This window comes from Pipistrellus hanaki (genome assembly GCF_964339955.1).
Source record: "Pipistrellus hanaki genome assembly, chromosome: 19".
NCBI lineage: Eukaryota > Metazoa > Chordata > Mammalia > Chiroptera > Vespertilionidae > Pipistrellus > Pipistrellus hanaki.
Window position 1 is genome coordinate 2,612,785 of NC_140521.1, and position 118,876 is coordinate 2,731,660.

General features: G+C 53.7%; 6 protein-coding genes across 16 annotated transcripts; 2 read left to right on the plus strand and 4 right to left on the minus strand.

Annotated features, from left to right (window-relative positions):
- Positions 1 to 4,134: 4,134 nt before the first annotated feature.
- On the minus strand, positions 4,135 to 9,100 carry TUG1 (taurine up-regulated 1; the record flags this gene model as incomplete). The annotated part of the gene is made up of 3 exons (XM_084868463.1): positions 4,135 to 5,759; positions 6,433 to 6,550; positions 6,750 to 9,100. A coding segment is annotated over one exon (465 nt), but the record flags the coding sequence as incomplete, so codon positions are not given.
- A 1,203-nt stretch (positions 9,101 to 10,303) lies between these two features.
- MORC2 (MORC family CW-type zinc finger 2) lies at positions 10,304 to 38,184 on the plus strand. Of its 4 annotated transcripts, none has more exons than XM_084867598.1 (27): positions 10,304 to 10,583; positions 17,852 to 17,905; positions 18,750 to 18,784; positions 20,961 to 21,029; positions 21,578 to 21,668; positions 24,600 to 24,708; positions 27,279 to 27,438; positions 27,544 to 27,655; positions 28,134 to 28,259; positions 28,737 to 28,816; positions 29,392 to 29,474; positions 29,976 to 30,061; positions 30,485 to 30,625; positions 30,720 to 30,874; positions 30,987 to 31,115; positions 31,514 to 31,619; positions 31,926 to 32,058; positions 33,381 to 33,455; positions 33,535 to 33,906; positions 34,372 to 34,503; positions 34,917 to 34,971; positions 35,331 to 35,472; positions 35,576 to 35,815; positions 35,903 to 35,996; positions 36,639 to 36,827; positions 37,505 to 37,567; positions 37,923 to 38,184. In XM_084867598.1, exons 1-27 carry the CDS (start codon positions 10,516 to 10,518, stop codon positions 37,989 to 37,991), a joined length of 3,168 nt encoding a protein of 1,055 aa, XP_084723724.1. In that variant the 5' UTR covers positions 10,304 to 10,515; the 3' UTR covers positions 37,992 to 38,184. The 4 variants fall into 4 exon arrangements, with proteins under 4 accessions (XP_084723724.1, XP_084723726.1, XP_084723725.1 ...); XM_084867599.1 differs by having other exon boundaries at positions 10,381 to 10,583; positions 36,639 to 36,818; XM_084867600.1 differs by lacking the exon at positions 37,505 to 37,567.
- Positions 38,185 to 49,117: 10,933 nt separating this feature from the next.
- Positions 49,118 to 95,592, minus strand: OSBP2 (oxysterol binding protein 2). Of its 6 annotated transcripts, none has more exons than XM_084867648.1 (14): positions 94,743 to 95,592; positions 85,909 to 86,117; positions 60,528 to 60,784; positions 54,272 to 54,467; positions 53,640 to 53,757; positions 53,140 to 53,191; positions 52,827 to 52,973; positions 51,888 to 52,133; positions 51,423 to 51,543; positions 51,148 to 51,251; positions 50,979 to 51,074; positions 50,721 to 50,905; positions 49,553 to 49,779; positions 49,118 to 49,371 (listed from the first exon to the last, which is right to left on the minus strand). In XM_084867648.1, the coding sequence occupies exons 1-14, from the start codon at positions 95,546 to 95,548 to the stop codon at positions 49,229 to 49,231; spliced, it is 2,907 nt and encodes a 968-aa protein (XP_084723774.1). In that variant the 5' UTR covers positions 95,549 to 95,592; the 3' UTR covers positions 49,118 to 49,228. The 6 variants fall into 6 exon arrangements, with proteins under 6 accessions (XP_084723774.1, XP_084723775.1, XP_084723777.1 ...); XM_084867649.1 differs by lacking the exon at positions 94,743 to 95,592 and adding an exon at positions 93,111 to 93,161; XM_084867651.1 differs by lacking the exons at positions 85,909 to 86,117; positions 94,743 to 95,592 and adding exons at positions 72,866 to 72,962; positions 77,976 to 78,316.
- Positions 95,593 to 95,637: 45 nt separating this feature from the next.
- On the minus strand, positions 95,638 to 102,503 carry LOC311613599 (uncharacterized protein C5orf52 homolog). 3 transcript variants are annotated; one of them, XM_084867656.1, is made up of 4 exons: positions 102,226 to 102,503; positions 101,432 to 101,540; positions 96,112 to 96,240; positions 95,638 to 95,811 (listed from the first exon to the last, which is right to left on the minus strand). In XM_084867656.1, the coding sequence occupies exons 1-4, from the start codon at positions 102,486 to 102,488 to the stop codon at positions 95,776 to 95,778; spliced, it is 537 nt and encodes a 178-aa protein (XP_084723782.1). In that variant the 5' UTR covers positions 102,489 to 102,503; the 3' UTR covers positions 95,638 to 95,775. The 3 variants fall into 3 exon arrangements, with proteins under 3 accessions (XP_084723782.1, XP_084723781.1, XP_084723780.1); XM_084867655.1 differs by lacking the exons at positions 95,638 to 95,811; positions 96,112 to 96,240 and adding exons at positions 97,775 to 99,533; positions 99,602 to 99,884; XM_084867654.1 differs by lacking the exons at positions 95,638 to 95,811; positions 96,112 to 96,240 and adding an exon at positions 97,775 to 99,884.
- A 93-nt stretch (positions 102,504 to 102,596) lies between these two features.
- DUSP18 (dual specificity phosphatase 18) lies at positions 102,597 to 106,502 on the plus strand. Its single transcript, XM_084867657.1, has 2 exons — positions 102,597 to 102,771; positions 105,626 to 106,502. The coding sequence occupies exon 2, from the start codon at positions 105,696 to 105,698 to the stop codon at positions 106,260 to 106,262; it is 567 nt and encodes a 188-aa protein (XP_084723783.1). The 5' UTR covers positions 102,597 to 102,771; positions 105,626 to 105,695; the 3' UTR covers positions 106,263 to 106,502.
- A 2,311-nt stretch (positions 106,503 to 108,813) lies between these two features.
- On the minus strand, positions 108,814 to 116,962 carry SLC35E4 (solute carrier family 35 member E4). The gene is made up of 2 exons (XM_084867320.1): positions 115,709 to 116,962; positions 108,814 to 109,693 (listed from the first exon to the last, which is right to left on the minus strand). Exons 1-2 carry the CDS (start codon positions 116,325 to 116,327, stop codon positions 109,260 to 109,262), a joined length of 1,053 nt encoding a protein of 350 aa, XP_084723446.1. The 5' UTR covers positions 116,328 to 116,962; the 3' UTR covers positions 108,814 to 109,259.
- Between the last annotated feature and the right edge of the window lie 1,914 nt (positions 116,963 to 118,876).

The following is a 118,876-nucleotide window of genomic DNA, read 5'->3' on the forward strand; positions in this document are numbered from 1 at the left end:
ACCTCAGTAAATACAGTTTCTGAGCTTTTCCTCTTCCACGGTTCAGTCAACTCCTAGGGTTGAGTATCACTTGATCAACTTGAACCACATGACCATTCCTGAATCGAATCAATCACTATGATCAAGGAGATGAACTATGCTGATTGATCAGGTCTGAACTACAGTACGTTCACACATGAACTCTAAGGTTAGGTTGGACTGTCTAGACTCTGTGGAGATACGGTTCCAAGGGGAGATACGGTTCCAAGAAACATCAGGGAGTTGTCACGAAGAGATGGAGTAAATGCTGGTCAATTAAGAGTAACTGATATCAATGATAACATCGGATATTGAAAAAGCTTAATCTCTGCTCATAAAGTTGAATTGTAACAGATGGCATTATTCTTTCTTGGTAATAAAAGTATTCTGAAAAACACACACATCATGAGTATGTCGGTCATCAGGAAGCTTATAACCATTTGTATGGAATAATCATGTCCAGTAACATACTCTAGATGATACAATAGAGATTCAATATAAGAGTCTGAGAGCTCACTTATCTAGTTGACATAATGCAAGACAACTAGTCTCCCAATGGAAAGTAGTTCTGTGAGGCTATTCAAGTCAGTGGTAGATGTGAACTTCCTGGAAATCTTTTGTTCAAGTCTTTTGCCAAGTTGGACACTTCTCATTTCTGTGCTGTTGAATCAGACTCAACTTCTGTATTACTGCAGAAGAGAGAAATTGACAGTGCTTTTTATCTGCTATCCTCCTTCAGATCTGCTAGGAGCTCCAGGTGCTGAACATGATAAAACATATATAGGCTGAGGCTTACTCTGCACTTAAAAGTATACAGCATGGAAATCCTGGTGGAGTGAGGTGCAGGTTGCTTCAGTTAAAAACTCCTTGGTGGAATCCGGTATAAGATAGGCTGAGATCAGTGGTGGTCTGTTCCAGGACAGCAAGTTTGATTGCAGTAATGTGTCAAAAAAAAAAAAAAAAAGGCAGGCAAAGGCCGAGTCAGGTAAATAGATAAGTAGGGTACCTTCAGCAGGGCCAGCTTTACCAATAACAAGGGTATAAGGAAGAACATGTGGTTTAATATTAAAGTCCTGTAAATTAGTTTTTACCTGGAATACTCCAGGGTTAATCCATAGTGTTTATTCTGGATACACTTTTCAGATCTTAAAATAGCCAGCCGGGTACAGCAGCTTTCACTTTCCTGCTCATTTGCCAAACAAGAATTTTCAGCTCCGAAGGCTATATTCTGAATCTCCCATCTCTTGAGGTTCTGTTTAGGTGTCTATTCCTACACCTGGGAATAAGAGGGTTCATCAAGATTGGCACTACTTTCTTTGGTTATCAAAATCTCCATCTTCTATAATTCAGCACATCTCAGGAAATCAAAGACAAGGCAAGGCCTCAGACTGGTCAAATGGTGCTGCTGGACTTAGATGAGGCATGGAGATAGTAGGTTAACAACTTAGGTTTCAATTTTAGTTTTATTTTGCTTTTTCAAACATCAATTCTTATACACAGTGTTCATTAGACTCTTGAAAGATGATCATTCTCACCTTAAGTCCCTCATTTTGACAGGAATTAAGGGAGTGACTGGCAGTGTAGATCAATGTCTTTTCCTGTACAGAAGAAAAATCTAGCTGATGTTTTGAAGGCAGTAAAAGAGGTGAGTTTGTAGATTTCTTCTTTACAAATAATAGTTGTATATACAGGCAGGATAGTCATCATTTTATTTTTATTTGTTGACAGTAAGCAGTCTAGAGTAACCAGGCATAGGCCTAGATTGATGATTTGAAGACTACATCATGTTCTCATAATTAGTCTAGTGGATAAGAGAGAGATACAGAAACCATTTCCAACATTTAACCAGTGCATTCATTATTAAAGTAGTTGAGGACAGCTGGCCCTTAAGTCAACTGTGCAGTAAATAAGATTTCAGTCTACTTGTTTAACATGATTTGGTCTGAAGTTCACAAATCGAATCCTTCCTGCAGAAACAGGTAAGTTGTCTCAATGCCTGAGGAATGAAGTTGGCCACTCTGAATCTGTGTTCAAACAGTATTGAGACAGGTACAATTCCATGAACATTTCCACAAGGACAAGGGACTGTGGTCTTGTGACATTAGGAAGCACAACAGGAAGCTTGACTCTACTGACAAAATCCTTAGCTCCAGGATTTGTAGATTTTTTTTCAAGTCAGTCTACATTTTCAGTAAAAGATTATACACAATTTGAGATTCTCAGCAAGTGCCTACCTCAAAATATCCCTAATATCTACAGTTGATGGTACCAGACTTCAAGACCCATCTTAAAAGAAAACTTTCCAAATAGCCACACTTTAAATCACATCAGAAAAGATATTCACAGATGGTCTCCTGTAGATCATCAGGTCTTATATGTAGTTAGAGCAGAGTATTTGTAATTTTAAAAGAATATGCAAAGCAGATATGCCAATGATGGAGGAATTATTTTAGCTTATTAAATGTTATTAGCTCATTTATCCTGGAAACAGCAGTGAAAAGTAAAAACCAAGCAGTAGTATTACTGCCACTGATAGAGTCATAGTGACTTGTAGTTTGAGAATAAGATGGTAAAACCAGGTACCCTTTTAGCTAACATTGCCAGAATTTGAACTCTGCTTTCAGAGTTAATGGTTATCCCTTGCACACGGAAGTAGAGTACCATGGTTGATGATGGGAGGTCCGATGAACAAGTTGGTCTACTATGGCCTCAACGAGGCATCAGCTTCAATACCTGGCAACTCAGGTATCTAAGGAGGATCAAGACTTCAGATTCACGTATTTCAAGTACCATCGGAGCATCTGGTGTTTGTGAAAGAAGTTGGGTTAAGGGGGTTTGTCAGTGTAGAGTGCGAATGATTTACTGTCTATACCCAAACCCAGGAATTATAGTAAGTCCATATGGGGGTACAGCATGATTAATTTAGGTCCATTTGATACACTTTTGGCCCACATAACTACTTGGAGGCAAAGTTCTGGCGCTTTTCTGAGTGTGTCCATAGTAAGTATTCCTAAGAATGTTCAGCACCAACTGAACATGGACTGCGTTGGGTAGAGGTACAGGTTGGAATATCATTCAGGTTGAGCAGGTTGTCTAGAGTACTGTTTTTCCAAATGTGTTCTGAAGAATTCTAGGTGCTGTAAAGGAATCTCTCCTTAGGTGTCACCATGGCGACAGAGGAGGATGTTTGTGGCAGCTTTCAGGACCGCCACTCTGCTTCGTCCAGAGCAACTTCACTTTTACTTAGGGCTTCCACAGTTTTCGTTCAAAGGGCTTCACGGCCACAGAGCCTTTGGAAAGCCAATGATCTAAGCATAAGTTGTTCACAAAACGCTGAAATACAAAAAAATGGGTCACAGAAACCAGAAACTGGGTAAGCAAAGTCTTCGGTAAGCCAAGGTGTTTTCCTATTCATTCTTCCCCTCAGGTGGGCCACATTACAGAATTATGAAATTCAACATTCAAACATTCATTTCCTGAAATTGGGCTGTGACTATCAGAGAAAAGTCTTACATGACAATAGCACTGGGGCTTTTGCAGTCAGAATACAGCTGTGAAATGCATTCATTTCTTTGTAAATATTACCCCAAGAAGTCCATGCTAGATGACTTCTTTTTAAGCACTGAGACCTCAGTGGGCCACAACTCAGAAATTCTAATACAATATCTCCTCATCCTCCATTTTTCCCACCCACTTCCTCTTTTTTCCCTTCCCAATCTTTCACCCATCTGAGATGCAATAACCTTGGACTAGGTTTGGAGCACAATGATAGGATAGAGAAATCTATCGCTGTATGTCATAGAATCCATCCACATTTGGATGAATTAACTTTCCCCTCTTCCCCTTCCTAGTATTCCCACTAATCTTTTAGAGGTTCCTTTGACAGAAAATCAAGGTAATGGTCAAGAAAAAGAATTCTGCCTAAACCAGTTTGGCTCAGTAGATAGAGCGTCAGCCTGCAGACTGAAGGGTCCCAGGTTTGGTTCTGGTCAAGGGCATGTGCCTTGGTTGTGGGCACATCCCCACTGGGGGGTGTGCAGGAGGCAGCTGATCGATGTTTCTCGCTGTCTCTCTCCCTTCCTCTCTGTAGAAAATCAAAATAAAAATATATTAAAAAAAAAAGAATTCTAAAAAAAATTCTCAGATTATGGAAACATGCCAATTCAAAGTTGTTATTGATAAGAATAAAGGGATGTGTATGTCAAAGATGCAGTTTGTTCCTGGGCCTCCAGGGCAATCGGCTGGCATTCAAAAAGCACTGGCTGTGCCACTCTTCAGCAGCTGCCTCATTCCATTGAAAGGAATGCTGCAAGATAACATTCTGTTTGATTCAACTTAGAACATACCAGACTAAACAGCTAAATGATAGTTGTTTTTTGCTGTAAGCCTTATGGTATCCTTTAATATACTACACTGCATTATCAATGAGAGGGGACACATTTGATAGTATTTTTACCACCTTACTGGACTACAGCAGCTCTATATGTATGACATATATGTTGTGTATACCAATACACATACATAAACAGCACTGCTCGAAATGGATGGTACAATTATTAGTTAGGGGATAGATAAAGAACCATTGATAAGATCTTAAGACTTAACAACATAAAACAGGCATGATTGCACAAGGATTCCCCAATCAATAGGTCATCTTTGTGAAGACCAAAGACAGACAAAATATCTTAACAGCAGCTTTGTGTTTCATGTTGGTAGTGTTGTGAATGAACATGTGTCTTGTTGACTGGACAATCTACCACCATAGAGTGTGCTCCTAAACCTTAGGGGTGTTTCCATGGAATTCTGGTCTAGGGCCGCTATCACGGTATTACATGTATGATATCCTGGTTGAGGGCACCAGATCAGGAAGCTAGAACACTTTTCTGGGGTTCCCAACCTGCCGTCGTCTTAACACTGTGCGTAGAGGCTAAATTAATTCCAAGGAAAGAACTGGACCGGGAGTCAGAAGGTTTGGCCTCTACCACCTGATAACCTTTCAAATCCCATTTCCTTATTTGCAAAACAGGATTATAGTCTAGTGTGGGGTTTTGATATTAACACATGTAAAAGTGCTCTGAGACTGTAAAGTGCGATAAAAACATAAGGGATTACCATTATAGGTTCTACCTGGATGTCTCAAGTGGCCTTTTCTGGAATCTCATTGAAGCTTTGTGAGATGCTGGGTAAAGGATTCCTTTGTAAAATTCCTTACATTTGTGTGAAAAGTTCTAGTTCCCGAATAATCCCAAAGATGCTACGAGGACTTCACTAGGCCTTTGTTTTAATCCCAATGGGTCAGTAGGATTCTACAGATTTGACGTGGAAAAAGATTAGTGTCCAGTGACCTGTATGGGATCCTCAACACTTCATAAACATTTGAGATTGTGGTCCAATGTTGTTAAGACGTTACCGTTCTTCAGACAATGTTGAAAACTAAGAATCCCCTGGTCCAAATTTATTGTGTCTCTCTGAAGGCTTTAACTGATGAAACAAAATACACACTCATGGAACCAACTGAGCCTCTGTTGTGATGAAACCAGTCTCAGCTATTTGGCTTGAGGAGTGTGACTTCACCTAAGGGATGTGTTCAGTCGGTGGTGAAGGCCAGGAGTGGAGGTAAAGACCACATCATGATGGCCGACTGTCCCTTGGGTCACCGTGGTCCACTGGAATGGTATCTTCTTCAGTAGCAAGGAGACAGAAATCACCACGGACAGAACTCCAGGTACCAAACCTGTAGGCTGAGCGAACAACACAAGGAGGACGATCAGAAGGCCCAGGGACAAAACAGGTAAGATGACAAATACATGGGATTACAAACGTGGGACGCGAATCCTGCAGTGGCTCTGCAGTAAGCACATCAGCTGCCGGATGTGTACCAACTCTTGATAAGGCTGACCGAGAAGCTTACAGATGAAACATGAAAGAATGAGCCTTTTATAATCAATTATCAGTGATGATAAGAACAAAGAGTTCTCTGGCAAACACTGTTTCCAGACTCTTGGGAACTGTCCTTATACTTTAGGGGAGTGATTTGATTGTCTTCAGCCTGCTGGGCAGTGATTGGTAGGCAATAAAGAAGGCCCCACAGGAACCACAAGAATTGAATTTAGGTTTGCATACTAACACAAAGGCAAAGGAGACATTGCCCTTGTCCCTTTCCCAATTGTCTCATTCATTCTGACAACATTTCGAATGGGAGAGAATAATGTACCTAAGTAATAATGCCCCAATGCATGCACCCTTCTGTAATGCCCTATACAATATATCAATTTCTGTTTGAAGGCTCCTGAAATCTTTTTAAATTCAGAATTTAATAACATGAAACAAAAGAAGAAATATGGCCACAACTAGTGATCTTTTTCCTAATCAAGAGTAACCAGGTTGTCACACAATGATTAAGCAAATACTTACTGAATGCTTACTCTGGGATAGCCTCATCTCTAAATTCCTCTTTCCTATTAAAAGCTTCATCATATGTTGTAGTATGTGTGGGCAAAGATTCGAAGACTTTTTCCAAGGGGCTTGCTATCTGCAAGAAAGCAAATAAAACAAGCATGCAAATAAATAACTACGTTTACAGGGTATCAGATACAAGGATACAAGATATTGAGAAAATGGCAGAGTTTTGGCAGGCAAAGAACCAGAGGAAGACATTTCAGGGTAGAGAAGAGAGGATGAACAAAAGTGCAGAGATGGTCAAGAACGAGTCACTGGGAAAATGGCAATACCGTGGTTCGGTTTGGATGCAGTGTCGTCAGAGTGTGCACTGAGCTCTGGCAGAAACTCAGGCCTTCAAACTCCCAGGAACAGCGCTAGTGGCACTGCTTGCGTAGTCGTTGTCGTCGCCTCTCTTCTGAAAGCAAGGTCAATAGTCCCCAAATTGAAACTATCCAGCTCCAGAGTTCCTGTCACATCCTCACACACACACCCAGGTCCCAGGTCTTGCAAATCTGGAGTCCACGCCGTGGCGACGGAAAGACCTCTGCTCCAGCGAGTGCGAAACACTGTAGTGAAACCCTCTCAAGCCTCCATCCTGGACGTCGCGCGTTTTGTCACAGAATTTCAAGCTTTGAGTTCCAGATGTCTGTGTCCCTTTTTTTCTGCTGAGAAAAGCATCTTCTCATGGCAATCTCAAGATTCTTTAGCAGTACATCCAGGTTTTATTACAAAACACCAACACATTTCCCCCCAAATAAGTTATTTCTCTGCAAGTGAGATCGTTTGTCTCTGTCCTTTAGGTAAAGGAGCAGTCAGTTGATTTTTTTTCTTTCAGACATTTGGATGCAATAGCAGAACCGGGTAACACCTTAACCAGACAAAATACACTTAAACGTGTGTGTTCGTTTGCTTAGAGTTGTACCACTCCACAACACAAAAATGTTTGAAATCCAGCTGTTCAAACATTTCTATAGTGTTTGCTGGGTAATAGCCTGGAATCAGATAAAAGCAGCTGACAATGAACAAAGAAGCAAAAAAAAAACGGGCATTTGGCCACCTTAGCTACAGACTTGCAAGCAAAGAGAGTACAAAGCAGTCCAGGGAAAAAAAAGTTAAGCTTGGAAAAACTTCCAAATCTACTGATTCTGAGGTTCAGCACAGGTTCGAACTCAATTGTTCAGAAAACGTTAACCTTCAATTAATAAAAATACCCCCCCAGCATCTGCAGGAATTCCTGCCTGGATCAGTCTGTTCCAGTGAGCCAGCTTTCGAAAAATCCACCTGCACCATTAATTAGCTTGACTTGGCAGCACCATAAGCCTGCTCACTACCAGCCACAGAGACCAGGGGTATAAAATAGGAGCAAGTAACAGATGGCAAACATGGTTGTGAAAAATGGGGAAGGAAAGTCAGAAAGGTAGGCACCAGTATAAGCAGCAGCCAAGTGAATGGGCCACAGATGAGACAGGCTTCTGGATACTAGAGAACTCATCCACCCCTCGTTTCAGCTGCTTTATACTGGATGCCGCTGTACCATATGCATTAGCCACCCTTCAGGCACCCCACGGGGAAAGGAAAGGACTCAGGAAAAAAGCCAAGCAGTGGAGTGTTGTTACCCCAATATCCATAATGCACAGAAAAGCTCACATATCCCAGGGATTCGAACAGGGGCTTCAAATTGGTTGTGGAGGATCTCAAATGACATCTGGGCCTCAATTTCCTCCCCGTGGCATTGAGAAATTGTGGTTAACTCTTTGGGGGAGGGAGGGGTGGCATCTCCCTTTGAACACTTGTTGGCGATGGATCCTCACTCCCCTAAAATGCACATCCCTGCTACTTCCTGCCTACGATTTCGGGGAGTTTGGGGATTTCCAACTCCAATCCAAGGTTCCTTAGGTTCCAAATCGATGGATTGGGAAATTGCTTTTCTTCTTACAAATCAGAAAATTTTACAAATAATAATGATCCCTTATGTACACGGACGCTTTCTAAGTTTACAAAGCGCTTTTAACCCCACAAACACGGACAGAGGAGGAAACTGAGGCGCAGAATTACAGAGGGACCTGCCTGAGGTCACCCGGCCCGCTGGTGGCTAGGCCCGGAAGCAAACCCAGCTCTTCCGACTCCGGGGCCCGCTTCCCAGCCCGGAGCTGCCGCCGGAGCCCCCGCCTCTCACTTAAGGCGGCATAAGGAGGAAAAGGCAAAGTAGGAAGCCCACCACCAACCATCCCCCGGCCCCTTCCTGTCCCTCCAACTGGGTCCTTGCAGGCCCCGAAGGGTGGCGCCAGGCCTCCAGGCCGGCCCCGGCCGCCCCCGCTTCCCCGGCCGCGCCAAGTCCCGCCGCCGCCGCCTCCCCGGGAGCGGGGCGGAGCAGCTGCCCGCCACCACCAACCACCCGGACGACTCCTCGTCGAATCGCAAACGCATAGGCCGCCGCCCGAGTTCTGCGGACGAGAAGAAAGACTCGGCGCGAGCGCCAGCGGCCACCGGGCGCGCGCCGCGGCGGCCGGGCCTGCGCCCCAAGAGCTGGATGCCAGAGCAGGAGAAAGAGCCGCCAACCGATCGCTCGATCGACCGCGCGCCCGCTCCTTCGCCCTACCAGACCGGGGAGGGGGGGAGGGCGCGCCAGGGCTTCTTCGAGTTAGGGGCCTGACTCCCCGGCGACGAGACAAGATGGCTCCTCCGGTCCGCACCGCAGCTACCGTCCCGGCTGCGTCGCTCGGCCCGCCCCCGGTACTGTTTCTTTAAATGGCGGAGAGGGTCACGAAAGCAGGAAGAGAGGCGCGCTCTGCCTCACGTGACAGGGGCGGGCCCAGCTAACAAGATCCGGTCACGTGGACGCACATCGGGCTACCAATCAGGACGCGCCGTTTTAGGGCGGGGGCGGGAGGAGCCGCGGCTCTGTGATTGGCTGAACGCGCCGCGGGGACCTCGGGGGTTCGGGGCGTCGGGGAGTGCGCGAGGGAGCCCGGTCCGTGTGCATCCAAGGCGCAGACAAAGCGGTGCCTGTGGTGGCCGCCGAGGCAGCCGTGAGGCAACCCTGAGAGCCGAGTGTCGTGGTGCTGAGTCCGGTCCTCATCTCATTCTGCGCGGCGCACGGAAGGCTCGTGTCTGGGCGGCGGCGGCGGCGGCGGCGGACGCGGCAGACGCGGCGGCAGCACATGGTTCCAAGAGCGAGCTGCGGTTGTCGGGTTCCAATTCCGCGGGGAGGGACAAAGGCAGCCGCGAGCGCCGGGCAACGCCCCGTCGGGTGGAGCGCTTGATCCGGGCTCTGGAAGCGGGGCCCAGCCCGTCTCTGAGGAGAGGCCGAGGCCACGGTCTGAGGAGAGTGGGGGAGGGGCGCGCCCGTCTGAGGTGACTGGGCGGGCCCATTGTGAGGTGGTTGTAGCGGGTCTTTGTGAGGTAACTTGACGCGCTGCCCCTCCTGGAGACCGCGGTGCGGCTCTGAACCGCGGGAAGCCGCCCTCAGCGGTTGAGAGAGATTTCAGTTGGGAGTTCGTGAAGCTGAACTACCTTTATCGCCCTATAAACCCGAACCATGCTCACCAGTCCGGGGCCTGTTTAAGGATCCTGGGGTCATTTGGTGGCGAAGACATGGGCGATTGTCCTGTTTCCTAACAGAAGCTGGCACATTTTTGGAGTGGTAAGTTCCCTAGAAGAACGAGAAAGGGCTCGAAGAAGACGAAGATGGAGCAATAATAAAAAAAAAAACACACCAGCTCCAGCACCATCTACTTCAAGGTCACCCACATTTCGACTCATTGAACTCTCTCGCCACTTCACGTGAACCGCCCCCAAGACTACGGATGTAGGACAGTTCTGTTCAGAATTTCCCGTCCGAGTCTGAGAAGATTAAAAAAAAAAAAAATACCGAAAAGGAGAAATCAATTGTAGGGTCAGACATCTCTGACTAGGTTTTGGTTAGGTTCGCAGCACACTGGTTGAAGGAGCACAGACTTATCCAAACTTCTCTGGAAGGAATCCTGGAAAACCTATTCCCTTGTAGAAGGTTGTATCTCCCAGTTAGCTGGTGCAGGCCCGAACCTCCCCGCAATCATGGCTTTCACAAATTACAGCAGTCTGAATCGAGCCCAGCTAACCTTTGAATATCTGCACACAAATTCGTAAGTATCCTTGTAGATGCCACTGTAGTCGCCAATAACTCATTGATATTCGTACGGAAATCCTTCTCCCAGGAAATTATGCTTTTTGCACTTTTGGGGATGTTATCACTGGAGGAGCCTTGAGCTCTGTATGGAAGAACAGAGATCAGTGAAATATTTCTTGCTAATCCAGAAGAATATGACCACTTATTGGATCAAAACGTATTTGTTCAAATGCAAGCTAGTTATTTGAGGTCACTAGATCGAGGTGTTTCTCAAGTGTTTGATAGGAATCCAAGAGCTGTTCTTTGGATCACCAAAAGTTGGACTATTCTAGCATATTCTATTGGGCTATAACGAGTTTTTTCTTTCTAACGAGGGGGGGAAAAAGAAGACACTTAAATGACAGCTTGTGAGAAGAAATTAATTTTTTCCCCTCCATCAAACAGTTGGCTTTATATTTCTTGGGAAATTCGTCCCCAATCCGACATTGTTTTCTTATGCTAAGCAGGAAATAGCAACTTGTTTACACCCATGATTTAAATAGCCACTCTCCAAAGTGTGTGCAGATCTCAGAACACATGGTGTTTGAGGTTCTGGGGTTCACGAAGAAATTGCCATCACTCCAAATTGGACTGGAATGTTTCAGGGTTAATCCTTAATGTTCACTCTCTTGGAAGTATTCCTTTGGGCTCATAACTATTCTTTGTTTTAATAAGCTAATTTTCACTCGAAATAAAGGTAAGTATTCTAACATTTTAGTATGTGGAGAGGTGATGAGCAGCTAAAGGGTGGCCCAGAGATCTGAAGAATCACCTTCAGGGCTGAGACTATAGTCTGCAGTTATCCAATAATAGTATAACTTTATCTTTTTATAGGAGGATTTAGAAATAAAAACAAAACCCTAAATTCCAGAGTCCTCTTTGTGATCATGTCTGTAAGTTTTTTTGCTTGCTATTTTTCCCATCAAGGACATTTTTCTAAGTGAAGTAAATTGTCAAACTATTGAGAACTTGGTTTTATTTAGGAAGCTTATTGAACTAGAGTGTTTTAAGAGTAGAATTCTTATGGTGAATTGAAATCTTGTTAGGTGAGATTGCAGACTAGTTTACAACATGGCCTTGTTTACAACATGGCCTTGGGCAAAACCCTTGCTTTCTTTGTGTTGGAACTGTCACTTTCTGGGAACCAGCAGTTGAAGACCTCTAGACGGTTTTGCAGTGAGGGGCCAGATTTGGAATAGCAGACTATTTGATTATCTTGGAAGAACATGAAGGGGACTTCTAAACTGGGTTCTTGTTCAACTAATTAATTGCTTCATGCCACTTACTTGTTTAAACATGGCTGAAAGTAATCTTTATAGCAACACTGCTGGGGAGTATCCCTATTTTGCATTTGAGGAAACTGAGGCTCAAAGAGGTTAAGTTACACGCCGAAGGTTACACAGCTGCTAAGTGGCAGAATTAAGGCACTAAGATTTACCTGGCAACAGTGGTTAGTGCTTTCAACCATTGGGTAGCACTGGCTCTAGTCATTTTTACCATTTCAAAAAATATAGATTTTTATTGATTTCAGAGAGGAAAGGAGAAAGGAGAGAGAGAAACATCAATGTGAGAGAATCATTGATTGGCTGTCTCCTGCACGCCTCCCACTAGGGACTGAGTCCACAACCCAGGCATGTGCCCTTGACTGGAATCAAACCTGGCCCTTCCGTCCACACCCAAAAGGGCTAGGGCCAGTTTTACCTTTCCTTGTCTACATAGGAAAGGGTTTACTTCTCACTTTGAAAGTCTTCATTTTTATCTCTGAGCCTCTAATTTGGAGATTCTGGGATATTTGTCTCTGCCAGTTTTGCTATATTATAACTTAATAACAATAGGTGGACAGAGCCAAAGCAAAGAATTGAACCTCAGTTAAATCACCAAATCGAAATATGGAGAATTTTCTGTGAATTTGATTTACCAGTGTCGAACTGGAACCACCTGCTTGCGTGGACATTTGAGGGTTGGATGTATCATTTGGAAGCTCTGGGATATCTGGATTACATTGAATTTGTCTACTTTTGAATATGTCCACTGTTCCAGAAGAAAATATGAACCTAGAACAAGATAAGTTTCTGGTTTGTAACTCATTTCAAGAGATTTCTTTAATGTGCTGACCTGACTGGAAGTTCACTTCTAGAGGAAACAAAATTTTAAAGTAATTATTTTATAGTTTGACAGAGAGAAACAGACACAGATATCGATTTGTTCCACTTATTTTATGCATTCATTGGTTGCTTTCTTGTATATGGTCTGACTGGGGATGGAACCCACAACCTTGGCATATTGGGACAACATTCTAACCAACTGAGCTACCTGCCCAGAGCCTTAAATTTTCTTAATCTGTTACTTGATATGTGTGTGTGTGTGTGTTTAAATAAATATATATTTATTGCTTTCCGAGAGGAAGGGGAAGGAGATAGAAACATCAATGATGAGAGAGAATCATTGATTGGCTGCCTCCTGCAACCCCAACTGGGGATTGAGCCCTCAACCCGGGCATGTGTCTTGACTGGGCATTTGTCCTAACCGTGACCTTCAGGTTCACAAACCAATGCTCAACGACTGAGTCAAACTGACCGGCCTTGATACTCGTTTTTTGTTTTAATTTTTTTTTAGAGGCGACAAGGGCCTTGATACTCTTAATGGTAGATGTATCTCCTGTGTTAAGTGATGCAGTGTCACCTTCAGATAAGGCAAAATTTGTCCTGTATCGTCTTTTTTGTTTTGTTATAATGTTTAAAAGATCTTTTGAAGTTGCCTGACATCTACAATATAGCCATATTGTGAAATATGAAATGGCCCTTTCCTTACCTCCTATTTAATGTAGATTTGCAAGCCGAACCCAAACTAGAAAGATGGAAAGTCATTGTGATGCAGTGGAAAGATCACGGGCTTGAGAGCCTGCCAAGTCTGGATTTGATTGCTTTTTGGCTGTGTCCTTGGGCAGAGGTCAAATTCACTGAGTCTTCATCTGTAAAATGGAGCTAGTTTGACAATATTTCTGAGTATTATGTAATGTTTATAATTCATACATGAAACATGGTAAACATTGAATAGATCAGTGGTTCTCAACCTTTCTAATGACCCTTTAATACAGTTCCTCATGTTGTGACCCTCAACCATCAAATTATTTTCGTTGCTACTTCATAACTGTATTTAATGTAGATATGCGTATTTTCCGATGATCTTAGGCGACCCTGCTAGCAGTTCTCAACCTGTGGGTCGCTGTAGAGCCTGAGACCATCGGCTTTAGAAAGGTTGAGAACCACTGGATTAGATGGTGATTATTATTCTATTTATAGTAGTTTATATAATCCCAAAGTTAGTAAGTATGGTAGCAATTTGCTGTTTGGTGCTAGTCATTAAGCAAATAAGTTTTTAGTGAATTCTGTTAAAGAATTCTGTTAAAAATAGTAAGCATCTGTCTTGATTATTTATTTATTTATTTATTTATTTATTTATTTTGTCTACGCTAACTAATGGCTATTCTTCGGTTACATTAGCATGAAGGTTTAAGCAGGCATGGGAAATTCTTAGGATACATGAAAGTCTTAGGATAATTTCTTTGAATACTGGATATTGCTATTATGAGATGATAACAGGATTTTTAGATAAAAGGAGTTTTATGCTGTTACTGCTCTCTTTGGTGATGGGTTTTGTGACTGATAGTAAAAAGTTCATGAGCAATTTAGATGTACTGGTGGTAGTGATGGTTCCTTGGCATAAGATGCAAAGCTTAAGTCACTCTTTGCAGTACTGCTAAGTGGTCTGATAGAGCAGAATGCTTAAGATGCCTGCTTTCTGTGTTCCCGTTGACACATTTAATGACTTTTTATCTTGGCGATATGATATTTTTGGGTTGTTCTATCTATATTGGAAGTGAATATAGAGTAAACTGTCAATTCTGTAGACAACATTTCTTATGATGTATAATGCTGTGAAATGTAGAGTTCTTACTGTAAATATATTAAAGCAAAATGCATGTAAAATGGTTGCTCTAGAATTTCTCTAGATTATTTTCTTTTGATTAGGGCAATTAACTATTGTAAACACATCCAAGTATTTATATAGTTTAAATGCAGGATGAATATGAATAGGGAGACCATTTTCTTACATAATGGGTATATTTACCTGTGAATTTGTCACTGGAAATGCTGAGCCAGAACAATTTCCTTCGCAGCACAAATGGAATAAAAGCCTTGATCAGTTGAAAGTGAGAGCCTGTTGCCAAAACCGGTTTGGCTCAGTGGGTGGAGCGTCAGCCTGTGGACTGAGGTGTCCCAGGTTCGATTCCTGTCAAGGACATGTACCTTGGTTGCGGGCACATCCCCAGTGGGGGTGTGTGCTGGAGGCAGCTGATCGATGTTTCTCTAGCATCGATGTTTCTGACTCTCTATCCCTCTCTCTTCCTCTCTGTAAAAAAATCAATAAAATATATTTTTTTAAAAAGAAAGAAAGTGAGAGCCTGTTAAAAATCTTTCTTTTTCTATATGGTTGATTTTTCTTGAATCATATGTAAGGAATTGTTAGGTCTGTGAAGAAAATAATTTCCTTTAATAGTTACTCCAATATCTCTATCTCAGATACTAACTAGAAACTAGTGTATCTCTTTGAATATTATTTAAAAAAAGAACTTGTGCAGTTAGTAGGTTTTTGGTTCTTATTTTAAGAAATACTTGGAACTCTCGCTTTAGTATTTGATAATAGGATCCATCAATCAGTTGGAAGGCTGGAGAAAATGCGAGAGTTGTCTTTGAATTTATCAATGAGAGGCCCCGTGCATGAAATTCATGTAAGGGGCTCTGCCCTTGCAGCCCTGGTGGTGGCCTTGGCCTTCACAGCCCCGGTTTCGTCTAGAAGGTTGTTCCACAGTCCGGTCTAATTAATATGTTAAGCTTTTATTATTATAGATTGTCACAAAAGGCACCTTTTTGATGTATCAGTATATGTCACAAAAGTATTCCTTACTTATATTTTAAAGATGTTTGTTAACTTACCTGAAATACGTAAGTGTGGAACAGCATTGAGAAGTGTGGAACAGCATTCATATAGTGTGGAACAAGGAAGACCAGTTGGAAAGATTTTTAAAAATTCTAAATATACAAGGCACATTTTTAAACAATATATAGAAAGCAGTGAAAACAGCCAGAGACTGTTCGTGCTTGCTCTTTTTAGATCTTACTATTGAATTCTAAATGTGTCTCATTTTCATGTGAAGTGATCAGAAATATGTATTGCTGCCCTAGCCTGTCTGGCTCAGCAGATAAAGTGTCGGATTTCAGATTGAAGGGTCCAGATTAGTTTTTGCACATTTCCCAAGTTGCAGGCTCCATCCCCAGTGTGGGGTGTGCAGGAGGCAGCCGATCAATGATTCTCATCATTGATGTTTCTATTGTATCTCTCCCTACTTCCCCCCCCTGAAATAAAAAATATATTCAAAAAAGAAAGAAATATGTATTGTTGATAAGGCAAAGGGTATTAGAGTAAGTTTTCCAGACTATTCATATTCAGCATTTTCCCTACCAAAAGCCAGATACTTCATTCTTTAACTTAGAGTATAGAACACTGGTTGGAAGCTTGAGAGCAAATGTTAGTTTTATTTTTAACTTAGTTACTTTCAACAAGTCACTTTAATTTTCTAGCTTATTACTTTTTATCTCTTTTTTTTATGGAGTAATATACAGAATAAAAAAAAAATTCAATTGGTAATTTGAAGAATTTAGCCCAACTGTTTGTATCGATGTTTCTATCTCTCCTCCCTCTCTCTGAAATCAATAAAAACATTAAAAAAAGATAATTTGAAGAATTTAATATGATTCTAAAGATTTAAGAATTTTTCGTAATTAAGGATAAGGATGTTTTATACATGTTTTTCTCTTAGAAAATGGTTTTTATGTAAAATAAGAATTGGGTTTTAAAACAATTTGAGCCCTACTTTCTGGTTGAGTTGGAGATAAATTTTCTACTTTTTGTTAAGTAGAAATTTTTGTTAAATTTTCTACTTCTTGTTAAAACTTATTACTGCTGTCACTTTTGGATTAGCAGCATATATTCACTGATCTCATGGGGGAAAGTTCTTCATAAAATTCTTAGAACTGGTAGTTTTAATTCAAAATTTGCATTTGTAAAAATTGGAATATTTACCTGAGGAGGAAAAAAAAAAAATCAGTGTTTTTAGCAGTTCAATTTTGGGTATTTTATAAACATTTTAAAATTTATTTTAAATAATATAGTTAGTGATCAGACATCCAGATTCTGGTTATTTAATAATGGTTTATTTCATTCTGAAATATTTGAAAATTTTAGTTATCTATTGGCTGAAACTTTGTATACAAAAAAAATTAGCTGGGATAATTTGGTTATTTTTGAAAAAAGAAGTCAAAGTTTCCAAGTGGTTCTGAGTGGACATGTCCTACTTTTATATCTAATATCTAATGAAAACTATTATGGGAAATTTAAGAGAGTATATATGGAGGGATAAGTTTAAGGATAAATCTTATAATCATTTTTTTTTCTTCATAAATATAATTGTATACTTACCCAGCCCTAACTTAGAGCAGCTTCCAAGGAGTAGACCATAAACTTCTCTCCTTGAAGGGGTTAACTTTAACAAGGACCTTAAGAGACCATACCATGCTTTTGTCCTTCTAAAAGGAATTGTCCTAGAGGATCTTGCATTCCTTTAACGGGTAGAAAGTTCCTTTTTTTAAGCAAGAGTAAGAGAAAGGAAGTGGATTTTTCTCTCCTTTCTCCTCCACTTTTAAATGGAATATTTGTGCTCATAAATCGCACAACATTGAATGGATTTTCTTCTTTCACTAGTAGATCATACACAGGTATAATTAGTAAAGCAAAATGCTAACAAGTTGACCACTGAGCATGCTTAGAGATAGTCAGAAACAGCTGGTTAAAGCAATGAAAAATAAATAACAGTTATTTTTCTAGGTGGAATATGAGTAGTAAAAACTGCTTTTAGCAATACTACATAGGAATATTTTAATTCTTCTTAGTGGTTTCTCAACATAGTAAGAATAAACATTTCTGTGTAGGTATCAGGACTTGGTAGATTAATACTTGGAGATGAGGGAGATAATGAAGTTAAATTTAACGAGTATAAATTGACAGTGCTCATCGTGATTTTAGATTGTTTCCTACAAAAACAGTATTTTATAACCTTGATTTTTTTAAAATTAAGAGTCATAGTTCATTCCATAATTCTCTTGCTGATTCTTTTTATCATTTTAGAACTACTCATGAATTCTTGTTCGGTGCTCTTGCTGAACTGATTGATAATGCAAGGTACGTAGTCTCTTGCAGGCAAGTAGTATGTGTTTGAAAACATTTGGGCCATTGTGACCTTTGCTTTCTGAAGACATGGGAGGAAGGCAATTCTGTAACAGCCACAACTCAGTCCTTAGAGGCTTGCTATCCAGAAGAGTATTTTTAATAGCACATCAGTTGATAACTCCCACTTTACTTGATTAACTTTAATCCATTCATTCCTCAGTGTTCTAGCATAAAAATAATGAACTTCTAACCTTCAAAGCTACTTTCCCATGTGTGTTAGGGCGAGATAATTGTAGTGAAACACAGGGAATTAAGATTGAAATTTAGGAATCAAATTAATGAGAGACAAGCTTTGATTTAATTTGTGCTATCAGGAGAGTACACTATCAAATGTCTTTAAAATTATTCCAGAGTTTTGTATCTTCCCAAAGTGTATTTTATTGTCAGATGACTCCCGTTGATCAAAGCATCTTTCAATTGTGCGCAGCTGTGCTTGGAAGAAATTATTCAGCACTGTTATATGGAGTTCTTGGTGATGGAAGCCTATCAATGTTACTGTAATAAGACTGAAAATTTTAAGTTGGTTCAAAGATAAGCAAATAAAAATCCAAATCAACATTCTGTTACTATTATGAAAGTGTTGTTTTAGTCTTGTTTCTGAATGCAGACATAAAATTCAGCCATTGTTTATTGACTAGGTGTTGATGACTAACAAAGGAAGAAGGATATAAGAGTTGATAATAGAAGTACTAGTTGATGCAAAATAGTATCCATTTCATAATACTATGCATAGATGGCATTTCAGATTCTCACTTGGATCTTTATTTATTTATTTTTTTTCCTTTTAATTTTGCAGAGATGCTGATGCCACCAGAATGGATATTTATGCAGGTAAGACAGACATCACTCTTCTATGCCCAGTTCCCTTCAAATCATTTATTGCTGTGCCTAAGAAGAAATGAGTGTGAAACACCTGGTTTCTGGGCCTGAGGATATGGCACAATTACTCTAGGTCTTTGGGTAGAAACCGGGCATCCTGGTTAGGCATGTACAATAATAGAGACCAAGAATTAGTTTACACCAAGAAACTAACACAGGGTGATCAGATCTAGATCCACACAAAAAGTCACCGGGAGATTTAGAGAGCCGATGGAACTGCCCAGTAAATATTCATCGAATAAACAGCGATTAGAATAAGCATTGTAGCTAGGTAAGATGCCACATGCCTGCTTACAGGGTTGAAGAAGTTACTGCCGTGTTGGCTAGTCTCTCTTGGCCCTGGGGTAGTGTGTACATGACCATGGACACTGCTTACACAGCGTCGATCCTCCACTTGTGGGTTTCTTACCCTCATAATCAAATGAAAAATCTTTGAAATGAAGTCCTTGAGCAAGAAAGGGACCTCAGACCCACTGTTAAGTGTTGATTGTATATTAAAACAGCCTGCAAGTCCTGTTACAAGAAGCACAAGGGCCTAAAAGTAATTTTTTAGGTAGCGTTCAAGAAATGCCACCGATGACCCTTGGGAACTTTGAATGCACTTGGCTTGAGCCAGTTTCTAGGTTCCAAAGCAGTCTTCACGTACTGCTCATGGCTGACGTGCATAGCAAATGGCCCGTGGCCAGATTTAGCACATTGTTACCATGATCTGTACCTGGCCCGCTTTGCTCCTCCTAGAATAAACTTGGAAGCCTTTTTGCACGTTACTTGCTCTTGCTCCTGCTTGCTGAATCTCATTTGGATTCTCTAGAGACCCTGGTAAGAGGCTCTGCCATGAGGAGAATTTTCTTATCTACCAGTAGCACTTCCAGGAAGGTCCCTGCTCTTGAACTTTCAAGAAGCACTTGTTATTAATGTTTCAGCAAAGTTTAGCTTCCTGAACACTGAGTGATACTTAAAAATCCGTGGTTTATAGAACTTCTGAAATAGCATTTTAAATTGCAATAACTAGTCCATTTAATGGAAGGCGGTCATGACTCACTTGAATCTTTAGCCTGAGGAGAGGACATGCATTTTAAACAGATCTCAGCTTGGATAGTTTTACAGAGCTGGTGAATGGCAGCTTCGGGGAGAAAAGGATGTATTCACTTAGGAACTAAGCTCAGAGCAGCCCTGGCTTGTTCCTGAGGTACTTTACATAGACCTGCCTTTGCCCACATCGTCCTCACTGAGTCAAGGCAAACCCTTGGTACCTAGGATGGTCCCTTCCCCTGTTTGGGAATCTCTTCTCCAGTGTTTATCACATGACCCAGCCTACTCTGAGTAACCACTTGCCGCTCCCGAAAGAACAGCAGTTTCTGCTCACTGCGATGGCAGCCAGAGCCTGTTGCATTCCCTTCCAGTTAGCCAAGAGGCTCTCCATGGCTGCTCTGTAACTTACCCTCAAAGGACTGTTCCTCCTGGCAGTCAAGCTATCCAGCTGGGAACCGGGCACGTTCATGGCATCCTATACCGTTTCATTCTTGGGTTGGGGAGTCATGTCAAGGACCCACAGCAAACGGAAGGTGCGATGGTGAATACAGATAGCCCAGAGACTTGTTAGCCTGGGGAGAGTCGCATAGAGACTTAGCAATTCATCTTCTAGACAGCAGCCGCCACCACTATCCGATAGCATGGCTGGCTTGATCACTTTGTCTGAACGGAACCCACAGAGGGTGTGCCGTGTTGGGTTTGAGCCGTGTTGGTAAGGTACAGCATGCCGTAGCGGGAGTACTTCAGTGTCTCGAGGTTCACAGCAGAAGGTAGCGTGGGAATAATCCAGATGGAGACAAGCAGGGGATGATTGGGGTATGTATGGAACACATCTGTATTCAGTGGTTCTGGGCTTGGTTGGATACTGGGCCAGGTAGTCTCGTCCTCCATATCAAGTCTCCCAAGCTTTGTCATGAGCTGGGAGGAATTGGAGAAGCTTTGGGATTTCCACCCCCAAGGGCCTTACGCTAGCTAGGTCTGTTATAAGGAGACGCTAGGTTTGACCTGACCTTCCCATCGATCCCCCTTCTTACCCTGCCGATGCCGCCGCTCTCTGGAGGGTAACCACCCAGTAACGGCAGCTCCTCTTTTACAGAAAGGCGAGAGGATCTTCGAGGAGGATTTATGCTTTGCTTTTTGGATGATGGAGCAGGAATGGATCCAAGTAAGTACGGTAACCGTTTTTATGAATACCAGCTGTATTAACTTTTTTTTTTTTTTTTTTTTTTTTTTGTGGTCTCACTTTTGTGACTCAAAGATCATCCAACCAGGAGAGATAGGAGAGTGTTGCAACATCTCAGGCATAATTCCACACACGGATTTGCCGGGTCTTGTCCGAGCATGGGAGATAGCATCTGAATGGCAGCCTGAAGTCAGTCAGATTACCTGTCTCATAACATTCTTATTTATCAGCTTGCACAACATCCCAGAGTTAAAACTACAGGACACACACACACACACACACACACACACACACACACTCATACCTTATTACCATGTTTGGGTAACAAAATAAGTCATAGTGATGCTTAAACTGAAACTGATGGGCCAGTCAGGTGTTGTGTCCAATTGCCTCATGGTTGTGAATTTCCTTGGACAGGTTTTCGGTAGACACACAGCCCTACTAGGGGTTAGCAAGGTTCAGACCTTGACTTTGGAGGAGCCTGGAAAAGAAATGCAGGCTTTTCACTTCTCCTTTGCCTGCCTTTTCAGATGATGCTGCCAGTGTGATCCAGTTTGGGAAGTCAGCCAAACGCACGCCTGAGTCCACCCAGATCGGGCAGTATGGGAATGGGTTAAAGTCGTAAGTATCCTAAAAGCCTGTCCCAGGACTCAAAACAAAACCAAGCGATGTGCTCCTGCTTCGGTCTCATGAAAACGTTCTTGTCTCCATCCCTGTCATTCTGTAACAGAAGGGAAGTCAGAAAGGAGTGGGCTGGGACTTACTGTTGTCTAGCCTGTGTACTTTACAGAACAAAAGCATGTATGGATGCCCAGACCAGCTGTGGTGGGAGAAGCTGCAGGTGTCTCCGGGCACTGTGCTCTGGCACTGCGCCTCTCTTCCTGTTGAAATGTTGTACCCTGTAGTTGAGGTATGGAGTGGTTGTTTTGTGGGATTGGGATATATCTGAGATCGGGAAGACATTGCTTCATGGCACAGCAGGTTCCGAGCACCTGCCATATGTCATGCTTTGTGCTAGGCATTGGGGATCCAGGGTGAGTCAGACCAAACCTCCATCCTGGAGGTCATGGGCTCCACTGGCAGGGACCTACCTGATGGCTTCAGGTCCCTGGGGCCTTCTCCTGCAGACCTTGGTTCCCACTTGTGTGGTGTTTGGAATGTGCTGTTCTGGCTTTGAGTGAAGCCCCAGGAGAAAGGTTTCTATTTCTGAAATGCTCTCTTCCAGCTGTACATTCTCTTGGATAGAATACGTTGCAGTGGAATTGGAGTTTGTACAAATGGAATTCTGAGTCATGTCTCCAGTCTTGCTGTGGAGACGTGTTCTTTTCTTTGAGAGAGAGGTGGTTTGGCCAGTCAGCGGTATTAGTTGTCCCTCACTGCAGTGTGCTGGGGGGTGGAGAACGAAAGTGCTTCCAAAGACATGCACCTGGACTTTCCAATTTATCTCTTAGGACAGGAACCAAATGGTACGGATAGGCACTTACCATGCGCCAGGCACTGTGCTAGGTAGGGGCTTAACTGATCTTGTTTACTCCTCTCCATGGTCCTGGGAGGTGTTGGTACTGTTATGCTCATTTTCAGATAAAGAAAGTGAGGTTTATAGGGGTGAAAGGATTTGCCCAAAAATATAAAGGTGCCCAAGTGTAGAGCACAAATATAAACCAGAATTTCTGACTGCAAATTGTGTCCATTTCACTTAAGTCAGACTAACTAAAATTCAAATCTTTCCTCACTTAATTACTTCTTTGAGCCTCAGCTTCCTTCTTTATAAATTGGGATTATATCACACATACCGAGTAGGATGTAGAACCCCTGGCAGGGCCAGGCAGCCGGGATCAAGGGGACCCCCGTGATTCTGTGTGGGTGATCTAAGTCCTCAATAACTGAGGTCTCCTACAGTCCGTGTGATGGTAAATGAAACCCTGACTTCCCCTCTGGATTGTACGTCAGGTTTCTCCTACCAGTTCTCTTTTTAACATTTTACCCTCTGGATATCTATTTCCTAATCTAGAAAATAGGATTCTGAACTCTGACATTCTCCCTTACGGAGCAAGTTTTAGGAGCAAATGACATAGGCCTCTAAAAGCGCCCAGAAGCCCGGAAAGGAAAGTGTACAGAAGTTGAGGCTGTTGACATTAGCATATTTTTGGTAGAACAGTTGTAAAGGACCCATTGAGATGGAGCCATCTAGTGTTCAGAGTGAATTCATTTTGATACCAATTCAGAAGTTGAAAAGATTTTTAGAAGGAAGTGATTTGTGGTGAGAATAGGGCTGAGAAGCAGGGAAGCCAAGAGAAGTGGCATTTTGGGATTGTTGCTGTCGGGTTCAAAGAGGCACAAATTGGGAGTTTTTGCCAATTTAGGGCAAGAATAAGTTCTGACAGAAGGCAGGGCAGTGTGCCTCATTTTGCCACCCAAAAGCTTTAGGGAAGAAGGAGGACTGTGAAATTGTTGAGGAAGGAGCATTGCCAGAACTTCGGGAACTGGCAGAGGAGAAACAGAACTTGGCAGCCCCCAGGCTGTCTCTGGGAGTTTTCCGGAGCATTGAGGAAAATGGCACATGGCATTCATTTGTGTGTTTGGCATACTAATCTGGTTTGTATTTGTACAGAGACGAGGGTAATAAGGCTCCCTATTGCCATCACCTCCCTCGGGCATGACGAGGTCTAATGAGATAATAGTCATAAAGTCCCAGAAGCTGCTCAGAAGAAAGGAACTAAATAGCCTCATTGTTCAGTGGGCAGTCCTCCCGCTGGTGCTCATGCTTCTGCCGGACACCTGGGAAGGCCTGGCCTGGCCTGTTCCTCAGGTGGTTGAACATGGCCAGACTGGAAGGAAGCCTTCGATTCCTTGAGGCACATTTCCTGGGAACTAGTTGCATCCAGAAGCAGGGACCTGCCTGTGTCATAATGAGCTTGAGGTGGCCAAACGGTTCTGAGACAGAAGAAGGTTGTACTTACAGGACCTGAGTCAATGATAAGCCCCCTCGAAAACTGATCAAGAATTATATTTGACACGGTTAACCTTGGGATCGGACTGTTGCAGTGTGTGTGTTTTTTTAAGGACTCGTGGGCTGTTCCCTTGATGCTGCTGCATTTGATGCGTGGATGCTAGGGGAGTTGGTGTCAGAGAAGGAAGGACAGGGTGGGAATTGGCTGTGGTTAGCATGGACGGAGATGTGTTAAAGGTACCAGTTGCTGGAGTGCAATCTGAAGGGTAGAACAGCCCTTGTGTGGCTGGGATAGACCTGGCACGTGGGCAGCAGGGTCACATGGCAGTGCCTGGGGGTGAGACTAACCAGAGCTGATGATGAGCAGTGAATGTGCCCAGAGGGGGTAAGTGTGGGCGAGAAGGTTATAACGGAAGAGCAGAGGGAGGAGTGTCAGATGGGAGGAGGGGGACGAGGCTGTGGGACTCACTCAGGTCCTGAGCCGGAGGAGGCCTTCCGGAGAGCGCTCCAAAGGCAGTTGAGTCAGGACGGGTAGATCAGCTCCTTTCTCAGAGGAGCTTTTGAGTCCCTGGGAGAATAACCGGGTTCTGCTTCCCTTCCAGAGGCTCCATGCGCATCGGGAAGGATTTTATCCTCTTCACCAAGAAGGACGACACCATGACCTGCCTCTTCCTGTCTCGCACCTTTCACGAGGAGGAAGGCATTGATGAAGTAGGTTCCCTCCGCTCCACGTTTCCTGGGTCCGCCGTGGGTTAGGGAAGGCCTTGGTCTGCCAGCCTTAGACTAGACTCTGGTCTCCTTTCATACGTGAGAAATGGAGCCGGAGCTTGAGAGAGAGAAGGGGCTGAGAGGACCGTAGAGAGAGATCCATGGCTATCACATCCACAGATAGGTGAATTCAGAGTTCCCATCTAATTCCTTCCTGTTGGCTAACGAGGATTAGATTAAATTTATACTGGCCCTGGTTAGATGTGAGCCGGAATCATCACAGATGAACTCATGTTGGGAATAAGAGGCTGTCTTTTTTTACCATCGAGTGAAGCTTGCCCTTTTGGTGCATGTGAACTCATTCAGCTTACCTGGAGGGAGGGGAGTCTGCAGCCGGAAAGAGCAGGCTCCTGGGAGAAGGCAGGCGGGAGAGCCTCTCCCAGGCTGGGGCTTCAGGAACGGTCTGCTCCAGGCGCTGAGGGCTGGGTGCGGGATGGTAGAGGGGCCACCTGAAGGAAGGTGTGGCCTCTAAAGAGCAGGAAGGCCAGGCCAGGCTTGACCTCAGGGCCTTGGTGGCACTTTATTAAACACAGCCGTTAAAGGCAGTTCAAAGGAGGAGGTGCAGTGTTGGGTTTTGGGTTGTTGTTTTTTTAAGATTGTTCGGTTACCGTGCAGTGATTGGACTGGAAAGATGGGGTGTTGGCGTGGACCAGGTGAAAGGCCCGGCTCTGTGTCACCTGAAGGGACTCCAGCAGGGAGGGGAGGAGCAGGAGCAGTCGTCCTCTCTAGCATGTGGGCCGCAGATGTGGGGTTTGACCGGCGCAGGGAGGAAAGGGGAAGGAGGAGTCTGGGTGGCTCGGTTCTGGGTGGCGGTTGGCGTGGTAGGCTGGCTGGAGCCGGGGAAGAACGGCAGAGAGTGCAGCTGGGAGGGAGAGAGTGTTTTGTCCTGGACACTCAAAGTTAAGTCTGGGTCTGGAGCGTGGGGGAGGCCTGGCCCCCGGATTCTTGGCAGCAGATAAGCTCAACTAAAGGAGCTCGCAGAGTGAGAGGACCTGGGATCTCAGGCACACGGACATTTAAAGGCTGGGAGGGGGGAAGTGCCAGAGGAGGCAGGAGCGGCCAGAATGGTAGGGGGAAGCCAGAACAGAGGAGAAGTGTTCTTATGGCAGGGGGGGTGCCAGTGGAAATGAATGAATGCCCACAGTGTAACTAATGCCATTGTCACCTGGGGCTGCTGTGAAGATGGGAGGTGCAGAGTGAGGTACACACCCACAGAACACAAATGGAACTCAATTCCCTGGTGAAAAAACTAGGTTGAAATTTTTTCCTTACTTGGTGCTAGAAGGTCACTGTTTTGGATTGTTACTGCAGTGCGAACTCAGCCAAGATTTCAAAATAAACATTTTTGGCTGCATAGGAATGTGTGCAAACCAGTCCTAGGGTTGGATACTATAGGCAGGAAGCTTCTCAGAAACCAACAGAACATCTCAGAACTCTTTATCAGTTTTATCACCCTGGCGCTTGTTAAAACACAGGGCTCTTTTTTCCTACCAGTGGGCCAGATGGTTTGAACTTGGGAGGGAATCCCAGCAGTCACCCATGCTGAGAAGCTTCGGGGGAGGGGGGTAAGGGGGGGGAGCACGGGTGGAGCACACAGGCCTCTGGGGAAGTGGCATTTGAAAGAATTTTTAAAGAAAGAGAAAGAGTAGGATATTTTCCTCCCAGCTTTATTGAAGCGTAATTGACAAGGGTAGAATTTTCTAAAACATTATTTAGACATAAGATGAAATTCCATACGTGAAGAAGAGTGCGTTAAAACGTCTAAAGCAAACGCCCATGCAGTCACCATCATCGCTGATGCACTCCCACCAATCAGGTTGCTTGTTGCACCTCTAAGGAATGCCCTAAGGTGACTTTGTGATAATTATGTCCTTGTTTTTCTTCCTATGTTGTCACTTCTGTATGCATTCTTGAATAGTTTAGTCTGTGCATTTATGAGTTTTATATAAATGCACTCATCATAGGTTTTTTTTATTTTGCTTCTATCTTGTAACATTGTAAGATTCGTCTGTGTTGATGATAGTAGCTATTCCTTTGTTCATCTCCATCACTGCACAGTATTCCATTGTTTAAAAATGCTACAGTTTAATTTATCCACTTTGTAGTGGCTATTTTGCTGTTCTTAGATGTTTGCTGGTACACATGCACAAGTTTCTCCGAGAATATGTACCTGGGAGTGGAATTGCTGAGTTGTGGGTTATGTTTATGTGTGTTTTCAGTTTCACTAATAATTGCAGATAGACTTTCCTTAGTGGAAAGAGTAGAATTATTACCAAACTAGGAAAATGGCCAGAGACATCTCAAGCAGGGAGCTGCCTTTCAGAGGCCCCAGGGCACAGCCAGCGTACCCCAGGGGACCTAGCGATTGAGGCCGAGTCCTGGGAAGGGGCAGAAGCCACAGAGGCTCCGGTGCCAGGCTGTGGCGCTTGGGCCTCACGTCTGGGCAGTGTGGGGCTGATCAGAGGAATGAACGCACATTTTAGGGACAATGTCTGCCTGTGCTCACTCCATAGGTGATAGTCCCATTGCCCACCTGGAATGCTCAGACCCGGGACCCTCTCACAGACAACTTGGAAAAGTTCTCCATAGAGACAGAGCTCATCTACAAGTATTCCCCCTTCCACAACGAGGAGGAACTGATGGCTCAGTTCATGAAGATTCCTGGGAACAGTGGTAAGGAGGCCTAGAGCCTGCACCACTGGAACCCTTAGTTCCAGAGCCAGGGTGCTATGGATGTGCAGGGGGCACCTGGCACAGAGAAGGGTCTCTGTTCCCCAGGAACACTGGTGATCATCTTCAATCTCAAACTCATGGATAACGGAGAGCCAGAGCTGGACATAGTCTCAAACCCAAGAGATATCCAGATGGCAGAGACTTCCCCAGAGGGCACGTGAGTGTGGCTGGGAAGGGCCGGAAGTCCTGGAACTGGTATCCATTTTCTCAGTTGGGAAAGCGCAGGAAGTGACCTTAGGGAGGGAGGGGGGAGCTCATTTCCCGGATTTCCCAGGTTAGAGTTCATGGAGCTGAGAACTCGCATCACCTTGCCGTAGGCAGAGGGATGAATGGGCCAGCAGGTCTCAGCAAAGCCAAAAAGAGAGATTAATGATCCCACGCTCCAGCCCCGTGATTTGACAGAAGAAACTGAGGCCCTAGAGAGGGAGAGGAGGCGCCGGTGGGGCAGTGGGAGGGCCGGGCGGTGTCTGGGTGGGGCAGGGGGCAGGATGTGCCAACGCTGAGGGCTACACGTTCAGGGTGGCAAGAGCAGTAGAGATGCGAGGTGGGAGCTGCTGAGAGTCTGTCCTGCTGGCCCCTGGGTGGGGCTGGTTGCGGTGCGGGTGACCGCGCTCCGTTGTCCCCGCCGCCTCCAGGAAGCCGGAGCGGCGCTCCTTCCGAGCCTACGCTGCCGTGCTCTACATCGACCCCCGAATGAGGATCTTCATCCACGGGCACAAGGTGCAGACCAAGAGGCTCTCCTGCTGCCTGTACAAGCCCAGGTAGGGACTGCCGCCCTGCCACGCTCTCCTGGGGCGTTTCTGAGAGATGCTGGACGACGGGGTCTGACCGTGTTGGGCCTGTAAGCTGCCTGTGATTTGCTGTGGGTCCTGGGGGAGGGATAGAGGTGGCCAAAGCTGTGGAGGGGCTGGCAGAGCTCTTTGAGTATAAGCGCCCTCTGTGGTGGAGCTGCTCTGCCTGGCACAGTGAGCTGTTGGAGCCTCTTGGACACAGGAGAAAAGCAAAGACCCTGGCTGATGGCTGATGCTGTGGGTTAGTGACAGCTAGGGAGCAGTGAGCTTGCTTATCGAACTGCATCCGGAGTCTTTTGCTGAAATAGGCTTGGCTCTGATTCACCCTGAAGGGCCAGGACAGTGCAGCTTGGGAGGAAGCAGGAAGTCAGGGTGCTTCCTGAGCTGCTCAGGTGGCCACCCTGCCCCCTACTCCTCGGACCCTGAGGCTGCTTTTCCCCCCTTCAGGATGTACAAGTACACTTCCAGCCGCTTCAAGACCCGGGCAGAGCAGGAAGTGAAGAAAGCTGAGCACGTAGCACGGATTGGTAATGTCCCCCTGTGCGGGCGGGGTTGGGTGGGAGTCCCCTGGGGACACGGCTTATGGCCAAAGCTAGATCTAGGAAAAAGCTCCATCCAACACTCTGGGCAGCTCCTCCTGCAGCCCTCCCCGTGCTGGCCAGTCCTCTTAGCAGTTCTCTCCCCTCCCAGCAGTCTTTGTAGGGACTTACCTAAAACATGTCCTGAAGAATCCCACACTGCCCTCGGCCCCAGTATTTGTGAAATTGGTGTTTATGACTCCAGGGCAAAATCCTCAAGGTCTGTCGGGATAGCAGGGCTTCCTGGCTGCTTAAAGGAGCACGATTGGCTAAGGACTCGATAGGTTCTAGCTTCTGCCAGGGTTTAACTTGGGTTGCCTGAACAGTTTTTGACCTGTTGGATTCATTTGGAAAGTTTGAAAAGCATGTTTCAGATGCTTTGAGTCTTTGATTTTCCTTTTGAACTGACTATGCAACCCACCACCACCACCCTTGTCCAGTGGGAATTGCACTGTGGGATCCAAGAGGGTTAGTAAGAATTTTGAGCCTTTGAATTCCTTAACGTGGTTTCTTCTGGGTTTCAGCTGAAGATAAGGCCCGGGAGGCGGAGAGCAAAGCACGGGCTTTAGAGCTGCGCTTGGGTGGAGACGTCACGCGGGACTCCCGGGTAAGGCTCCTGTGCAGCTGTCCGCTAGCCTGTCTGGCCATAGCCTCCCACAGCTGGCCTTGCTCAGCCCACGACACTCAAGAATCTCTTACCCTAAAGCTGAGAAATGGGATGATGCTTCCATAACCACTACTGACCACACCGTATGGTAAAATCTTGGCTAATCATTTCAACATCCCAAAACCATATGAGGTGTGAACGGACACAGTTTGTGGGAAAAGAAATGGAAACGGAAAACAGCACTTGTCCCAGGTCACACAGCAATCCGGGTCAGAGCAGTTCTCTGATCTCCCAGCCTGACACACCTCTGGAGACTTTCAGTTGTCAAAAGCCCAGTTAAGGGAAAACAGCTTTTGAGTTTGTCCCCATTTCTGTAGAAAATAAATAACTCTCCAGGTGTGTTGCTTCCATGTGGTGGGAAGTGGGAAGTTTTAGGTGTGTCACCATGCCTCCTGTGAGGCCGGAGCCCCGCCCCTCACCTGTGCTGCCGTTTGCCCCCAGGTGATGCTGCGGCAGGTGCAGAACGCAGCCATCACCCTGCGCAGAGAAGCTGACGTCAAGAAGCGGATCAAGGATGCCAAGCAGCGGTGAGTGCCAGGACTGGCCTTTGACCTTTTAGAATCATGGAACTTTTGTACTGATGGTTGGCAAAGAGCTTGAGGAATCCCTCCCCACCCTGCAGGGTTGCTGTTCTGTCACAAAGATTGCTTTGAGAAAAAACCATGAATGCTGTGATCTTAAGTGCTGGTCAGATGGCCACTGCAGGAGAGCAGTGTTTTCCTCGCTCTGTTCTTTTTGAGCTAGGAAAAGGCAGGGCGGTGCCAACACCTTGAATTGAACACCAAACCGTTCTCACCGTCACCTGTCTGTCTCTCCATCCCTCTCCACTCTCCCCCTCCCTCTCTCTCTTTTTTTATCTCCCTTCCCTATTCCCTCTCTTCCTTTCCTCCCCCCTCTCTTCATTTAAAGAGCATATAAAATGCTAACTGTGTAAAACTTTTTTTTCTCAGAGCACTTAAGGAGCCTAAGGAACTGAATTTTGTTTTTGGGGTCAACATTGAACACCGGGATCTGGACGGCATGTTCATATACAACTGCAGCCGCCTGATCAAGATGTATGAGAAAGTGGGACCGCAGCTGGAAGGGGGCATGTGAGTGCTGCCCCGGAGAGCTTCCACGCCCGAGGCCGGTGCTGAGGCTTCCCGCCCGCGGGCTCACGGGGCTTTGTCTCCCCTCTCCCTGCAGGGCGTGCGGCGGGGTGGTTGGGGTCGTTGACGTGCCCTACCTGGTTCTGGAGCCTACACACAACAAGCAGGACTTCGCCGACGCCAAGGAGTACCGGCACCTGCTGCGGGCGATGGGCGACCACCTGGCCCAGTACTGGAAGGACATCGCCATCGGTAACGCCGCTTCTCTCCGCCTCCACCTCAGGGTGCTCACCGCCTGAGGGGGTGAAGTGAGGAGGAGGGAGAGGCTGCCTGCTAACAAGACGTGTGGGTGTTTGCCTTCCAGCCCAGCGGGGAATCATCAAGTTCTGGGATGAATTTGGCTACCTCTCTGCCAACTGGAACCACCCCCCATCCAGTGACGTGCGTTACAAACGCCGGAGGTCCATGGAAATCCCCATCACCATCCAGTGTGGTGAGTCCGGGGGTCACAGCTTCTCCTGACTCCTTCCCGTCATCGTCCAGGTCCCTCTGTCCCCATGCTGGCCTCTGGCTGGACTGACATTCATGGTCTTCTACTCCCACTGGGGATGGGAGTCTGTTCAGTGCTGGCCTTGGGAGCTAAGTCTGAGTTTTGCCTGGAGGAGGGAGAGGGGCTGGGGGTGGAGAGTCCACGATATGAAGTTTCCATCCTTGATGGTGTCACTGTCCCTGAAAAGGTCACTGTTCTGTAAGAAAGGCACAGTGGAGCCAGAATGAAACTGAATGGCAAGTCAGGGCCGTCTGTGCTTGGGCCTGGCTAGGCGGAGCCTGACCACAGAGACTGTTGGTAGGCGTGGCTGACTTCGGGTTTGTCTGTGATTTCTGTCATAGATTTGTGTCTGAAGTGGCGGACCCTCCCCTTCCAGCTGCATTCTGTGGAAAAGGAGTATCCTGACACCTGGGTTTGCTCCATGAACCCTGACCCTGAGCAGGACCGGTGAGCACTTTTCTCTAACGAATTGTGGTGCCTCCATCCTCTCGCCATGTTCTCCGCTCTCTGGGTCAGTAACTCGCTACGCTTCTTGAGATCAGGGCTCACATCTTTCCATCTGTCTTGCTGCTCGTAGTAAGTGTCCAGAAATAAGAATGTAGGTGTGTCCTGCAGTGAGTACTAACTCCTTGAACTTGGGGATTCTGAGGTGGTTGCTCTGATGAAGGCGGTGTGAGTTGGCTGAGGAGGAAGGGCCCTGCCCTGCTTGGAGCCTGTTTTTCCCACGGCCTCCTTAGCACTTTCTCTGCACAGGTGTGAGGCTTCTGAGCAGAAGCAGAAGGTTCCCCTGGGGACATTAAAAAAGGACCTGAAGACACAGGAAGAGAAGCAGAAGCAGCTGACGGAGAGAATTCGCCAACAGCAGGAGAAGCTGGAGGCCCTGCAGGTGCGTGGTCCTGGACAGGGGGCTGAGCAAGGCCGTGCCATGTCTGTCGGGTGGGACAGGGCCTCTCAGTGGCGCCCCTGCCCCCTCGAGCTCAGTTTCACTCCCAGTCACCCAGGAGAACTGCCAAAGCTCCCAGCCCCAATCTCCAGGCACATTGGTTCCCAAGTATGCCCTGATTATTCTTCTAGACACTCAGACTGCTTTATTTACACATACAAAGTGGTTCAATTCATTTATGAATGTTTTAAAGCTCCAGAAAGTGAATAGTTTACCTTAGAGCTAACAATCATTAACTGCATATCCTTCCAGTTTTTTTTAACTGCCTGCATTTTTTAATATGTTTTACTGATTTTTTACAGAGAGGAAGGGAGAGGGATAGAGAGTTAGAAACATTGATCAGCTGCCTCTTGCACACCTCCCACTGGGGGTGTGCCCGCAACCAGGGTATATGCCCCTGACCAGAATCAAACCTGGGACCTTTCAGTTCTCAGGCCAATGCTCTATCCACCAAACCGGTTAGGGCTGTACATATATATTTTTAATAGAAATATGAAGATTATGATGTTATATGATGTATATACACACATATTTTCAGTGGATAATTAAATTCTGTGGCTTTTAGAAACTTTCTAAGTTATTTTCCCGAAGATCTATTAACTTCGGGGGGCGTTTTTTATTTTTTTTCTTTTTGTGTTTTTTTTTTTTTTTTTTACCAGCAGTACACTTATTTTTAAATATCTCTGCAAATTTGATTGGCAGAGGTATAGATTTTATAATTTGAGTTTATTTCATATTTTTAAAATTGGACAGTCTTTCCACGTGTCTATTTCTTTTAGAATTGCTTATGCTTCTCTCATATTTTTGTGTTTTTCCCTGTTGAGTTGTCAGGGTGTCTTAGGTATATCTGTGGCATCAGCCCTTTACTGTATGTATTTACATCAGCCCTTTCAGTATGGATGATGAAAGCTGCTTGCTTTCTGGCTTCTGTGCCTGTGCAGATGCTCTCACTAACTCCCTCCCGCATGCTGGACCCGCCTGTCCTTCTTGGCCTCATTCATCAGGCCTTTCCCACCTTTTTTTTTTTTTTTTTTTTTTTCTGCTTTAATGGGAGCTTAGTCCAGTCTCTCAGTTGCTGGATTAATCATAGAATCCTGCAATTTGCGGATGGTTAGTGTCTGTGTATTTTTTGCGTCTTCCCAGTGAGAAGGGGAGGCTTGCAATAGTAGGGCTGTGGCCCCGGTTTTCTTCCCTGCTGTCCCAAGAGCGTTTGCCTGAGTGTGCCAACATAGGTAAACAACTCGGTCCTCACGTTTGTCCTGCAGAAGACCACCCCCATCCGCTCCCAAGCTGACCTGAAGAAGCTGCCGCTGGAAGTAACCGCTAGACCTCCCTCCGAGGTGAGGCCCGGGCAGGAGCGGCTTTTCCTCGGGGGGCGTGTGCCAGGAGCAGGGTTTTCACTCTCTCGGCTTCCTTTAGGAGCCTGCACGCAGACCTCAGCGACCACGCTCACCTCCTTTACCTGCTGTGATCAAGAATGCCCCGAGCAGACCCCCTGCCCTCCAGCCTCCCCGGCCAGCCAGGAAGGCTCCTGTCGTCAACAGCATCCCAAAGCCGCCTGCCCTGGCAGCCCGGGAGGAGGCCTGTACGTCCAGGCTTCTCCAGCCCCCCGAGGCACCCCGAAAGCCTGCTAACACTGCAGTCAAGCCTGTGCCTCGGTCCACCCCGCCGGTGCAGCCGCCGACACCATCTCCACTGCCCAACTCCAGGAGCCCTCGGGAGGTCCCCTCCCCCAGAGCCGCCAAGACGCCCGTGGTCAAGAGGCCAGAGCCGCCTAGTAAACCTGCCCCGGTGAGATGATGCTTCTCCGCCCCAGCCCCTCGGGGGTAGGCGTGGAGCTGGGCGGTCAGTGTCTTCATAGCTGAAGGGACTTGCTCAGGGGCACAGAGCACGTGGCTCTGTTTATTCAGGGAGCTTTTCACTGCTCCCTCCGAGGTGTGGGCTCCTCATGCTGCAGCACAGGTTTGTGGCCTGGTGACAGTCTCGCTGAGCTCAGTGGTGGGTGCTGTGTCTCAGGGAGGTCACAGCTGGCCCAGGAGGGAGTGAACTGAGAGCCTTCCCCGGTGACAGCTCCGAGCCCAGGCCCTCAGGGGCACAGGGCCTGGAGTTGCTCTGTACCGAGCAATGCCAGTGTGCTTCGCCCTGGTGGAGACGGAGAAGCATACAGGCTTCGGGCTGAAGCTCCTTCCGGCCGGATAGAAGCTTCCCGCACACCAAGGACTGACGTGGCTGCTCCTCTTCCCCCTCTTGCTCTAGGCCGCCCATGGTCGGAAGCGGGCTATCAATGCCTCTGATGAGGAGGAAGCTGAGGAAGAGGCTGTGGAGAGGAGGGAGAGACCCAAGCGGGGCAAGATCACTGTGAAGGAGGAAAAGAAGGACCTGAGTGAGGTAGGTGGTCGAGGGGAAGCTCTCAGCAGTCTGCACCGGCTCCGTTTGCGCTGAGGCGTGAGCGTTTCCGGAGCGCAGTCTACAAAGATGCCGGAAACGTGCCCGGTAGGGTCCTGAGGGGGACTGAGTCCCAGGTCTGAGGTCACATTGACACGGAATCGGGGAGGTTTAAAACCCTTGCGTTCTGTGTCCATGACAGTCTGTCCCTTGCCTGCCAACTTGTTTATAAAGGTGACAGAAGCGTATATAAAGGTGACAGAAGCGTAGACACCTAAGCTAGAGGTTTAATAAGCATGTCCTGGTGATGTAAGCTGCCGTGTAAATCAGCATGGTGGTGACAGCTGCTGACCCTGGGCAGGCAGCCACGCAGAAGCCTGCTCTCCAGGGGCGCTCACACTCTGCTCTCCTCGTAGCTGTCGGACAGTGCTGAGGAGGACGACTCCGCTGAGCTCAAGAAGGCGCAGAAAGGTGAGTGGAGGGAGAGGCCTGGCTGCCTGTGGGGAGGCGGGAAGTGGGGTCAGCCAGCAGCCGCTCCTCCTCCGTGCTCATGGAGGCTCCCCTGGCTCCGGGCTCTGGTGCTCCAGTGGTTTCAAGTCCAATTCCTAGAAGAACTCTGAAGAAAGCACACCCTGTGTGCATTTCAGCACGAAATCCTTGGCATTCACCTCTGGCACTCCTCCGGCTGTGGAGCTCTTAGACAGATGGGGGAGGAGACCAGGGTCACTGGGCCCCATGTCCCTGGCGTAGAGGGGACAAGCACCCGGGAGATCTTGTCCCTGCAAATCCTGGGGTGACCTTTTTTGACTTCTGCTCCTCCCCGTTCTCAGATAAAGGTCTGCACGTGGAGGTGCGTGTGAACAGGGAGTGGTACACCGGCCGTGTCACCGCAGTGGAGGCAGGCAAGCATGCGGTGCGGTGGAAGGTGAAGTTCGACTACGTGCCCACAGACACGACGCCGAGAGACCGCTGGTAATGCCCCCGAAGAGGCCGGTGGGCAGTGTTGGTCGGGCAGGGTGGGCAGTCTCCCATCCGGGGAGCTGGGATCCATGTGACAGAACGGTGTCCTCTCCAGGGTGGAGAAAGACAGCGAGGATGTGCGGCTGATGAAGCCCCCTTCGCCGGAGTATCAGACGCCCGACACCCAGCAGAACGGCAGGGAGGAGGTGGAGTCCACGGTGGCCCCGCTGGTGGAGGCCCAGCCGTCTGTGGCCGTGCCAGACGCCTCCACTTCCGAATGCGTCCGCATTGAGCCTGACACCACCGCCCCCAGCTCCAGCCACGAGACCGTCGACCTGCTCGTCCAGATCCTCCGGTGCGTGCCGTCCCGCACCGGGGCCCAGCGGCTCTCTGCCTGTCCGCGCCATTCTGACTCCTTGTCCCCACCTGCTCTCTCGCTCAGGAATTGTTTACGGTACTTCCTGCCTCCAAGCTTCCCCATCTCCAAAAAGGAGCTGAGTGCTATGAATTCAGATGAGCTGATATCCTTTCCTCTGGTGAGTCTGGCCTGACCTTCGGTCTTGCACGCTGCGTGCCCCCTCGGTGCTTGCGGTGGTGCCAGCTCTCAGCTGTGTGCCTCCGGCCAGCCTCCCTCTCTCAGGTAAGAGATGGGAGAGGAGACTTCACCCTGTGGGAAAGAAGGGGCTTGGCTGGACATGACTGTGGTCCTGAGTCCTCACTGACGGCAGAGGCCTGGTTGGACATTTTATGAGGAATACATCTCTTTACCTGGGCAGAGAGGCTAAACCTGTCACAGGCAGCAGCGAAGAACTTGCACTCAGAGGGATGCAGAGAGGCTCGTGGTGTGGAAACGAGCACTGGGTCTTATTTGACCCAGCGAATGCGGATGTGGCGGCTCCCCTGAGGGGCCCTTGCTGGGAGGGAGGGAGCAGCAAGAGTCCTGCTTCCACGGGCTTAAGAGTCATGGAGACCCCATTCTTTGCTGAGTGCTTCCCCCGTGCGATCCGGTCCTTGTCCTCATGGCGGCCTCACGCCATGGCATCGCGGTCTCTGCCCTCATGTCTGACCCCTTCCGGCTCGGAGCCTGTGCTGAGCCCTCTGGGGAAGCCAGTGCTCCTTTAGAAGGGCCTGGGGACCCTGTGAGCTCATGCGCCCCTCTGCCCCCCCTCTCCCGACAGAAAGAGTACTTCAGGCAGTACGAGGTGGGGCTCCAGAACCTGTGCCACTCCTACCAGAGCCGTGCCGACTCGCGGGCCAAGGCCTCGGAGGAGAGCCTGCGCGCCTCCGAGAGGAAGCTCCGAGAGACGGAGGAGAAGCTGCAGAAGCTGAGGACCAACATCGTGGCTCTCCTGCAAAAGGTGCAGGAGGTGAGCCAGGCAGTTCTCATTGCAGCGGGACCACCTGGTCTCGGGGGCGGGGGGCTTGGGCACCTCTTGCTGCCTTCTCCCCACTCGCAGGAATCTGTGGTTTCAACCCTGGCGGCACAGCTCCTGACCAGGAGGGCTGAGGTGCGGCTGCCCGGGCCGCCTCCCAGCCAGGCCCGGTATCACGCTTTCCCTTGTTAGACATGTTGATGGACAGCTGCGTTTGAGACTCCTCCCAGCCATGAACTAGAAGGTCTCACTTTCCCAGATGCCGCCCCGATGGGATTGGGTGGCCCCCGAGTGGAGCCTGCCCTGTGGGCTCTCAGTCCTTCACCAGGCAGTGAGCACAGGAGGGCCTGCTCCCCTCGCTGAGGGGCCGGGGCAGCCCTCCAGGCGGTCCCTCCCTCACAGCCCGACCCTCCAGGGCAGGAGCTAGAAGTACTGATGCAGGAAACAGACTGAGAGAGGACAGACGGAGGCCACCTTCCCAGGTGAGGGTGGTCTCTGAGGAGGTATTTGAGCTGAGATGGAACAGTCATGAAGAGTGAGTGTGAGTGCTGCGGCAGAGAGGACCAGGCCCGCCCTCAGGCAGGAGTGGGCTGGACGCGGTGGGGCCTCAGGTGGGACGTCACTGGCATCACCCAGTTTGCGCCCTAAGACACTTACTCTGGTTGTTGTAGGAGGGCCTGGCATGGCTAGAGGTTAGAACCCAGGACGCCAGTGAGGTTCCCACAGTTTTCTGGGTGAGAGATGCTGGCGGCCTTAACCTTGGACGATGACAGTGCGGAGGGAGGGAGTGGGCAGATCTCATACCTGAGGGAGAGGGAGGACACGGGGTGATTCCTGAGGTTTATCCTGAGCCTGTGGGCGGAGGGCAGGTGGTGGGAACCCTGGGGTGGGGGGTCTAGCTGTGTTGTTTTGGATTTATTGAGCCCGAGAAGCCTGCAACACATCTGCGCAACCTAGAACTCTGTGCAGAGGATTGGGGCCGGGGGATGGACAAGAGGGGACAGGGCCAACAGCTGGGGGACAGGGCCAAAGGCTCCTGAGGCCCCCACCACCGTACGGCCCCAGCTGACCCCGCCCGCTCTGTTTCAGGACATTGACATCAACACAGACGACGAGCTGGACGCCTACATCGAAGACTTGATCACCAAGGGGGACTAAGGGGCCAGCACCCCCGCTCCGGCCTCGGGCAGAGCCCCGGGTGCGCGGGGCCCGTTTGATTAGTGGGTCCGTGAACTCACATTGGTTTGGCTCACTTGGGACATCTGTGCTTTTGGAGGGAAAACACTCTGATTCTTTGAATCTCCCTCCCTAAGTTTATAAATATTTATTTTTTAAAAGAAACGAAATGCTGCGCCTGCTGTGAGACTGTCCTTTCTCTGCGTGGCTCTGGGGCAAAGAGAAGCAGAATGTGCGGCCTGAGCCGCTGCTCGGCTCCTGGCTCTGGTGATGTGAGGCCCAGCACCCGGAGGCTGGAGAGGCTCCGGGCAGGCTGGCTTCTGGAAGATGAGCCCTGAGGGACAGAGGAGGGAGAGAGACCTCCCCCCCACCCCCCGCAGTAATGCCCCCCTAGGGATTCTGGTCCAGGGGACCCCTAAGGGGCCATCATCAGGAGGAGGCTTGGCTCTGGGCGGCTCCTGTCAGGTCAGGGATGTGCCTTTGTCTAACCAGCGTGGGAAGAAAGACCCTCTCATTCAGCCTCTCCCCCCCCTCCCGCTGCTGGAGGGACCTCCTCAGGTGGCAGGGAGGTTTCCCGCCTCAGTATCTTGAGTTGAAGACAGACGGGACACCGCAGACTGCTGGCCTGGGTGGCACCCCAAGTGTTTGAGCTCCTCGGTTTCTTTTAGGAAAGGACCTTGTGTGTGGAGGAGCCCCTGGCACTGACGGTGGGGCCTCCGTCTGTGGTGGGGCAGGTCTAGAGAGCCTGTCGCTGCTTTTTCCCTTATGGGTCCTCCCCACCTGTCCTCCCCGTGCCCGGCAAGGCCCCTGCGATGGGGCGGACAGAAGGGGGTCTCTGAGCCCCACTTCTCCCACAGGCACAGAGGTGGGCCCAGGTTCCCAGAGGTGTACCATGCCTTCCCTTCTGTTGAGGCACAGCCTGGTACAGCCATGTCCCTCCGCACCTCTCAGGTCCAGTACAAAGGCAGGAGTTGCCGAGTTTTCTCTTTAAGAGCTAATGGGAAAGTTCCGGTTTCACCTCCTCCTCCCACCCACACTCCCTCCCCCCCCCCCCCCGCTCTCTCCCCTTTATTTGGAGACTTGGTTTTCTGAAGGCCGTGCACACTGGCCTGTGATTCAAACCGGCACCTACCCACCTGCGGTCTCGGACTGGGAAGCACTGGGGAGGGAAGCAGGCCCCATGAACTGGGGGTCTATCCGCTTGTGCACGTGGCCAGAGGCGTCCCCGAACCACATCCCTGGTGGGGAGGGTAGTTTGGGGAAATGCCACCGAGAGTGGCCCTGGCGGTTTTGGAAGCTTCTCTCAGCGCTCTGGGGTTCCTGAGCTGGTGACTCCTCCCTGGTCCGGTGCTCTCTCCACCCCAGGCAGCACTCGGTCCATTTTGTCCCCAACCCACTGTTGTAATCTGGAAGGAAGTTGTTTTTTCCTAGCCGGTAATACTCAAGCTTTTTATATACTCACTGTAATCAAAGTGCAATACTATAAACTACTGGTGAGCCTCCTGAACTCAGTCTGTTTCTTCTCTCAGTAAAATCTAGTGCCTTCCTCCTTTTCTTCCCACCACCATGGCTTTCAACTGTCTTCAGATTCTTGCTCATCCCTACCATTTTCATTGTTCTGTGTCTTCGTCGTCAGCACCCACAGAACCGGAATTTCTTTAACGTCCTACCGCTGCCAGCAGCCCGTCCCCAGGAGAGCTGCCGTCCGTGGTGAGAAGATACAGCGCAGAGGACCTGGTGGGAGGGGGCGGGGGTCTGGCTGGCAGGAAGGCCCTTCCTTAGTTCAAGGCAGGAGACGGATGAGTGCAGCAGCGCGTGGTTTTAAGGAGTAGGGGATGGAGGGGGAGCTTCCTTCAGTGCTTTTTTAAGTGACACGTGCACATGGTAAACATTTCAACAGTATATAAGGTTGGGCCATGAAAAGCAAGGTTCCCTTCCACCCTGATCCCCACTTCTCCCTGGAGACCGTACCCGTCCTGAGCATACATGCCCACCCTGCCCCGTCCCCCTTCCCCACTTGGTGTGTCTCGGAAGAGGCTTCAGAATAGCCCATCTGGGTCTGTGTTATTCTGAACAGCCACACAGCACTTCGCCGGCGTGGATGTGCTGTCACTGAACAGTCCCCTAGATAGAAACATTTCGGTCTTCAACGCTTATGAAAAGTGCTGTGATGAGTGTGTGTGTGCATTAACTCCTCAGTCTGTATATGGGGTAAATTCCAAAGAGAGAAATGGCTGTCAGATGGTGGATATGTTAAAAACTCTAAGATACATTCCAGAAAAGACTTCCAATTTCAACTTCCCCCCCACACACACGTCTGCATCTACCGCCTTCATGCTGCAGTCTCCTTTACTGACCCGAAAGGTGGAGAGGGATGGGTTTTGAGTTGGTTTGAACTAATTTGAGATTGAGCATCTTCCTTGTCCAGTTGTATTTCTGGTACAAGCTGTAATTCTGAATTTTGGGTTAGGGACTCTACAGAAGAGTTTACAAAAATCAGATGAAGCCCTGGCTGGTGTGGCTCAGTGGGTTGGAATATCTGTACCATTACACCAAAGGGTTGTGGGTTTGATTACCGGTCAGGGCACATAATCTAGGTTGTGAGTTTGATCCTCACTCAGGCATGTATGGGAGGCCACAGATCAACGTTTCTCTCTAAAACCAGTTTTTAAAAATCAGGTGAACATCAGGGACAAAGGCCTCAGTGAAACTATCACTTTACGTGATCCCCCTCCACCCCTGAGTGTCCCATGGATTCAGGATTAAAACCCCATTTTAGGATCAGTACTGTGTTTATTGCCAGATCGGGACCAGGGTTCAACATTTCTGTTTACTAAAAGGTACGGGTTAGCAACAGGCTGAGGAAAACTGGTTTCTCCTTGGCGTCCATCGGAATGACACTGCGCACTGGCTCTTATTGGTCGGTCCCCAGGTCCACAGGCTCAGACCTGTGCGCTGGCCAGGAGGGTTGCAGCTCCAGGACCTGGAAGTGTTTACGAATGATCAAAGCTCAGACTTGCTCGCCACGTGCAGAGAGCCCAGGCTTGGCTCTGGCTGGTGCCTCGCTGGCTCTGGCCCCTGGGGGGAGGTGGTTCTGCAGCCGGGCCAGGCAGGAAGGGAGCTGCTGGCAGTCACCAAAGCTCCGGAAACACACCCCGGGTCCCCTGGAGGCGCTGCCTTTGTCGGAGATGGAACCCTGGAGGTTTCCTTGGGAACCAAGAGGCCACATTGCACTTGGTTCCGCAGATGAAGGGCTGCTGGCCAGGGCGGGCGTGCTCAGGCTGCCCTCTGCCCATTCTCAGCTCTGCTGGCGCGCCATTTCCACAGTAAGCACCATAGACCGGACAGACAAAGGGCCTGGCAAGGCGCGTCCCTCTCCCCGACGAGCCGACCCGTGGCCAGGCCTGCTTTGCAGTCTGGTAGCTCGGAATGTGCCAGGCCCAACTAGGCTCCTTTTGAACTCCCAAGGCTTCAGGCAAATCTCTGCCCAGCCTGCTCCCCATTCCTTCTCGAAACAAAGGAGTCGGTGGTGGTTTCCCAGCTTATTCAGCACGGGGCCAGTTCCACCTGAACTTGATCCAGAGGCCCCTGCAGACTGTCATCTGGAGATGGTGGCACTGAAGTTCGGTTAGTGAGTGACCCAAGGCCCCTTGCTCTCCCAGCCCCCGGTCTTTGTCTCCAAGACTCACTGTCTCCATTGCTCAGCTGCTCCCTCTGCCCCATAGCCATCCTGCTGGCCGGTGACCGTTTGGCGGGTTTCCGTGTCCCCCAGGGGAGGGGCGCATCCAGCCTCCGGGGCCTGCGCCGCAGGTCGCCTGTGGCACCGCGGGGTGGCCTGGGGAACGCCCTGCTCGGGCTCTGGAGGGTAGGGAGTCCGAACCCGGGGAGAGTCTGAGGACACAGCCCTCCTCTTGTCCCCTCTGCGGGGCGGCTTCCCTGGGGTCAGCCCACTTCCTGCCCCGGCAGCTGCAGGGGTCGGGAAGCTGAGGCCGCTCTAAGCCACAGGCTGAATTTGCCCTCCTTCCCTGCGGCCATTTCCCTCTGGTGAAGCCCTGGGCTCTCACTCCTCTCCGCGGTGCCCCGACACAGACCCAGCGGCTGCCAGCCGGCCTGGGCCTGCACTGGCTGGACAGCCATGTTGTCAGGAGGAGAGTTCCGCGTTCCTCCTGCTAAATCCGGGTCAGAACCCTGAGCCTGAGGGCTGGCTTCACCGGCCAGGCCTGGCCACCTTCAGAGACTGTGAGGGGAGCCAATGTTCAGCCCTACGGGGCGCCGGCCTTCTGCGGACCCAGGAGGTGACTGCACAATCAGTGGCGCCTGTGCAGTGTGCCTGCCACGCACGCACGCACGCACGCAAGCACGCGCAGCTGCGTCCCGCGCATGCGCCCTAGGAGTATCGGAGCCACCCACGTGGCGCTGGTTGAGGGGCGGCGTCCTCGCCCCGCGCTGCTGCGGGGAGAGCGAGGTGAGCTGAGCGGGTGTGCGGGGCGGACACAGGGCCCCATGGAGGGGTCCCAGCGCCCCGGGGAGGATGGCCTGGCCCAGGGGTAAGGGCCGGCTCACACCCCAAGCAGGAAAGGGGGGAATCTCCCCTCTGGAGTTAAGCCCGAGCGCAGATGAAGCCTTTTCCCCGGGTTGTTTTCCAACTTTTGGGGGTCGGGGCAGAAATCCTTCCGGCGGATGTCCTCGGCGCCCCGACACCTGCGGGCGGAAGACCCGGGAGGAGGCTGCCAGCGCGTCCCCAGGTCAGTTTCCTGAAGGCACGGCTGCGGCCTCTCTGCACCGAGGCCTCCGGTTTCACAACTTTGGCTCCTTTTTGGCTGATTCTTGGCTTGATGACTGGTGTTTCTGGAAAGGTCACCGGTTTGGGGGTTTTGGGGGTTTTGAAGGTTTCCTTTCATGCTTTTAAAAGCCCTGCCCGCCGCCAGCCTGAAACATTCTTACGTTTTGTTGCAATGTTTTCAGAATGTTGCGCCAGTGCTCCCTGTGGGATGTATTTAGGACAAGCAGGTAAGGCAGGGGCCAGGCTTTGTGTTTTTCCCCCCAAAATGGAAATCCACTTGCGCCAGCTTCATGTGTGAAATGAACTGCCCTGGTCACTCCGTGTGGTTTTGGACCTGTTGGGTTTAAGATGCCCTTTAGGCCAATGGAGGCATCCGGTTATTAGGCGATTCCAACAGAAGGGGTGGGATTCTAGCCGAAACTGGAATTTTGGGCACCCTGAGCATCTAGATGGGTCAGTCTCCTATGTTTCTTTGAAAAATGCTTTTCCAGGCTATTCTTAGAATGTATTCTCTCACATGAAATTTAAAATCACTTTATTCAGTTCTCTCCCATTCTTGCCAAAACCAAAAATTCTATTGGGATTTAAACAATTGCATTAAGTTTAGATGTAAATTTTGGGAGCGTTGACATTTTTATGATCCTGAAGCTCCCCAGACGATAAAAAATGGTCTCCATTTGTTAAGTTTCTATTAGATCCTCCATAAAGATTTTTTTACTTTTTTTTTATATGGGTTCTATAATTTTCTAATTAAACTTAACTCCTATTTTATGGTTTTTGTTATTGTGAATGGGATATTTTCCCCATCTCTATTCCTGATGGTTAATATAGAAAAAAAGCTAATGGTTTAATATAACCTACTTCCTATCTGATCAACTTGGATAGTTTTTAAAAAATAAGCCTGTGGTTTGCAGATACAGCCTGCCTGTTTGCCAGGATACCACTTTAGTTGCTAGTTTGCTGGCAATTAAACAGTTATCCCCGTCTTGTTTCCGAGGTGGGTTGAAAGCCACGTGTGTTGTGGATGGAATTCACCTGTTAACAGCTGAGCAGGGTGTCGGCTGTTGGTTTTGGCAAATGGCCTTTAAAGTGTGGAAGTAGTTTCCTTCTGGTTTTTACATTTCATTTTTCCAATTACAGTTGACATTCAATATTAGTTTACGTTAGCTTCCCGTGTACAGCATACTGGCTAGTCATTTCTGTAATTTATGAATCGATCCCTCCATAAATTTAGTACCCACCTGGCACCATGCATAGTTACTACAATATTATTGACTATATTCCCTGTGCTGTACTTTACATCCCTGAGACTTTTAAATATATATATGTATATATTATTGATTTTTTTACAGAGAAGAAGGGAGAGAAAGAGAAACATTGATGAGAGAGAAACATCAATCAGCTGCCTCCTGCACATCCCCCACTGGGGATGTGCCCGCAATCAAGGTACATGCCCTTGACTGGAATCGAACCCGGGACCCTTCAGTCCGCAGGCCAATGCTCTATCCACTGAGCCAAACCGGTTAGGACCCTGTGACTGTTTTGTAACTACCAAGTTATACTTCTTAATCTCTTTCACTCAGTCCTCTAGCCCCACTCCCCTATGGCAACCATTAGCTTGTTCACTATATCAGTCTGTTTCTGTTTATTTTGTCCTTTAGATTCCACATACGGGTGAAATCGCATGGTATTTATTTTCCTCTGACTTATTTCACTTAGCCTAAGACCTAAGTCCATCCATGCCTCAAATGGTAAGATTTCATTCTTTTCTTTACGGCTGAGTGATGTGCCATTGTACACGTGTGCCACCTCTTCTGTGGCCATGGTAAACCTCGTGAGGCCGGAGGGTTTGACAGCTTCTGTAAGATTGGTTATTTCTTGGTAATCAGTGTCTGGAGTTTTGTGTGCATATGTGTGAGGGAAGATTTTTCACCGATTTAAATTTTAAAAATGGTTATAATTCTGTTTAGGTTTTTGTGTGTGTGTATGTGTGTGTGTGCATGTGTGTGTGTGTGTGTGTGTGTTGTCAGTTTTAAGTTACATTAGTTGTAGGATTTTTGGCTCAGTTTTCAAATAAGGTTGTCACAAAGTTAATAATATCTTTGTTTTAAAATGTTGGCAGCATCTGTATTAATTTCCTCTTTTCATTTCAGATACTGTTTTTTGGTTCATTCATTCCCTCCCTCTTTCCTTCTCTTCCTCCCCCTTCTCTGTCTTGCTGATCAATAAAGTTGGTCAATTTTAGTTTTTATAAGAATCAACCTCAGCTTTCTTGGTTTTCTCTATTATGTTTGTTTTCTCATTTATTAACTTCTGATCTTTATTTCCTTTCTTGACTTCCTTTGAATTTATCCTGATGTTTATTTTCTTACCCAAATGAGATGGTTAGCTCATTTTTTTTTAGCCTTTCTTCTTTTACAATGTGAGCTTTTAATGCTATAAATGTCCCTCTAAGTACTCATATCCTACAAGTTTTGCTATAAGTATTTTAATTTTTTAAGAATATGTTTTTATTGCTTTTAAAAAGAGAGGAAGGGAGAGGGAAAGAGATACGGTAGAAACATCAATGAGAGAGAAACATCTATCGGCTGCCTCCTGCTCTCCCCCTAGTGGGGGTGTGCCCTGACCGGGAATTGAACTGCTGGCCTCCTGATGATGCTCAACCCACAGAGCCACACCAGCTGGCCTTAATTTTTAACTGTATTTTCTGATTTGTTTTCTTCTTTGATACATGAGTTATTTAAAATTGTATTTCTTAGTACAAGAAAACTGTTTTCTTCCTACTTATCTGCATGTTACTGATTTTAAAATGTCTGCATTGTGTTCTGAGAATGCGGTCTGTTTACCAGTGTTTTAAAATTTGCTGGGGCTCTGTGACCAGCCCAAATATGCGACTAATATTCACCAACGCTCCACGTGTGTTTAAGAAACATGCTCTGCAGGTAGGTGTCACGCTGTTCTCATAATGTCAAATTTGTAAATTGTGTTGTTTGAAAGCTTGCTGACATTTTTGTCTCTGAGCTCTCATTGCTGGGAGAGATAGTTAGAATCTCCCGCTGGGGTTGTGGATTCACCTGTTTCTCCTGTGACCATCCACTTCACACCAGTGGAGGTGCTGTTGGGTGCCTCAGAGTTTGAGAGCTTTATGAATTTTACTTTTGATTGTTATAAAGGGACTGCTTTTCTTTCTGGGAATTGGCATCTAGTACTGTGTTTTGCCTTGAAGTCTTGTCTGTACACAGGCAGGCACCTGTACCCCGTTTTCTTACACTTGGCTTTATCGCACTTCACAGGACCGCGGTTTCATCAAGACCCTCCTCCAGAAAAAGAATACACTAGCTGAAGGCTCAGATGACACTTAGCAGTTTTTAGCAAGAGAGTATTTTTTAGAGATGTGTACATTTTCTAGATGGAATGCTCTTAATAGTCGGCAGGATAGTGTGGACAACCTGTATCTGTATAGGCGCTGAGAACCCAAAACCTGTGTGATTCCCTCTGTGGTGATCCTTGTTCTGTCGATCTGGTCTGGACCTGAACCTGCGGTATCTCCCAGTGTGCTTGCATTTATGGTTTAGGTGTGTCCTTGCAAACAGCATATAGCTGGATTATGTTTTTACTCCATATGTTGTTTTTACTTGGAGCACATATATTTTGTGTGATGACTGATTATTGACTTATTGCTATCCTTGTATTTTGTAATGTTTAATCCACTTTATGTGCATTCCTTTTCCGCTCCTTTCCTGCCTTCTTTTAGATACACGTGTTCTCCCTCACAGTGTTTTTCCCGTTTTTTTTGAAATTTAGTATCATCCTTTGGTGATGACTGTCTGATGGCTTACATAACATTTAACACGTCAAAGTCTAATTGCACAGACTCTTATTTTCCTGCGTTTTTGTTAATGTCTTTGCTTCCCTTTGGCTCCTGAGAGGGATCTCACTGGAGATGTCACTTCATTCCCTCCTCTCCTCGGGGGTCAGCGCTCAGCCTCTGCTCTGTGAAGGTCATCTTTCCCCTCCCTCTCTAGCTGCTTGTGAGATTTTGGCATTTTGGTGTTTAAGGGCCTTGCGATTTCACTGCATTGTATCTAGCTGTGGGTGTCTGTTTATTTGCTGTGATTAGGATCTGCTGGGAGTGACTGTTTTTCATGAGTTCTCAGACATGTGTTAGCCGGTAACTCTGGGGGGCCCACTCCTGATTACATGTTCTTAGGGGATTTTCTTCTCCTCTGCTTAGGACTAACATTTATTAAAACAAACCATTTTCCTTGTATTTAATTTTGGATTCACCATTATATTGAAGGCATAGTTTTTTGGGGGACCAGCTTCCTGTGGGGGGGACCCCTCCTTTTGGATGCCGCACTTTGGGCTGGGCATTCGAGGCCATGAAGCTTACTGCTGTGGGGAAGCAGGGGTTTCCCGGCCCCTGGGTTCGGCCTCCCGGTTCTGTCCCAGCTGCCCGGTGTCGCCTCGGCCCGGCTCCCGCTGGGCTCCCGGCTGGAGGAGCAGCTGCCCTGTGCCAGGCCCTGGGCGCTGCGGGGTCACTTCCTGTCTCCAGCTCACGGTCAGCACCAGCACCCATGCTGTGCCAGCTGTGCCAGGGTGCCAGCTGTGCCAGGGTGCTGTGGAGGAAGAGGAAGCTGGGGGAGGGGGTCCCTGCATGTCTGGGTGTCTGCCAGTCCAGTCCCACCCGCCCCCGCCTGGCCCCTCTTGTTAAGAATCGCCTTAGCGGTGTGTGTGCAGTTGCTCTCCCACGTACATCTCACGACCAGCTTGTCACGTTTAAAAAAATACTAATGTAATTCTGACCCGGACTGTGCTGACCGTAGATTGGGTCCGTCCTGGGTCGCCTCCCCCCGACCCCTGCCCCATTGCCCTCTGTCCGGGGACAGCGGCCCCCACCCCACCCCAGGCTGCGGGTCTCACCAGACCGGCCTCCCCGGGAAGCCCGGTCCGGGGAGGAAGGCCGCGCGGGGCAGCCTGGGTGTGGGACGTGGTGAGAGTTCGGTGCTGGCCCCACCCTGTCCCCTCACCGGCAGCGGTGGCTTTGGGAAGAGGACCACAGAGCCAGACCAGCTGCCCAGGCCTCGGACTAGTGACCTGGGTTGCTTGGCAACCTGGGCCACGGAAGCTGCCAGGGCACGTTGTCAGACAGCCGTGTGGCTCACCGGGGAGGGCCTTCCCTGCGGGGCCTGGTCCCACTCATCCCACTCATCCCAGGTAAAGCAACCCCGGATGCTGCCTCTGCCCTTACAGGGCTTCCTAAAACGCCTCTGCTCCGGACCCCATCCCATAGGTCTCCTCCCCTCCCCTCCCCTCCCCTCCCCTCCCCTCCCCTCCCCTCCCCTCCCCTCCCCTCCCGCAGCCTCCTGCTGCCTGCTCAGGGGGACCAAAGCCCGCGCCCGCCCCAGGCCTGTGGGGCTGTTAGGTCTCTGCTCCACCCAGGGACAGACTCGGAGACTCCAATCCGAGGTGTTTATTGCCAGTCAGAGGGGCTCCCACAGCACCGCCCGCCTGGGGGGACCCTAAGGCATTTCACAAGTCGGTGTTTTCACCTTTTTCCCTTTTAAAAACCAAGCCAGTCCCGGAGGAAAAAGGCCTGTGGTGAGTGTGCAGGCCCACACCGAGTGGGGAGGGTGGGGGGGAGAAGGGTTGGGGGGGAAGGGTTGGGGGGGGGGCCAAAGGGTCCAGGAGAGGGCAGGCTCAGCGGCAGGAGGGCCACACTCAGACAGGAGCGCCCCGTCTTCATCGTCTCCTCCTCCCAGATACCATGGAAATGTAAGCAAAATAGCTATTTTATATAGATTTATACATTACATAAATAAATCCGGCCAGGAAGAGGAGGGGTGCTGTGACGGGGCACCCAGATGCCAGGGCTCATGCCCAGGGCGCCCCCCAGGCTGATCGGAGGTTGGTTCTTATTGCTGACGGGGCCTGGCCCGGGCCGGGCAGCAGCCCCTGCGTGGCGAGGCCGAGGCCAGTGCGCTCCGATCCACACGGGCCGCAGTGCCCGCCCCCGCGGACGGCTGAGACAGCAGTGCTCCCCGGCCCAGCGGCCCTCCCGGCCTCCTCCAGGCTGCGGGGGTCTCTGTGTGAGCTGCAGTGTCCAGACTAGGGTCTGCCTGGCTTCCGGTGTCTTAGAAAGAAGGGGCTCTTGCCAGCTGTCTACTAAGTGTCTTGGCTGGAAAGAGTGGAGGTTGTTTTTCTAAAAAGTCAGAAGCGGCTCCTGGGGCGGGGCCTCCGGGGGGCTGGTGGCAGGTCCGGCCGGGCAGCTGCCTGAGTGTGACTGGGAGCCGGTCCCAGGGGGGCGCCCCAAAATGTTTTGTTAAAAAAAAAAAAAAAGGAAAGAAAGAGGAGGGGCGGGGCCGTAAGCTCTACATTGAGGGCGTTCAGGGAGGGGCCAGGCGGCGGGCCTGGTGGGAGGAGCCGGCAGGGGCGCTCAGAAGATGTTGGGGCACATGTGCCAGTCCTGCTTCTCCTTGGCCTCCCAGTAGCCGCCCTTGTACATGCAGGCCGTCTCCCCGGTCAGCGGGTCCAGCCTCCGCTCGAACCACAGCGGCGTGTGCGCCTCCGTCTCCTTCTCTGCAGGGCGGGCACAGGGCGGGCACAGGGCGGGCGGTGGGCACAGGGCGGTGGGCAGGCAGCCTCCCCTGTGTCCGCAGGGAACCTGCTCCCAGGCCCCCTCCCTCCCCCCTGGTGCCCCTTCCGGCCGCCTCAGCCCTCACCGCCCTCCCTCCCCCTCCCCTCCCGCCTCAGCCCTCACCGTCCTCCATGCTGCAGCCCCGGGCGCAGGCCTCGGCCCGCCGGCGCCGGGACAGGCGCTGCTTCTCCTCCAGCCGCTGCTTCTCCGTGTTGGCCTCGTCCCACTGCCCCTTCTCCATCAGCCGCTGGTCCGGCCGCAGCCGGCTGTCCGTGGGCGCCACGCCCTCCTCGTGCTCGTTGAGGGTCAGGGCCAGCTCCGAGAAGTAGTACATGTTCTCGGCGTTCTCCCTGCGGGGGCAGGAGGGCAGCATGTGCCCGGGGCCCCTCCGCCCGCCCGGGCGCCGGACCCGGGGCCCCGCCCATCTCCCCGTCCACTGTCCGCCCCGGCTGCTCCATCCGCTTAGCATGGGATGCTTTTATCGTTATAGATCGGTTAGCGTTTCCATGATGTCGTTCTCTCTCACATCACGTTCTGGATCTCTGTTAGCATCACCTGCTCCTTCACTTCCTTCTCCGTCTCCCCGACCCCAGCCCGGTTACTCGTCTACATTTCGTGCTGGACCACGGGGTCCCCCGCTCTGTCTGGGGACACACTGCAGCACCCGCTGGATGGCTTTCTCCCCCTTTAAGGTGCTGCCCCCGCACCTGTTCTCTGCGGTCTGGGGGCATCAGACCTGCCCTGCTGTCCCCGGGGACATGCTGGCCATGCCCTCAGATTTGATGCTAGCTCGGCTGAACAGAAAATGTACCACTATTTCTTTTCTTCATTACCCTGAAAACATTAACCCAGCGCCAGCAGAGCTGCACTGAAGGTCGTGCCTCTGGCCGAAGGAAACCGGTCCCAGATGGAAGATCTAAGATGCACGTATGAAAAACAAACTCGCTGACCCTAGAGAGCAGTGAATGCACACAAATCACAACATGGGGTGCAAAATGCAAACGAAATGTAACTGCGATGCAGTCAGTCAGAGGCGTGAACGGAAGGAAACTTCCTGAAGACCCTCAGGCGGCCCGGAGGGTCCGGACGTGTGTGACCTCTGGCTGTGTGATTCCCAGAGGGCCCCCGAGATGACAGGTCTCATCGGAATCCGATTCCGGTGGGAAGGGAGAGGGAAGCACGAAGGACCCGGTGGGAGGGGCCTCAGAGCCGCCGAGAGGAGAGGACAGACTCTGCCCGGGCCGCGCTGTCTGTGCCGCCCTCGTGCCCTCGTGCCCCTGTGCCCACTCACGGCAGCGGGTACTTCCTCCACAGCGGCTTGGCCGGCAGCGTCTGGTACACGGTCTTGTGCTTGCCGTCCGAGCGGGGGCTGCTGGGGCTGCTGTGCATGACCTTGGCGTACTCCATCTGCTCGTCCCACGAGCCCGACAGCACGTAGTGGGCCTTGCCCTGGCCGTCGCTCACCACGCCCGTCACCTGCGGGCGCGGGGGGTCAGCGTGGGCACAGGCCTCGGGCCGGCCCGCCAGGCTGGGAGGTGGCCCTGCTTACCTTCCGGGCCACCTCTTTGGAGAAGTAGCTGTAGGGCAGGAACTTGAGCTGGCACCGGTCCTTGGTCTTGTGGTTCACGATCTCAATGTCCCCGGACTGGGGGGAGAGGCAGTGTCAGCGGCCGCCCCCCAGGCCCGGCCAGCCCCCGCTCCCAGGGCGCCCGAGTGACCTGGTCGATCCAGAGCTTGCCCACGATGATGTTGTGCACCGTGGAGGTGCTTTTCCTCCACACATAGTGGTTCCCACTGGCCTGGAATTCTAAGTGGATGGCACCTGGAGGCGGCATCAGGGTCGGAGGTCACGGCTCCCGGGCTGAGCCCCACAACCCCAGGGTCCTGGGAGCCGCAGTCACACAGACGGGAAGGGACCCGGCCGGGGAGGCCCCCGGGAGCCTTCCGCAGGGAAACCCTCCCCTCGGCCGGAGTCTCTGCCCGGCCCGCTCACCCAGCGGCATGATGGACAGGTACTTCCCCCGGAACTTGCTGGAGATGGTGATCTCCTGCCAGAGGCTCCAGCCGTTCTTGGAGAACACGTGGTGCGCGGCGGAGGGAGGGTGGTGGCTCACCTGAGACAGACCGCAGCGCGTGAGGCCTGTCTCCCCGGGCCCCCCCGCACCGGACACAGCGGTCCTGTCCCAGGAAGAACCGTCTGCGGCCCCGACCGCAGGCCTCCGGGGCAGCGGACGCCCAGGAGGACCGGGCTCCGAGGGGAAGGCCAGGACGTGGCGGCAGGTGCAGCCTGTGACTGAGCCCGGGGCTGGGGGTCCCCCCGCCTCTCAGGCTGCGAAGTGGGGGGAGGGCAGAGCCTGTGGTCGGTAAGGGAAGGCGGTCCTCTCCACCAGGGCTTCGGGGCCCACTTCCCAGCTAACCTCCCCACTCCCCGCAGGAGGCCCGGCGGGAGCGGCCGCACCTGCTCGCAGAGCGAGCGCAGGCCCATGTCCTCCAGGCGGTCCAGCTCGAAGGTCTCCCCGAGCATGGGGTTGAAGGGCTTGGCGATGCGGTGCACGGTGGTGGAGTAGGAGGACACGGAGAAGGCGGCCACCAGGCACATCTGCTCCACCGAGCAGCTGCAGAGCGCCGCCTTGTCCAGCAGGTGGTGGTACTCCAGGTCCTCCGTCAGCCGCTGCAGCATGGACAGGGGCTCGTTGAAGTTGACCTGCGGGGGGCAGAGGTCACCGGGGGTCACCGGGGCCCAGCTGAGCCGGCGGCTCCCAGCAGAGCGCCCTGGCCTTTCTCAGACGGCACCTCAGGGAGGGCCTCTGACGACCGTCCGACACCAGGCCCACCTGCTCGCCCCCCGCACCCCCCTTCGTTTCCTCCTCGGCCCGCACCACGCCTGACTCTGTCACTCTCCCCCCAGCATGGCAGGGCCTGTTCACAGCCCCGGGAACGAGGGAGGGAGGGACAAAGCTGGTCTGGTCTCGCTCAGATTCTGAGCTGTTGAGCCGTTCTGCGAGTTTCCTGCTGAGAGCACCGCCCGCCGTGGTGCTGGGCTGTGACCTGGGTGGGCAGGGTCTTACTGACACTCAGAAGGGGGTGCTGGTGTTCCCCCCTTTGCAGATATGGACACGGAGGCTGGAGATGTGAAGGGACTTGTCTGGGGTGCCAGCCCGAGCCCTGAGCCTGCGGTGTGACCTCGCTGGAGGCAGGGCCAGGGACAGCTCCTGGCACAGGAGAGCTACCTCCACACTCACAGCCCAAGCCTGCCAGGCCCGCCGACAGGTCAGGACATCGTAAGGCCCATCAGGTGCAGCGACACCGGGGGCCCCGAGTCTGATCCCCGAGGCCCTCCCTCTGCTGCGGGATGGCGGCGATGACAGGACAGCGCTGCTCCCGGGTCTGCGCCTACCGGCATGGGGATCTTGGAGAGCTCGCGGCCGATGCAGTTCTTCATGATGCTCCAGAGGTTAAGGCTGTAGTTGGGCTTGTCGGGGATGCGGGCACGCCTCTTCACTTTGGGGGGGCCCGTGGGCATGAGTGAGGCACCATCCAGGACCTGCCGGAGAAGCAGAGTGCGCATCAGCGGCCAGAGCACAGGGCCCCCCGGGCCTCGCCCTCACCTCTGACCCGGGGAATCTGAGGACCAGCTGCTGGCGGGACCGGAGGCAGCAGGCCCCGGGGCCGCCCGCCCTCGGCCCCCCTCCCAGCCTCCCCTCACTCACATCGTCCGCCGGGGTCCAGTCCTCAGGGCCTGTGGTGCCGCACTCAGTTTTCCTGCAGGAAACACGATGGGAGGAGGTTACTGACAAATCCCGAGGCCTCCCGGGACTGGCCGCCACCTCTGCAGCCCCTCCAGGGAGATCTGAGGGGCAGTCCGCCAGGGCTTCCTTCCCATGGGGCGCCTCTCAGTTCAGGATGCTCAGGTGGGGGGGGGGGCGCGCGGGACCCCGGGCGGGATGTGGAGGGCTCCCGCTCTGAGGCTGAGGCAGCAGATGCTCAGCAAAGCCCTCCCGAGGCGCCTGGCCGGCCCAGGACCAGGCGAGGCCGGGGGGCGCCCTCCCCAGGCCGGAACTGGGTCCAGCCAGCGAGTGCCTGCCCTCTGTGCCCACTGAAAGCGAAGCCCTGATACCAACGGGGGCCTTTCTGATTGAAGGAGCACAGAACCAGTCTAAGCCGCAGTGCCATCCGGCAGCGGCCTGAAAGCAGCGGCCGGAGAGCCCACCTGTCCTCCTTGGCCTCGGAGATCACAGTGATGAAGGCGGCGGAGTCTTCCATGGCGTCAAAATACTCCGTGTCCTCATCTTCCTCGCTGTCCTCTCCCTTGGACGACAAGACGCTCCCTAGGGGCGCGGAGCTGCTGCGTCATTCGCAGCCTCACAGCTTCGCCTCCCCGCCCTGGTCTCACCCCCCCGAGGGGCACAGGGCCCGCAGGACACCGCACCCCAAGCTCTGATCCTGCCCCCCCTACCCCCCCCCCCGACCCCCAGCCCTCCCAACTTGGGCGCCTGGTCCCCATGAACCTGGCCGCGGCTGCCCTCCCTCCGCTCTCCGGAAAGCGCTTGCCCGTCACTGCTCCGGCTCAGAAGCCGCCTGCCTTCCAGAGCCCCCCGCCCCCTCCCATCCTTCCACATGCTGGTCAGCCCGGGCGGCCTAGCTGCCCTCTCTGCCCCTCCCGGGACTCCTGGCCTCAGGCGGCCGCCTGCAGCCCTGGCACCGAGGGGCCAGAGTGGTCACTGAACCCAGGACAGGGAGACCGCTGCCAGGTGATGGCCGCACGGACACGGCCGGGGAGAGGCCGGCCAGAGGCCCGGGCGAGCCCAGCGGGCACGGGGCTGGGGGGGGCCCGGCGCTCACCGTGGCTGAAGCTCCTGCTGGGGTCCGGGGCGCGGCCGGACAGGCTGTTGCGGAAGGCCCGCTCGAGGCTGTTGTGCTGCTTGGCCAGCTGCTCGATGGTCGTCTCCAGGCGGGCGCGCTGCTCCTGCTCATACTGCAGCGCCCGCTGCCATTTCCGGCTGTGTGCCTCCGCGAGGGCCAGGAAGTCCCTGCAGGCCTGAGGCGCAGCGTGTGAGCCGTCCCCGTCGCCCGCGGGCAGCGAGGACGGGCCCGTCTGCCCCTCGCACCTCTGCTGCCTCCTGGGCTGCCCCGGGGCCCTGCTGCGGTGGCGGCCCCTCCCGGCGGCGCCCCCTGAGAACGGTGTCCGCCAGACCCTGCGCTCCGGCTCCCGCAGCATCCTCGGGGGGCGGAGGGATCGTCCCAGGAACCAGAGGCTCAGTCCCAGCGGCTCCTCTGCAAGACCCCGGGGCCCCTTCAGGTCCAGGGCTCCCCGCCCTCCGAGAGGTCACCCCTAAGCCCCCATAACCCGCTTCTCCGGAGGCCGGGATTTACCCGGCAGGTGTCCGGGCACCGGCTGGGCGGAGGCCTCGGGGAAGGAAAGCAATCTCCTTACGCTGACCGGCTCTGGGCGCAGGAGAGCCTGCGGCCGGGCCGGGTCCTCACAGGTCGGGGGCTATTTTGAGTTTGCAAATAATGGGTCTAGAGGGCGCCCTGCTCCGGTGGAGGGCACTCCCAGACCCCTGCAATGTGGGCACCCTGGAGGGAGGCCTGGCTCCCTGCCCCCGGTTGAGCCACGCCTTTATCCCCTGGGTCCTGCAGCGGCCGCCCCCCTCGCCCCCAGTCCCCATCCCTTCCCCGCCATGCAGACCCAGTGACCCCACCCCAGCTAGAAGGACCTCCTGGCTGGGTCCGCACCGGCAGGTGGAAGAGGGTCGTGGGAGGCGGTTACAGGGACCCCCACCACATCCCACAGACAGTGCGCTGAGCTCGGAGCTCACACAGCGGGGTTGCGGAGAGGGTCACGAGCGATGATGTCAGGGAGTGACCCTGTTTAAGCACCAGGACTCAGCCCTGCCTGCCTCCAGCACCTGTCCCTGCTGCTGGGGACACTGCCTGCCGTGGTGACTGCCACCTCGCTGCCGCCGCAGGACAGGCTGGTGAGGAGCAGGGGGCAGGAGTGAGACGCCCAGGACAGCTGTGGTCTCGTTCGGGCTGGATACAGATTGGAACGCCACAGCGGCCTCCAGGGGGGCAGGGCTGGGCTGCCCCACAGTGTCTAAGGCTCACAGAGCCGGACCAGGGCCGTCACCGCTGCACTGGGGCGGTGGGGGGGGGGGGGGTACTGTTGAGCTGCTCCAGCCCCTGGGGCTGTGGAGAGCCCAGTGCACCTACCTGTGTCCGTCCCCAACGCCCAGGGCTTCCTCTCACACTGCCACCCTGCGCCCATCCTGGCCTCAGCACAGAGGCAGGCGCCGGCCTGGCCCTGCCCCGCCCGGGAATGCTGAGTTGGGCTGTGCACTGCTGTTTGCCCACTAAGCTGGATTAGGCTGGGGCCCGGCAGAGGGGCTGCTGGGGATCCAGGGAAGGCCTGGCTGGTCCAGGCTCTGAACCCACAGTCACATGTCCCCTGAGTCTCTGCCACAACTGTCAGAGGGCTCCTGCCTGGCCCTGCCCACACCACACTGCTTCTGAACCATGCATGGGGCAGGGAGTAGGCAGAATAAGGGGCCCAGCATCCGGGCCCCTCACAGGACTGTGACCTCGGCCTTGGAGTCCTCAGGGGACAGACAGCTGAAACCCAGGGCTCGACTCTATGACCGTCAGGGTGCTCGCCTTCTTCCCGCCCCTAAGGCTACAGAGAGGTCCCTGCGATAAGAGCTGTGGGCTCCTACCCCTGGGGTGGGCGGGAGTGAGAACCAAGAGCCCGGGTCAGAAAGGCGGGCCCCACACGGGCGGGCCCTGCTCAGCAGCACTGGGGCCGGGTCTCCCCAGAGCCTGGCCTGAGAGGGGAGGGGCTGAAGCTGCCACCGAGGAGACGGCCGGCCACGCTGGGTGAGCTGAGCCCAGGAGGGAGGAGGACAAGCTAATCGCTGTGTGTTCCTGATCCTGATGGTGACCACACCGCTCCCCAAATGTGGGCGGGCGAGCAGGGCCAGGGAGACCCAACGCTCCCGGAAGCAGGGTCAGCTCAGGCCCCCAAGGCCAAGAGGAGGCCCTGAAGCTGGGGTGCGAGTGCTGAACTGTGATGGGGTCCCTCTGGTCAGGACCAGCCAGGCCGCCGTCCTGTACATCCACCGCCCTCCTGGGCCCTCGAGGCCGAGAGCTCCCAGGGCGGGCTGGCCATCTGCCTGTGCCCACGCACGTGGCACTCAGCGCAGGTGCCCGGTGCTCGCAGGGGCCAGCCTGCCCTTCCCACCACCGAGGACTCAATCCTGGCACCAGCAGGCAACTTCCACTGGGATCCAAACTCTAAAATAGCCTTTCCCACATTCAAAGAGCTCACTCGCACACAGGATCCAGCACCATCTGGCCACCAGTTTGCCCACTGAGTTTAGACAGTTCTAGAATCTATTTTTACTCCTCTCCCTGGGACCCAGTGGGCAAGTTCTGCGGCAGCAGAGAGTGGTCAGCTGGGCAGGAACCTTCCCACGGGCCCCGGAAGGACGAGGTGGGGCCCTGGGGCTCTCGGGCTCTCTGCTCCGCTTGGCTGGGCGCAAGGGGCCCCACGTGGTCTCCAAACGGGAGAAGCCTCGGTGTATCTAGCAGCCAACAGCGCCTGCTGACCTGGGTCTGGATTCCTCGGATGCCCCGGGCCTGAGCCTTGGCTCTGAATTGCTGCCTCTGCACCTGCCCTCACCCGCCCCTCTCAGCCCGGTGTCCCACTCTGGCCTGTACCTCCCCCGCCCCCGGCCTCTGCCTCCCCCCTGCACTTGGCTCTGCGGCCCCCTCCCAGCCTGGCTGTGCTGGGAGCCACTCCGGCCCAGACTTTCCCGAGTCCCTGCTGTCAGGACCTGCACCCTGGCCCGGCCACCTAGCCCTGCTGCACACACCGGAGTGTGACCCTCCCGGGCCTTCCTCGGGGATGTGTGGGCGGCATCGGGCCCTTGGGGTGGGCCTGGTGGCCACCTCCCCGTTAGCCTGCACCGCTGCTGCTTTCTCCCCCACTGGGCACCTGGACGGTCCTTGGCCTCAGGCCTTCACTCACCAGCTGGCTGCACAAACCTGGGAAAGGCCGCCTGCATCCAGCCCAGCCTGTGGGGCCGACCAGCATGTGTGGGTCGGGTGGGGGTCAAGAGTAGGTCTCCCCCTCTTCCCAGCTGCCTAGACCCCCACCTGCAGGCCTTTCCAGCAGCAGCCGCAGCTTCTCCAGCCCTTTCCCCAGCCAAGCTGCCTCACCCTTAGGCACCTCCAGGTGGGCCCGTTACCTGCCTCTGCCTCTGCCTCACAATAGCCCGGCTTCCAGCTTTGCTAAAGGCAGAGCACCCTCAGGCCACATGCTCAGTCTCCTGACCGGGTTCCTGTTTCCCAGGCTTGCCTCCAAGTCACCCCAGCCTGCCTGGTTCAGGCTCTTCCTCCCCCCCTCCCTCTAGCCTCCCCCCCCCCCCCCAAGCTGCTTCATGACCTCTGGTTCCATCCCACCAGCCTGTTGTTCCCTCCTAAGGTCCTCTAACCTCCAGCACACCCCATTGTCTCCATGGTTACGGCCTGGCTGGACCACGGAGGGCCTCCCATGCCCGTGTCCACCAGCTGCCGCATGCTGACCTGAAGTCACGGGGTCATGTGGCTGGAGGGGCCGACTTCCAGCTCAGCTGTGGGGCCGGGGCGGGAGCAGTCTGCCTCGCTCAGCCCCACCTCCGGGGCCGGGGCCGGGGCCGGGGCCGGAGGAGCAACTGGGGGGATGAACCTGCAGCCAGCCCGGTGAGGGGCCCAGCACCGTGGGAGCCACCACCACCTCAGTGCCTTCCGGCTGAGAGGAGGAGGAGGAGGAGGGGTGGTGAGCGGCTTAAGGAGGTCCCAGGGCGCAGGCTGCAGGGAAGTGGAAGTGAAAGTCACAGAAGCAGCACTTCCCTGGCCGGGCTCAGCCCCGGCCTCAGAACCTGCCTCCACAAGCCCATGGCGGGGGCTGGGGGACAGTCACACCGCCCCAGGGCAGGCTGGCCCCAGAATGACCAGGCAGGGCCCACAGGCCAGAAAAGGGCAAGCCATGGGGAGCCCAGGCCACCCAGGACCTGTGTGCCAGGCCTGGTGACAGGTGACGGAGCCCCGGGCTTTGAGCACAGCCCCTGGGGATCACCCGGGGACCCAGGGCTGTGACCCTCGGGCAAAGTGAGTGCTCTGGGCCTCAGGGGGCACCTAAAGAGCACAAAGGATGGTGACTTCATGTGGCTGATGTGAAAAGCACAGTGACGGGAAGGAAGGTCCCCCACCGTCCCGGAGGCCTGTCCTCCAAGCCAGGGCACTGCTTCACCAGAGATGAAGTTACAGGGAAAAGAGGTAACACTTGAATTTACTTTTTTCACTTAAAAAAAAAAATACCCAAAGCACGTGATGGCAATGTATCCATTCCATCAATCTTCACCTAAACCACATGACTGGCCCAATGCTACCACATCAGCACGTCCCGGCTCCCAGGCTCCCGGTCCCCACACCCAGGCCAGCGGTGTGTGTGCATAGGTCACGGCGGTTCAGGCTCAGGCTCAGACCAGTCATTTCTGGTGCTGGGAGTGTCCTCCTAGAGACAGGCTGATGTGCAGTTACCCAAACAGTAATCCAGCCAGGGAGCCGCTGGGCTGCCTTTGATCAGACTGACAAAATCACCCGCAAGGGAATTTGCCAGACACTAAGCGGCTCATTCATTTGCTCCTGCGGCTTTCACAACCGCGCTCTCTGAGGCTCCCCCTGCTGGGCACGGTGCCAGGCACGGACGCTCCAGGCTGCAGGGGTCGGAGGGAGACTGCCCTGTCCTTGCAGGGAGGGCCTGCCAAGGTGCTTCAGTAAAAAGCCCATGGGACGGGGAGCACAGACAGGGTGATGGTCAGCAGTAGTGGGGGTGGGGGACATGTGTGTGTGTGTGTGTGTGTGTGTGTGTGTGTGTGGCCGCCTGCCCGGGCCCTCTGGAGGATGGGTGCCTGTGGGCTCTGGGTGGCGACAGTCTCTTTCCTACGTGCATGACCCAGCTCAGTGGGAGCGGACACCAGCACGGCCTCTCAGGCCAGCACCTCACTGTGCGTGCACCTTGATATCCAGGGAGCTGGATGGGGAGAGGCCCACACCAGCAGATGGCAGAGCCCAACCCCCTTACCCCTCCTCTGACTCCTGGTGCCGGAGCTGAAAGCGGGCGTCACCTCCACCCCCGGGGTCTATGTTCCTCCCGGACCGCTCATTCTGCACTCAGACGGCACGCTGCTTGGTGCCTGGCAAAGCTGCTAGCGCCGCCAGCTGAGAGGCTCATTATCTGGGGAAATCCAAAACTGCTTACTCAAGACAGTCAAGACAGAGTGGCCTCCGCCGGGGGCGGGGGGGGGGGGGGGGGGGAGGGAGGGCTCCTGGGTGGATGGGGAAACAGGAATGCACTGTTGAGTGATTAAATTTTAATCCGTGCGCAGGGAATGCGGGGCCTGGGCCCCCAGAGCTGGGCAGTGAGGATCCCGCGGGCTGAGAGCGTGGTCACAGGGAAACTGAGGTGCAGACTGACAGCAGGGCCGGCACAGGCAGCCCCAGGGCTGCGGCCCAACCACTCCCTGAGCACGTGGTGTCCTCACTGCTGAGCTCCAGGCCCCGGGGGCTGTTTCTGGGAAAGGGGTACCTCCTCAGCCCCAGGCCTGAGCAGGGTGGCGGGAGCAGGGTGCCACCCAGGGTGCCACGAGCCCCCCAGGCCCAGTCCACCTCAGCCTCACCGGGATCTTGGCCCGAGGTGGACTCCAGCCTCCATCTTCCCCACCTTGGGTCTCCTGGTGTCTGGCAGAGAGCCTGGTCCTGACTCCGCCCCTGCTCCGCCCCCCTTCCCCGGCTCCGCCCCCCACCCCCCCCACCCCCCGGCTCTGGAGGCTGGACCCCACCTGGGGCTCTCCTGGCACCAGGACTGCCCACTGCCTCTGGGCAGCCCGATGGCCTGCCTGGACCATGTTCCCTGGGCCTGGGCCACCCCCTCGGTGTAGCCTCTCCTTTCTGACTCCTCCCAGGTTTCCACCAGACAAAAGGAGGCCTCGCCCAGCGCCCTCTGGGGGGGCCCCCCCCCCCCCCCCGGCCAGGATGGGGGGGAGGGGGGGACACTCACGTTGATCATAGCATTGGTCGTGATGCGGAAGAGGGTGGCCCGCTCGTTGACGGCCTTCAGCTTCTCGCTGCTGTCGTAGGGGATCCGCAGGCCGTCCAGCTCGTTCAGGGAGCGCGTCAGCGCGGCGCCGTGCTTGGCCAGGAGGTCGTTGCAGGTGCTGAGGTCATCGAGCTTCAGGGAGAGGCTCTTGATGGTGCCCTGGAGCTCGCTCTTGTCCGCTGGGGAGGGAGTCTCGTCGTCGTCGTCCCCAGAGTCATCTGCAGAGAGACAGTTGCCATGGTGATCACCGATCCTGACAGCATGAGGGGCCTGCCCGGCTCGAGGGAGGAGTGCCCTAGATGGTGCCAGTCCCCCCCCCCCCGAGGGTGAGGTGTCCCCAGCCTTCCCGGGAGGGCACAGGCCCTCTTGGGTAGTGGGAAGGGATGTAAAGGGGGACCGAAGAGGTAACTGAGGCCCAAAGAAGTGAAGTCACGCCCCGGGCCACCAGCTAGTCGGCTGCCTCCAAAGCCGCTTCCTTCACACCAGGCTGCCAGGCCTCGCCCGCCAGGTGGATGCTCACCTCCCCACCGCCTCTCAGCTGCCCAGTGCCCTCAAGCACCCTTTCCTGGGAGTCTGGGGTGCCCTAGGTCCTGGCCCACTGCAGCCAAGTGGTCCCAGAGCTGTGGGGCCTCGGGGGGTCCCGTGGGAAGGTGGTCTGGGCCCTGCTGCTGCTTTAGTGCAGAGCACGGGGACAGCAGGAGGCTGCCCCGGGCTGTGGGGGCAGAGCCGGGGCTGCTCAGGGTCTGAAGTGCCTCGTTTCGGAAATCCTCAGCAAGAAACCTTTTTTAGACAAAGGAAATCTGAAACCCAAGATCCGACCATTTCTTTAAAAGGTGCCTGCTGTGAAAGAATAGACTTCTCCCCGCAGAGGGCAGGATGTGTGTGGGTGGCCACGGTTGAGTCACTGCCCTGAGCATGCCCCGAGCAGGTGGCAGTGCCGTCAGCCAGTGACGTGGGCCCAATAGAGCAGGGGTGGGGCCAGCATGCACTGCACACTTAGAAGGAGCAAACCCACACTGGCAAATGGATGGAACTCAGAGATGCAAGCAGAAGGACTTCGTGTGACCGCCCTCAAGCTGGAGGAGAGAGTGGACGGCACTGGATGAGCTGGGCTTTCGGAGGGGCAAACCTGCAGGTGCCCACATGGGCCAGGAACTAGCTCCTCAGCTTCCACTGCCCACTGTCCCCGCTGATGGGGACGCCCTGGGTGGCAGATTCAGTGCAAAGCAAGGAACAGGCTTGTACGTATGAAGCTGCTAAGGCCTGCTGTTCTCAAGCTTATGGCCTTGGGGATTTAGAGCTTTTATCACCCAAATAGACTCTCTGTTCCCACTTCCCACTGGGAATAAAATTCAGCGGCAGTGAACATCTGAGAGGAACCAAGAACTGCAACACGGCAGACGCCGAGCTATTGCCGGAGGTAAAGCCCTACAGAGATTTTGCAGCTCTGTTAACGCAGGAATAGCAGCAGCTGGAACCGGGGTGCAGACAGAGCCAATTCCAGGCACAAAGGGGCCCCTCCCCTCCAAGGCCAGGATTTAGCGCACTCAGCAGCTCTCAGGAGGGGCCCCCGGGCTGCCCGGGTGTGGAGGTGCCTGCCTTCCTTGGCTTTTGGCACAGAATTCCTTCCTCCCTCCTAAAAGCTAGCAGAGAAGTATCTCCCAATATCTCCCTCTGACTCTGACCTGCCTGCCTCCCTCTTACAAGGACCTTTGTGATTATGTGGGGCCCACCCGGATAATCTCCCCGTCTCAAGATCCTTAACTTCATCACACCTTCAAGGTCCCTTTGCCCCAAAACATAACACAGTCACAGGCCCCGTAACAGGACTTGGGCACCACTGGGGGGCGCTGGAAGGCATGTTAGGATCTAATCTGGTGGAAAATCAGATGGTGATAAATAATAAATTGTGAAAACCTGGCAGGCAGGTGGAAAACACAAGCCGGAATACCAGCATCATCTTGGTCTTCATGACCCTCTGTGGCCCACGGCCCCTCCTCTCTCCCTGTGACCAGCACAGGGGTGTGGAGGGCAGCGGGCACCCTGTGACCACATGGGATTCTCCCAGGAGAGGGGCGCAGGGGTTCATCCTCACGAGGGCAGCTGTCAACAGGACAAGGGGAGCCTCAGGGATGGGTACCTAGATGTAAAAACGGGGTCTGGCTTCCATTCCACCAGAGCTGCAGGGGCCAAAACCTCATCCCTCAAACGCGAACCTAGAGGGCATCCCCTGTGGCGGAACACGCACCAGGACCCCCGCTGGCTAGGAGGCCGGGGCACATTGTCAAACCGCCAGCCACATAGAGGGTGGAGAGGAAGCGCGTGAGCAATGCTGGGCTGTGAGGACACCCACGGGACCAGCGCCCCCTCCTGGACAGGAGGCTGACCCCGCAGCCACACCGCATCCTCAGGAAGACTGATGGCTCCGGGAGCAGGCCCACCTCCCGCCAGGCAAACAAAGCTTGGCGCAGAGACGGAGCCAAAAATAGAGGCGCATGCTCCAGTTATGGCACCTGCTGTGCCGCTGAAGATAACCTGCCGCCCCAGGACGACCCCAGCCTGCAGGACGCCCAGCTGACCTATAGCTCCCACCTTAATTGGGGTTTCCATGGGGTCTCCTGTAGTGAATAGGGGTGCCTTCTCTCCCTAAGGCCTCGGGGCTCACTCCCCGGTGCTGTCCGTGTTTAAGTCTTACCCCACGGTCCCAGGGAACATGTTGGGCAGGTGCAGGAGGGCCAGACCTCACGGCAGCTGAACTTAGGCTGGGATACTGCACCCTGCTCCCCTGCTGTGAACTGACTGGGCTGCGGGCACTCAGTGGGCACGGGAGGGGCGGGAGCTGGAGCACTAGCACCCTCCTCCCCTTCTTTCACCTGCTGACGTCCAGCCCCGGGCTCCCTCTCCCCAGTGCCCTGTGCTGCCTGCTGGGCAACCAAACTGTAAGAGAGAAACCCCTCTCCTTCTCCTTAGACAGTTTCCTTGTTTCTATGTTGAAGACCAGCCTCGGCCCATTGAACACCGTTCAGCTCGGTGTGTGGCTCTCATCTGTACCCATAAGCTTCCCCCGGTCTCCGAGACTCGGCTGCTGTAGCAGCTGCTCCACATCCCCCTGGGTTACGAGCGGTGGCCTCCCCGTCACACCGATGATGGGGCCGTGGCAGGAGGGCTTCGTGCTGCCTTGGCTGGCGCTCAGGGAGGCGCCACGCTCAGCCCACTCCCAGCACAGCTCCCCAGAAACCACGGGCCGCACCTCGCACTCCTCCGTGTCACCAGGCACCGCTGGGACCCGACCACTCGGCGGGCTGTGGGGCCCAGGAATCCCCAGCCAGCGAGAGGGTCTCTGATGCACAAGGAGCCCCCTGAGTGAGTGGTGTCTGCGCAGCACAAACACCTGTCTCCAGGCCACAGGAGGTCTGGGGACCCGGATCTGCCCCGACAGCGTCACCTGCTGAGAGGCCACTGGAAACTACTCGCTTACATTTTCCTGGCCTGAAGACAGCCGCTGCTTATCCTCGAAAATCATCTGATGCTGGTAATCACACCGAAGAACTTTCCACGTGCACTGCCTCTTGGCATCAATGGGAGTGACAGAGGCGGGGCCCCAGGTGGGGAGAGGGCTCCCACCAGCCGGGGGGAGCAAGGGCTGACCCCCCGCCCCGGCCAGGCATGCAGGAGGCGCTAACTAAAACCTGTAGAATGAGTGGGTGACACCGTTTTGTCACTGCGAGGCCGAGAGCAGGTGAGCAGTGAGGGGAGATCAGGCGCTTTAGGGTGAGGAGGTCAGTTCAGGGCTGTCCTTGGGCCGTCCCTGACTCGAGGAATCCAAAGGGACACGAGTCACAGCCCCAGCGCCCTGCGACCTGCCCCGCCTCCGCCAGACCTTGGCCACACAGTCCCTGCAGGAACCGCCCTCACCCTGACAACCCTCCGGCTGCTCTCCCGCCTCCTCCGTCTCAGAGAGGTGGGCCGGCCGGCAGAGCTCTGCGGGAAGGGCGAGGAGGAGCCCGGTCCGGCTGAGGCGGAACCTCACGCTCTGCTCCCTGGAAGCAGACAGGCAGACTCGGCTCAGAAACAAGGGGCCGAGTGAGAGACGCTCTCCCCTGTTCTGAGTCAAGCAGACCTGGAAGCCCACTTTGCTATCCATCAGCCCTGTGACCCAGCACAGTCACTAAGCCTTCAGTTTTCCATCTGCACAATGGGCTAACACATCTGCAAAGTGCTGATCACGGCGCCCAGCCCACACTGAGACCGTTATCCCTGGAATAGACAGGTCCCTGCTGACGGCTCCAGCCACTTCCAACACAGACTGACAGCCTCCCTTAGAACGCCTCCCTCTGGGTTTCCGCACGAGGGCCAGCGGACACAGCTGATGGGCCACGGGAGGGTAAACATAAATAATAACCAAACTTGTGGGGAAGATTCATGCTTTTTGGTTAGTCAAGTGCAAGTGAGAACACCAACAGGGCCCAGCTTTAGGCCGGGTCCGGGAACACTGAGGATGACGGGAGTCTCACGCAGGGGAGTGTCCACCCCCGGCCCCCAGAGCGTCATGGACCAGAGCATCGGGCCAGAGGGCAGTGGGTACCAGAGACAAGTCACAGCCTTGGGCTCGGTGATCACACTCGTGGGCATCTGTCCCAGAAACACACACCGCAGGGAAATTTTACATGCCAGCAATGCTCGGGCAGCAAGCAGTTTGGCTCTGACAATCTGCGAAGAACCAATATCCAACAGAAGGAAAAGGCATCCCACAGCTTGACACGGGCGAAGCCTGCGATCGTGAGGGATTGTGCCTAAAATGTCAAGTCGTGTGAAATGGCAATGACGTGTGTATCCCAACGATGTAAAAAGGATGCTCACATGAAGGAAAACTACTAAAAATGGAGACCTTAAAACAGTGACGTGAGGGGTAGTGGAGCTACGGAAACCCCAGGAACATCTGGAATTGTTGCCTTAACAGTAAATAACCCTTAAAACGATCACTGTCCCCGGGGCTGGCCAAGAACAGTGTATGTGGGTGTGGGTATGTGCTTATATGTATGCATGCAAGTCCTTCGGTTGATCTCTTAGCCACCCCCCAACACTCCCCAGCCTTCCCGCTGTAATTTCACAGTCTGTTCTCTGCTTCCCTGCCTCTGTATCTTTTTGTTCGTCAGGTTATAACGTTCTTTCTTATCCACAAATGAGTGAGGTCACATGGTATTATTCCAAATGGTTAATGATCTCACGGTCATGCCCCATACAAACGGCTCCGCTTCCGATGTAAACGTATCGTGGGCAGTGGGGCAGCCGGGACATCGCCTGCCCCCTAACCAGCTCCCACCTCCAGCCAGAAGGACGCTGGGCCTGCCAGGCCACGGAGGACTGCCCACGGGCACTGCCCAGGTGGAGTTGGGCTCCCCGAGATTGTGGCCTCATTCCCCCACCCGGCCTGAGCAGCTACTATTTCTGAGCTGAGCGCCAGGCGTCACTGTTCCACACACGTCAGAGGGAGCGGTACTTAAAAGGACACCTCTCTCTGGAGCCGGAAGCCCAGAGCTCCATCTATTCTGGCTGCTCATCTATTTGATTAGACGCTGTGCAGTCTGAGCGGACGGCACTTCACAGGAAGCCGGTGGCAGGGGAGGGACTCGTGTCCACAGAGGGCAGCGCTGCGGGCTGCACGGCCCTCCCGGACAAGGTCAGAGGAAGACGCACCCAGAGCAAGTCTGCCTGTCAGTCCACCCCGCTCCGCCCTGGCAGCGCCTTTCCTCAGACTCACGGGCTCCTGGGCACCGCAGGCCCGTGTACATCCTCCTCTCCCCATGGCAGGACCAGCACCTCCTGGGCTCTGCGTTTGGCCAGCCAGGGCTGAGCCCTTCATCTGCTCGCTGGTGTGGGTTCCTGTCACGTGGCTGTGGGTACGGTGTGGCCTGCACAGTTGCTGGGACAGTTCTTAGCACAGTGACCCTCCTTTCTATTACCGTCACGTGGTCCTATTTCTGCCTGTGTGACCAAGGTGCATGCCCTTCACCAGAATCGAACCTGGGACCCTTGAGTCTGCAGGCCAATGCTCTATCCACCGAGCCAAACCAGCCAGGGCTCCTGCCACCACTTTTAAGGTGCCAGTGCTTTGGTCACAACTGACCACGATGAGCACCCTTCCACAGCCAGGCAGAAAGCAGGTAGATACCAGGCCCCTTGTAGCAGCAAACCTAGAGAATGACAGCCAAGAAATCACCAGGCCACTGGAGAAAAGCAATTTAACACCTAACTGATAACACATCCTTTCCTCCCCTCCCCCCTCACTCCAACCTACACCCTCAGAATAAATCCACCTTCAACGAACAACAGGAATATCATTTAAACGTTGCATAAAGAACATAACTGCGTTAGAAATAACATTATATCCAAAATAAAAACTGGTAATTAAGACTAATCATACTTTGCAAGTTTCTTTAAAGAATTTTTTTAAAATTTATTTTAGAGCGGTGGGGGGAGAGAAAGAGACACGGAAATATGGGTTGTCTGCCTCCCACACACCCTACTAGGGATGGAGCCTGGTACCCAGGCACGTGCTCTGAGCTGAACCCAACTAGGACCTCTTGGCGCACCGAGAACACTCACCCAACTGAGCCAGACCGAGGATTCTCAAGACAGAGCCGCAGTACCAGCTTCCCGTGAGATACAATCCCAGAGCTTACAACTACAGATGCCCCAAGACTTCAGATGTGAGGAGGGTTTGTTTTTTCCCCCCAGAAGAATTTGGTTAATTCTCCTAAAATGGTTAAACTTGACTCCAGGGCTGAGGCTTGGCGTCTGCAGCTTCAAAGATACTCGCCCTGGGCCAGGGCCTCATGAAGCCACTCACATCGCCAGTCAGCAGGCAAAGTTAGTCACAGGCTTATTAAGATCACAGGGCGTTAATGTCTAAAAGGAACTGTTTCTAATAAGTTAGAGGTCAGTGAAAGTAACGGCCTCTGTGACTGTTAAGTCTACAAGGTCAAAGAATCCTAACTTTCCCCATATTTTTAAATCAATATAAACACTCATTTAAGGTAAACATAGCAGCTTTCACTCATGCAAAATCTCCAGTGATGAGGTTTCAAGCATCAGGAATTTCAAGCCAGAGCTTTGTAAATTTGCTTTAATCTTAAACGGCTAAGCGCCCACACCAAGTGCTGGCAAGGGGCTCTCAGCCAATGGTGCCCGCACCCCCTGCTGCTCAAACCAAACCCAGGCGGCGACTCCTGATCTGTCTGTCAGTCGCAGCTTGCTCAAAGGGCAAAGGGGAGGGGGTGGGCCATGGACGGACACCTCAGGCAGCCCCAGTGCGAAGAAGCCAGTGTGGGCAAAGCAGCAATTCCGCCCATGCTCCATCCAGAGCATACGGGCCCCACACACACTCGGGGAGGCGGGGAGGCGGGTGGATCAAACACGGACCGCGGCTTCCCCCTTCCTCTCTGAAAGCTCTGGGCTATCCTTCGGTTCTTTTTCACAGAGGTTAATCAGACCGACCGCCTCTAGCTGCAGCCCCTCTCCCAAACGCCGCCCTCGGAGAGCGAGTCCGGAGCGCACGCGGGCGGGTACCGGCAGGGGTTCCTCCAGGCTCCCCGCACCGGAGGGAGTGACATCAGAGGCTGGCGTGGATGTGGATTGATCCTGCAGCCCGCGCCGCGCGGGGAGGGAGCGCGGGCGGGGGCCGGGCCACACTAACCCTTCTTAAATTTATTCAGGCAGCCGGAGCTGCAGAAGGAGCGCATGGAGGCCGCCTCCCAGCAGCCGCGTCCCTTCATCCCCGCCGCGGGGCGGCCTCCGAGCAGCGGGCGCTACATGGCTCCGGGCCCCGGGGCTCGTGCGGACGCACGGACAGCTCAGCTCGGCGGGCCGCCCGGCGGAGGCGGCGGGCGCTGGCGGGTCCCGGCGCCGAGTTACCACAATGCACCACTGCCGCCCGGTGCCCGAGCCCGTTAACCCCGTCCGCGCCGCCCGAGCCGCGGAGGCCGCCCCCTGCTCCTCGCCGGAGCGAACCCCGGGCACCCGGGCGCCGCGGGCTCCCCATTTAAACGTCACATTCTCAAGGGAACATGGGAGCCAAGGTGCCGCCTTCCTGCAGCAGCAGGCTTGGCGTCGCTGTATTTCAAAGGGGAGGTTGCCTCGGAGAGGAGAGCCGAGGGGCCCCGGAGATTCCAGGAAATCGGGGTCCCCCTGATTCTGCTGCGGTGGCCGGTGCACCTGTGTGCAGCCACCTGCAGCTCCCCGTCCGCTGTCCCGGAGGAGGAAGGCAACAGGCGGGTCCCCAGGGCACCAGGCTCCCTTGGCACTGCCATCACGGGGCTGCGGGCATCCGGGGACAAAGGTCTGTCTCCGCCCAGACCTCTCTGGGCACAACTCTCCTGTGCAGCTGCTTGCAGGGCCTCTGCATGGCATGTCTGATGGGCATCCAACCCGAATTCTCCCGATCTGAGCTCTCAGCATGCCCCCACCCTCACCACAGGCCTCCCCACCTCAGCCAGCGGGAGTGCCATCCTCCTGCTTGCTCCAGACAGAGACCTTGGAGTCCTCTTTGACCTTTTGGGCCCCTAGACCCACCTCCAAACTGGTCAGCATAGCCTGACAGCTCCGCCCTCAGAATGGGAAAGGAGCACAGGCTCTGTGTCCCATGTCAATTGTTGCAAAAATCTAGATGCAACCTGAGTCTAACACTATGCAAATGCTTACTTCATCACCTTCATGAATATTCCAGAGCCAGTTAAACTTATGTATGTGATGGTGCTACAGAAGAAACTGTGCTTAAAAACAAAATACGGAGAGGAAAAAGGCAAATCACACAACATAGCATGATTATGTAAAAACTATGAATCTAAGGAAATGTTAAAACAACAGGATCACAGGCGAATTTCCTCGAGTCTGGGCTCCCAGAATGCCCTGGGCTTTCCTCTTTTCCAGGACCAGCATGCCCTGCTGTAGGTTCCTAGTCACTGCCTGTCTCCCAGGCCAGTCTGTGAATTCACTGAGGGCGGGGATTGTGGTCTTTTCACTAGTCTCAGCCTTCAGTGTGGCCCAGCACATGGTAGGGGCACACTGGATGAATGAACGCGGGAATAAACAAATCAATGGATTGATTAATGAATCAATGATGGAAGCAACTTAGTTACTCATCAGAAGCCCCATTTGGCCCCGAGTACACACCACACCACCTTCCTGTATTCCCAAGCCTTCCATCACTGCTCCCCTCCTGGCCCCTCTTGTGAGGGCACCACGGCCCTTGACCAGCAGACCGTGACTGGACCACAGCGGTGAGCACAGCTGGGAGTCCTGCAGGGCCAAGATCTGAGCTGGCGTCCTGACCGGAGCTGGCCACACCCCTCCACCACTGTGGGAGCTGAAGGCCTCCGGTGCCTCCTCCGGGGATATCTGAAGAACGGAGCTCTTTAAAATAGCAGTGCTCTAAGGAAAGCCATACATAGATGCTGAGTGCCATCGTTATTAATAAATGGCTCTGCACCAAAGCCAAAGAATTAATTTGAGAGCAATCTATGATCATGTGTTGCTAGGCGATTAAAGTAAACATTTGAGGGTAAAAAATAGCAATTTATCATTATTTTAGATCATAAAAATGGAATGGGGGAGAGGGCACCATTCAAGTGAGCTTGAAAAAAGGCAAAAATGAGTCATTTCTCCAGGGAGGATGCCTAGGCCTGCCTCTGCCCAGACGTGCCCTCGGCGGCTAGGGGCGGCTGGAGAGGTGGAGACCACCTCTCTGGAGCGAGGCTGGCAGGCTTCGCCCTGCAACGAGCCGGGGACTGCACTGCACCCCTGCACGTGTGCTTGGAGGGGTGCCTGCCTGAGGACCAGGGCGCCTGGAGTCCCCCACAAAGGACTGGTGCCGGGTCCTTCCAGGCAGGTCTGAGGATTCTGGCCTCTTCTCAGCCCATCTGCCCCGGAAGTGGCAGGCCCGCTGGCCCCACCTGATGACTCGTGTCCGTTACTGACCAAAAGGCCCTTTGCTGAAATCTGTTACTTTCACCAGCAAACTCCTCAAGACAATCAAAGAGCTGGGACCCCCAAGGGATTACTATCCATCTGTCTAGACTTCAAGTATTCTTTTTTTTTTTTAAGTGACAATAAAAGGAAATGCAAATGCAAATCTATGTAGGATATTTCTCCTTCTTTGTTGGTTATTAAAGAGGCACACATTAAAGCAGCCTGGAGGTAGGTCCCCTTTTAAGAATATTAAAATGGTCAAAGATGTATTACCGCCCGATGCCAGTGTCAGTGCAGTGAAGCTGGCATGGTCACTCCTTGTTGGTGGCATGGAATAGCGGTATACTGATTCCATAAACAGATGTTATAGCGCATCAAGGTACCAGGAGGCTGCTGCCGCCCTTAACTCAATAACCCAACCCCTGCGAATTTCTCCTCAGAAAATAACTCAAGAGAAGCAAAAAGCTTTCTGTACAAAGGCATTCACTGCCTCATTATCTATAATCGCACAAATGGGAGACTCGAATGCTCAACAACTGGAAGATTTGTCGGGCCATGAAAATACATCAACCTAATGAACTTTTATACACACATTAAAATGATCATTATAAAGACAGAAAACTGTCAGCAAGAATGTGCAGTAAGAAAGGCAGAGCATGAAGTGCCATGTTTAATATGATGCCAAGTGTGAGATACAAATGTATGTGCAGAGGGGGGAAGGAGAGGTAACATGCAAAAATCAAGAACAGTGTTGTGAAGGTGTGAGATTGCTGGGGAATTTCTTGCATTCCAAGTGTTCTTTATCTTACCGTGCAATCTTTCCCACCAAACAACACCTGGGAAAAGAGCCACCTCTGGGACAGGGCACTGATGCCCCGAACACACTGCCCCAGCCAAGACCCGTGCTGGAAGAGTGGATCTCAATGTCCGTCAATAAGTCCATTTAGCTGAGAAGGTCAGAATGGCTAGGCTTTGTCAAGGCCTCTCCCAGGATCCCTGTGGAGCTGGGGGTGAGGTGGGGCAGGATGGACTGATGTAGCTGGCAACATTGAAATTCAGTGAAATAAAGGGGTTTTGTTCGAAGTCAAAGAGCAAGAACAGTCCAGGGGGAGTGAGGGGGTCAAGAATGCGACATTTTAAACCTCCAAGCTCCATTTTTTCCCTTCTACTGAAAAATTAAGCCTCTGATTGGATCTTACAACATAAACGTTTAGGAACTCCATAGCACCACAGCCACCATAAACAGAGTGAAAAAATGAGCAACCAAGGGAAAATACTTGCAAAATATATAACTGACAGGGGGAAAATAACCAGAACTCAGAACGAGTTCCTACAACTCAACATAGAAAACACAAACATTTGAACAATAAAATGGCAATGGATGTGAATACGTGAGTCACAAACTGCCTGGTCATCAAACAGATCAAAGTATAAGGGTGATAAGGGAAATGGAAAACAGAACAAGGAAATGCCTTTTAATTCACCCATCAGAGTAACAAAGAGTCAACAGAATGATGGGGTGGCCTCTACTGACAATCCACACTTTGGGAAAACCTAAGTGTATGCGTTCTTTGTCGCTGACAATTTGATAGTATCTGTTGATATTTGTCATGGGCGTGCCCTTGTAACCTGGCATTTCCATGCCCACCGGTCTGTGCTGTGGGGAAACTCACACACATGCACAGAGAGGCACGGACAGGAAGGCTCACTAGCGCACTCTCTGGAATAATAACAAAATGGAAAGAACCTCACTGCCCATCAAGAGGGAGACGATGAAATTATGGGGCACCACAGAATTCTAGGGAGTTCTTTTTAAAATGAGAGGTCTATTTATATTGACATGGAAAGATCTCCAAATATATTGGTAAAGGAAAAAGCAGGCTTATCAATCAATATGCATGATTTGATTTCATTTATACATATGTGAGGTGTGTGTGTGTGTGTGTGTGTGTGTGTGTGTATGTGTGTGTCTTTGTAAATATACAGGGACAGATTCGGAAAAGCATCACTGCTAACAAATGGTGTATACCTCTTGGGAGGGGAATGAGTGGAAGGAGGTGATGAAAAACTAGATTTAAAGTTATGTATTTTAGAGTAATTTAAATATTTTACCATCTTGTGTTTCTTAACCAAAGTGATCTTGCAACAAATTACAATGGGAAAGAAGTGCCAGAATCAACTCCCATTTATGTTGAAGCTCTGAGACCCTACAGAAGACTCTCATGGTGAAGGTCAGGCGTGAAGGGAGGTGCGCGCGCAATGGGTGAGTTTGGCGGCAGGAAGGTCCAGAAGTCACATCAGAGAAGCCACCACATCAGTGCACACAGACCAACCTGGCAGGCAGCAGTCAGAGAGGGGCTGGATCATTTGGCGCACCCGTGGCACAATCTCCATGAAGCGGAGGAGCAGAGCCCCCCATGGTGACGGGCCCTGCAAAGAAGGGACACAGCTGCAACCAGGTGTGGGGGCGGCAAGTTCAAGTTCAAACTCCTTGGCATACCACAGCCCCTCGGAGCTCAGCCTGTGGATGCAGCAACACCTCACTCCCTACTCCTTGGCCCCACTGCTGCTGCCCCTCCCCTGCCCTCTCTGAGGTGAGGGCTGGGGCTGTCGTTCCTAGGGCTTCAGACCACAGGTATTCCTTCTCTCACCATTCTGGAGGCTAGGAATCCACAATCAAGGTGTTAGTGGGGCCACACTCCCTGCAAAGGCTGTAGGGAAGGACCCTTCCCTGCCCCTGCCAGCTTCTGGTCGCCTCGGACATTCTTTGGCTTATGCCAGCACAACTCTCATCCCTGCCTCTACCTCCGTGTGCCTGCCCCTGTGTGTCTTCACGTGACCTTTCCCCTGTGTGTGTGTCTGAGTCCAAATTTCCTTCTTCTTAGAAGGACACCAGTATTATTGGATCAGGGACCACCCTCATGACCTCAACTTGATTACATCTGCAAAAGCCCTATTTTCAAATAAAGTCACATTCAGAGGTAGTGAGGGTTAGGACTTCAACGCATCTTTTGGGGCGACACAGTACAACCCACAACACTCACTTTGGCATTACTGATACGCAGCCCTGAAACTGACCTGCAGCAAGGCTCAGGTGGTCGCTGTGAATGAATGACTGAGCCAGTGTGCTCTGGTCCAGGCAGAGGGGGAGTCAGAAGAGGGAGGCAGCCAGGTCTGGAGGACGTGGAGAGGGAGAAGGTACCCGGGCAGAAGGAGGATCACTGCCTGGGAGAGCCAGGCTGAGACATCTGCCCACGTGCTGCGGGCAGCAGGGGCCAGGGCAGGTGTGTCAGGAGAGCAGTGACAAGCACAGAACCAGGGTTCTGAAAGATGAATCTGCCTGGGGCATCCAGGGGCAAGTCTAAAAGGAGCCCATCTCACGCTGTGAGTCGGCGAGGTCAAAGGATATTGCAAACAGTCAGCGATAATGAGGAACTGAATCAGGGCTGTGGCGGCAAGGCCTGGGAGAAAGGACAGAACCCAGAGAAAATGTGGTAGGAAAACAGACAGGGCATGGCCTCGGGGGGAGGAGAGGAAGGAGTGGAGGCTTGAGGGCCTGGGGCTCAAGGCAGGGGACAGAAGCGGATGCGGCCAGTGGCTGGAATGGCAGCCCGGGGAGAGCAGTGTGCCTGCAGAAACAGCGATCGGGCTAGCCTCATGAAATGCCTTTCAATTAAAAAAGCAAGCTCCCTGGTACACTCATTAAGCAGCCACTGAGGCGGGGCGGTGTGTGTGCAAAGCAGCTATAAGAGATCTATCTGCATGCTTTGTAAATAATTCAAGTTTATGGGCCACAAGCACTTCTTTTTGTATCAAGGCTGTTAGCAGCAGGCATTTTTGGAGAAAGGTCTCAAGCCCAGGGAACTAGAAACTCAACTGAATAACCTTTAAATCACCTCCTCGCCCAGGGAACTGGAAATCAATGCAGTCTGCAAATGCGACCCTGTGCCGGCAGAGGCCAGGTGGAACTGCTGCCTGGGCAGGGGAGCCAGGGTCCGAGGAGCTGCACACCTCGGGGGCGTCTCTGGGACCCAGAGAGGTCCCTGGTTTAGAGAGCCATTTGGCACAGAGCCGCCAGCAATACCTGCCCCGGGGGATGGAATAAAGACCCTCCCGGCCACCCACATGGAGGAGTCATTCCCTCCCTGGGCCTCAGGCGCCTCGCATCCTGAGAGGCCAGCCTCATTCATCTCCAAGGACTCTTCCACCTTCTAGCTTTGCTTGCAACTGGGGCTGCTGCCTCTGCTGCGGATCACAGGCTCCATCCCTGGGTGAGGATGGGCTGGCCTGGCCGGCCTGGAAGGGAGGGTGCTGTCATCTCAGCATGAGAATGGAGCCCTGGATTGTGAGCCTGGAGATCAGGGTGACCCATGGGTGAGCCACTTTCTGTGCCATCAGCTCCTCTGTGAGGCCTCTCCTCATGCTGGGGAGGTGGGGCCGTATTCAGACCGTGGGCGCCTGTGATCTAACATCTCTGAGCCTCAGCTTCCTCGTTTGTGCCCTAGGGATGGTAACGGTTCTTATCCCATGCTACGAGGATGGAGTTACTGTGGGTAAGTCCTGAAGTAAGCACTCACCCAGTGTCACATGCTATCGCCATGAGCATGCGGGCCAGAAGGAGGAGGAAAACCCCGCATCAGAGAGAGAACCTCAGGAGGGGCAGAGGCAGCCTCTCCCTGCAACAAACCCTGCCCCACCCACCTTTCCCGGAGGGGCTTCTCTGAACAGAGACCTCCCAGGCCTTTGGCTTTTAGCCTCCATTCCTCCTGAAGGGAAGGGCCCTGGTCCTTTTGCCCAAGCTCCACTGATGGCCAGCCGAAGCCCCTGGGTGACAGCAGAACCAAGGACAGTCCCTACCGTGGGAACACCACCACCAGCGGGACCAGGCTAACCCAAGGCAAACTGCCGAGTCCTTGCACGGCCCCCCCAGTTTGAGTATAAACGCCGGTGTGTGAGGATTTTGTCTCAACGCCTCACAGTCAGCTCAGACCAGAGGTGGAGACTGTGGCAAGAGATGTTAAGAATAACATCGGCAACGACAATCCAGGCAGCTATTGCTTTCCCTACGTTACCAAGGACAGAACCGAGGCTCAGAGCCACGAAGTCATGGCATAATGATTAAGAGGTATAATGGGAACTGGAACCCAGATCTTTCGATCTACAAAGCTGAGCCTCTTTTCACTCCTTCACACAACACGGGTGTTGCCACCATCCCTAGTACCATTCTACCAGGAAGCCGAGATCAATTGCTTTCATCAAAATGAAACTTGTCCTATTGCTAACGATTCATCACCATGTCTTTAATTTCTGCCCTGGCCTTGAGAAATCCAATCAGAAAGATTCTGTTCATATTTTTCATGCATAGCTTATAATTATGCATAGATGCAGGCTTGATGTGATACAACCAAGGGCAGGACTTCTGAACAGAGACTGTGAGCTGAATCTAGGACTGTGTATCACCCAGTCAACCTCAGATGTTATCTTCCTCGGTTACCCAGGAGAACATGAGCCCACCTGAATTATTGAGGAGGTTTTAAGTTGCTCAGACTATAAATAAAAATAAGGAGCCTGATTGCATTACAGGTGTAGAACATGCCAGTATATGTGTGTATGTGTGTGTGTGTGTGTGTGTGTATCCCAACTTGATCCAGTTACAGAAAACTTTGGGGCTATCAATCTACTTTCACAACAAACAATATGCAAAACTCAAGTACACTATTTCCCCAGAACAAAAGCAATGGCCTGCTGCTTAGCCGGCCTTCCACTATACATTTTGAATTTCACATTTTTATGAAACAAGTCAGCAAGGATGTCAAAGTCCAGTTATGAGTCAGACATCCTTCCAGACAACTACTCTCTAAAGAGCTTTTTTCATCTGGCTGAAATGTGAGGTGTTGACGTGATGGGTAAAAACTTACCCACCCAAAACAAAATAGCTTCTCTTGACCACAAAAAAAAGTGGCCAAGAATAACGCAAATCGAGTATATGTCAGGTGTGCAGTTATTAGACTTTCCCCTTATGACCTTTCATTTCTACAGAACATTGGTCAGAGACAAACAATACCTGGCTATCGAGTAGTCTGCTGTATGCAAGTAAGGCTAGTATTCTTGGCATGCACTTCCACCGGCAATGCAGCACCAACGCAGCTCACACTGACCCTAAAACTAGCACATCGCCTCACACATCTTTTCCACCTCCCTCTCATTTCACCGGCACCACCGGGTATCCGATGATCTAAGGAAGGTGCCCACCAGAGTCATATCTAACGCACGCAGCTTCAGCTAGACAGACAGAACAAAACACAGACCCAGACCTCCGGCGTCAGCCTGCAAAGATTCGGAAGGTTCATTTGCATCCATCAGATTAGAACTCTTAAGACTGGGAATCTAGTGCCAACTAGACCTCTCCAAGGTCCTGGAGGATGGTCCCTCCCCCTCCACCCCCCTTTCTTCCGCCCCCCTCACCTCCCGACACATCAAAGGCCCTTTGTCAAGGTAGGAAAGCCCCCCCAGCAGTCTGCCCCTCGGGTTCTAGGAGCCAAGAGGTCTGTCTGTCTGACCTTGCCAGGTGATGGAGATGGGAACCGAGTGCTGGTGGGGTCGGAAGCAGAGGTGACCCATCAGATTTAAACACATCTCCCCTTCCAGTGGGCGGCTCAAGGCACGAGGGGAGCAACGTTAGGGGCTGAGAAAGCCCAAGGTTCCTCTGGCTGGTGGTGGCCCAGTGTGACCCCAAACTGCTTACTCAGAGATGCGAGCCGGCTGGAGAAGGGCTTTTCCTGTGACGGACACTACCGGAGTTTTAAATCCCCTTTGCCTGCTGAGAACACCACACACACAAACACACACACACACACGCACGCACACGCTAACAGGGAGTGCCTGCTCCTCTCTCTCAGTCCAGCTCACTCACAGCAGCCAGGCGCACTGACGTGACCCTCGCCCGGAAGCCCGGGTCCTGGCAGTTCAGGTGTGGCGGGTGCCTAAGGAGGCTGGAGGAGGCGGGGAGAGGGGTTTAGCTTTGGCATGCAGCCCCGGGGAAGGCTCAAGCCTGCCGCCCCTGCTGAAAGATGGCTGGCCTCTCTCTGGGTGAATTCCAGGGGCTGGGCTGCCTGGGACCAGCCCCTGCACAGAGAAGGGAAGATATTTTCCCGGTGACTTTCCCGGTGCGGTGCGGTGGGCTGCACCTATGGCGGGAGGAGGCGATGCCTGTGACTGTCCTCAGACTTCTGGCTACAGCTCTGTCCCTGTCTGGGGAGGGCAGAGGGCTCTGCTTCCGAATCCAGGGCTGGGGAGGTGCCTAAGCAGAGGTCTGAGCCCTCAGCCCCGTAGGATGCCCAGGATGAGGGCGCAAAGGAATGTACAATGGGGAGGGGAAAGCCCGAGAGCGCCCATGCCCCAGGACCCGTCAGCCCCACCCCTGCTCCGCCGGCCCCAACTCACCCCAGGCAGCGGCTCCCGGGTGCGAACGTGGGTCCGGCCCCGAGGCTGAGGGGACTCTTGCAGCTGCCGCTGCCTCCGCCGCCGCCGCCTTCCCGCCGCCGCGCTCTCAGTCCATTTCGGTGCAGTGCCGGCTGCCACCGCCGAGCCGAGCCCGGGAGAAGGAGGGCGGTCCCCGGATTGGGTGTGCGCTGCCCCGCGGCCCCGGGCCCGCCTCCCCGCCGCGGCCGCCCTTTCAGCACCGCGGACAGCGGCCAGCCCGCAGCCTGGAGCGCTCGGCTCTGCCCTCCGAGTCAGCAGGCAGCCGGCCTGAGCGCGGCCTGGGCGCTGCGCTGAGTCCTCATTCCTTCAGCCTCCTTCCCACCCACCCCGGAGGCCGCCTCCGTCCCTCAGGGATCCGCGGGGAGAGCACAGGGTGCTGCAAGAGGCCGCCCGCCAGGCCCCGGAGGGCCAGATGCGCCTCCTTCAGTCCGTCGCGGGCCGAGGAGCCGGGACGATGCTCTCCTCCCAACCCGCGGGCTAGACAAAGGCGAGCTCTCCGAGGAGGGAGGTGGACCGAAGGCAGCTCAGCCTCTTAAAACGCGCGGCACACGGCCGAAACCCGACCTGGCACCGAGGGCGCTATCTCACCCCGATCTGACCCAGCGAGGCCCAAGGGGGTTGGCCCTGGGCCCTTGGGTAGCCCTTGGCCCAAGCCCTCATTCTCCACTGTCTCATGCAAGGAGTTAACCAGTTGGGGTCTGTCTCCGGAGCTGGGGGAGGAAGGGCCACTGAGGCCCCACTGCCATCTGGAACTCAGTTCCCTCCCCCACATCCTTGGTACCGGATGGGATTGCTGGAGTCTGGTGGCATCCTGCAGAGCCACTGCCACGGTTTTCATTTCTGTTCAAATCCCCTCCGTTGCTCCTTCAGGAGAGTCCCTAACTGAAATGGGGTTCTGGCTCTGACTGCCTCTGGCACAGAAACTCCACCCCAGGTCTCAGGACCCCTAGTGACAGCTCTGCTCCATGACCTTGACTGTCCCTGTCAACTCGGAGTCTCTGCTCACTGTCCCTCACCAGGAAACCAGGCTCCTGATCACCCACTGGAGTGTCAGAGACCTTAATTCAGAAGTTGTCCCGAGAGCTGCAGCGCTGGGCCCGGGGCCGTGGGTGCTTGGGCAGGAGCTGACCTTGCTGAGGCGTGGCTCTCTGCCTTGTCCTCTGCCTCCACCTCCATTTCCTTGAGCCCCCAGAACATTCCCCGCCAGTACCATGCACCAGAAAATAATTCTAACGTCTACACTGCTATCTACCTACCTGCCTCGTACCCAGGCATCCCTGCTCTCCAGAACGGCTACTACTGTTTTTATGGGGGCCTGGCAGTTCCCAGCAGTGTTCATAGCACTATGGAAAGGCACATAATAGTTCTTTTCTAAATAATCCTCACCTGAGGATATATGCTTATTGATTTTAGGCAAATGGGGGAGGGAGGAGGGAGGAGAGAAGAACATTGATGTGAGAGAGAACATCAGTTGGTTGCCTCCTGCACGTGCCCTGACTGGAGTTCAAACCCACAGCCTAGGTATATGTTCTGACTGGGAATCGAACCCGTGTCCTTTTGGTATATGGGACAATGCTCCAACTAACTGAGCCACACCAGCCAGGGTAAGAGGCACACGATAGTTCCTGAATGAGTAAGTTCAACACAAGTACTAGTAAGAATGGCATAATATTAAATCTGCTTTGGAGTTTTACTTAATTTATATTCTCATTCTCTCTCTCTCTTCACCCTCAGGCCCCATGCTGCCAAGCTGACCTTGGGGTGGCAGGCAGGGAGAAAGAGGCTCTAGGCTGCCAGAGAGTCAGAACAAGGTCCCTGCCAGCGGGCGATACACCAACCCTGAGAAGGCATTCAGCAGTACGTTATCACACGGCTGTGCTCAGGGCCCTTCAGATGCCTGCAAACCAAATGACAGGGCAAGTGAGGACCACTGGACAGGCTGGGGACCTGTTCTCACCACAGCCAATTCCTCAAAAACACAGCTGCCGCCAGCACCTTCTCCACAGCAGCGGTGAGGGGGTGAGTAAGCCACAATTCACCTCTGCCTAATGGAAAATGTATTTGCCGCTTCCATCAAAGTAGTCACGGGCATAATTCTACTCTAGGAACACAGCAAGCCGGCAATCTGCTTTTTTAAAAAGCATCAGATGTAAAGTCAGACAGGCACACATGACAGGAGTTATTAATGTTACTGATTAATAACAATAAAGCAGCTCTCTGATGTCAGGTGGACTGGGGAGTGTTAGAGACTCTGGGCTCTCAAAATGCCAGGACAGAAAAACACCTAAAGCTTACGCCTTTCACATTGTTTCTACCCCAATAGACAAGAAGACAGCCCAAAACAGCTTTCAATCAACTTTTATCTCCATAAAACATGTTGTCAACCAATGATAACTGGCCAGAGAATATTTCACATTTTGCTTGAAAATATTGTTTTTATTCATCTGACTTTAACTGTCATGTGCTGGTGGCAAACCCAGATTCTGAATGATTCATGCATAGACACAATGACTAATTAAACTTCCGAAAGGGATTATTCATTAAGAAATATAAATGCAAACTTTTTACTCATGGGCTTGCAAGTAGGTATCTGCAGGAAGCATTTGCGGAGGGTTTATAACCTCGGTTTCTTCAGTAAACAATCCTGCAGATGGTCCATGAAAAATACATTTGCATCCATAAATGTATTTCTTATTATGCAAACCATGGCGATTGAAGATTCTGCATGTGGATCCTGAATACTTAGGTGTGTTTTTTTTGTGTGTTTTTGTTTTGTTTTGTTTTGCTGTTTTGATGAATGCTTATGGGTTTTTAAATTATGACCCCTCTGACTCTATTGCTATATTTTAGTGCTATTTGTCCATTTACCTATTGATCTGGGGACAGGGTAGGAGGCTCGCTGGGTTCTCAATCAAACTATTTTGCTGCAAAGGCTCCTGAAATTCCCTCTGGCCTGGACCCAGCCCTGGGAGGTGACTGTGACGTTGCGCATCATAGCAACCGGTTGTTCACGGTTAGGGTCAATTTGCATATTACCCTTTTATTATGTAGAATGGAATAGTAGTGGCATATTTACATGAGCTATGACAAAAGAACTTCCGGGGAGTACCTTCCCTTAACCTAGCCACGCATTTCTGCTAAAAGGGGGTATAAACTGGAACAACCTTTGTGGGAGATAACTTGGTAACATATCAAAATGGGAAGCAAGTACGTGACTCAGTAATCCCTTTTCTACGAATGGACCCTTAGGAAATCATCGTACTTGTGCCAAAAACCCTCACAAAACTCGGGAAGCAAAGCAATGGTGTCCCAGTGCCTTTTCTGAGAACCGGGTAAACACTGAGCACAACCTAAGTAGTTTAAAAATGTTTGATTAGGCTGGGACCGGTTTGGCTCAGTGGATAGAGCGTCGGCCTGCGGACTGAAAGGTCCCGGGTTCGATTCCGGTCAAGGGCGTGTACCTTGGTTGCGGGCACATCTCCGGTAGGGGGTGTGCAGGAGGCAGCTGGTTGATGTTTCTCTCTCATCGACATTTCTAACTCTCTGTTCCTCTCAATTCCTCTCTGTGTAAAATCAATAAAATGTATTTAAAAATTAAAAAAAAAAAAAGTGTTTGATTAGCCCTGGCCAGGTAGCTCAGTAGGTTAGAGTGCTATCCTGATATGCCAAGACTGCAGACACACACACCCGCCCCCCACTGATATGAAAGTACAAATCTAGATCTAGATGCACCTGCACACAGAAAGTATTACAAGGCAGTGAACTCCAGGGTTAGCAGATTAGAGAATTTTCTCCCTTTTATGTATTTTTCCAGGATGGTTGCACCTTTCTATTTCTCTGTGAGTGTTTTTACAAAACAAAAGTGTTTTGTTTTTTGTTTTTTCCTGAAAAGACAGGAATAGCCGGGAACACCCTTTTCACTTCTAGCATTCTGACCGAATGGCCTTGGGTAATGGCACGTCCCTCACTAAAGCCACTTGGCTACTTGGCACCTGGCACTCCACAGCCCTCACCATGCCACCACGCAAGAGAGACTCAGGGACTGCCAGTGGGGGGAGGGGTGCGAAGGAGCCAGCCTTCCAATTGCAGAACCCAGAACACCTCGCCCTGACCTTTCCAAGTTTATCTCCAAATCACAGCTCTCCCTGGCAGAGCGAACGGCGGCAGGTGCCAGGGGGATGCCCCTGCTCCACCTGCCTTGGGTTTAGGTCACACGTTCTGCCCTGGCCCGGGACCCTCTGCCCGGGGAATGAGTGACATCGGGAGCCACAGCCTCGCCTGCATCGGAGCCTGGAGCTCCTGCTGGCAGATCCACCAGCAGCTTAACACCTCAATGGCAACAGAGCGTAAGCCTTTCAAATCTGATCATTACAAAGGCAAGCGCGATGATGCCCTTTAGCTACCAAGGAAGCAATTAGTCATCAAGGTGATTGCCCTGGCAGGAAAACTATACTTAACCCGCCTTAATGTAAGGATGCATCACGTGCAGACTGAACCTGTGTCCACATTTTCTTGTCAAATGACTCTGACCTATTGATCCTACTAATCCTCTAATGAAGGACAATTCCCCCCAATAAAACACACACACACACACACACACACACACACACACACAAACATTTCAGCATGCCTGTTTTTCAGCTGCTGACCTGTCCATGAGCAATGACTGCCCTTCTGGGCACCACTAAATGTCCAGCCTGGGTCACCAGAAGCCAGTCCCTTTGCTCAGTTATATCCTTTACCACTATCTGTTTCATTGGCTAATAACTCACACCCATGCTCCCACTCTCTGTTCAGGTGAGGACCATGAATAGCCTGTCAATTGTGGAGGGTAGAGCACCCCCAGGACAGGTGCAACCCCTCTTCTTAGGAAGAAAAGATGGCCGCACCCACACCTGGAAGATAGGGGTCAAGATCTGGATGCAAGTGCGCCGGGTGAACACCCTACCCATCCCTTCTGCCTCCCTGGGTCCAGTGCATTTAAGAAGTACGTGACAGCCGAAACCGGTTTGGCTCAGTGGTAAAGCGTCAGTCTGTAGACTGAAAAGTCCTGGGTTCGATTCTGGTCAAGGGCATGTACATTGGTTGCGGGCACATCCCCGGTAGGGGGTGTGCAAGAGGCAGCTGGTCAATGTTTCTCTCTCATTGACGTTTCTAGCTCTCTATCTCTCTCCCTTCCTCTCTGTAAAATACCAATAAAATATATATTAAAAAAAAAAAAAAGAAGTATGTGATAGTAAAACAAACTCCGTTATTCCATGGACAGCATGGAATTTGAAAATGGGCGAACCAAGCCTGCTGTGGCAGGCAGCCCAGGGAGTCTGAGCAGACCATGTTTCTTCAAATGAGATCCCCGGGGACTGCCATGAGGCCTGAGTGGAAAGCTTATTAAAAATGGGGGTTGCTGCCCTGGCTGGTGTTCCTTAGTGGTTAGAGTGTTGGCCCTTGAACCGAAGGGCTGTGGGTTCTATTCCTGGTTAGAGGCAAGTATCTAGGTTGCAGGTTCCCTCCCAACCCTGGTCAGGGTGTGTGCGGGAAGCAACCAGTTGATGTAGCTTTCACATCCAAGTTTCTCTCTCTCCCCCTCCTTTCCTCCCTTCTACTCTCTCTGAAAAAGCAATGGAAAAATGCCCTAAGGTGAGGATTAGCAAAAAAATAATAAAAATGGGGTTTCCTGCCCATCAGATCAGAATCCCGGTGATCCGCCCCTAAGAATTTTAATGTGCTCACCCCACCAACGTGAGAGAAAAGGCACTGTGTCGTTTGATCCGTGCCCGTCGATATTTTGCTAACTTAATGAGCTCACAAGAGGCCTCATTAACACCTTCTGACAAGCTAAGCAGATGGGGCTTCTCCTGGCGAGGGCTCTGAGAGGTGACAGTGAGCACGTGGCTGTGTTTCCCTTTGGTCCTGAGGTTACGTACCCGTGTCCCTACCCGGAGTAAAGACGAAGGGGGTGCCACAGAAGAACGCACCATGGCTCAGTACTCGCAGGCGTTTTCCAATCACTGGGGAGCACCTCCCCACAACGAGAAAGAAACCCTGTGCTTCAGAAAGCCATTCCTTCAAAACGGAAGAGAGGGATGCTGAGTGGACTGAGGTGACGCAACCATGTCTCTAGGCCTCCTGCAGCCAAAGCAGCAGGTTTGCCGGGAGCTGTGAACGGGGCCAGAGCAGCGCCACGCTCCCAGGAGTCTATTTCCACCCGAGGGGGCCACGGAGGAAAGCCCTCGCAGTCCTACCTTTCAGAGGATTTCCATTTTAGAGCGGTAGAGTGGCAGGCTGCCCAGATGTTCTATAGGGTCGGCCCCCAGGGCCGCCAGTCACTGAAGCTCCCCTCACCCCCGCACAGATGTGAGCTTTTGGTTGCTCACAGAATCTTGGCTGCCTAAGATCCTTCCGAGCGCTGGGCTGTGATATCAGAATAGGACTATGACATCAGTGGTGGGGGCAGGCCAGCCTGGGGAGCAGGGCAGGAGAGCAGGAACTCTCAGGGGCTGGATTAGCCCCCCTCGAGGTAAAGCCCAAGACAGCGGGGTGGCCAGCTCTGTATTCCATGCTTACAACCCCCGGCACCCCTCTGGGAAGCTAACCTGAAGATCTGAAAATGATTCTCAAGTACTGAGAGGCAAGTCAGACAACCTGCTCGCGCTTAGACATGAATTCAGGAGCAAAGAGAGGCAAATGAACCATCCTCTAGCGCCCCCATGTGGCCATTGAAGGAATACTCTACTTTCTGACTGGGAAGTTCACCTTAGGACCAGGCCTGGAGTCAGGAGCCGCCCAGGATTCCGTTAAATGCAGGGACAGGAAATGCAGGTCGCCCTTTTCATCTGAATTTGAGAAACACTATAAATAAATCGTAGTATAAGTATTTCCCGACTATTACGTGGGACACATTTATAGAGAGACATTACTTGTTGTGTATCTGAAGTTCAAGTTAAACTGGGTGACCTGTATTTTTATTTGCTAAATCTGGCAATCGCACCCAAGGAGAGACTTTTTTCCCCTTAAACGCAGGTGACCCCCATGCTGCTCTCATGCATTCGGATTTTCCAGGGCACGGGAAGCTGGGAACCTGTGTTATTTTTAAGCTGCCATGGTGACTATTATTAATAACGACAGCTGCCTTTTTTTTTTTTTTTGAGCAATTGCCAAGCCGCGTGCTAAGTTCTTTTGATGCATTTCTAGGTTAATTCTCTACGAGGCGGTTCCGTGATTAAGCGCATTTTATAGAGAAATGATGCAAAAGACAGCAAGCAGTTTGCCCAAGGTCACAACAGCCAGGGAGGTTAGCTACCAAGGAAGCAATTAGTCATCAAGGTGATTACTGGCCTAGAAATCTTTGAACGGGATGCTAGGAGGTCCATAATCGAAGCCTCCAATGGACTGGCAGGTGGGGAGTCTGAGGCTCTGGGAAGGCCCTGCTGGCGCTAGCCTCTATGCTACCGGACACAAGGGGCTGAGCCAGGCTGCAGAGACAAGCGTCTGGCCCGGGCAGGGGGCTGGCTCAGGGAGGGTTTCAGAATGGCCTCTCCTTGAAGGATAAGCAAACTTAAGGGAAAGCAGGGCATGGGAAGGGGCTGGGTGCTGGGGAAGAGGGTTTGCAGGCAAGAGGTTCAGCATGCACTCTGAAGGGTCTCCTCGTGTTCAGGAACAGATGCTTCCGAAGAAAGGACACAAGCCTCACCCTCACAAACATCTCCATCCTTAGAGCTGCCAGCCGCCCACCAACGTGAGCATCTCACTGCTGAGAACGCACGGAGTCAGGTGGGAAGGGTTGGTCTGGAGTAGATTGGGTCTCCTGGTCACCCCCACCCCCCTAGTGCTTTCCATTCCCGCTCTCTCCAGACCCACCACGTTGTACGTACACCCAACGCGCCAAGCACACTACCTGAGTGGCTCTGCAACATGTGGACAGCGTGGGCCTTGGCCAGCTCCAGGGCGATGATCCACTGCTGCCGCTCCACCTCCGAGCCGGCCTTGAGGTGGTAGGTCTTTGCCCCGCTGGTCAGCATGATACCGCAATAATCCTCCCTGTCGAAGTGCGCGGTGGACAGGTCGATGGTGCCACGGCAGGTGTGGGCCATTTCGCCCTCGTTTCTGTGGGATGCAAGAGAAGGTATGGGTTGAGGCACCCCAACTCAATAGCCCCAGGCGAAAGAAAGCCTCAGGGCAAATCCTCACCACCTCAGACCCTTGAAGCTGGGAGAGGCCCTGGAGTCAGAGCTGGGAGGTGAAACCCATTGGGACTGATCGCTAAAGGCTTGGTTGAAGGGTTTTCAGCGGGCACAGGGAGGAAGGAGGAGGGCCTGCACTGGTGCCCGTGCAGAGCATGCCTGCTGTGGCCTGAGCCCTGGCAGACACCAAGCAAAGGAGCCGGGTGACTGCCCAGGGTCCTGCTAGGCAGCGCAGACCTCTAACTCCACAGCAGGCTCTTCCCACTAAAGTCTCAGACCCACAGAGATGAGCACCGGAGGAGCCACTGCAACTGAGATTACAGACCCAGACCTCCAGGGTGCGCTTGGAAGCATCCCTTTCACTTATGCAACAGTTTACCAAGCACTTCTTTTTTTAAACTTTTTAAAAATATATATATTTTATTGATTTCTTACAGAGAGGAAGGAGAGGGATAGAAAGTCAGAAACATCAATGAGAGAGAAGCATCAATCAGCTGCCTTCTGCACCCCCTTTCCCCCCAAGGGGATGTGCCCACAACCTAGGTACATGCCCTTGACTGGAATCGAACCTGGGACCCTTCAGTTCCCAGGCCAATGTTCTATCCACTGAGCCAAACCGGTTTTGGCTGCCAAGCACTTCTTCCCCGTTTGTTTCAAACAGCCAAGTAGGGCTCTTTACAGATGGAGTCACAGAGTCTGGAGACTTCCTCCCACACTAGGCAGGGCTGACCGGTGTAACCAATAGGATATTGTGGAAATAAAAAACAACAACAGTGTGATTGTGAGGGTAGGTCCTATGTGCTTTATCTTGGACCACTCTTTCTGGGAAAAGCCAGCTGCATTGTTGTGAGGACACTCAAGCAGCCCTTTGGAGAGGCCCACCTCTCAACAGCCAGCATCACTTTGTTAGGCATGTGAGTGAGCCTCCGGCCCCAATCAAGCCTTCGGATGAGTGCAGCCCTCATGGAACACCCTTAGCCAGAATCACCCCAACTAACCACCCACTCATGAATTCCTGACCCATGGAAATGCTAAGATGTTTACTGCTGTTTTAAGCCACTAAATGAAAGCACGGTTGTTTTGAGCCTCCAAGTTACGCAGCAACAGATAACTGATAAAACCTGGTGCACAGAAGCAGCTGATCCTGCCTCCTGTGTTAAGTGTTTGGCAAGCACCTGATCCCAAAGGAACAAAACTAGCTTCTTGTGAAGCCTCCAGAGACAGTGCTCCAGCTGCATGGTCACAGGCAGAGCCAATCCTGAAGAGAGGTGAGCCAGACAGGGGATCTCCCGTTTAAAGGTAACAGGTGGGGAAACAAGGGTGAATGAAGGCTCCGCCACCACCCCAGCTAACAGGAGTGCATGCCCAAAGGACGCAGCACACACAAGCGTGTCAGAGGGCACCAGCCTCGCGCATTGCAGGGGAATCCAGGCAGGTGCGGGCTGAGATGACCTGGGATGAAGGCTGCCTTGTTGGGCGTCTGCAGCAACGAGAAGGGTTTCTCCTGGGGGAGGGGTTGGCAGATGCAGAGATCTGGAGGGGAGCGTGAAAGGCATGTGGTTGGCAGAGGGGAAATAGGTAAGCAGAAGGATCAAGGCCAGGAGGAGGGGAGAGACAGGGTAAATAAGAGGAGGGGCCTGACTGGGAAGGGCTGAGAATGGTGAACCCAGGGAAGCCACACACTGTGTTTTAGGAAGGCAGCACCTACTGCTGCTCCAAAGGACAACACTGTCTGGCAGTTCCCCGTGCAAGCTCAGGAATGCCATCTGCCACCACCTTGGTTTAGGCAGTGGCCCAGCAAATGGTGTGAGTAAGCCTGTGAGATCGGCACTAAACGCACAGGGCTGTGGCCGAGCAGGTGATGAGGTGTCAAGAGGAGGAGAAGCCAAGAACTCTGAGACCTCTGAAAGATGGAAACAGACGCGGGAAAGAGTCACACTTGAAAGAAGAAAGCATACAGCACCCCGCATGACCCCAGAACTCGCTGACAGTTTGCTTCGTGTGTACGATTTAAGGCCACATGCCTGTGTGGCGACACCTGCTATTGTGATTCACCACCCACCAAGCTGCCAATTTCAATTCTGTTCAGAGTGTTTCCTACCATCTCCTCCTCCCCACACGTCAGTACCTGTAGTTGTCCGGGGAACAGGCCCATTTCCTCCATTTCCCCTTGATCTTGGTTTAAGGAACCTCACACCGTGTCCACAGGCCTGTCTGTCTTTATTGACCTGGTTTGCCAACGACACCCCTGAAGACTCTCGGAGGCTTGAATCCCCGGCCCGGGAACTCGCGCACAGCACTTAGCTCGAACCTGCTGGCCTCTTACTAAATGGCCAGGATGGATCCAGACTTCCCTCCTCCTCCTCCTCCTCCTCCTCCTCCTCCTCCTCCTCCTCCTCCTCCTCCTCTGTGCAGTGGTTTGGTGATGGTGCGCATGCCTGTCTCCCACACCGCCCTATACAGTGGTGGTCCTCCATAAATGATTCAACCAAAGCTGGTGTATTCTCACCATGTCCCAGACTGCTCCTCAGGCCCCCGTCTTGGATGAACAGATGCACCCTACCAGTAAAGAAGGTGCAAGGATCAGCGGAGGCTGGAGGACTCACACCAGGCACTCCATCCGAGTCACAAGAGAACTTGCAGATATGAAGGAGCTCCATGTTGCAAGTGCACCTGTCGTATGCAAAAGCGGAGCCACCGAAAGCCTGGGGGAAGGTATACATCCGAAAAGTCTCTCTGAAGCCATAAAGGGCCAACTACATGCCTGCAGAGAAGGGCCTCAGCACGCAGCAGCAGGCCCTGTGGAGTGTCAGACACCCTGCAAGCTGGCAGGTGCTTCCTCTGATAGGAAACCAGAAGCCTCGCTGCTACTCCAAGCCAGGTGTAAGCACTCGCTCTCCTCGAACCGCAGTGAAGGTCAGCCCCTACCCCTGACGTCACTGAGATCTGCGAGGAGGAAGGAGGCCAGACCTGTGCAGAAAACAAGTAACACAGCAGGTCTGAGACCGCTCATCCTTTGGAAGGCCTGTGTCCAAGGCTGGCCCTTGGCTGGAGTCTGGGAGTCTGGATTTAGGGGGCACCCCCCGTTCCCTAACTGGTAAGGGGGGCTGTCAGCACCTAAACTGCTCGTACAATGCGGTCTGTGCTGAACACCTGCCTTCCTTCTGGGAGTCTGAACTTTGGCAGCACGCCAGAGGGCGGCCACGTGACCAGCCCCCAGTGAAAACCCTGGGCACTGAGTCTCTAAAGACCATTCACATGTGTTGTCACAATTTGGTGCCAGAAGAATTGGTGTGTCCTGTGTGACTACACTGGCAAAGGACCCTTGAAGGCCAACGCCTGGTTTCCCCAGAACCCACCCCAGCCTCACTCCCCTTTGCTGGCTGTGCTTGGCTGTCATAAAGCGCAGCGGTGAGCACGACGTGACGGGTGAGTCCTGGCGTCCACCTGGGGTTAATCAAGAGACTAGAAAGGACCCCAGTGAGGAGGCTCCACAATGCGGACACCTTGGCACGGGCTGAGCCAGAAGGCTGTTCGAGTCCTAGTGCTGCCCACGAGCCCCCATTTCTCCCTCCATTTCACAGGAAGATAAGAGGAGCCTGCACTCCTCACCACAACTTCAAACTGGAAATCACCCCGACACGCAGATAGCCCACAGGTGTGAGGGCCTGTTAGCTGCCTGGCTGTCACGGAGGGCGGAGGCCTCACCTCTGACCTCTGGCCTTCCCGCAGGGTCTTGCACATTTAACATGTGCAAGGACACCATCGGGCACACATGCAACCAGTGGAAAGAGCTATGTGATCGTGAAAAGCCCTTTTAAAAGTGTCACCTGTGCTCCTCATTCCTCCAGCCACTGCTACACTTTCCAAAGTGACATCATTCTAGGTACACACAGACAACATACGCAGACTCTCGCAATCCTACTATGTAAAACCACCGATACAGGTTATTGCTTCATAGAGGAGACACGTGAAATTCTGTCAACATACAATATCCAGATAATCTGAGTTTCATAGCTGTGACTTTTCAGGTTCTCCTGGCGTAAGTAAGCCAGCCATGTCCCATTTATCTTCCTCCTCTATTCCAGCAAACAAGTTTTGGTCATTGAAAACAAATTAAGAAAAAAAATCAAAGCTGCACTAACATACTTGGCTTTCTGACATCCCAAAGAACCACAGCTGACCTGCTCTCACTCACCCACTCCTCCATTCAGATGGACCAAGCAATTTGACCCCCGGCGTTTTAAAACAGCCCCAATATTTGGAATTCTTTCCAAAAATCGGGGCTATTTTAAAATGCTGTGGGACGCGAGACAAATTGTTCAAAATCGGGACTGTCCCGCCAAAAGCGGGATGTTCTGGTCACCTTAGTCAGCGGCAAAGTACCATGCCGGGCTCCGTGTGGAATACAAAGATGCCGCTGAACTTGGCCGTACTGTCCCTTTAACACGAAGCTGCTGGCAGAGATGCCCACATAAGCTCCCGGTGAACTCCCAATGATGCTTGGATCAGTCAGGAGCCACTGTGGGCATTTCAAATGGGACACACCCAAGCTCAGGAGCTAAGGCAGGGCATGGAACATCGAAAGAGAATCCTGGAGAAGGCGAGGCGGTTCCAGGCACCACGTGGGGGATGCACGGTCCGGGACAGAAGCTGGAAGCTGGGACCCCAGTTAAGCACAAGGCAGACCTGAACCACGGATGTGGCATGAGGAATGGAGGAGAGAGACCAGAGGAGAGAGACGGGCAGGGCGTGGCCATTCCATCTGATGTGGGATGAGGGAGGGAGGCGGCGGCAAGCGTGACTCAGAGGTTTGCAGCTATTCATAGAAGAGAGGAGGGAGGAGCAGGAGCACGTTTTGTGGGGAAAATAGGTTTGTCACCAGGCCTCGCTAAGAGCGTTGTTGTACACTGTGCTCATGCTGCTGGCCCACTGTGCCCTCTTTGCAGCACCCTTGTGCTACAAGCTAAGAAAATACACTTCAAGCAAATGTTTACCTTATCAACCTGTGTGCTCCTTTTCAGCTTCCTAATAGTTTCACAGAGTGAAACGCCGAGAGATATTTCAAATGAAAGCAGAACCCGATCTAATAAGGCCACTCTCTAGGGTGGAGACCCAACAGCTTCATCTTTGGACTCCCACTTCCTAACTTCACGTTTTCAGGGACAGTTAGCAACTGGATAGTCTTTTCCATCTCCTTGCTTCAAGGATTACTAAACTAGCATTGAAAACACTATTTCCTGGTGCACAGTCTTTGAGAGCAGGTCTCACTAGAGTCGTGGTCGGCAAACTGCAGCTCTCGAGCTGCATGTGGCTCTTTGGCCCCTTGAGTGTGGCTCTTCCACAAAATACAATGGCCTGGGTGAGTCTATTTTGAAGAAGTGGCCTTAGAAGAAGTTTAAGTTTTTAAAATGTGGCTCTCCAAAGAAATGTCAATCGTTGTCCTGTTGATATTTGGCTCTGTTGACTGATGAGTTTGCCGACCACTGCACAAGAGGGATGAGTACATTATCGGTTCTAGAGGCACAGATGCCTTGGTGTGCCATCTTCTGTTACCTGGCCAATACCCCAAAAAGGGTCCAGGCCACCAGATGCCCAGTGGTCTTCCTTAGCCAGAGAACTTCCAAAATTTACTTTCACTTGGACCTTAATAGACAATTTCTTATAGACACTAATTTCTTTGAGGCCTTCCATGCTATCTGGCTTAGCCATCCCTACCCACAGATCAGTCTGAACAATTAATCAATCAGAACAAATTTTTCTGTTTAAAATGTTTCCTGCTGAGCAAATGTCACTCATCATAATCAACCAATAGGCGACTGGTAAACAAGCAAACAGAATTTTGCCTAACTGAATCAATGTTGTCGTTAATATGAATAAAGCTTATGTTTGGCACACTCTCTCCAAAATGACTTGCTGAAGCCAATACTTTGGAAATTTTCACATCATTCCCCCCTCCCCCCTAATTTCATTTCATGTAATTACATGTTCCCTATGAGCTAAGAACTGGGGATGGATTTTTTTTTTTTTTTTTTTTTTTTATGGGAACCACCAACCAAAATAAAGGAAAGCAAACTGGAGCACAAAACCATATTCTCCTTGTTGGTATCCAAATAGACATTATTTAAAACGTCAAGCAATGGAGTAAGAACCTCATCTCCTGTGTTTGTTTATGTTCCTACCACATTGTTGAAAAGTAAAAACCTGCTAACAATTATCCAGGCTTCCCAGAAATTCTTTCTATATGTGACAATATTTACAAAAAGCATCTTTTTTTCCTGAGAATATAGACGTCACTAAGCCCAGCTGTTTGGCATTATGTACTTTTTCCCTCAGAATAAGCTTAAGTGATCAACTGTGCTTCTCCAGCAAAATCCAGGGCAGAAGTACCCGAGGAAGCCACAGAGCGGAGAAAGGCTAATCCAAACCCCCAATTATTTTCTAGTAAGAAGAAAAGAACGCAAACTGAAATGCAGGTCAAGACTGCCAGATGCCACAGTAAACCATTTGACTGGCCAGGCCAATGCTGACACCGTCAAGTTTTGCAAAGGATGCAGACCCACCAGATCTTATTAATTGCAGGTGGGAGTGTAAATTGGCACAAGTCCTTTGGAAAAGTTTGGCATTAGGTAAGGCGAACGTTCACATTGCCTACGTCCCAGTGAGTTCGCCCAAGAGAAATCCCTGCGCATGTCCCGGAAGTTTCGTAGTCACCCATCAAGAGGAAGATGCGAAAATAAGAAGGGACTTATTCCACATTCTGGACTGTTATAAACAAGTTCCCAAAATCATATGCTGTAAAATACCCTTTAAAAAATAAAGATGGGGGAGAAGGGGGGGGGGCGATGTTAAAATATGTACACAGATAATAATTTAATTTAAAAAATGGCAAATAAAATAAAATAAAGATGGTTACCCGGAACCGGTTTGGCTCAGTGGATAGAGCGTCGGTCTGCGGACTGGAAGGTGCCAGGTTCGATTCCGGTCAGGGGCATGTACCTTGGTTGCGGGCACATCCCCCGTAGGGGGTGTGTAAGAGGCAGCTGGTCGATGTTTCTCTCTCATTGATGTTTCTAGCTCTCTACCCCTCTCCCTTCCTCTCTGTAAAAAAATCAATAAAATCTATTAAAAAAATAAAAATAAAGATGGTTGAAATAAAACTAAATAAAAAAAGAAAGGAAGTAGTAAGATTTGGAAAGGTGGTTGGTTATACTAGAGGGGAGCGGGCTGGCAGATAGGATGGGGAGGGAGCACAAGAAATATATACTCACATTTCCTCCAAACATCAGGCTTCACTTAATTGTGCTGTTTATTTTACTTTTTTAATTAGAGAGTGGTCTTTCCAACAGGGAAAAGGATCTCTCTCTGCACCAATGTGCCACACGAGAAGGGCACATTAGAAACACATGCCAGCTTTCTCCTTGGCCAGGAACTAGAGAGTGGCCTCCGTTTTGGAGTGGGAACCGTCACTTAAGTTCAGCGGAGTTCCCAAATTCTCAGGGGCACCATAGACTCAACCATCCTCTAGAAACTGTGTTCCAGAAAGGCTCGAAAAGACCATGAAGTTCTAAGGCGGGTGACCCGGAGGCACGCTGCCTGCCTGAGTGAAATGAGCCAACAGGAAGGCGGGGGTGGGGGTGGGGGCCTCCTGTTTGCAATGAGAAGGGAGCAGTGCTTCTTAGACTACAGCCAGGAGCAGCATCACCTGGGAACTGTTAGAAACAACAAACTCAGGCCCCGCCTAGATCCGCTGCATCAGAAACTGCGGGGCGGAGGAGAAGACGGGACACACGGGACTTCTTTTTATTCCAGCAAACCCTTCGAGGAAATCTGATGCTCATTCAATGGTATACGGAGTGATCTGAGATCTCAAAATTTAAACCAGCCAGCGCCGGGAAACATGCCGAGGCGGCAGCCGGTAAGAGAGAGCCAGCCTGCAGTGCCTTTCTCTTTCCAACCATTTTGGTGGCAGACAGGGGAGCCACACCACCACGGAGCAACTGAACCCCACTTGACCTCTGGATGAGAAAGACCACAGCAGAATGCTTCCGGGGTCCTCCCAGGATGCCCGGATGGGCTCCGGAAGGGCTGGAGCTGTGTCTCATGCGTCTGTGAGCCTGCTGTGCCTGGCCCACGGTCTGGGAACTAGCACGCACCCGGAGAGGTGGGAAATTGAGTGACCACCAGAGGTGGGTCCCAAGGATTGGACTGAACAAGGTTACTGTCCCCCTCATTCCCTTGTACATCGATCTTCGCTCCTGAATGTAGGACTTTGGGGGGCTGGCTCTGACTAGCTGTCCCAGGTCCCACAACTACCAAAACCAGAAGGGCCCTGGGGCCCTAGATCACTCCCTCGCGTCATCTCCCTGCTCATACCCAAACCCGCTCGGCTTGCCAGAGGTCATGTCCACAGGGGGCTCCCCTGCCAGAGGTCAGGGCCCCCAATCCTAGGAGGTTAGCTAAAAGCATCACTTCCGCTAGAGTGCATGTTCCCAGATATTCCATGATGGCGGCATCACCCTCCTGCAAACACAGAGAGCTGTCCTACCTGTAGTACGACAGCAGGCCGTTCCTGAGCACAAACCAGCGACGCTGGTAGCCCTTCAGGAAGCTGGCCCACTTGAGGAGCCAGCCCTTGAAGCCGTCCAGCCTCGGGGGGGTGGAGGTGCTGCCAGTCCCTGCCAGCGGGACTCCATAAGACACCCTCTGCTGTTCTGGCCGCGGAAGAGCTGGGGGCTTTGACACGGGCCTGGTAAAGGGCGTGCTCGCCACCACGGGCGCCTTCGGCCGTCCAGAGGAGGCCTTGGTGGGGTGTCCTTCCCCTACGCTTGGGCCAAACTCTTTCCGGGTCCTTGACTCCGGCCCCAGCCTCGGCAGCAGTTCCAATTCCGGTTTGTGCCCTGGTCTCGGCAAAGACGACTTCCGGGGCTCAGGCGTCTTCTGGGGCTGGGGAGCCTTCTGGGGCTCGGGCGTCTTCTGCGGCTCGGGCTTTGATCTTGGCACTGGCTCCCAAGCCGGCCCCAGCACCTGTTCTGGCACCGTCTTCCACTCTGGCGGCACCAGCATGGGCTGGGCCTGGGGCTGGGGCTGAGGCTGGGGCTGAGGTTGAGGCTGGGGCTGAGGCTGAGGCTGAGGTTGAGGCTGAGGCTGGGGCTGAGGTTGAGGCTGGGGCTGAGGCTGAGGCTGAGGCTGAGGCTGAGGCTTCGGCTCCCGTCCGGAGTCGGGCGTGGGAGCGCTCATGCTCGGTGCCGCCGTGTGGCAGGACAGGCAGGGAACAACGGTGGACAGCGACGACAGCCGGCGGAAGCGGCCGTAGCAGCCGCCGCCTCGGCACAGAGCGGCCGCTTTCCCCATCGAGCCGGCGACCCGAGCGCGGAGCGCGGAGCGCGGCCGGCGGGGCGGGCGGGGGTTGGAGCGGCGGAGGCGGCGGCCGGCGCGGGCGGGGCCTGGCGGGCGCGCGGCGCGGGCGGTGGCGGTGGCGGTGGCGGTGGCGTGCGCGGGGCCCGCCGCGGTCCGTGCCACCCCGCACCTGGCCCGCTGGCTGCGGGCCCGGATCCCGCTCTGGCGTCGCCAGCGCCCGCTCAGGGCCTGGCACTTGGAAGGCGCCCTGGGAACACCTGTGCGGCCAGAGCTTGGTGGGCGGGCTTCGGGGAGGGACGGTGAGCTCCGAGCCACCATCCCTGCCTGCGCCCCAGCCCGTGCCAGGTTCTGGGGTAACAGCGATGGATGGATGCGGAGCCCTCTGGCTGGCTGTCGCGGATGCGTTCGCTCCCGAAACCCAGGGGTGAGGGATAGGCAGGGAGCAGGTGCCGCGCCCAGAAACCAGTAAGTGTGCCCGAAGCACAGACGGCCAGCTGACGCCAAAAGCCGAGAAGGACGCCTCCCGCCCCCATTACCTGTCTGCGGGTCCCCATTACCTGTCTGCGGGTCCTTCCCGCATCGACCAGGCTCAGTGACCCGAAGCCGCCGCTGCCCTCGCCACCTCCTGGCCAGCCGGCCTCTGGCTCATGCCAGGGCACTGCACGTGGCGACATAGCTCTGGCTCTCTGTAAAGACAAACGGAAAGTTTTGTCTGAAAGCGGATTCTTCACATGGACCTCCTAGACATCCCTGGGGAACCAGGCTGACGGGCCGGGAGGCCTCCTCAGTAGCCTGCAGGGTTTTCCGTGCCTGTGCATTTTTTTCCTGGAAATAAGGTCCATAGTTTTCATGGCTTTTCCAAAGGAGTCTGTGATCCTAGAAAGGTTACACATCCCCGATGTTAAAGGGCCTATCCTGAAGGGAAAGGCCAATGGTTACCACGAATAATCAGAAATAGGTCTTGGAAGGTTGACCTGTGGGCAGGAAGGCGGCCCTCTGCTCATCGCACCGGACTTACCTTCCCCTTCCCCAGGGTTTATTCTTTTTTTAAAAAAATATATTTTATTGATTTTTTTTTTTACAGAGAGGAAGAGAAAGGGATGTAGAGTTAGAAACAACGATGAGAGAGAGTCATCGATCAGCTGCCTCCTGCACACCCCCTACTGGGGTCGTGCCCGCAACCAAGGTACATGCCCTTGTCCGGAATCCAGTCCGCAGGCCGACGCTCTATCCAATGAGCCAAACCGGTTTCGGCTAAGCCTAAATTCTTGATCTTTGCTCCTGATAAGATTGCCTGTGCAGGTGTAGCCGCCAGTTAGCGAGGCGTGAGCAGAACAGGAAGGCGGGGCCAGGTGCAGAGGGTCTAACGGGCTTACCTAAAGCCCTGGCAGGACACCCCCTTTAAGCAGTAACCCCCGGAGATGGCATCTAGGCCTCCGCTGGTTCAGCCCCAAGCCCAGGAAAGCAGCAGAACCGGGTGGAGCCTGCCCTGGTGACATCAGCACCCAGCGGCAGTGACTGATGACCCCCCCAGCAGGACCAATCAGTGGAGACCAGGACCCTGCGGAGAGACAGGGTTGGAAAGCTGATGAGTATTCTCCTGAGGCCCTCCAGGGACCTCAGACAGAAAGAGCACTCTCGGGCCTGCTATGTTTGTGCTGGAGGTGTTTGCAACCCCCAAGGGGGGAAAGCCAAGTGGCAACTGAATGTTAATGATGTGTTTTGACTCCTGCAATAAAAGCATGGCAGGCCTAAGTAACCTGCCAGGGTGGGTGACAGGGCGTCACAGAAAGGATGTGGTTTGCACGGAGCTGGGAGGCCAGGCTGTGGAAGGGCACTAAAAGGCAAAGGCGCCAGCACATACAAAGTGCTAACTCAGGAGAGAGCACGTTGTCTGGGAAGTGACACAGGGCTCAGCACACCCTGAGGAATGAATGCCATTTATCCTACAGAGTGCGGATCTCCTGGGCACGAGGGAGATTTTTCACTTTATTTTAATATATTTTATTTTTATTTTATTTTTTACAGAGAGGAAGGGAGAGGGATAGAGAGTTAGAAACATCAATGAGAGAAAAACATCAATCAACTGCCTCCTGCACACCCCCTCCTGGGGATGTGCCTGCAACCAAGGTACATGCCCTTGACCAGAATCGAACCTGGGACCCTTCAGTCCGCAGGCCGATGCTCTATCCACTGAGCCAGTTAGGGCATATTAAAAAAAAATTTTTATCCTCACTGAAGATGTTTTTCCATTGATTTTTAGAGAGAGTGGAAGAGAGAGGGAAAGACTAGAGAAAAATGTCGACGTGAGAGAAACAAATGGATTGGTTAGCCTTCTGCACATGCCGTGCCCGGGGCTAGGCCAGGGAGAGACTGCAACAGAGGTACATGCCCTTGACCAGAATCGAACCCGGGACCATTCAGTCCGCAGGCCAACGGTCTATCCACTGAGCCAAACTGGCTAGGGCAGATTTTTCTCTTTTAAACTGTCAAATGCTACCCCTTGGAAAACTAGCCGCCAGGCTGTCCCTGAGGACCTTAGGGGCAGGAAAGAAGTAAAGTCCCTTGTGGGCTGGATGGTTCTGGGTAGCTGAACCAACCTGTGCTGCAGAGCCGGCCCCAACCACTCTGCCTGAGGTCAGCCCTGTGAGATGGCAGGAACCCTGTCCCTATATGCCTGAGCCCAAGGTCACGTTGCCAACAACTGGATAAGAACCCAGTCCTTCCAGCTCCCATTGGTCTTCATTCAAAATCCAGACAGGCTCTCTTGTAAGCTTGTAGCCAGCCATAGACACTAAGGTACATGCTGGTTTGTCGCATTTTACCCAGGAGAGGAGATGCATGAGCTAAGAGGGAGGTAGGCAGCATGGAGCCAAGAGCACAAGTTTGGAAGGAAGGCTGCTGTTCACATCCCAGGTCAGCTGCACTCTGCAAACCCAATTAATAGACCTAGAGGGCTCTCACCCTGCAGGAAGGTGTTGCAATAGTGCCCTCTTGTGGACATTCTGAAATGAGTTGGTATAGGTTTCACGTGCTGTTATGCTATTAGATCTGTATTACCTCTGGCCCCTTTGAGAATAACTGGCTGGAAGCGCTGTGTGGGGCAGAATCTAACTACCAGAATCAGGAGGGCTCTATTCTGTGTTGCCAACATCCACACTGCAAGTCCTAGATGACCTCAGATACTGAGCTCAGTCACGTTAGAGAAAAGCCTTACCGTTTCCTGTCTGGGAAAAATGTTCTCTCTACTTTGCAAACGTGAGTGTAGAGGTAGGGCAATGGGTGGAGCAGTTATCCCCCTCCCCTGCCCCAGGTGGCGTGGGTCTGTTTATTATATACTGGCAGATACCAAAGAATGTTGTAAAATATGCGTAGGGCACACAAATAACAAGACATCCATAGACTCATTAACCCATTTTAGTTGCCTGTTCTTCCTCCTACCTTCTCCCAGAATGAGTCTGAGTTTGAACCCAGTTTCCTTGGGTTTTTTCAAGCCAACTGGCTCCCACCTCCTCTTGATTTTACTTTTTAATCCTCACCTGAGAATACTTTTCCATTGATTTTTAGGGAGATTGGAAGAGAGAGGAAGAGACAGAAATATCCATGTGAGAGAAACACATCGATTGGTTGCCTCCTGCCATAAGCCCAAACTAGAGCCTGGGCCAGGGAGGAGCCTGCAGCCACCCTGACCTCCTTATCATCGGAACAAACGCTAGGCATTCCTGAGCCCCTCCCTTCTAAGGCACCGCTGCCCAGGGCACCTGGCCTGGCATTTCACCTCAGACACGTGGGTACAGGAGGTCCATCTTTGCCTTAACCACGCATGCTGGCTTGATTAAGCCTCCTCCACACAGGATCTCCTTCATCAGGACAGAGGGAACGAGGCAGGGAAAGGAACAGCAGGAGTGCCAGGGGGTTTGTGCTCCACTGTCCGCTGGTGTTTATTGTTCTACCATGGTGTTGGCTGGCTGGCTGGCTTCTACGTCTCCTCCTCCTGTGGCTGGCTGGCTTCTACATCTCCTCCTCCTGTGGCTGGCTGGCTTCTACATCTCCTCCTCCTGTGGCTGGCTGGCTTCTACGTCTTCTCCCCGTCACTCTAGAGTGCTTGTGACCCTGAGGCGGTGGAGCTTCTATTTTGATTAGTGCGGCCGGATTTTCCTTTTAGGATGGAATCAACCTGGCGTGCACGCATACTGTCCAGGTACTGCCGGACACTCAGGAATTCCCGTTTCCAGCGCCCCAGCTTTCTGTACTGGTCCACCAAGAACTTTTTTTTCAGGTGGTCATACAAGTGGCTCATCTTTTTCTTAGTCTTATCGACAGTTTTCATCTTACAGAAAAACAAATGAGGTTAGGATGAAGAAACTACCAACAAGAGAGGCATCTGTGCTGCTGCTATGAGTGAGGGTGACAATATGCCAGCCTATTTCCCTGTTGGTAAAATGTGGGCGTTGAGCTAGATGAGTGGTCGGCAAACTCATTCGTCAACAGAGCCAAATACCAACAGGACAACGACTGAAATGACTTTGGAGAGCCAAATTTTTTAAACTTAAACTTCTGCTAACGCCACTTCTTCAAAATAGACTCGCCCAGGCCGTGGTGTTTTGTGGAAGAGCCACACTCAAGGGGCCAGAGAGCCGCAGGTGGCTGGTGAGCCGCAGATTGCTGACCACGGAGCTAGATAAATTCTATGGCACCTTCTGAGAGTCTGCAGCCTTAGACCCTGATTTTGGCCCTAACACCTCTGGTAAGAAAGAGGTGGGGGGTGGTGTGGAGAATGGGTGTGTCTTGCTCCCTCCTCTCTCCGTTCCTTAACTGCTATTACTGTCCCCAGTACTCACTCAGTGCCTCCCACATATTGTAATGTGACATTCCCCACATCACTTTGAACTCTAGTTATTTCTTCTAGTATATCCTTTTTGTCCTGTCCCCATGACTATAAGCTCTGGGAAGGCACATTCTCTACCTCACCCGCTCATTTATTTACCCCAATGAGCCGGCTGCGGAGAGGACACAAAGAAAAATCAGCTGCATATCTTCACAGAAATTACAACACAGTCAGAAAGATGGGACACAAGCCCAGATATTTCTAAGCAAGGCAGACAGTGATGCATCCCTTTAAAAAAAAAAACAGAGTTCAGACCTAACCGGCTTGGCTCAGTGGATAGAGCATCGGCCTACGGACTCCAGGATCCCAGGTTCGATTCCGGGCAAGGGCATGTACCTTGGTTGCGGGCACATCCCCAGTAGGAGGTGATCAGTTTCTCTCTCATCTCTCATCGATGTTTCTAACTCTCTATCCCTCTCTGTAAAATATCAATAAAATGTATTTAAAAAACAAAAAACGAAAAGTCCCATGGAGGGTGGCGATAAAAATTGGGGGGCTGGGTACTGAAGGCTGGGGAAGTGTTGGGCATGTTGAAACAGAACCAGACAAGAGGTCATCCTATTTCTACGATCGCAGGTCGCTGGGAGCTTAGCAGCTGGAGAAACACCCAGGCCTCTCCTCTCTCTTAAGCCTCCCTCTCTCTCCAACGTCAGAATCCCATGAGCCCATCCTTCTGGAACACGGAGGGAAGCTCAACAGAGTCAACAAGGCGGCAGCTCAATTCCGGGCTGATCGGCCACAAGATCCAGCACATGAAATCCTTTCCCCAGGCGCCATCAGCACAGGAACAGCAGTGACACCCTGGGCAAGTCAGTCACCCCGAGTTCCAGTCTCCTCCAGAACACGGGACTTGCGTGAGAGCACCTTAGTGACTCCCCATCCCCTCTAAGACCTGGGAAACACCCCCCCACCCCAAGGAATCAGGGAGAGTGAAATGGACATGGGTCAAGCCACTAACACCCTCTGACAAAAGCTCGTGAGGACTTTACCTCCATTTCATAGATTCGCTGTGCACTGAGGTTGTCACGAATGATCACCCGAGACAAGTGGCTCTTGGGTAAAAATTTGGTCACGGCTGCTTCGCTGGAATTCATTAAGCTGGAGGGGGCAGAGGAAGGCGGGAGCATGTTAAGATGGCTGAGGCCTCCCCAGGTTTCCTGTCATAATTGTCGTCAGCAAAGCAAGGGAGGCCTAGCTTTCTTCTGGTGGAAAAATGTGCGCTGAAGGGGTAGCTTCTCGACTGCTGAGATTTCCTCAGCCATCCTGAGAAGGATGTAGAAAGAGCAGCCCACAGGAGAGTGGACTGCCTGCTGGAGCGGCCATCTTAAGGAGAAAATGCAGGAGGAGATGGAAAGTGGGGGGTCTTTGAGAAGAGGAGCAGAAGTTGTAGGCGGGTAGGGTTCGAAGGGCTGAATGTGCGGGGCGCTGAGGTGGGGGCACTTGCTCCAGAGCCTAGACCTTAGAGTAAGGTGACTCAAGAGTCCCAGGTTCGATTCCGGTCAAGGGCATGTACCTCGATTGCGGGCACATCCCCAGTGTGTGTGTGTGTGTGGGGGGGGGGTGCCGGAGGCAGCTGATCGATGTTTCTCTCATCGATGTTTCTAACTCTATCCCTCTCTCTTCCTCTCTGTAAAAAATCAGAAAAGAAAAAAAGAGCCAGGCTCTGGGAGTGACAGCGCCGGGCCCGGGGCCACTGAGGGGGCGGGGGTCTGAGGGCGATCGGGCTCCCTCCAGGGCCCCCTTGGTGTCTGACACCCGCTCCGAACACCCGGGCCGCCCGCACCTGAAGAGCACGAGCGGCTGCGAGGTCTGCGGCCGCAGGAAACAGATCTGCGGCTGGGCCCCGAGGTTGATATCGGGGCGGCTGACGAGCCTGTGGCGCTGGAACGCGGCCGAGGCGGGGTACGCGCCCCCGGGCTTCTTGGGGACGGCCGCGCCGGTGCTGGACGAGGCTAAGTTCCAGGAGACCGAGGGCCTGTGCTGCTGGACCGCCTCGTTCTCCGCGCCCGGGGACGCCTCAGGCGGAGGAGGCTGGCTGTCAGCCATGCTCCCGGGGCGCGCGCGGACGTGGAGTGAGCCCCCGCGCAGGCGCAGTGCGCCGAGGAGGGCTCGTTGCCCCAGAAACGACGGAGGGGGCGGGGCCGGGAGGACCGGAAGCACGCGGTACCCGGCAGGCGGCGGGCCCGGCAGGATTGTCCCTCGGCGGCTGCCGTAGCGGGAGCGGGTGCGTTGCCATGGGGACGAGCTAGGCCGCTGGAGCGGGCTGCGCGGGCCGAGTGGACCTTACTTTTCGACTTGGTCCCCGCGTGATCGCGGGGCGGGTAACCGGGTGAGTCCGGGCGGGGCAGCTCCAGGGCTGGGGAGGCGAGGCCGTGGTGTCTCTGAAGACGCGGCATGGCGGATTTCTTCCCGGATGAGGGGCCATTTCTATGGAAGCCAGAGCCCTGGGCCGCCGGGAATCGGGGCTCCCCGGGGCGGGAGCGGGGAGGCCTCGGTGATCGGTTTTCTTTCCTCGAGACCTCCGTCCGAGGCTCCGGGCGCCGTTGCTTTCTGAACGAACCAGCGCTCTGAGGTGAGACCATTAGGGTCTTGATACCCAAGCAGATAGGAAGCCCATTGCTGCGCCAACTTCCTAAGAAACCTGTCTGGCTCTACCCTGGAAGTGGCGCCTCCCTCCGGCCAACCCGCGACCTTCGTCCCTCATTTATAATATCTCAGCGTTAACATGCGCCTCGCGGTGTTTGCCCTCTTTCCCCCACACCTACTGAGACCACAAAGGCCGGCTTTCGGACTAAGCCCCCTGCTCTCTGGGTTTTTGGATGAGGAGGACCCGGAACATTTAGGCTGCCGGCTGGGCTGGGAGAGGGGGGCTTTTCCCCCGCCCTCACGTGATCTTTGGAACAAACAACCCCATCCCTGCGGTGAGCCTGGTGCATTCGGTTCTGGGGCCTTGGCAGGTAGCACTTGCCTGTGCAGCCTTTGTCCTTCCTCTCCTACGGCCTAGGAACCACACTGCCTTCCACCCGGCCCCTCCCCAAAACTCTAGAGAAGCACAGCCAGAGAACTCATCCTTGCCAGATGCCTCAGAAGGAAGAGTCCTAGCTGTTGGACACATTCCCTCCGTTCCAAATATTTATCAGGCGCCTCCTGGTGGAGACAGAGCGGTAGGAGTGACGAGAGACACAGTGACGTCCCAATAGAACTCCCAGATCGTAGCAAAGCCACGTCTCCAGGGAGGCTCCGGAAGGAGAGAGAGCCCTTAGGGCTTAGAAAGCCGGGAGCAGGGACTCCATCAAACGTAGGGGAGGAGTGACCCTTGGCTAAGACTGCAGGCTCACCGGTCCTCTGCTGGATGTCACAGAGGGGGATCCGACCAGCTTGTAAGGAAGGGGTCTGAGCCAAAACCGGTTTGGCTCAGTGGATAGAGCGTCAGCCTGCGGACTGAGGGGTCCCAGGTTCGATTCCGGTCAAGGGCGTGTACCTTGGTTGCGGGCACATCCCCAGTAGGGGGTGTGCAAGAGGCAGCTGATTGATGATTCTCTCTCATCGATGTTTCTAACTCTCTATCCCTCTCTCTTCCTCTCTGTAAAAAATCAATTTTATATATATATATATATATATATATATATATATATATATATATGGTGTTTTTTTTTATTTTTTTAAAAGGGACTGCGAGCAGCAAAGGCCAGACAGGACCTGATGGCCACATGGAACTGCCAGTGGCTTAGGCCAGCGGAGGGCCTTCAGGACACAGGGAGGGCCTTCAGGACACAGGGAGGGCCTTCAGGACACAGGGAGGGCCTTCAGGACACAGGGAGGGCCTTCAGGACACAGGGAGGGCCTTCAGGACACAGGGAGGGCCTTCAGGACACAGGGAAGGCTAACGGGGCCGGAGAGGTGGGTCACAGCCAGGTGTAAATAGCCTTGACGCTAAGCTGAGGGGCTCCATCTCCTCCTGGCAGTAGACAGTAGACAGCCACTGAAATGCACTGAGCAGGGGAGTAGAGCTTCAGCTCCCTGCATGTCTGTGCCGGATGAAGACTGCCGTTTGGCTCGAGAGGTGTGCTCTAGATCCGAATGTTCCTGTTTCAGTGAAACGTGTGGGGATGTGCTATTTTTACAGCCTTGTTCACGACTGAGAGAGTACGGGACCTGGATTTCTTAGCAGAAGCTGGGGTTCTGCCCTGCTTTGGGGTCCATGGCACAGTCCTGCTGTGCACCGCATCACTGTGGCGTGGCTTGTCTACCCGAAGCCTCTCTGCCTCTCTGCACTTACCCCTGGGGTGTGGGGGGTGCAGAGGGCTCCAGGTAGCTCCCAGCAACTCTCTTCCCCAGGCCATCCTCAGAGGCGATGGGCAGGAGTGTGGCAATGACGTAGGACTGTTGCGCATGGGCACATTTTATCTCTTCAAAGAGAAGGTTCTCGCCCTGGCTGGTATGGCTCAGTAGCTAGAGCGTCAACCTGTGGACTGAAAGGTCCTGAGTTTGATTGCTGTCAAGGACACATGTTCGGGTTGTGAGCTCGATCCCCAGTAGAGGTGTGCAATTCTTCTCATCATTGATGTTTTTCTCTCTCTCCCTCTCCCTCTCTGAAACCAATTTTACACAAACACACACACACACACACCTTTTAAAAAAAAGAGCTGGTTCTTGGAGAAGGGAAGCTAAGACCCTCCTCTCTCTTGATACAACCAGTGGCTCCCAGCACAGTGGGCTCTGGCTCCATGTCCCTGGTTCAGAGGCTCGTGGTTTGGCGGTAAAGTTGGAAAGAGGAGGGAGCCGTGGGGGTGGTTCCCGGCAGGGGGCTGGAGGACAGAGGATATTGACGAGGACAGAGAAGGGGGCTTTGGGAGCCTAGTGGGGAGCTAGGCCAAGGCTCAGCTGCAGGACCCAAGTCACCCCAACTAAAAATGGGGGGCCCCAGCGGGGAAGGGCCAGGCTCAGGGCGTTGTCCTCCGTCCTCATTGCACATGAGGTCTCCTGGAGGCTTGCTGAACAGACAGACTCCCACGGACAGGAGTTTGAGGAACAGCCTGGGGCTCTGCGTTTTTAATAAGTTCCCAGGAGCCCCTGGGGGGACCCTGCTCTAGGCCCATCCATCCATTTCCCAGAAAGCCCCTGGGGTTGGCCCGCTGGCCCCGCGGGGGTCCTGCCCTCTAAGCATCCTCTCCCTCCGGCAGTTTTCCGTGGGCACAGCCTAGCGGAAAGATGCGGCCCGTCTGGCTCGCCGGCCGCTGACCCACCGGCCCGATGACCACACTGCCAGGGGGCCCCCCGCTCCGGTCCCCGCAGCCCTCGGTCAGCGGCCTCTCGCAGATCACCACCAGCCTGTATATCAGCAACGGGGTGGCCGCCAACGACAAGCAACTGCTCTCCCGGAGCGGCATCACCTCTGTCGTCAACGTCTCGACGGAGGTGGCGAGCGCCCTGTTCGAGGACGTGCAGTACGTGCAGGTGCCTGTGGCCGACACGCCCACGGCGCCCCTCTGCGACTTCTTCGACCCCATCGCCGACCACATCCACGCCGTGGAGGCCAGGCAGGGCCGCACGCTGCTGCACTGCGTGGCCGGCGTGAGCCGCTCGGCCGCCCTGTGCCTGGCCTACCTCATGAAGTACCACGCCATGTCCCTGCGGGACGCCCACGCCTGGGCCCGGTCCTGCCGGCCCATCATCCGGCCCAACAGCGGCTTCTGGGAGCAGCTCATCCGCTACGAGCTGCAGCTGTTCGGCCAGAACACCGTGCGCATGGTCAGCTCCCCGCTGGGGAGCATCCCGGACGTCTACGAGGAGGAGGTCCGTCTAATGATTCCACTGTGAGCCCTGCCTCCGGCCCCGCCCCCCTATGGAGTGAGGGCCCTGCAGATCTGCCCTCGATCCCGCGCTGAGACCTGAGCTCACACACGCTGCTCTGAGCTGCCGAAAAGCACAGGCGCTGCCTTTTTCCTGGAGCAATAAAAAAGGAAGCGTGCGGAGCTCTCTGCTTGTAATCCGTGTCTTTAAGGATGAAACTAAGTGTGAAACGGTGCAGATCAGGAGTGACAGGTCACGGCTACCGGCCAGAGGGGAGAGTGAGGAAGGCAGGTGGTGCTGGGTCAAATGGACTGGCGCCCAAAGCCGGGGGAACAGGGCCAGATGGGAAAGAAAGAATCATTTCCCTCATTCTGTCTGTCCCAAAGCCATATGCTTTCAGGCATAATGCTTGGGGATAATTTGTTGCCCCGATGCTGCTATGAGCTGGACCCAAGACACTGCCCCCGTGCCCTGCTCACCCGGACGGCGCCATAGCTCTTCCCCGTCTCCCTGCCCCTTCCATGACTCCTCCACCGGGCGCAGACCGCCCTGAGGGGCCACCGTCAGGAAATGGTTCTCCAGCAGCCGCTCAGAACCTCCGTGGCGTTTTGGGGTGTTCCCAGGAAGTGTCTGCATGCGGGCGGGCGGGGAGAGCGTGAGCTTGGAGTCCCAGTCTGCCCTGGGCCCCGGAATGGCCACCCAGGGCCCCTCGGGGAGGGTGGGAGGGGCCCCCGCAGCTGAGGCTGAGACAAGGCCGCATCTTTGTTCTGGACTCACAATGGCAGGATGCCCAGCGCCGAGCCAGCTTCCCCGGCTTCCTCCGAGGCAGGGCACGGTGGCGGGAGCGGGGTGCCCGCTCCGCAGCCCTGAGGCCCGCCCTGTGCGCTGACGGCTGGGGGGGGGGGCGGCCTGAGGAGCCGGGGGAGGGACTGGACGGCAGCATCTGGAGTGAGCCCGTCTCCCGACTTTCCTCAAAGGCCCGTGAGGTTCCAGACTCGGTCGCTAAGCCCTGGAGCCTCCCGGAGGGAGATGGGGTGAGGGTCTGTGGCTGCCCCCACTTCCCAAACAGAGGCACCGGAGGGGCAGGCCCCGGCCCAGGCCACACAGCTTCAGACGTGCCAGAGCTGGGATTGGAACCCGCCCTGGCCCCTGCTCTTGGCTAATGGTCTCTCTGGCTGCTTCATCCAAGTCCGTGCTGGGGAGATGGCAGCGAGGAGGACAGTGGCCTCGGCCTTCCCCAGCCCGGCCGGTGGAGGAGGGTGGGGAGCGGGGAAACTAGTGCTGGGAACGGAATGTGCACAGGGCCTGGCCTGCAGACGCGCAGGGACCTGCGGGTGACCTTTAACTCGCGTGGCCTGGGGCAGAGCAGGCGGGAGGTGGGGGAGAACTGCCCGAGTCCCGAGTCCCGAGGAGGCTCCGCCCGCCCAGAGCCATCCATCCTTTGTCCCGACTCGCCAAGCTTCAGACTGGACAGCAGAGGTGCCGAGCGACACCGGGACAGGGCTGGGCCTGGGCGGCTCTGAGTCACAGGGAGGGAGGCTGGTGAGTGACTCAGCCGGGGCCCACTTCCCTCTGCAAGGCCCGCCTGGGTGGAGGCAGGGCCGGGAAACCCCGCGTCTGTCCTTCCTGGGCCAGGGGACGCCCAGGCCTTCCCTGCCCCCGACCCCAGCCGTGGGCTCCGCAGCCCGGCCTCGCGCTGGCCGGCAGGGCAGGCCTGCGGGAGTTCTGGGTGTGCGGAGTCATAAATGATTCCTCCAGCCCCACCTGGTCTGGCTCCTCCTCACTAAGCAAGCAGGGCTGGCCGCCACTTTCCAGCTGGGCCTGGAGCCTCAGAGAAAGGGGGTGATGAGATGATAGCCCAAGATGGGGGCCAACCCAGCTGACACCATCACCCCCTCCTCTGGCCCTGCCCAACAGGCTTCTCCCTGGCACCCTCTCTTTGGGGATCGTCGCCCCATTTTGCAGATACAGAAACTGAGGCTCAGGGAAGGGCGGCCAGCTCCCTAAGATACACAGTGAGGCGGGCAGAGCAGAATTCCCCCTCATCCAGGCAGGGTCCCTGCGGTTTTGGTTTGTGTTTCGTTTTTAATCCTCACCTGAGGATATTTTCCCATTGATTTTTAGAGAGGGTGGAAGGAAGGAGGGGAGAGAGAGAAACATCAATGTGAGAGAGACACATCGATTGGATGCCTCCCGCATGGGCCCCAACCAGGGCCGGGGATCCAGCCTGCAACTGGTGGATAGAGCGTCAGCCTGCCGACCGAAGGGTCCCAGGTTCGATTCCAGTCAAGGGCATGTACCTTGGTTGCGGGCACATCCCCAGTGGGGCGTGTGCAGGTGGCAGCTGATCAATGTTTCTCTCTCATCCCTCTCCCTTCCTCTCTATAAAAAAATCAATAAAAACATTAAAAAAAAATTAAACGGGATCATTGGGGGGCGGGTGTCTGGAACAGATGAATTTACAGTATTTCTAGGGGGAGGGCAAAAATGATTTTCGAACAGCCTTCCGGAACAAATGAAGTTTGGGAACCGAGGTCCCACTGGGCCGTCACCCCGAGGAATGACACAGGGGTACAAGCAAAAATAGTTTATTTGAGGACGGAGGGCCCGGGGACGAGGCTACAGCAGCTGCCGGGAGTTGGCACAGGTGACCCCGCCCCGCCCCCCGCCAGGGGAGCCCAGCAGCAAGAAGCCCGGCCCGGGGGCCCCCGGCTGCCTCCCCCGCTCCAACCGCCAGAATCGCCATCGTCGTCGTCGGAAACGGAGAGGTGGTCGGAGTTTGGCCACAGTGTTGGGTGCCGTCGTCGATATCAATAATGATCACTCTGACAAGCACAGTGGCTGTGCCAGGCGTGGGCCCACCATCCAGTGGTGAGCAGGGCCTGGGGTGAGAGGAGGCAGGCAGGGACAGGGGGCCGTGCCCAGCGGCTGCCTGCTCTCGGCTTGTCCCACGGCCACCGGCCAGGGTCGGGTCCAGGCTGCGGGGGGGGGCTGTCCCAGACGGCCCACACGCTCTCCCGGGCCTCAGCGACCCTTGCCAGGCTGCCCCCTCCGCCAGACGCCCCGGCGGGCGGCCCAGGAGGCCACGACCTCGCAGTTGTGGTACAGGAACATCCCCGTGAGGGTGAGCGCGATGCCCACGTAGCTGAGGGCGCTGAGGTGGCTGCCGAACAGGAGCCGGGACAGCACGAGGTTGCCCACGACGGTGAGGTTGCCCAGGACGTGGACGGTGAGGGCGGAGGTGAGGGCCAGCAGAGAGAAGCTGGCCAGGTTGTAAAGCACGGACAGGAGGCAGCTGAGCAGGATGCAGGCCCAGAGGCGGGAGTCGGCGGGCGCGGGCGACAGGGCCACGCCGGCCTCCAGCACCAGGGCGGCGCCGGCCAGCAGGCAGAAGCTGGGCAGCGAGGTGGCGTAGAGAAGGGTCACCGCGTCCAGCCGCTCCTCCTGCAGCAGGGCACCTGCAGGCGGACAGCACGGGTCAGCGCCGGCCGGAGGAAACCCCGCTTCGCCTGCCCAGCCTGCCCCCCGCGGCCCGGCCCCAGCGAGCCTGTCCAGCCTCTCGGGCAGGGTCAGTGGCTCCTGCTCCGGAAGGTGACAGTCACGAGTCCAGAATCCCGCTGCCTGGGGGGTGCCCTCACTGGCTGTGACCTGGCACTGGACCTCTGCAGGCCGAGGTTTCCTCCCCTGCAGGTGAGGTGATGATACAACCTAAGACGGCCCAGCTGGCACGTGGAGCGTCGCCCTATGAACCAGGAGGTCTCCATTCAGTCCCGGTCAGAGCACATGCCCGGGCTGTGGGCTCGATCCCCAGTGTGGGGCGATATTTCTATCTCTCCTTTCCTCTCTGAAATAAAAAATATATATATTTTTAAAATAATAATAATAATTTAAAAAAAAAAACTAACACGCAGGGGTTTTTATAAAGATTATAATAGATAACGTGCATAAAGCCCTTTCAAGGTAGGTGCTCAGTAAATGTAAAAAAATAAAATAAGTGAGCCTAATGTTGTCCACTTCAAACTGCTTCCCCCAGGCTAAAACAACCACCCACAAGCGATATCCAAATAACCAATAAACATAAAATGTGGCTCCCAGAAATATCGAGCAATATCCTAGGCTCTTTTATATATATATATATATATATTGAGTTCAGAGAGGAAGGAAGAGGGAGAGAAACATCAATGATAAGAATCACAGATCAGCCGAAACCAGTTTGGCTCAATGGATAGAGCGTCGGCTTGGGGACTGAAGGGACCCGGGTTCGATTCCAGTCAAGGGCATGCACCTTGGTTGCGGGTATATCCCCAGTAGGGGGTGTGCAAGAGGCAGCTGATCGATGACTCTCTCTCATAGATGTTTCTATCTCTCTCCCTTCCTCTCTGTACAAAATCAATATATATATATATATATAAAGAATCACAGATCAGCTGCCTCCTGCACACCCCACACTGGGGATCGAGCCCACAAACCGGGCATGTGCCCTGACTTGGAATCGAACCGTGGCCTCCTGCTTCATAGGTCGATGCTCAACCACTGAGCAGCACCGGCCGGGCTGTCCGAGGTTCTTCACCGGTGTAGAAGGCCCTGCACCAAGTGGTCCTGACCCGCCTTTTTGATCTCAGCCCTTATCACACCCACCACCCCACAGTGTATTACCACCACCACAGCAGGACAGTCCAGCAGAAGTCCCCAGTTCTGCCACTAATAGCTACATGATCTTTATATTTAAAAAAAAAGAAAAACAGAATTGTAAACTATTAAATTGCTGGAGTCAAATGCGGGGTCCACTCATTGCTTCATCCACATATGACCGCGGGCATGACGCGAGAACAACAGAAGAGTCATTGTTTGCACGTGGCTGCTTACAATCAGCATCTGGGGCTTGTCGGGGTGGATCCAGGAGTGAGGGGAAACCTTTCGGCTTTGCAAAGAAAGCGGGGAGCCTGGCCAGTGAGGCTCAGTGGCTGAGCATCGACCTATGAACCAGGAGGTCCCAGTTCAATTCCCGGTCAAGGCACATGCCCAGGTTGTGGGCTCGATCCCCAGGGTGGGGCATGCAGGAGGCAACCCACTAATGATTCCCTCTCATCATTGATGTTTCTATCTCTCCCTCTCCCTTCCTCTCTGAAATCAATAAAAATATATATATATATTTTTTTTTAAAGAAAAAAGAAAGGATGGGTTCCACCACCTTGCGTATGCGTGAACATGTGTGTGGATATGTGTGGATAGGCGTGCACATGTCATCACCCCGCCAGCTCACACAGGAAGTGGTGCCCCTCATCAAAGTCAGACCATGGCAGTATCTGCACGGAGGCAGCGGTGGTTTGGGGACCCGTCCACGTTCTAGCGGAGAGAGATGAGCAATCGGTTCCGGGTTGTCCTCCCTGCATGCATCTTCTGACACACCCTTTCCAAACAGCCTCTGAGTGAGACGCTTACTCACGGGCCACGCTCCGAATAGGAAATCTCTATTTCACTCTGATGTTTTGGCTCTGTTCTCTAGGCAACCGTCCCTCTGGCTAGAGCATTTCTAGAAATGAGCAGATAATTGGAATACCTCCTGCCCGCTCGCTCACTCGCTCGCTCGCTCGCTCGCTCCAAATATAGCAGCACCGTTAGGAGCCGCCCGGGGCAGCGTGCTCCAGGCCCAATCGCCGGAAGGCGGTTAGGATTTCAGGTGCGAGACAGTCAGGTGGGAGGGTCCTGGCCTCTTCACCCAGCCTCTGCCCCTGCTCTGCATCTCCCCTAGCCCTCTGCCTCCCTCCCTGCAGCCCAGGGAAAGAGGGGTGACCCCCAAAGTGCCAACCCCCTCTCCTTCCCCACAACCTTCCATTCCAACCTCTTCTTCTCCAAAGACATTTTTAAATATATATATATATTTTTTTATTGATTTTTTACAGAGAGAAAGGGAGAGGGACAGAGAGCTAAAAACATCGATGAGAGAGAATCATCGATCAGCTGCCTCCTGCACACCCCCCACCGGGGATATGCCCGCCTCCAAGGCACATGCCCCCGACCAGAATCGAACCCGGGACCCTTCAGTCCGCAGGCCGACGCTCTGTCCACTCAGCCACACCGGTTTCGACTCCAAAGATATTTTTGTTTCGGCATCTGGGCACACCAGGCTCTGCCGCATGCAGACAGACATGTTCTCTAGACCCTGCTCTGCCGGGCCCTGGCTTATCCCGTCGTCCTTCCTCCCTCGCCAGTTGAGCGCTCTCAGGCCGGCCACCCTCTCCCCACGCCTTGTCTGTGCCTGCGTAACGGGGCCACGGGAGGCGCCCAGTGGTCACTGCTTACCGTGCAGCTGTCTCACCCCCCTGCCCTCCGCTCCTGCGGCCGATGCCCGGGCCCTGGCACAGCCTCTTCCCGCTCCCTCAATGCCCTTTCCTGGTTTTCCTCTGGGAAGAGCTGGGCAGAGCATGTGTTTGCTACTAACATTATTATTATTTCTTATTTTGAGAGGAAGAGAGAGGGAGAGATAGATGAGAGAGATGAGAGAGAATCATGGATGGGCTGCCTCCTGAACACCCCCCACTGGGGATGGAGCCCGCAACCCGGGCCTGTGCCCTGCGTGGGAATCAAACCGTGACCTCCTGGTTCATAGGTCAATGCTCAACCACCAAGCCACGCCGCCGGCCAGGCCTGTTATTATATTATTGTTATTGTCATCACTGCGTGCCTCTCTCCTCAGGCAGCCTCCTCTGGTCTCCCCTACGTGTCCCTGCCCCGACCACACCTGTGTTCACCTGGGCTCTGCAGTTTCTCTCCTACCATCGCCATCGCCGTTTCTGAGGGGGTCTCCCCACCAGCCGAGAGCTCAGAGGTCAGAGCCATTCATACATCTACTGCTGAAACCGGTGTGGCTCAGTGGATAGAGCGTCAGCCTGCAGACTGAAAGGTCCCAGGTTTGATTCTGGTCAGGGGCATGTACCTTGGTTGCGGGCACAACCCCATGGGGGGTGTGCAAGAGGCAGCTGGTCGAAGTTTCTAACTCTCTATCTCTCTCCCTTCTTCTCTGTAAAAAATCAATAATATATATATATATATATATATATATATATATATATATATATATATATATATATATTTAAAAAAATACATCTACCACTCAAGGTCCCAGGCCAGGTGCTGGGACATGGAGAGGCCCCCACCCAGCCCATGCCTCTCAGAGCTCCTGTCTGACGGGATGCAGACCAGTAACCAAGTGGCTGTAAGAGGGGCGCTCAGAGGCCTGATGGGGGGCGCGGAGGGTGCTGTGGGAGCCGGGAGCAAGCACCCAGCCCACCCCCGGGGCCAGGCAGTGGGCACGGGAGAGATGGAGGAGCTGGCAGAGGCCAAGCAGGGGCCTGATGCCAGGCACACCCCCCCACCCCACCCCCACCCCCCGGTGCCTGGGTGCCTGGGTTCCAGCCGGCCGCACCCCTTCTGCAGGCGGGCGGTCCTTCTGGGTGAGGAGCGTGGGGCGGGGTGAGCCTCCGGGCTGGGAGGTGGGGAGGTGGGTGTGCCCAGGGGGTCAGGTTTCCCGCCGTCTCCTCATGCCCAGAACGCGGGCCTGAGTCCGGCACCGGCTCTCATATAACCTGAGGGCAAAAATAGAACGGGCTCCGGCCCTGCCCCAGAGCCGGGCGGACGGGGACAGGGCCTGCCTCTGAGGATGCCAGGGCAGGGCCGGTCCCGGCCTCAGCCTCCCGAGGCGGCAGGTCGCCCCAACCCTGCCCAGTGCCCGTGAGCACCCCTTCCTTCTCGCAGGACCCCAGGGTGGGAAGGGACGGAGGGCAAGAGGCCCCGCGGATGCTTCCAACCCGTCTCCACCAAACATGAGGAAACTGAGGCCCCGACAGGACCCAGACCTGCCCAAGGTCACCCCCTGTGAGCAGAGGGCGGTCTCCCGGCCCCAAGCGGGTGCCCCGGCCTCCCCACAGGTCCCTTGGGCTGAGGCGGAGGGCGTGGGGGTGTGACTCAGCCGCCCCGCAGAGGGACAAGCAGGAAGGCGGGCTCCACCCTCAGGCGGGGTGAGTTCCCAGGGTCTCCGCCTGGAGCCTCCACTGCCCCCTGCTCAGACCCTCCCTGTCTCCTGTCAGCAGAGGTGAGGCAACCCCGAGCCAACCACAACCCTCTCTGGTCTCAGTTCCATCATCTATAAAATGGGAGTGGCCCTGACCTGTGTGGCTCAGTGGATAGAGCTTCGGCCTGCAGACCGAAGGGTCCCAGGTTCCATTCCGGTCAAGGGCTTGTATTTTGGTTTCCGGCACATCCCCAGGAGGAGGTGTGCAGGAGGTGGCTGATGGATGTTTCTCTCTCATCGACGTTTTTGACTTTCTCTCCCTCTCTCTTCCTCTCCGTAAAAAAATCAATAAAATATGTCTTAAAAAAATAAAATGAAATAGCTGAAACCGGTTTGGCTCAGTGGATAGAGCGTCGACCTGTCGACGCAAGGGTCCCAGGTTCGATTCCGGTCAAGGACATGTACCTTGGTTGCGGGCACATCCCCAGTATGGGGTGTGCAGGAGGCAGCTGTTTCTCTCTCATCAATGTTTCTAGCTCTCTATCCCTCTCCCTACCTCTCTGTAAAAAAATCAATAAAATATATTTAAAAATAAATAAATAAATATAAAAAATAAATAAAATGGGAGTGAAGGTGGCGGTTGCTATGACGACTCAAGGTCAACACCCAGCCCGCAGCCTGTCACACCGCAGCTCCCAGCGACCACGAACCCTTCCCCGCCTGAGCCAGACCCCCGCCTTCCAAAGCCCAGCAGGAGGCCTCGCCCGCTTCCTCTCTCCCCGGTGCCCAGGGTCAGGTCCCCCCCTGGGGGGTCCCAGCCTTACGCTGCCTCCGGGACAGCACGGAGCCTGACTGCCCGGGGTTCAGATCTCCCCTCCCTTGCTCACTGGCCACACGGCCCAGGGCAACCCCTCAGGCTGTCCCCTGGGGACAAGACGGTGACTTCCTTGATCAGAGCAGCGTGGGGAGATCCAGCGAGATAGAGACAAGAAACCCTGGACACAGCCGAAATCGGTTTGGCTCAACGGATAGAGCGTCGGCCTGCGGACGGAAGGGTCCCGGGCTCGACTCCGGTCGAGAGCATGTTGCGGGCGCATCCCCGGTAGGGGTTGTGCAAGAGGCAGCTGATCGATGACTCTCTCTCATCGATGTTTCTAACTATCTCTCTCCCTTCCTCTCTGTAAAAAAAAATCAATACAATCTATTTTCTTTAAAAAGAGGAAAAAAGAAAAGAAACCCTGGACGCAGATCCAGGGCAGCCGTTATGAAACATCAGCCTAAGTCTGGGCCCCGGGAACCGCTCTGAGCGGCCGGCTCTTTCTGAGTTTCCTCACTCTCTGCCTCTCCCGAAGCCGCGAGGCTCAGTGGCTTCATCTGTGAAATGGGCTAACAGCCGTCCAGACCCCACACACACCCCCGCACCCCGTCCCCCGCCTCCCCGCACGGCGGCCCCGGCACTCACTCTGCTGGATGGACTTGAGGCCGCGGAGGCAGGTGGCGGCCAGCAGGAAGCCGCAGCCCGCGGGGGGCGCCCGGAGCTCCCCGGCCAGGCTGCAGGCGGCCCCCAGGCAGAGCGGGCCCATGGCGGCGAACTGCAGCGGGTGGTGCCGCCGGCCCAGCAGCAGCGCCGACAGGGCCAGCGTGATGAGGGGCGTGGTGGTGGTGGCCAGCTGGGCCAGGTCCAGGGGCACCGCGCGCAGGCCCAGGTTGCCGCAGGCCATGGAGGTGCCGAAGGTCAGGCTGAGCAGCAGCACCTGGCAGCGGGTGCCGCTGGGCACGGGGCGCCGGGCCCCCCGGTGGCAGGCCAGAGCCGCCGCCAGCATGTGCAGGGCCGACAGCAGCAGGGGCCGCCCGAAGCCGTGCACCGTGAAGATCCACTTGTTGAGGCTGGACATGCCGGCCCCCGCCAGCAGCCACACCAGGGCTGCCGTGGCCACCCGGGCCCGGCCGGGCCGCCCGGGGGCCTCGGGGGTGTCCGGGGGCCCCGCGGGGGACCCAGCCCCCCGAGGACTGCCGGCCGCCGCCGCCGTCTCCGCAGAGGTCATCCTGCTGTCATGGTGCCCCCGAAGACAGCGGCACATCCGTCCCCGCGGGGCCGGGGCTGGGGCAGGAGGCCGGCTCCCCAGAGCCACCAGAGGGCCCCCCCTCTGGGCCGGGCCAGGTCCTGGCTTCTCAGCTCCCGGCCGTCCTTGCAGACAGGTGAGCAAGTAGGAACTCCTCTGCCAGGCCCGTGCCCGCCAGCCGAGGCCCAGCAGCTGTGCAGAGTCCCCAGGTCGTGGCTGCCGGGATGCCAGGCTCTCTGGCCTAGTAAGCTCCGGGCACCGCTGCCCTGTGCCAGGTGAAGTCTCTCCTCTTCTCCCTACCTAGCGTGCGGCTGATAGGAATCCTGGTTCTTCTTCCTCTCCGGTCCGGATCCCGGGCTCTCCTGCGCGCTCAGGCCATGACCAGGCCTAGCAGGAGCAATCCAGGCTGCGGGCACCCCGTGGTGTCCTGCGATGCCCAGGAGGCGCGGCTCCCCGCCTCCGGCAGTGCCCAGGCCCGCGCTCCGGCCGGTGCCAGGCGGTGAGCTCGGCAGGGCTCGTCTCCGGCTCCCGCCGGCAGGGACTGTCCTCCTCCAGCTCCCGGCCGCTCCGCGGCGGCTCCGGCTCCAGCTGCTGCGTCGGTGAATCCGGCAGCAGCTCCCGGCCGCCCCCCCTCCCGGCTCCAGCCCGGGCCCAGCCCGCGGGGCAAGGCCCCGTGCTCTTGGCCCCGCCCTCGCCGCCGCGCCCGCGCCCCACCGGGAAGCTGGCCACGCCCACGGCCCCGCCCCCTGTATAGGCCCCGCCCCTGTTCCCATCAGAAAAGCTGGTCACGCCCCGGTCACGCCCCTTAACAGGCCACGCCCTCCGGAACCAAGAGGGATGCTGTCTCGCCCCGCCCCCTCGCCACTCTCCTAGACCAGCCTGGCATTCCCTCCATCAATCACCTCGCCCTCCCCGCCCAGCTCAAGTGGTCAGCCTGTCTGTACGTGTCTCTCTCCCCCCCCCCCGCCCTCAGAGCTAGGAGAGTCCCCAAAACTGATGTATCTTTCTGAGATAAATCCTCCCCTCGCCCCCCTCAGCTTACCCGGAGACCCCGTCTTCTAGGACCCTCCCAGGGATCCCCATCCCAGGACTCCTTCTAGGGTCTTTTCTTTTCTTTAAAAAATATTTTTTTTATTTTTTAAAAATGTATTTTATTGATTTTTTTTTAACAGAAAGGAAAGGAGAGGGATAGAGTCAGAAACATCAATGAGAGAGAATCATCGATCAGCTGCCTCCTGCACACTCCCTTCTGGGATGTGCCGGCAACCAGGGTACATGCTCTTGACTGGAATCGAACCTGGGACCCTTCAGTCCACAGGCTGACGCTCTATCCACTGAGCCACACCAGTTAGGGCAAAGGGTCCTTTCTTTTCCATCTCTGGCCACAGTTACCCGTGGGACCTCAGCATCCAGGAGCGTTGGGACACGGGTCCCCTAAGGTCTCCCCTTCGCCCCTTCCCCAGTCCCAGCACCTCCTCCTCCCTCCTCAGCCCGGGGCGGGCCCTCGGGGCGGGCGGAGAAAGCTGAATCACCGGGGCCACCGCAGCTGCGGAAGCGGGTACCGCTGGCCGCCCTCCATCCCCGGCCGGCCCTGTCCCAGCCCCTGGGCACGCAGCGCTGACTCATCACTGGCTTCCTGGGGTCCACCCTCTGTCCCCCCCCCCCCCCCCCCCGCCCAGCTCTATCTAAGGGGACAGGGAGCCCGGGCTTGGCTGGGAGGCGGCGCAGCTGCCACTGAGCCCCTGTCCCTTCCTGGGTCTCAGCCTTCCCCGCTCCGAGCAGGACAAGCCGCTGCAAACTCCTGGCCTCCCTGAGCGCCTTGCAGGGTGTGCAGGAGGCAGCTGATGGACCTTTCCTGGCGCGGGGCTCCCTTCCCTGCGGAAGCTCCTCCCCGCAGGACACACACACACACACACACACACACACACACACACACCCCGCCTCACCCCAGCCCTCCCCCTGGACGGGGCTCACCCCAGCCCCTCCCCCTGGACGGGGCTCACCCCCCAGCCCCTCCCACTGGACAAGACTCATCCCAGCCCCTCCCACTGGACGGGGCTCACCCCACAGCCTGCCTTTGATGGTGATAACCGGCCTGGAGGAACAAGACCTCAAAAGCCGACCATTTAGCACGGTCCGAGGCGCCCTCTGGTGGCCAGATGGCAGAATGGGGCGTGCAGGAGGCAGCCGATCCATGATTCTCTCTCACCATGGATGTTTCTGTCTCCCTCTCCCTCCCTCTCTGAAATCAATACAATCGTATTTATTTCTTAAAAGGAATTTTCGAACCGCCTCCTTCCTCTACCTGCCCAGACCCTCCGTGTTTGACACTGGCGTTCTAGGAAGAGGCACCTGTTCCCTCGATGGCTTCGAGGACCCTGTGTGTGCGTCACTGTGAACCCCGATCAGAGGGCCCCTCCGAGGGCAAGAGCCTTCCTAGCCTCAGGGGGTGGGTGTTCAGAGCGTCTCCCTGACCTGAACCCCACTTCCCAGAGGCAGCCCAGAGAGACAGAGCCCCCACTCTCTGGCGGCGGAGGCCTGGGGTGCTGTCCTGACGGCACTGGGGA

Excerpts from the sequence above, each read along its gene's own strand:
- MORC2 (XM_084867598.1), top strand. The coding sequence starts at position 10,516 with ATGGCTTTCACAAATTACAGCAGTCTGAATCGAGCCCAGCTAACCTTT. Across the intron at positions 21,030-21,577 it reads TGGAGCAGGAATGGATCCAA|ATGATGCTGCCAGTGTGATC; the intron begins GTAAGTACGGTA and ends CTGCCTTTTCAG. Across the intron at positions 28,260-28,736 it reads TGCTGCCTGTACAAGCCCAG|GATGTACAAGTACACTTCCA; the intron begins GTAGGGACTGCC and ends TCCCCCCTTCAG.
- OSBP2 (XM_084867648.1), bottom strand. The coding sequence starts at position 95,548 with ATGGGGAAAGCGGCCGCTCTGTGCCGAGGCGGCGGCTGCTACGGCCGC. Across the intron at positions 52,974-53,139 it reads ACTGGACCCCGGCGGACGAT|GTCCTGGATGGTGCCTCACT; the intron begins GTGAGTGAGGGG and ends CTTCTCCGGCAG. Across the intron at positions 50,906-50,978 it reads CCAAAGAGGTGGCCCGGAAG|GTGACGGGCGTGGTGAGCGA; the intron begins GTAAGCAGGGCC and ends CCGCGCCCGCAG.
- LOC311613599 (XM_084867655.1), bottom strand. The coding sequence starts at position 102,488 with ATGGCTGACAGCCAGCCTCCTCCGCCTGAGGCGTCCCCGGGCGCGGAG. Across the intron at positions 101,541-102,225 it reads CAGCCGCTCGTGCTCTTCAG|CTTAATGAATTCCAGCGAAG; the intron begins GTGCGGGCGGCC and ends TGCCCCCTCCAG. Across the intron at positions 99,885-101,431 it reads AGCGAATCTATGAAATGGAG|ATGAAAACTGTCGATAAGAC; the intron begins GTAAAGTCCTCA and ends TTTTTCTGTAAG.
- DUSP18 (XM_084867657.1), top strand. The coding sequence starts at position 105,696 with ATGACCACACTGCCAGGGGGCCCCCCGCTCCGGTCCCCGCAGCCCTCG.
- SLC35E4 (XM_084867320.1), bottom strand. The coding sequence starts at position 116,327 with ATGTGCCGCTGTCTTCGGGGGCACCATGACAGCAGGATGACCTCTGCG. Across the intron at positions 109,694-115,708 it reads CCTCAAGTCCATCCAGCAGA|GTGCCCTGCTGCAGGAGGAG; the intron begins GTGAGTGCCGGG and ends GTCCGCCTGCAG.